The sequence below is a fragment of the Crassostrea angulata genome, chromosome 2, assembly GCF_025612915.1.
Source record: "Crassostrea angulata isolate pt1a10 chromosome 2, ASM2561291v2, whole genome shotgun sequence".
NCBI classification, from domain to species: domain Eukaryota; kingdom Metazoa; phylum Mollusca; class Bivalvia; order Ostreida; family Ostreidae; genus Magallana; species Magallana angulata.
The window spans coordinates 27,566,152-27,710,330 of record NC_069112.1 but is presented as its reverse complement, the minus strand read 5'-3'; the positions used below and the strand labels follow the sequence as shown (position 1 = coordinate 27,710,330).

General features: G+C 32.0%; 7 protein-coding genes and 3 pseudogenes across 7 annotated transcripts; 7 read left to right on the top strand and 3 right to left on the bottom strand.

Moving 5' to 3' along the window:
- Nucleotides 1–3,661: 3,661 nt before the first annotated feature.
- On the top strand, nt 3,662–7,054 carry LOC128171665 (uncharacterized). Its single transcript, XM_052837444.1, has 5 exons — nt 3,662–3,957; nt 5,264–5,337; nt 5,663–5,812; nt 6,383–6,454; nt 6,714–7,054. Exons 1-5 carry the CDS (start codon nt 3,782–3,784, stop codon nt 6,848–6,850), a joined length of 609 nt encoding a protein of 202 aa, XP_052693404.1. The 5' UTR covers nt 3,662–3,781; the 3' UTR covers nt 6,851–7,054.
- Nucleotides 7,055–7,106: 52 nt separating this feature from the next.
- Nucleotides 7,107–10,655, bottom strand: LOC128171674 (putative nuclease HARBI1; annotated as a pseudogene).
- A 1,269-nt stretch (nt 10,656–11,924) lies between these two features.
- On the top strand, nt 11,925–33,078 carry LOC128171644 (uncharacterized). Its single transcript, XM_052837420.1, has 9 exons — nt 11,925–12,023; nt 17,293–17,344; nt 20,482–20,681; nt 22,422–22,735; nt 26,103–26,243; nt 28,901–29,125; nt 29,536–29,651; nt 31,015–31,156; nt 31,325–33,078. The coding sequence occupies exons 2-9, from the start codon at nt 17,334–17,336 to the stop codon at nt 31,904–31,906; spliced, it is 1,731 nt and encodes a 576-aa protein (XP_052693380.1). The 5' UTR covers nt 11,925–12,023; nt 17,293–17,333; the 3' UTR covers nt 31,907–33,078.
- A 17,074-nt stretch (nt 33,079–50,152) lies between these two features.
- LOC128171667 (uncharacterized) lies at nt 50,153–56,883 on the top strand. The gene is made up of 4 exons (XM_052837446.1): nt 50,153–50,261; nt 52,517–52,696; nt 53,257–53,405; nt 55,343–56,883. Exons 1-4 carry the CDS (start codon nt 50,192–50,194, stop codon nt 55,484–55,486), a joined length of 543 nt encoding a protein of 180 aa, XP_052693406.1. The 5' UTR covers nt 50,153–50,191; the 3' UTR covers nt 55,487–56,883.
- A 5,099-nt stretch (nt 56,884–61,982) lies between these two features.
- Nucleotides 61,983–65,573, bottom strand: LOC128171654 (uncharacterized; annotated as a pseudogene).
- An 11,531-nt stretch (nt 65,574–77,104) lies between these two features.
- Nucleotides 77,105–78,851, top strand: LOC128174119 (uncharacterized). The gene is made up of 3 exons (XM_052839752.1): nt 77,105–77,413; nt 78,206–78,296; nt 78,658–78,851. The coding sequence occupies exons 1-3, from the start codon at nt 77,123–77,125 to the stop codon at nt 78,849–78,851; spliced, it is 576 nt and encodes a 191-aa protein (XP_052695712.1). The 5' UTR covers nt 77,105–77,122.
- Nucleotides 78,852–91,956: 13,105 nt separating this feature from the next.
- Nucleotides 91,957–98,171, top strand: LOC128174118 (uncharacterized). Its single transcript, XM_052839751.1, has 3 exons — nt 91,957–92,232; nt 97,534–97,624; nt 97,978–98,171. Exons 1-3 carry the CDS (start codon nt 91,957–91,959, stop codon nt 98,169–98,171), a joined length of 561 nt encoding a protein of 186 aa, XP_052695711.1.
- A 10,376-nt stretch (nt 98,172–108,547) lies between these two features.
- LOC128174117 (uncharacterized) lies at nt 108,548–109,240 on the bottom strand. Its single transcript, XM_052839750.1, has one exon. It carries the CDS (start codon nt 109,238–109,240, stop codon nt 108,548–108,550), a length of 693 nt encoding a protein of 230 aa, XP_052695710.1.
- An 8,692-nt stretch (nt 109,241–117,932) lies between these two features.
- On the top strand, nt 117,933–121,096 carry LOC128174116 (uncharacterized). The gene is made up of 3 exons (XM_052839748.1): nt 117,933–118,262; nt 120,458–120,548; nt 120,903–121,096. Exons 1-3 carry the CDS (start codon nt 117,933–117,935, stop codon nt 121,094–121,096), a joined length of 615 nt encoding a protein of 204 aa, XP_052695708.1.
- A 9,527-nt stretch (nt 121,097–130,623) lies between these two features.
- On the top strand, nt 130,624–141,705 carry LOC128174115 (uncharacterized; annotated as a pseudogene).
- Nucleotides 141,706–144,179: the final 2,474 nt, after the last annotated feature.

Genomic DNA, 144,179 nt, shown 5'->3' with positions numbered 1-144,179 from the left:
GTATGATGTCAGCTCTCCTCTTTATAATATTTGATTGGGTAATGAAATCAGCCCTTAGCAGCGACAGGAATAAGATGGACTCTTTTCACCAGCCTTGGAGACCTAGACTATGCAGATGATTAGGCCCTACTATCACATCTAGAAAAACACATGCAAAGCAAAACAATTACAGAATAATGCAGAAATAGTGGAGTGGAAATAAAAACCTAACAAACTGAAGTTAAGTCAGCAAGAATACAACTACCTGGAAGTACCTTAACCAACACATAGGTATTTACATATCTTGGAAGCATAGTAACATCAGATGGAGGTGCAGACAGAGTATAAAGGCCAGACTAAGTAAAGCTAGGGGTGCTTTCATGAACTTGAAAAACATCTGGAAAGCACATGATATAAGTAGGACGACAAAGTTAAGATTTTACGTCCTGTCTGTCCTACTCTGTTGAGCAGAATGCTGGAGAATGACAGAAGGTGAAATAAACAGGCTCTCTAGTTTTCACAACGGATGCCTCAGAAAGATCATGTGGATTTTCTGGCCTAATAAAATATCAAATGTGGAACTTCGTAAAAAGGCAAACAGCGAGGACATGATATCTATGTTAATAATACGAAGATGGCATTGGATAGAGCATGCGCTAAGAAAACTACCGACAACATCACAAGAATAGCACTACGATGGACACAAGATGGGAAAAGGAAACCCGGTCGACCCAAGAACACCTGTAGAAGGACCGTGGAAAAAGAAATAATGAAGCACAAATTTACATGGGGAGAACTGGAGAGGGTGACTCAAGACAGAGCCAAGTGGAGGAGTCTTGTCCGTGCATTATGTGCTTCTGGGCATAGCAAGGACTAGGTAGGTAGGCAGGTAAATACATTGGTCTATTATCCCATAAAAGTTCGTTGTTCAAGTCGTTACCGTTATTAGACAGGAAACGGACAAACGGAAATGAAAGGACAAGTTTTTATTTCTTGAACATTGGACAACAGAACTTTATTGCTTATCAATTTAACTAAAATTGTCAAATAAACACAGTTAAACTTATAATCATTTTGATTATAAACTCTTGCTGTAAGGACCAGAAGTGACGGTCAATAAAATGAAAGAGGTTAAAAACATTTTCTTTTTAATATCGATCATTTAACTTTTGTGTCTTCACCACTTAGGTTTATGAGAAAGGATTTAAAATTTGTTTTAAAAAAGCTACCTGAGATATTTGAGTCACCGGAAGTAAAACTTTTTTTTTTGTTTCTTTAACATCGGATTGATGACTTTTGTATGGATTTAAACTAATATTTTATTTTTTGGAAGTGCTTTTTGTAATGACCGGATTTAACGACGAACAAAGCCAAATAGTTTTCACACATCAACAACTTGATGTATATCATCCTTCAAAGTCTGTTTGCTGAAGTCTTTACCGTTTTTTGTGATCTCGATGAAACAAGCTTTTGTCGCGGGACAGGAAACATGCGACCGAAAATGAGTTTGGAAAAATAAATAAATGCCTCGATATATTATTCTCTATCATCCCTGACAATTTCAGGAAAATCTATTGAGTCATATCTGAGATATTTTACCGATTTTTCCGGTGGAAAAGACAGACCTTAAATATACGGCACCATCTAGCATTCGAAATATTGACCGGCTATAAAAAAAGAAGTCTACCGTATGATGCGTCTTCCAGGTTTGTTATTGATACTCTAAATACGGTTACATTTTAACCTGAATACGCTTAAGTTCGCCCTAAGTCTAGCCGGAAGACGTCCCACAGATTTATACAAGCGTGAGTTTTCTTTGTGGCAAGTCATGAGAGAGTCATATTACGTGCACACTTTATGCGACCTCCTACATTTTTTATCAACTTCATGGATACTCACAGCTACACTAAGGACACATACTTAAAAGAAGAATTATTACATCCTACATTAACTAGATTACTCTGGATTGTGTGTATGGAAATTATACAGAAATAACTTTCTGTATTACACGAATACTATTCTGTGTTTATTTGGGAGTTATCGGACATGGTAAATGCTAAAGTTTATCCAATGTAAAAAAATCGCAGGGAATTCCCGCAGACAAAGTTTGACAGTTACCTTGCTATGGAGGATAATGATTGAATATTCATGATGAGCCAATCAAGCAGTGCCAGAGAAGTACCCAATTAAATAAATCGTCACTAAGGTAAGCTTTTTATCAGTGAACTAATTTTTAATGATTTATACTATTTTATGGAAATCACACCGACTTATGTCACATGCTAAAATCGCAAAACGGAGTCAGGATATGTCAAATTTTGAATTAAAATGAGCTTGAACAATATATGTTCAACTTTCTGCAAGCAAACATTTAAATCTAGTGTATTGTTCCCAGTTTACTAGTTAACAGCAAAGACAAAATGAGAGATTAGAGCAAACATACCCTTTTTACTGGTTAACATGTTTCGTTTTTGCTATGGCATAATAAAATTTAGGCTAAATACTATAAATTCATCCCTTTATTATATAGGATTGTCTAGAATGAAGGATTCATGCACACACAGGTAAACCACCTAAACATGCATCCAATCCAAAACTTATTAAGCGTATATCATTTTTAAAATAAAACATTAAATAGATTATCACTGCCATGTAGGCACCTAAACTTTTCAGCCTGAGGTGACAAAGTCTTGTTGTTGTATCCCTTAAACAAGATTAAGACAAAAACTGATATTTGGAAAATAAAGCAGCAAATATGCTTAATACCAAGTATATGTATTATTGTCTCTGTCTTAGTAATACACTGATAACAATTATAATAGACCGATTCGTATTGAAGAATCAAAATTTGATGGCGATGCATACTCATAGCCACGGATTTTCTTCGTACTTTAAAAATAAATGGACTTAGATAAGTAAAAAAACCTAAAATCATTTGTTCGTGCTATGTTGTTCTTTTGCCATTGCATTAATTAGACAGCATAGATATGAAAAAAATGGCATTTAAATGCTTATTTGTGACAAATTGTGAGTAATAGCAATAATTTGAGTTTTCAGGAATAGGATATATTAAGAAAAAAAATGTTATTTTAAGAGAAAAAGTAAAACATTTATAAGAAATGCAGATGTTTTTAATGTGTTTCCATGGAAACGATTTCTTTAACTTTTTTTACTCACTCTAATGATTGTGTATTAATGAATTCAAAAAAGTATGAATTTCTTTGATTTTTCTATAGCATCAACACTTCTGTAGTGCTTAACAAAACCTTTTGGGGGTTTATATTCAGATATAGGCATATGTTTACGATTTCTGACAAATATAATGATATCACTTAAATTTTCTAAAATCAAAAACTACAGCATATTAAATTAGATTCAAATTTTCAGTCTAGTTCTTGGCCTTGTTACTACATCAACGGGAGTCAATTTTCATTAAAAAAAAAAGGAAATGTATAATGCATGGACACTGATATGGATTTAAAAATAAATAAAAGTCTTTGTTTTACCATCAATTTTCATCTTTGAAATAAAAGAAAGTTTGTTTTATGTCCTTGATAATGTACATCAGGCTCCGATTTCACAAAACAAACTTAAGTTTTTACCTAAGTTTAATCTCAAATCCTGAGAATTTACTCAGATGAGATTTTTCTCAAATTGTGTTTCACAAAACAAACTTAGTCAAATTTTTTACTTAGCTGAGTTTTCTCCTCATTGCTATTAGCGGCCTCGAAGTAAAAAACAATACTTCCGGTGACAGCTCTATATTTGTAAACAAATCGTCTGCTCGGTTATTCAATGCAATATGGAGGCTGTGAAAGTGCGAAAACCAAATTGGACTGAAAAAGAACGTTTGCTGCTGGTGGAGTCAGTCCGCAATAGAGAGGATCGCCTCTTTGGAAAGATGAAAGGTACTGGCTGCACGAAACACAGTAAACTGAAGGAAATTGCCTGGGAGGAGGTTGCCCAGTCTGTAAACGCGTATGCATATATACCACATGCTTTTCGTTGGCTTTAGCACAAATTATCCTTCTAGTATTCGGTACATGTAAATCAATTTATATATCGACCCTGAAATAGCGGTATATAATAACCAAAACGTAAATCCTAAGCATGGTGATTACATTGGGAACATAGGGTTTTTCCCGATCTATAAATAGTGCGTCTACTCTAACCGATGTTCCTAAAAACTGCTGATGAATAATCTTTGGTTAGCATAGATGTAAATAATGCTGACAGTTGTACTGGTTTGTATCTTGTAATTTGATAATAAACTTCCACAGTAAACAGAGTTAAAGGCTTATTCAGTTAGATTATAATAAAATCATTTAGACTTCTACATTAGGGTATTATTTGGGTCACAGGGTTTTACTAATATCCGTAAATGCACAGATGTCAGTAATGTATTACAAGAAATTTTTTCCATCAGATAATGCAAATACTTCATCTAGGAAATGAAATACAATAAAAAAAAAATAGTTGTAATAAATTGGTTTCCTTTTTTCTAAATTTGATTTTAATGTATTTTTTTAAAATTCTTTTTCTTTTATTAAACCATGTTTGTGTGTTAATTTCCTTACAACTATTATATTAAATTCAAATCAAAATTGTAAATGAATATATTTTGATAAAAAGAAAGAAAATAGATGTCTTCAACCAAATAGAAAACTTCATATATAGTTTAATTACAACTGCTAAAAGATAATGTTAATCAGCTAAAAAATGAAGTCCATCATAATTTCTATAGCTGTCAATTAAATTAAATTAAACTTTTTCTTATAATTTTTTGAGCATGAAAGAGAAAATAAATTTTCATTTCATCCTTGGTTGGTTTTTCACAAAGAACATAAATTCAGAAAACAAAATTTGAGCTGAAAAACTCTAATATAAAGCATTGCATTTAACAAAATGTTAATTTAGTATACTGTATATTGCTTCACAGTGATTCTTCTGTGCAAGCATACTGTATATTTTAGTAAAATAAAATAAGGATAGGGTGTATAATTAATAAATAATATAAATGAATAAAAATTAAACTACTTAAGTATATATTCTAAGGGATGCCTGCATGTGGATATAATATATTCAATCATATTAATTCTAGCTAAGATTGAAAATAATCATTTTCAGCATTAATTGGAATTATATCAAGTTTTAGAAATATGAATTTACATATTAAGTTATTCAAATATATCATATAATAGATTCTTATGATTGTAGTTAGGTCATTTCTTTATTTTCATTTAATGGCAACGCTATTATTGTATCAATTTCTAAAACATTTCAGACAATCATGTACCATCTCTAGAACAGTTGAAGAAATCATTGACAAGAAGCAGTATGCTAATATCAAACAAAGAGGTATGTTTATTTTAGCAATCAAAGTACCTGGGTTAGTTATAATTTTCACTTTTGTCATTTTTTTATTTGATAATTATTTTTAAGCCTTTCATGCAAAGTTGTTTAATGATCTAGGAAACTGAAATGATTAGAAGTTCACAATATTTAAGCAATATATTGTCAGTTTTGCACATGTAAGTACGAAGGGGCAGACAGCAGATTTTATATATTGCATAATTATGTAACATTGATTCTTAAATGTACGTTACATGAGCAAGCATGTTGCTGTTATGATAATTAATTTGAAAATGTTTATACACAAATTGTCTTGTGTATATTTGATCAGCAAAGGAAAAGGCAGATGCTTTACGGAGACCTGCCACTGGCGGAGGACCAAAACCACCCTCGCCATCCCCAGTTGAGGCAGAGTTTTTGAGTGGAATGGGGGACAGGCCCACACTGAGTGGACTAGCCTCAGGCTATGACACAGAAGAAGGTATTAATTTTTATAAAATGTGTTTAAAGCTTTATCTCTCATATATTAAAGAGTGCATTAGCACTATAATACCAAGGTTGCATGAAGTTCCATGTATGACAGGCACCATTCACAGAAATAAGCTGAAACATATATAGTTTCACCATCGATAAACTGATGGACTGTGAGAAATAGTTTACTATTGTAAACAATTCTTATTAAACTATAGTTTTCATCTGTAAATAGTACCATATATTATTTATCATAATAGTATCACTGAACTTGGCTTTTGACCTAGCTCCATCATTTACTTCAATTTTAAGAGTTTGGTTTTTGACTTTAATTTTGTATGATGTCAAAATTCTAAAAAAAAAAATTAAAATTAAAATGTTTAACTTAATTTGCATATGGAGCCAAACAGAGTATCCTTCAAAAACAATTCAAATATGTTAAAGCTGTCTATATATTGTTGCACATATGTGATAAAGACAATTTGGTTGAATGAACTCAGCTTTAAAAAAAATGTTGAGCAGTTCACTATAATAATGATAAATACAATCAAGTGCATCAGTGACTTTTATTTTATTGCAGTGCAAATAGAACTCGTACCAGAGTTTAATAGCGACAGCAACATTGTCCCTTCCAGTAATGACACTGATACAGGTAAAATTAATAATACATGAATGAATTAAGTTCTAATGGTAATACATAATTAATTAACACACACAAATAATTATGAAGTGATTGTTACTACTGTACACTGAAAGATATTAAACTGAATTTTAGAATAGCAGCTAGCAGTACATGTATAAGATTTCAAAATAGTACATCTATATATCTGAGTGACAATTATTTAGAGCTATATTGACATGACTGGGATATTCTAATTTAGAAATATGTAATTCAATTTGAATATTTACAGCTTGTACCAATGCAGTAAATTACCAGCTAATTGACCTGCCGGTAGTGACGACTTCCACTGGTCAGAGGACATCAAAAAGAAGAAAAACAATGGAGGATGAAGAAATTTTGACTCTTCATGCAGAAAGGGAAAAGTAAATTCAGGAGGCTGCATTTTATAAAACAAAAACAAAGTACATTAACTTAAAACTCAAACAGTTAGAAAAAAGTGCTCGTAATTTTGAACAGTAGGCTAATTTAAATTGGTATTAAGTTGAATATTGGCTCAAGTGAGCTTTTCTGATCAAAGTTTTTCTGGCATCTGTCGTGGTTGACAGGATTTAAACCTGTGACCACCCAAATTCATATATAAATAATATATAAAATATATAAATCACATATATTCATAAAGTGAACTTATAACTTGCAATTTATTTGTTTAAAAAAGAGTTAATTTTTTTTTTAAACAAGGGGGTCTTTATTTATTGATTGGGGTTTTTAAACTGTATACATAAATTAATAATGACTACATTAGCAAGCAACCACCTTGATGAAGGCTGTCATTTCAGTTTTCTCAACATTATTAGCAATTTCTTCTATTGATCAGATGTACTTCAGCAAACATTTAGTACATTTTTTTTTTTTTAAATTCTTGATTCATTCAATAATTTGTTAAAAGACAGATATAAATACATTTATATTTGTCAGTGTCTTTGTCTATATAAATAACACTATACTAATAAATTTTTAAAATATAGTCCGATAAATTCAAATGTCGTAATTTATTCAGTCCCAAGAAGAGTTTACTTAATTACCTTATTTCATACCTGCATGGATCACCTAAGAAAGCATATTGCTTACATTAATTAACAGAATTGGAGTATTATAAGGAATTAATTTCATCTTTTTCTCGGGTGAGCAATATGGGCCTTTATTTAACAATATGGGCCTTTTTAAAGAATAGATATGTATATACAGCAGCTAGATTTCTTTTGGGTTATTTCTACATGTACTACATAAATTTACTGATTGTTATATAATGATAAACAAGATAAAGTTTATGATTTACATCAATAACTGACCATTTTTGAAAAGTCTAATTGTGTTAATTACCATTGACATGTAACATAATGTTCGTATTATTAGTCATAGACTATATATACCATTTGACTGACTTTACATGTTTATGAAAAGAACACCTCACAAATGTAGTTTCTGACATTTTTTCCATCTCTTTGGTCTGTAATATCAAAACTCATGTCGCCATGATTAATACATTCCTCATCTACGTCTAAAATATCATTTCTGTCAATTCCAATATTGTGCAAGACTGCACATGCTAAAACGATTGTGCAAGCTTTTTCTGGTGATGTGCGAAGGCCAGAGTGTGAGCAAGAAAATCTCCTTTTCAATATCCCAAAGGTCTGTTCGATGGTTTCTCTGGTTTTTGCATGGGCGTTGTTAAATTTTACTTGAGCAGGGGTTGATGGCACAGGAAAAGGGGTCATTAAATATGGTTTACAGGGATAACCTGAGTCTCCAAGAAGAATCCCCTTGTAGTGCCCTATTTAAATAAAATCTTGTTATTCGTGAACTTGTAAACTCAACATTATGTAATTAGTTAAAAATTGATAAGTGCAATTCTTTTAAAATGCATACCATTTTCAAAAGCAACAGATATGCGGCTGTCACGAAATATCCTGCTGTCATGGACACTTCCTGGCCATTTTGCCACACAGTTAATGATCTTATACCTTGCATTACATATCATCTAAAATTAAGGGGGAAATCTTTTACACATTATATATTTCATATAAATATGTAAGAGACATTTCAGTATAATAACAATTGTGCTTTGCTGCAGTAAGTGATCAAGATGTGACTTTTGAATTGTGTAAAATTATTTGTTGCATTGTATACAGCAATTACTTTTGTGTTACATGTACAAGGTTGTGAACACATATTTTCTGAAATCATTTAATGATTATTACTCTTTCTATAATTTATCAAAATTTCATATGTGATGGTACAGAGGGACAATGAACCTTAAGATATATTTGTGATTTGTCCTAATTAATTATCTATGTATATATATATATGCAATAAAAATGCAACAAAAATGTAATATTTAATACATGTGATTCATAATAATGTGTACATCAAATTTAAACACTTTAGACAATTATTTTGACTCTATAAGAAAAACTTTAATTATATATCCTTTTGCTGGAATTGAGTACTCTATATATATATATATATATATATATATATATATATATATATATATATATATATATATATATATATATATATATATATATATATATATATATATAATGTACGGTACTTGTTTGATGTGAAAAGTTTCAAACTTTCAGCTGTTCATTTAACCATGACGGAAAATTAAAATTACAATATTTAACCTTTAATCTGTGTTGTTGATTAATATTTTTCTTCAACAAAAGGGCCGATAAAATACCTGCACATTCAAGGAATGATACCCCTTTCTGTTCAGGTAATCCGGCTCATTATGTGATGGCGCTTGGATCTTTATAAAAGTCCCATCATCACAGCCAAGTATGTTGGGAAAACCTAACAATAAGGACATGTAATATATTAATTACACCTCTCTTTAATTTTATTTTTATTTTATTAATTTTGGTATGTTGTAATATTTATAGAAAACTTTTTATTAATAGAGAAAAGATCGTGGCATGGAATACATTTATAATAATGTGATGTTTGCAAAAAAATATATTAATTTGTAAAGTCCGGTGAATGAATCCATCCAAATATGAATAATATAATTACTATAGAAAAATCAGCATATGATGTTAATCTAAAAAATTCAGCAAGTTGCTAAAGAGCAATTTACTCTGGGTAAATTTTAGGTGTAGGATTGGAATATTGGTGGTGGTATTACTATTACATGTACAATTATTAATTTGTGCCAAAAAATATTTGCATTTTGACCTCCTGGCAATCTAATTAAAAGTAGATCTTTGATCCGTTCCTAATAGATCCTTTGACAGGTCAAATCCAGTGACCTTTTCAGTCCACCAATCAGCGTACAATTTGTGTAGCGATCTCTTAGGAGCGGATCAAAGATCTAATTTGATTTAATTGACCTACTGGCACAATTGCTTTGAAAATTAACTTAATATAATTATAAGGATATGGTTAATTAAAAGAAAAAAAAATTGTAGGTCATTTATATCTTCCTCTGATACATGTGATGCAATTTGTGAATGCTTGAAAATTTGGTGTATAATGTGATTAAATGAACGAAATAGTTTTTGTATGAGTTATCTAAAGTGACATTTGTTCTTCCGATTATTCCCCTTTGATTTAACAACACCTGCAACATTGTAAAACTGGGATATCACTTTGTCTGATTCTATCCCAGATGGCATCTTGATAAACTACCGAGACAGTTGGCACAGTGCGGAACACACATCACGAATAACTCTGCAAACGGAGGGGGGAGATACCGAAGAGAAAGTGTCCGAAATCAAAGAATAAAAGCTGCGAGTCGCCAAATACCGAAGGGTTATCAAGACTTGGAATATAGGATTCAGTGGAGAATTTCTTACAGTGTCTCTCTGAATAAAAGGATTTAGCAAAGCGACAATGTACAAAATAGTTTAGGGGCGAAATCGGAAACGTTGAAATACTTCACACTCGGGCAAATTTTCCAGAGGATTTTGTCTGTCAGCAAGACGATAATGGCAAATTCGTTGCCGATGTCTACGACGGCGACGCTGCCGTCTGTTGTTAATCGCCATATTTGAGAATTTATTTTGACTTAAGTCTGCTATGAAGGTAACTTAAGTTTTTACTCAAATTGAGTAAAAAAAACGACTAAGATTTTTTTGTGAAACGCAGATATTTAAGTTTTCTCAAATTTGAGAAAAAACTCAAATATTTGAGAAAAAACTCAGACTTAAGTCTGAGATTTGACTTAAGTTTGTTTTATGAAATCGGAGCCAGTGGACACAACCTTCTAAAATGGCTTCAAAGAAGGTCATTTTACATATTTCCATCTTTTGCCTTGGTTACAATGGCAACGGTTACAAACAGCAACCAAATGTTTGTGTCTTTTTGCGTTTTAACACCAAGGTGTATCCATGTAAGAAAAGTGTTGACATGATATCGCTGTACTTCTGCCGAATAATAACCAAATTATTAAGTAAGACTGTTTAAAAATTTGAAGTGTACATGACGCATATTACATGTAAACTTTGAACATTCTTAATGACATTTAGAATTATATACATACAATGTACAAATAATTTAACCAATACATCAATAGTAGTGTTTACGGTTTTAAATACATGATTTGAAATATGCTAGCCTTATAAACTATACATATGCACATGCGGTTGTTAGAAAGACAGACAATGACCAATGACTTTGATGACGATATCCGAAAATGTAATCTGAAAATAGGAAAGTGTGTTCTACATTGAATGTGAACTTTAAAATTCAATCAATCAAAACGAATACAAAACACCTTTTGTATATTTTTACATGTTTTTGAGTACATGTAAAAGATTCATCGACATGATCACCTGGTCTTTCTTGCTCTGTTTGTAAAAAACGACAATGCTGATCCATACCTTGTTGATAATTCTTGACTGGTAGATTACGGAAAAAATATGCAGGTCTTTTTAAAATTAAATTTGCATATTTATGATTATTGTTTGGGTAAATTTCATGTATAGTTTTGCATGAATATCAACGAAGTGGTATGATACTCTACACTTCGTTTACTTAGGTTAAAAACTAATATAAACAAAACGAAAGCAATTATCTTTAAAATACTGGAAACTCCAGAAAGTGACATAACATCGGAACCTAGATAAAAGGTTTTCTGACCGTGGTTTAATATTTTAAATCTGATAGGTGGTTATTAACATATCTTTAACTAAATTGTAGTTTTTTGTAGACTTGAAATGCAAATCAGAACCAAAAACACAACAAAAATATGTTTATTTATACCCTCTTTATAAAAGGAACCTGGTTGAAAATTCACTCGAATTTGTAATCTGATATCTTATGTAAATTACTATTACGTAACATTAAATGCACTTTAGACTTCCTTTCTATCACTGTTCTGCTCAAATTTAAATCCGTACAAGTAAAACATTTTTTTTATGTATGACATTTAATGTTCTTCATAGACCACTGCACTTGGCTTTGTTTGATTTTGGTTGATCACGTGAATATTTGTGTTTATATACGGTGAAACTGCCTTTTTCATCAGAACATAACAAGAGTCCTTTTTAAACGATGCAATATTCCTCTGGATTGTTTTTCATTGACCTATAATGTAAGTGCAAGTGTTTTAGTTTGAAAAGACATATTTTTGTCCAAGTTTTATAACAAAATATTGGTACAAATTACATTTACTATATACTCATTACTTATTTCAAAACAACCTGGCTATTTTATTCATTTTGAATGATGTCAGCACACAAGCACGGTTGGAAAAATAAGAATGTGATCGTTGGCAAGCCCTCGAGACCTTAACCAAATCTGCGTTTTAGGTTTTACACTGTAGTATTTTTATGCAGTCAAATTTTACTTATAAGACCTAATTATATAAGTATTTATAGAAAATTGTGGAATGTACATAGTCGCAAATTTTACAAAATATTTAATGATATATTATCTGAGATTTTCATCATTGATATTGTTTTCATCTATTATGAAAAAGCCAATAAACACTTAAATCCAAAAAAGGAGAGCATTGTATTTTTCTAAATTCTAATATATGAACAATCATGTTAGTTTATTGATAGAGTACCCGCAACGTTGTTTTTTTTTGCGATCGGCTTCGGCCGATCACTGTTGTGTCCATATGAGGCATCCAGCAAATGCTTCCACGTGCGCACACATTCCGCTTGCATAAGTAGTTCTTATAAAAACTTGAAGTTTGGTTTAGTTTTTATATAACATTTTACTCATTTATATTTCAATTCATTTATATTAAGAGATGCAAACATACATATAATAAAGTTCGACCTGTTAATTCAAGATTGCACATTTTGTCTTGCGCGTAAGAATTTCGATCGAAAGATTTATTCAGTAATGCAGTTGACCTCGATGAACTGACCTCAATCATAAGAAAATGCTCCATGAACTGACCTCGATCTATTGATGTTGCTTAATAGTAGCTAGGAAGACGGCTTGATTTATAAACAAGGTTACGTTATAATGCGACCTCAATAGCAAGTTATGATGGCATTCAATGTTTTTCAGTCGCATTAAATTATTTTAATACAACTCTTTCTTTGTATACGTGTTAATGCCCTTTGAAGGACCCTGATCGATATTCTGAAGAAGAAGATACATAAACATTTAATAAATACGTTTAAAATATAAAACTAGACAAGGAGTTTACGAACGGCTTTCCCCAAATTTATTTCAAAATTAAATTTGTTGACGGTTTATAATGATGAAATTACGGTGTACAGATTCAAAATATTCTATATTTTGTAAAAATACAGTACTTTTTTAATTATTTTACATCAAACTGATCATGTTGATTGCTTCTAGCTATCAATATATTATTATTGACGATCACTCCTTTAAAAGGAATACTTGTTTTGCAATCCCATATTATCGTTTTGTGTATCAATCCTGTCGTATCGTGCGTGAACATACTGTTATAAAATTATCCAATATAACTTATAAATCATATCTGTAAGCAGTGGAAATGAAAAATAAATAATGTAAACTATTGAAGTCCTTAGGAACAAGGTAGCAATTTTACCTGTATAGAATATATTAAATTTTACGCAGCGTGTATATATGCGTAAACATTAACTTGTATATATAATAATTCGTTTATCATCCACCATTATTTAAACTGAACCCTCTATTTCCCGTGTGAATTGATCTCGGGCTGAATTATTCCAGACGATCGGCTTAGGTTGGGGTTCAGCCCCCATTCCTCTGCACCGATTCTTGATGTATATACATTAATACAACATTTATTCTTATAGACACAAGAGACAATTAGTTTATTGATACAAATTGATGTATAATGTTTACAACCAATAACAAGGGCACCGCAAAGTGGAACATCCCCTCGCAACATGACTTGTTGTAGAAGAAAGTGCATTATTTAGGAACATACATGCAAATTTTTATTTTTCAGATCAAAATTTATCAGATCAAATTAAATATGACACAAGTATTTCTAAAAACCACTTTGAATTCATAATATTTTATCCTAATCCGCAAGCTTTGTGGTGTATAAATTGGGGGAAGGGGGGGGGGTCTACATGTACGTGGTTTCACAGTTATCCTATTCCTAGCAGAAACTCAACACATGTACACATATACTTAACAGTTAAATAATTTTGATTCATTAAGTGACATTCATTTTTTATAGAAGCGTACATAAACGGTCTGTACATGTATATATTATGAAACGTAGCTGAAGATCTAGCGATCTATAGTCTGCTCTATATATATATATATATATATATATATATATATATATATATATATATATATATATATATATATATATATATAACGAAATGTATGCATATTTATTTGCGCATTTAAACCAAAAACTGTCGGAGCCAAAACTTAATGTATTTGGTTAACTCGCCCTGCACTTTCCGTCATGACGTTATTTATCTAAACCGCCTTCCTGAGCACCCCGTTCTAGAGAGTTATTACCATCAAAACTAAAATTGCATCAAATTGTTTCATTTTTTATTCACCTTTTTGTATTAACCAAAAATACACCAAAACGCCAATAAGTCAACCAACGTTCTTAGTTACCCCGTTCTTGAACCTTCTATCACATTCTTTCACCAGAGATCGTGCTTCGTAAGCGTTCTTACATCAAACCTAAAATCGCGAATTTAAGAAACGGATTGACTTATTTTTACTATTCAACGTTTGTAAAATCGTAACGTTTATGTGCACTTTAAGTAATTTCTCAGTAAATATATTCACTTTTTACATAATCATTCAGTACTATTTTATCGCAAATATATATTTCAATGCAAACTCCCAGTCACTGGGATCCGCCAAAGCGTGATAACAACCTTTTCTCATTTTTGCTATATCGGGTTAGTTTATCTAAAATGAAAATAGGTTTTTGATCAATTTCACAATAATTACGTATCAGGTATAATTCAATTATAGCTTACTGACATCATCTCACATGTTTCGAAGTATCAAATGTATAAGCAGTTACACTGGTGCAGAAATTTCGTAGTTTATTTGCAAAAAGTCTTTAATTTATAAGTATAGATGTTTACCTGTGGGACGATAAAGGCAAGCAGAACGGGGACCACATATCTTGCATTATTCCCAAGTACACCCCATTACCCTTGACTCTCTTTCAACCATAATTTAATATTGGAAATAATTGAAAACAAAACGTTTCTTGTCAGTACTATTTGTTTGTTCATTGTTTGATATATAGATTTTGAAATGTTTTGCCTTTGTTATATTATTGTTTTTAATTTGGTAATAATCATTATTGACGTGTGTCATCCTTTTTAAAGTGAATAATTATTCATAACCATATAACAATTTGATCGTATGCAACTTTAACTTAAACTAGACTTTGACCCGTGCGTGCACGGGATGACATTGCATATTGGACGTTTACGAAATAGGTACATCGACACACCTTATTATTGACATTTACGTGACAAAGCTATAAGCCTACAATAATGCTATTAATTTCACTACACTGTACCTAGATTGAATAATCTTTGTCTCGGGAATGGCGCTCACCACTATATAAATAGTACATGTTTGGGAGGGTAACAGTTGAAATTGACACCCCGAGAAAACCATTGTCAATCGACGCGAAGCGGAGGTTGACAATGGTTTCGGGGGGTGTCAATTTCAACTGTTATCCTCCCGAACAGGCACTATCTATTTTCTTATACTGAATGTCTTAATTTTATAGATGTTTTTGCTGCTTTTATAAAGAAATGACGTGAATTCTACGGCGAACCGTACGCGCATAATTTACGCGCATGTAACAATTCGTTGTGTTACCCGTTGCTAAGTGTGTAATAAAACGGATTATTATACGTTCATGTTAAATACTGAAATTTGATTGGTTTAGACGCAGTTGATAATCTATTACCCTCAACGTTAGCAACACACTTGGCAACGGGTAACACAACGAATTGTTACATGCGCGTAAATTATGCGCGTACGGATCGCCATAGAATTCACGTCATTTCTATATAAAAAAGTAAAGTTTTCTTTGAAATTTAGACATTCAGTATGATAAAATAAATAGTGCCTGTTTGTGAGGGTAAGAGTTGAAATTAACATCCGTCAAAAACCATTGTCAACCTTCGCTTCGCGTCGGTTGACAATGATTTTCTCAGGGTGTCAATTTCAACTCTTACCCTCACAAACAGGCACTATTTATATATTACATGTATCAACTGCTAAACCAATCAGATTTCAGTATTTAACATGATAGTATAATAAAGTAAGAATGCCTCCCTTATACCCGTAATGTAGCAGAAAATTGCAGAATCGCCCCGAAACGATTTTGGAGCAAGTTAATGAAGTTGCCGTGAAAATAACAGTCAAATTCATCACAACAAACATTTTTGAGACTGCAAATACCTTTCAACTAAAGAATTAAATCCATAGAATGGAAGAATTCAACACCTTTTCACCACCTTACGCGTAATTTCTTTGTAAAACTGGGTCCGTAGGAAATTATTCATTTTTAAGATAAAAAATATTCTATCTTCACTCTTCTAATAAATATAATGTAACTTTTTTGTATGTTATCAATTTTTTTTTGTCATCACGAAGACAAAACTAAGTAGTTGAAATGTTTATTTGTTATTTTATAGTTTCTCTCATAAGAAATCATTAAAATGTATGAACAGAATATATAGCAAAAGTCCAATGAAAATTTATACCCATATTTGTATGATCATTTCTGAGTTTATTCATGCAGATGTGATATTGTGGAAACATAAACTAAAAATCCCGTTTGGGTGAATGTATTGCGCAAGCGCAAGATTGTAAAATCCAAAAAATCCAGGTGATTTCTGGGAATTTTTGAGGAATTTTCGTTGATTATTAATTAGCGAAGCTTAACTGAGAAAAAAATAAAAACAAATTGGTAATCTTTAAGTACCAATGATGTTTAAAATTTATAAAACAAAAGACAGTATTCTTCCGATTTCTCGGTATTAAAGACCAAATATTCGAGTCTATTATTTAAATATAATAGTATAGATGTTTTAACTTTCTTTTATTAGGGTCTTCCGTTTCCAACGTTCGTTTTTCTTATTAAAAAATGATTTTGTCATCCCTTTTTCTGAAAAAAAGGATTAAAGATAGAACGTTGAAATTTTCAGGAATAATATATTTTTTTATTTCCTAGGGGCGATCAGGTACAAACATGATCGTCCGTCACTTCTAGTCCGCTCAAACCATTTTTAGAAAATTGTGTTTTAAATTTTTTTCAAATTAAAAAAAATTACAATTTCTTTTCTTAGATCTTTTCATAGATCGATAAAGATACCTTATAGTAAGTTTGTGTTAGAACACCATTCACAGTCCGCTTATTTTTGTTTCAGAATAGCCACTTATGAATTATTGAGCAGAGAACCATTGCAAAATGGCGGAAAGGTATAATCATGTTTGTTTATTAATTGCACACACATATAGTTTGTTTTATGAACATAATTCATTCTAAGACTTTTATTTCTTTCTGAGTCTATGCTTGGTCCTTTTCTTCCGATATCTTTAAATATTTCTCTACTTCAAACGAAGTTTAAATCGAAATCTAATGTATTCATATCAATTGAAAACTACCATACCTAGAAGTGAAATTGAAAAAAAAAGTTTAGAAGATTTTTAGACTGGTTATCATTCAGCTGAAATGAACTATAGTTTATCCCAAGTTATTGCTTCCATCCCGTTATGATGATTTTTAGAAAATATACACATACATGTACCTGTGAAAGAAATACAGTTGAAATCGGATAAAGGGAATATATCCAATATATCTTAACTGAACAATTATCATTTTTCACTCATAACAGTTCACAGGAACGAAAACGAATTTCTTACTGAGATTTATAATGGGAAATATTTACACCTTTTGTCCATTCGGAAGTACTCGGGATACCTCGCGCAATTTTTCAACCTTATTATCCGGGCTTATTAATGGCTGATGCAATCCCCGTAGACTTTCTATTTTTGGATGTGTATTAAAAACTGAAGCGGTAGAGGGAGCGTTTCAAAACAGATAATCTGGACGTTTTTCATATTAGTGGATGAACGTAGTTTGAGCTAAAAGGTATTCATGATTATCGAAAAGTCAAGCAAAAAGTAGTGGGAGCAAAAACTCGGGGCAGAGTATATTAAGTATTAAGAAAATATTTTATATGTTAAACTAAAGTGTTTTGCTTCTATATTTAAATTAGGATTAAAGTTTGACATTCAGTCAACTGAAATATATCTGAATTGTATTATATAAAAGTGAATTGATTAGTATCGTTCTTTCATTTAAAAAGCTTTCGGTGTATAACAGGTAGCGTTCAATTGACAGAAGTACATTATGCAGGTGTTCTTATTTTGTTGTTACGGAATGAATGTGCTATCTATTAGTCATCGCCTAATCATTCACCGACGTGGTTTTAATGGGCAAGGCATTTCAATGCAGGGAGACATGTCTATAAGAATAATTTTGTAAAAAGGTTTTCAATTGCCTCTACGCTTTCTTCAAACCCATGCAAAAAGATCATATTCAAATCAATGCACCTAATTTAACATATAAACGGTGTGTCCGTCGGACAAAGCGCAGATTTAAAAAAAAAATAAATGCATTCCTGATTTTGGAAATGATACCGGTTATAGTCTGGCACAGATTGATGTTTCCATCACTTGTTGTTGATTTTCATAAAAACCCCTGTGATAAACTGTTGAAATTAAAATTTGGCAAACCATTCTACATGTAAGTTTTCTTATTTCACACGTTTCCTCATTTTCACAGAGATCTAAAATTATCGGAACTCATTGCACAACTTTTCAACATTATCATTCAGGTACTTCTTATGTCATTTGCTATGCAAAATCCGCGTAAACTGTTTATAACTGGTTTTGTATTGAACCCTGACGCGATAGATGGGGGTGTTTCCAAACAAAAAGAAACTGGACTCCTTTTTGTCTTGTTGTGAATGAATTTAGTTTAAGTACAACAGTACTTATTTATTATAAAAATAGAAGGCAAAAGTGTTCAAAGCAAAGATTTGGGATTGTTAAACTACCCCAAAAATATCTACTATTCTGCATTGGCATAAATTCAATCTAAAAAGATTAAAGAAAATCATTGAACACCAAACTATACGAAGATAATCCACATCAGCCAAAAACTTTACTCTGAACTAGTACTGCATTTCACCGTTGTCATTATATATATATATATATATATATATATATATATATATATATATATATATATATATATATATATATATATATATATATATAAGAGAAAAAACAGTTTGTTGTTTTTTTTAACTTAAAACTTGAATGAATAAATATTAATCCTTTATTGCGGAAAAAACCCATATAGAAAATCCGCAGACAATAAAACTCAATATTTACATTCTACTGTGTTTTTCCATTAAATTCCGTGATGTTTAAATGCCTCTAAATGCAACATCTGTTCACTGCGTATGAATTTACAAGTAATTTACATAAGAAGTTCTCAAACAGTGATTTCTATGTTATCGGTTAAAAATGTATTTCATAAATGTTGTCAAAATACCATGTTTTATAATTATTCAACAAAAGAGTTGACTTTATTGTTAAAAGCAACATTTCAATAGTTATTTTTCATGGATTATATTTTCATGCTCTTCGATCTCATCTCAACAGTCTCTGTGATAATCAGTTTAAACCGGTTTTACAAAACAGCTGTTCTTGCTGTTACTAATTTACTCCCTCCGTGATCTGAACTTTATATCGATTTATTTAAGTAATCAATTGATTTCTTCAGTAAGGGAATGTAAATATAAGCATTAAATGATTTATTTTTGACGTCGTCGTGTCAATAACTGCCGTCAGGTGAGCAGACAAATTATCATAACGCGCTAATAAATTTGACATAGGCCAAGTAACAAGAGCAGATTACATGTATATCCTAGTTAAACAAGGTATTGGTCTCGAATATGTACCAACTGCCGCCGTAAATTAATTATCTAGTTCAGATTTGTTAAACAATATTGAAGCTTCTAGGGGCTAAACGATTTTTTGTATCTATTAATACTTCATATTCAGCTGTCAATATCCACGCGTCTCTCGCTGCGGTCTGTATAAAACGGAAGCAAATTGTCCATCCTACATATCATCAGTAATGGAATTTTACAAAATAGACCTTTTTAAGGAACAACTTAATTTTAACACTTCGCTTTAATTGAATCACAGCTAAGTAATTTAATTCCGAATGTATTTTGCCATTTTTTTTAGCTATCACAAACAAACAATGTTTTCAGCTATCCATTTTATTATACATGTATCGTGTATTAAATGTAACGGGTAGAATGTTTGTTTAATCAGTAAATTATAATCACCTCTGTTTGTCATACAACATAATATAATTTCTGAATATGTATTGTTAAACAAAGTGATTTTTTTTTATAAATAATTCATTGTTTTTTTCAAACATAATATTAATAAAAACATGATTTAATAATTCTGTTTACATTACAGTCAACATGTTATTTCACTGTTATTTCATGAAATGTGCTTTTTTGCAGGGAATCTATACCACAAATAAGGACAATGGGAAGACAAAGCGTCATTGACATTTACAGAGCCCTTGATATGTTTCTAAAAAGTGATGGTTACAGAAAAGATCTTGAAATCGAACTTGAAAAATCAAACCCAGGGTTTATTAAAGATATTGATAAGAGGATAATTGATATGGAGAAATCTGATCATGGGATTGTAATAGCAGGTTTGCAAATATTATTTCAGACTTAAATAATACTTCATACCTGTATATTTTCTTTTTTAAAACGTATATAATAGCCAAACAAAAATGTTTAATTTGTGGTCTTTGGAGATATGAGTTTTTTTAAAAATAATTTTGCAGTTACAAAAATATAATTTTATATTCCGAGAAAAAAATGGCCCAAGAAAAACCTGTTGTGTGTATCTGTATATTGTGTGTTAATTTGTTTCATGCTGGAAAAACGTTATAGTTTAATTGCACAAAGAAAATCATGTCTAGACACAAGAAGCGGGGTCAGTTATAGGTCAGCGGAGCTGAAAACTCAGGTGAGTTTATCTGATAACTGTTTGTCCGGCGTCCGTCTGTCTGCCTCTCCGTCCCTCTGTAAACTTTTAGCATTGTTTACTTTATCTCTAAAACATTAGGACCAATTTAAACAAAACTTGGCACAAATCATTATTGTGTAAAAGGATTATTCTTTGTGAAAAAGGCCACATCCTCTTCCAAGTGGATATATTATTGAAAATATGTTGGCATCTTCTTCTCAAAAACCAATTGGCTAAAAAAAACTGTAACTTTGTAATGTTCAAACCATGATTGGCCACCTGGTGGGTCCAATATATGTTACCTGTGATTTTTTTTAAATATTCAACAACTCAAAAATTTTGATAAATGGAAATATTGTATGCAATCACCATGATATATTGTTGATTTTTAATTGTTTTTACAAATATTTGAATCGGTAGGCTCTATGCCTCCGGGTGTTTTAGATTAGCCACTAAAACCCAAAAGAAGTTTTTTAAAGCTTATCAAACTTTTAGAAATGTTATTTACACATTATTCTACATTTAATAAATGTCTGTCATAATTGATATGAAACAAACACTATTGGAATATGATTTCCGACGGCAACGTTAAACAATCTTTTCGATTAAAGAATTCATATTACTTTGATAATTAAGTCCAGTACATTTTGCTAATGATTATTAAACAAGATGTCAACATGACTTAATGTTAACTCAAGTATTAAATTGATACATATAGAATCCCATTTATGCATTTTATTGAGCCTAGCATTAATTCCAGTGGCAATCAAAACTAAAATATGATAATGTCACTATTACGAATCTAAGCACATGTTGAACAGATATATTATAGACATTGTATTGTGTTTAACATAACCACAAACTATACATGTTCAATGCATCCATGTTTGAAACAACGCTTGTTTAACATAATACCTATACATGTATACACGCTTGAATAATTTTACCTTATTATTAAACTTAATTACTTAAAGCTACAGTTTCTTTTGCAATGGTATATATACAGATAAATAAAAATAGTTTAGTAAACTTTTGTCAGATATTTTATAAAAATCGATTCCGGATTTAAATTTCGTTTGGGGTTTAGTTTTATCGTTTACATACAGTCGTCATTTTATTTTACGTCACGGAAGCAGCAAATCAAATTTGCAGGCAAAGACGTTGTCCTTAAAGGTGGATTGAATGTTACTTAAATATTACCATTATGTTGTATCCATAGGCTTAGCAGCCATCTATACATTTTGAAGCATCTTACAGTTACATGCAGCATAAATGAAGCTAAACTATTGCATTTAGTCTTCATTCATCATACATAAGCTTCCTTTAATTTAAGGCAAACTTTAATATAGTCATTCGTCTTGAGTGCATTTTATTTAAAAAACAATAATTTTAAAATGTATATGTTTATCATTTCCAGGTGAAACAAGTGCTGGAAAATCAACATTGCTCAATATGATTCTGCAAAAGAATATTTTTATTGGTCATACAATGGAGTCTACTTCAACAATATGTAAGATACGTAATTTGGATAGAGTAAGAATAATTACCAAGCGCAAAGATGAACAGATCGAGGAACCTGAAATTGATCTAACAGACAGATGTGATTTAACAAGCGAACGCGGTGTTGAGCTGCTCAGAACGCATTTAGAAAAACTAACGGACAAGACTTCGTCGGAGAATAGCGTCGAATTTGAATGTGTTGATGTAGGATTCCCGATCCCTTTTCTTAAGGTGCTCACTGGGTTATTTGATATCAGTTTAACTGGTAGATTTAAATGGATATATATACCGGTATGTTCCAGGGCTAATAATACAATACACTTGTTCCTCTAAGCGCACATTGAATAATAGTATATTAATCCATATAATAATATTAAAAGGTTAGAAACAGAGATAAAAATATCGAAGGTATTTTAGACAAGTCAGAATGTAAACAGGTCTTAAAATAATTAAAGTTTGTAATCAATAACAATATATTAAGACACGTAAATAGCATTTCATTTTTTCCGGCGATTTCAATAAACAGACATTAAGCCAATGTTTGATTTTTGTCTTAAGTATCAAATTGATTCATGATCTTAGGCCCTAAAAAGGAACATGCAATAAACAATTAAAAAATAAATATAGCGCATTTGATATAAGATTACGCCTAAAATATAGCAATTTTGCAAACATCAGACATTTTCAATCTACACAATATTTAATTAAATATATTCAAAGGAACACAAATAACACATTTGTCATGCTAAAAGAGTCTTAATTATCTTACACGATGTATAGTTATGATGTCCATGAAGTTTAGTACCTATATTGTAAAATCCATGATCCCTGGGACAGTGGATTTGGCCCTAGGGCGGGGTCAATAGAGTGAAAATGTATAAAATCTTTAAAAAATATTTTTTACTCCCACGCCTGTGGGAAAAAGAACGGAATGCATGGTTATGATGTCCAAAATTCCTCTACCTAAATTGTGAAAATTCACGGCCCCTGGGTCGGGGTTCAGGCCGTGGGATGGGGGAGGGGGGACAATATGACATATGGTGTTAATGCATATAATCTTTAAAAATGTATTCTATACTCTCGCGTATCTATAATAGACACTGATTTCATTGTTATGATAGCCAGGAAGTCTAATACAAAACTGTAAAGTTCATGTCCCCTGAGTTTTGACTCTAGAGCAGGGCCACAATGAACGTTTAAAATAGTGTTAAATGTAATGTATATGTTTTAAAATCATCTTCTCTACTCTTACACACCTGTAAGGAAAAACTGAATTCTTAATTTTGTAGACGAGGAAGCCCTTTACCAAAGTTATAAATTTCCTGTTCCCCGACGAAGGGGTTCTGAATTTAGGGCGGGGCAAACTTGTGATATAGTGTTGATGCATTTAATGTTTTTAAAAAAGTCGTTTTCTTTACTTTTGCTGATCCTGAATAAAAAAAGACTGCATATATAGAAGAAAAAAACGTCGTCTATCAAAGTTTGAGATTTCATGTCTAGGGCGAGGCCAAAACAACCACATTGTATATATATATATATAGGTTAGGGGTTCTTAATGCAGGGTGTGGCCAAAACAGTCATTTAGTGTTCATGTATATAATGTTTAAAAAATGTCTACTGCCACAGAATAAAAACTTACTTCATATTTAGAAAATAAAACATAAGGATGTCTTTAAATATATATAAATAGTGCCTGTTTGTGAGTGTAACTGTTGAAATTGACACCCCGAGAAAACCATTGTTAACCGACGCGAAAGATATATATTATTATACTTTCATGTTAAATACTGAAATCTGATTGGTTTAGACGCAGTCAATAATAAACAAAACATAAACAGTTCCACTCACAAACAGGTACTATTTATATAATGTCAACTACATGTAAGGCAAGGGTTACGGCTGAGAGGGGGGATACATAATTGCCGTTATTTTTTTATTCTTCTCAGGAATTTCAATGAAAGAGATCAGTAAATTCACAAATATAGAAAAAAGAGAGAATAAAGCTGTCTTTCAAAGTGACAATTTGTGAAAGCATTTGGAAAGAATTCAGGGGGTTTGGGTGGTTACATTATTTTCATCTTCATAGTGGAGTTATCTTTCTTTGCTTGATTTTAGGCAGGAAGGTGGTCGTCATTACAATATTTTATTTTTTTACTCCAGAATGAAACTTAACTAATTAAATGCATGTATTAAACTCCTCGACAAGTTTGTGTATGGGCTATGGGACTCAGGTGACCGTTAAGGCCTATTGACCTCTTTTTAAAGTTTATATTGGTTAAATTATATTTATATTATATTTAGTTTAGTCTGAGTATGAGCACATCCAATATAAACAGATATTTTCATTAGCACTATACATGTACTCTATTTACACATTTTGCTTGAATTTACCACGGTTCTGAATATCTACTGATATTAAACATAGATTATTCCGAATTTAGGACATTTTATTGCGACAGCTAGGTAAGTTCGTTTTAGTAACAGACACCTTCCGTCCAATCACATTAAAAGATTAAAAGATGAACATAATGTAGTCGTACGAATCAATACCAATTGATTATACGGAGAATTAGAAAAAGTGACTTATGAATTGATACAGCTAAACGAACCTAATTAGTATTCCTCTGAATAAAAACCATTGCATCCAGGTAATGACATCAGATATAAAGAAAAAATAATCGGTATTTGTTTGTCATTTATATTTTTTGTTAAAGCTTGATTGTCTACCAACTTTTAAGGAGATAAGGAAAATCGGATTCACACAGCCCGAAACACTCGCATCGATATTGGTTTTGGTTGTGATAAAATTATCAAAGATATGCTTGTTTAAATCATAGAAAAAACGTGATTTTAACAGATATACACGATATTATCAGAAATAAAGGAATGTACTTATTTTGACGATAACGAATTTACGAGAGTAGATGATGGAAATACAAATTGACAACCAAGACAGAATAGTTTTTGGCGGGTTTTTTTCCCAATGCTGAATACATTTTTTGATTCTTAAAATAAAGGGAGAATCAAGATAAAATAATTGATGTTATTTAGTAAATGGTGCTATGTTTTTCTTAATGACATAACTTTATTTAATGGCTAAATAATTGATATTATTCAGCAAATGGTGCTATGTTTTTCTTAATGACATAACTTTATTTAATGGCTAAATAATTGATATTATTCAGCAAATGGTGCTATGTTTTTCTTAATGACATAACTCAGCAAATGGTGCTATGTTTTTCTTAATGACATAACTTTGTTTAATGGCTAAATAATTGATATTATTCAGCAAATGGTGCTATGTTTTTCTTAATGACATAACTTTATTTAATGGCTATATATATCATATCTTTATCTTGAAGCTCTTTCAACTTAAACTGTAAATTGTAATCGGTTATATGTGTACCAATCATAACAGCATGGGGAAAACATTTTAGAGAAAATATTTATGCACATCACTTGGACCATTTTTATAAAATATGATTTTTAAAGGGAATTTTTGAACAAAAAAATTTTGATAAAGTTTTCTGAAATTAGTACTATTTTTTATTGCTTAGCATGAAAACATAATAACGATATATTTCGGTATGAACCATAGGGAAACGCTATTCTAGTGGACACACCTGGCATCGGAGGAACAGGGGATGTAACCCCAAAGCTCATGGAATACCTGCCTAACGCCGTGTCATTTATATTTGTTATTAATATTGACAGTGCTGGTGGGATGCAAAGTGATAGGGTATGTATACACATCTTCTCTGGTGTTATTAACCAAACAAAAGGCCATGGTATAACGCATATTAAGTTTAAGTCACTTAAATATGCAAAATAAATGCTGAAAATATATATATTTATCATTCTGGAAAAAAAAAATATTCAAATGATATGTATTTTTGTGTATGATGTAACATTTTAAAGTTATGAGTACATGTATTTACAAATACTGTTTTATATATGATATAGTATACAATTATTTAATGCTTGAGCAGTCAATAGACCCGAATATTGTTCCTGATCTGCAGAGAACAGCTCAATATGATCTATTACCCGAAGCCAACGGCCAACGGCAATATATCATACTCAGCTGTTCCCTGCACCAAGGGAAAAAATCAGGTCTATTGACTGTTCAAGCATAACATAATTGTTTTATTACCTAATTCCGTTTTTAGAATTTTGTGTTCAAAATCATAAATTAAGAAGGTCTTCATACCATTATCCATTCAGGTCATTTTTAATTGATACCAAGATGACCTTAAAGATAAATTTTAAGAACAATTGTAAAATTAACATAATAAAGTTATGTTTTAATCTTGAAGCAATTAACCTTTTTCTAAAATACGTTGCCTGTCCAATAAATCGCAGTAAATTAATCGGCGGTCCAATAGATCACAGTCTATTGACCGTCGGTCCAATAGATCACAGTCTGTTGACCGGCGGTCTAATACATCGCAGTCTATTGTCCGGCAATTCAATAGATCACTTTCAAACCTGAATACACGTACAAAATAGACGAAAATATTTAATCTGAAATAAAACAATAAAATCCATTTGATTAGGTAATATTATTACCTAATCAAAGAGATTTTGGTGTTTTATTAAAATTTAGATATTTGCGTCTATTTTGAACTGCCAGTCAATAGACTGCGATCTATTAGGCCGCTGGTCAATAGACTGTGAGCTATTAGGCCGCATGTCAATAGACTGCGATCTATTGGACCGGGAACGTATATTAGAACGCGTGTATTATACAGTTGTTGACTGGGGTCGAGGGCAACAGTTGATCTGTCGGACCGGCTCGCAAATGTTGCCCAAGGCCGAAGGCCGCGGGCAACAGTTTGCGAGCCGGTCCGAAAGATCAACTGTTCCCCGAGACACAGTCAACAACTGTTTTGTTATTCCCCGTCTAATCAATAACACGTTTTCACGGAATGTGACGTCACCGGTCAACAGTGTTTTTTAACAGTGGAATTTAACATTTCCAATCCAACAGTTCCAGTCCAACAGTCAAAATGCTGGACTTTTTTTTTCTTAAAGAGTTATATAGTAACTGTTTTACAGGGGTATAACAAGTTATAATGTTACATCCTTTCTCAGGGAATGTATATTCCTTTACATAGACGCTGTTTTAGTACTTGGTGAAATCAAATTCAATGTTATCAAAATGGAGTATCAAATAATCAACAGTATTAAAGCCTTATATAAAGTAAAAGACTATTTAAAATTGAATGTGCTGAAGACTCCTCCTTTTAAATTAAGATGTTGTAATGCATGCAACAGGTCTGGTGCATGTGAAAGTTGAAAAAAAATTCTTAGTATATTGCATAATGGCACGAAAACCATCTGCAATATGCAAATTGTAAACTCGGAAAAATAAAAAAAGCAATTAGGTAATAAAATAATTATTTAATGTTTGAACAGTTAATAGACCAGAATTGTTTCCCTTGGTGCAGGGAACAGCTCAGTATGATCTATTGGCCTCGGCCAATAGGACACACTGAGCTGCTCCATGCATCTCGGGAATAATATTCTGGTCTATTGACTGCTCAAGCATAAAATAATTGTATGTTATTACCTAATCAAAGGGATTTTTTTTTTTTTTTACAGATTAAATATTTTCGTCTATTTTGTATATGTATTCAGGTTTGAAAGTGATCTATTGAGCTGCCGGTCAATAGACTGCGAATTATTAGACCGCCGGTCAATATACTGTGATCTATTGGACCGCCAGTTAAAAGGCTGCGATCTATTGGACTGCCGGTCAATAGGCTGCAATCTATTGGACTGCCAGTCAATATACTGCGATTTATTGGACCGCCAACGCATTTTGAAAAAAAGCTTAATTGCTACAAGATTAAAAGATAATTCTATGATCATGTTTATTTTACTATTGCTCTTAACATTAATCTTTTAGGTCATCTTGGTATTGATTAATAATGACCTGAATGCATAATGGTATAACCTTCTATAATTTAGAATTGTAAACACAAATTACTAAAAACGGAGTTAGGTAATAAAACAATTATGTTATGCCTGAACAGTCAATAGACCCGAATATGTTGCCTTGGTGCAGGGAACAGTTCAGTATGATCTATTGCCCTCGGCCGTTGGCCTCGGGCACTAGATCATACTGAGCTGTTCCTTGCACCTCGGGCAAAAAATTCGGGTCTATTGACTGCTCAAGCATTAAATAATTGTTTAATGTTGAATGTTAAAACATGACAATGATGACGATTATATGTGGCTTAGGCGGCTCTATAAAATAGTTGCTACACAATAAAAATGACCAAAAATAAAAAATAGTTACTAGTAAATCTATAAGCCAGATTTGGGTTTATTTGTTTAGGTTTTTTTTTTATTGAATAAGTACTGTTTATTTTTACTGTTTTTTGTTTGTAGCTTCCAGTGATATTGCATTCAATCAATGAGACACAAATAAAGAACGAGATGCCTTGCTTTGATCCAGAAGACGTTATTTTTATAACCAACAAGTGGGATAGTATCAGAAGCCAATTTGATGTTGAAAAAGAACGAGAGGAGCTGTGGGAAAAAATCAAAATTGATTTGAAAAAAAAATGGCCCAATGTTAAAGACTCACACATTTTCAGAATGAATGTATTAGATGTAAGTACATGCATGGATTCATTTTAGTTAATCCAAGTTTAAAGATTACTATATGTAGTAATGTTCTTTTTTCTTCAAAATATTTAAGCTAACCACGTGGCAAAGAAGTCGTAAAAAACCTATCTCATATGCAATGACGTTTAGACGTATAACGAAGTTTGTCAGTACGACCGGGTAGTCCCAGATCTATCTGTTTGTTAAAATACTACATGTATCCACTAATTATTTGTAATGTTAATTTTGTATGTCTCAACGTGTACATTTTATCAATATTATTTCTGTTTTACAAATGTAGATATTTTATTTCCCCCTACAGGCAATTTTAACGCTAAAACTTTACCGCTAAACTACATTAAAAAGTAATGTTATCAGAATTGAAATGTGAAAATGCTAATATTTGTCTTTTAAAGGTTGACTTGGGTGCCGACAACGAAAATACTTCAACAAAAGAGTTCAAAAAATTTAAAGACATCCTCTTTGCTAATGTTGAAAAGGCTAACGACATTAGAATTAAGCGACACTTTGGGTAAAAGATCAATTTTAAAATTTGAACAGTTTATAAGTAGTAGCAAGTGCGATGATGCTTAGGGAACGTTGTCTTTTATTGTCATTGTCTTGTAGCAAATAAATGAATATTTATCTTTAATACTTATGCGATTTGTACGAAGGATTTTGAATGGTCAAACATTTACCATGATATATATTTAATTTTTTAAGATTTCATTTGCTTGTATTTAAGCTGGTTTTTTTATAAAGAAAACGCCCATATATTTTACTTTTGAAACTTGAGGACACATTAGAACAAATGACTAGCAATCAATGTATATGCAATCAATAACACAGTCTAACGACAAAACTATTATGCAGTGAAAACACACATTTAACAAAAGAACCCTCGAGTTAACAAACTACCGTAAAGCTAAAACAAAAAACGTCCTAGAGTCCGGATTGTATAATTGTTTAATCAAAAAACATATTGTAGATCTAAGGAGGGAAGGGTGGTGATTATCGAATGACAGCAGTTAGTGTTTACAAAATAAAGAATGAGCAATGTGCATGGAAAGAAATCGCAGAGACAGCGCGGCGCTTACGAAAGTGCTTCATATTAATATCTAAAAATGACCACATATTACAAACACGATAATCCACTTATATGTAGAAATGTACATACATATCTATAATGTGTTATAGATATATTTTTCTAACAAAGACAAACAAGTATAAATATCGTTACGACCATCAAACCCTAAGTATTTCTTATCAAAGCGGTAGGATGATTAAACTGATTTTAAAGTAAAAGACAAAAAAGTTAATGGGGTTTTTAACCCACATACATTTTGAATACACACAATTTTATACGTCTATTTAATTATTAAAATTACGCTTAGGTACATGTATGATAATTTCTATAAAAAAAAATTGTCTGTTTATTATAGTATAAAACTGTTAATAGAAATTAAGCTCAATATCAGTGAACAATCAATGTAATTTTTAAAACCATCAACAAACAAAAAATATAAGATTGAGAGATACACTATAAGTAAAAATAGTTGGGTTTTTTTTCGTTAAAACTTTTCAAATTTGTTCAATTGTATAACCAAATACATGAATGGGTCAAACAATCAATTATATTTGGTGCAAGATGATCTCTACCTTAAGATATATAGTTTGCATCATTATTTACAATAAAACCCTGGTATGTTGGTAATTCTTAAATACTTACCCTTTTCAAACGTCGATATCCATATTTAACATTAAAATAAACTTCATTTGGATACATATTTGGTAATCGAAGCGTCTCATTCTATCACGAACAGTAAAAGTATTTCTTTAATGATGTTTATTTTCAATTTCAATGTTTAATTTCAATTTTCAATTCAATTTCACAGATTCTTGCAAGAGTTGTTGAAGAATGTTTCAAAAGGTCTGAACGCAAGACTACAATTGGGGAAAAAGAGCGCAAAGGAACAACATGCTATGCAAAAAATCCACCTGCAAAGCTTAAAAAACTTGAAAATGGAATGCAAAACGGTTATTGTTTCTTTATTTTTAACATGTGATTTATGGATGAAGCTTAGTCACATTAACATTGATTTCATATTTTGTTTTTAAATTGACCTTTACAATTTTTTTCCTTGTAAGACTTTTTGTTTCCTGAAGCACTGTCAACGTTATCTAAAATTAAGTATTGAATTTCAGATGAGACAAACAGTACCTAAAAAAATTGATAAAGCAATAGAGGTCATCGTAAATGAGTGCTTTGTTTACATGTCATCCGAATCGGGAAAAGAGCACATTTTAAATCCCAAATGCCGTACTCCTATGATGGATGTTCAATGGACATCGGGATTCTTTGTCGAAGAAATCAAGTCAAGAATTAATATCTATATTGAGGCATTCTTGCAATCCCCTGATGTTTTACAGAAATTTGAAGACATAAGAACCGAAATTATTGATTTTTATAAAAGGGTATCTGTAGATCTTTCATCATTGGAAGCCGATTGGGCTTGTGTGAAGAAACATGAATTCAGCTGTGGCAAAAGCATGGCCGATCCTTTTAAGGAATTTAATGAATTTCCATTACCCCTTCAAATATCCATATTGGCTGTTTCAATCGTTATAACGGCTGCTGTTGCAGCTTGTCTTCTTTTATTAAGTCCTGTACTTGGCCCGGCTCTGATGCTCATGAATACCGACGATGCTAAAAGGGAAGTCATAGACAGGGTATACAACGCAAACACTGCTATCTTCTATCCGGAGCCAGATCCAGCGACATCTTGAAGAAAGAAGTGGCAACGCCCTAAATTTGCTGGTAGAAAAAGTGTCAGAACGCTTGCTTCCTAATCGAATTCATTTCTTAGAAACAATGATTCAACAACTATCGAATTCGCGTGAGGAAGTTCTGGCGAATATAGAGTCCATCAGCTATCTCGCAAGCAAACTTGAAGCCATGAGAATGTCCGCAGAAGATTTACAGTCTACTTTAATGGACGAAATATAAACTAATGCAGATTGTAAGGAGATGGTCTACTTTATTAAAAGAATCATTTTTGTTGGAAATAATATCATAAAACTTGCTTGCGGTTTACGATTAATGTATACTAAAATACAAATGATTACTTATCAACTTATACACTTGAACAAGGTAATAAACGTATGTTTTTTTTCATTTACAGAACTGAAAATGAAACTGCTTCTATTTGAAAATGCATTACTATAATCATGCTTAAAGTATATATTTATACATGTATGTAGTTTCATTTTATTGTTTTACAGGATACATATAAATACATATATCAAACAACTAACGTAAAAATGAAAACAAAAAGATAATTTAGTGAAAAAAAAACCCAGGTGGTGATAACTAAAAAAATAAAGATTTTGTAGTTATTGAACTGCCACTAAAACAAAAAAAACCATTAAAAACAAAAAGTGCGTTTGTTGGAATATGAACATTTCAATTGTTACAATTTATAAATGAGAGAACTTTTGTGTTTTTCATTATGTTCTTGTTGTTTGATAACATATTACGGCACTGAGAACAATTTGTGAGAAATATTTGTCCATGAACACAATTAACCGTAGATTAATTCATTTTTTGTGCCGTCGCTCCTCTAACACAGCAGTCTGTGCGGACAAATTGAATACCGCATGTTAGCGATTTATGATAATCTGTCTGCACAGCCTGGTGTGTTATAGGACCGACGACGTCCAACATAAGCATTTAATGTTTATATTTTTATTCATTGATGTTATTGGTATGTAAAAGTTTGCCGTTTTAAAGCCTTTTTTTTAAGTTCTTAATTAGGGATATGAATAGATGGAGCAGCCATAAAAAACATAGTATTTAATTCTTTCGCTCCCAAATATATAGTGACAGGAACATTCTTATTTTCTTATATTTTATAAGTACATATCAAATTGGTTAATTTAAATGTGAAACTTTCATTTAATACTACAATAAAAGATAAACATATATTCAAAACGCTTGGTTATGTTTTAATTGTGTTCATGTGCCTTGATAAGGCTAAGTCTATTTACTTAAGAAAAAAACAGCAAGTAAAAAAGTTCACCGGGATATGAACTTGGTTGGTCAAGTGATCAAATTCTGAAAAGCCCGAATGATTTCGCTGAGGATTTGATCACGTACCAACCAAAATCTTGTCCAGATGGACTTTTTAACATTTCTTTTTATTACCTATGTTTACATTTTTTTTAAAAAGGGGAAATTGTTCAGAATTGTTAAAATTACCGAGATTTTATGTTTATTATAAGCACGTGCTATGGTCATTGTGACGCCATGAAAAAACAACTAAACTGAATATTTTTGCTACTCCATAGGTTCATATAAGGATTTCCAATGCAAACATAAGGCGAACTATACACTGAATATAAATATTGTATGTTGCGTTCATCTTGTTAGATTTCACATCATATATACCCTAATGCCTAATACCGTTCTGTTTTACGTACTATTATAAATTAATCTCGTTGCCCCTATTGTACGAAATGCTTGTTATCGCAACTCCTCTGATGCCATAAGAGATAGAGACTTGGAACGTTTACCAATGTTTTAGTGCACTTATAAGTTTCTACAATCTACGGACCACAAAAAGGTCCGACGTCCCCTTCTAGCAGTAATTCTCCCTTGAATTTCATTGATTTCACAAACACATTCGAAATATAGCCCCACCCCCTTTTTTTTTGGCCTTTGACATTGACTTTTGACCTAAACCTCATAGAACTGATGTGTGATAAGTATATTCAACATATATATCAGATTCATTTATATGTACAATTACATGTAGCTCTCCCCCTTAATTTTTATTTTTTTTACCTTGATGGTTGACCTTGACATTCGATCTTGACCTTTTGACCTTGACCTCTAAGAACCGATGTGTTATAAGTATATGCAACATGTATATCAGATTCATTTATATGTACAATTAGCCCACCCAACCCCCCTTCCCTTCTTTTCATCTAACAAAGTGTTGCAACCGTTTGTCACATTTTTTGTCTGAAGTTCGACTGCGATTTTACCCCAGACCACTTTTTAGACTAAAAATTCTAGCTCCAATAAAATTCTGTAGAACTTTGCGAAAATTCATTAAATTGGTTCACACATCCTAATCTAATTGCCTGCCAGATTTGAAACGAAACGAACCATACTAAAGAAAGTAATCCACTTCAGCAACATTAAACCATCATCCTGAAACGAAATTTCAACACTTCAATATTTATATCTAATAAATTCATGCTCAAATTTTACTGAACATCTGTATTTACATTTTTATCAGCAATCTGTGATGATATTTGTTAAAGTTCTACGAAGGATAACTCTTCCGTCCCAGACACCAATTTTATATGAATTTAGGTTACATTTTTCTTTCAGTGATTTTTTTTCCACGACTGTCTGAAATACATGACTGGCCTTAATTCATTTTATATTCTCCGTACTTGCATTCCACAAATGCATGGCAGTTAATTCTGAGCACGTGCATTTCAAATTAACAGAAAATGCGTATCAGTTAATCCGACGTGGCATTCCAACATCTAATAGCCGCTCGCGACGTGAGTTTGACCTGGCCTGTTTATTTCTTGGTAAACGCTATTTGGCCACATCGTTTATAAGCAGCACTGATTTTTATAAACAAATTGATAAGCAACTGAACAAATCGCTAAGCACCAATATATTCATAAGGATTCTCAATGTTATATTAACAATATCCGGAATGTAAACACGGCGGATCTAAACCATACGGGTGTGTATTGTTTTGCATCGCATTACATTCATTCAATTGACAGCCTATACAATTTAAAACATGCGTCTGTGACGACTAACCCTGGCCTCGTTAAGGGTGTACAGGAATGCAAAGCTAATGGTCGTGGGTTCGAAACCCATCGAGGCCGTTTTTTATTTCATTTTTAAATTGAGTTGAACATTGATTTACTCATCTATTACTCATTAATTATCAACATTTGGGGTTATTTTCTAACCATTTTGAAAAATGGAAAGGCTTCTAATTGTTCATAGAACAATGTTCTATGAACTCGTTTTTTACTATGGGTGACACTATAGCTCCCAAATCGCCTAATCCAATTTTTTTCCAGACTGGGAGCAACAAACCTCTAGCTAGCGAACACGAGATAATCGCATTCAACTTGACGTCATGCAATTTCTACATGCAGTTCCACGCCTTTCAAAGTAAAACAAATAAAAAGCAAGGTTTACCACAAATCTGCTATGTGAATATTTAATTTTTCAAATAAAAACATTCAAAACCGAATTTAAAAAAATGCTATATGCTATGCTATGGTACGTTATTGTATGATATGACGAATGAGATTATGTGAAATTGTATGCTATGGTATGAGATTCCAATGCTATGCTATGTATGCATATTGCACTTATTTAGGATGCTGACATAAACATTTTGATAGAGAGATCTTTTTTTACCTGTCCTTGTAGTAAAATACTTAAGAGTACACGTAAACGTGCCTTTTTCTAAGAACTTAACGAGTGCACTTTAGCTACAGCGAACGGGCCGTTTTTCAGTGCCGTTTTTATGTAGACTAACATATTGCTTTTTCATAATTTTTAAGCCATGATGGATACTTCTGATTTATGTGCACGCTTAACTTCATCAAAATTATCATACATTTTAAACAACTATGGATTTCAATATGCCTATAGATAATCTAAATCTGGAAAAATCGTACCAAGCATAATTATTTGAAAAGTGTCTATTTAGATGGAGGACACATTTAAACTTTTTAGTTGGTGGATTGATTAGCGCGCTTAGTGAATTATACTTTATGAGTTATGAGTCTGGAAAATATCGAATTAAACTTTGAAGTTGCATATTTCCATAGTTTTTCCTGACCATACAAAGTCGATGGAAAAACGGGTCAGTGACAATGAGCGCATTTGACAAACGTCTACCTGGACAGAATCCACGTGACAATTCAAAATAATGTATTCTATAAATGGGTTCAACATGCCCGGGTCACCCAGGTAATGGTTCTCGCTTGCTACAGGAAAAATCCTTGAAATGTTCACCATTTGTCATATTTTAAGTACCAACCTAATGTTGTGCAAAGTTTCTTATTTTCAAAGAAGTTTTCTAATTGTTGAATGCGGTTTATATCTTTTCCTCAAGTTTGTACACGTTTAGGTTGGCAGTTAACAAAGGTTCCGAAATGAATGCCCACCATCAATTTCCTCTACAAAATCAAGAATATAGGCTGACCACTGTCATGCTGTAAAGCTTCGTGATTTTTATTGACACTAAATTTAGCGTTAAAGCTTGTGATTCCTATGGTGTAAAAATCAATCGATATTAAAAAACTACACTTAATTTGAATCTCCATTTTTTATTTACTTTTACCGGGGCCTGTACGTGCACTCGTTCTTAGCGTATTGGAGTATAACCTCTTACTGTTTATACATGGATTTACAAAACAAAATGTAAAAGAGATGTCGTTTTGTGAAGGTTCTGATGAAATTCGACACAAATGAAAACCGGTAACTACATGTAATGATAAATAACAATATAATAAAACTTATTTAGATCAGAAAAACGATTTTTTATTTCATCTCGTAACCAGTTTCTAGTAACTAGCTTTTCTTACTTCTCGTAGCCAGTTACTTGTAGCTAGTTACTTGTAGCTAACTTTACCTATCTGAAGAATTTTCCGTTTTCCCGATTCCGACAAAGAGTACCTCTATTTTTGTTTTCGAAGTCTGTTTCTGTTTTGTATTTTTGCCTTTGGACTTTTGATTTTGAACACTGTTCGTTATCATTATATGTCATTTTATTTTTGTTTACTGCTTTGCTAAGCACTCGTATCGAAAATAAATAATATTTTGATGTTTTAATACGTTGAATTAAACAAGAACGTTTAATACAGCATACGATAATAACACAGTATATTTTAGAGAAATATAATCGTTTTCACAGAATTTCAATTAGCATGGCTAATGAAATGCTAAATAATTTCGACGAATTGAACAAGACGTGGATTTCCTTTAAAGTATAAATAATTTATTTCCTTCATGAGTCAGGCTGCAGTTTGGCTCGGAGTGGTAGCATCAAAAAATCATCTACATTATCAAAATAAAGATATATTCCTTAAATTTTAATGATATTAATATCAACGGTCACTGTCATTGAATCCACTTTTATGATTTGTCGACACCAGGTGGTTTCTAGAAAAATATCACATTGGCAGCTATGACAAAAAAGCGTAATAGAATACACATACTGAATATTCTATTTTATGTTAATCAATGCTCGGATTGCCACATGCCATTAGCTTTGAAAAAAAAACCCATCTGCGCTCAATTAACATTAGATCGATCAATTATCGTCTAATGCGACGCATAGTAAAATTTTGAATATTTAATGTAAAGACACGGCAAAATTGTTGTGTTTTTTGTACACGCCTCCGGCTCGTGCACTACCTACCTACTATTTAGGCATAGTACATGCACAACACAACACTATTAAATAAATTTTTTCTATGTTTTTAAGCCATTTATATACAGCTCTTGACATTAGCATTCATATGGCAGGACTTCTAAATTTCAATTCAAAGCAATATTATGTTGGATCAATAACGTTGATGTTTTCTTGATTTAAAACCTTTCAAAATAGGAAGTTAGTGTGCTTTAATATATTGATTATGTGAAACCATTTAAAAAAGGATCTACTCAGAATAACAATAGAATTGACCTAAAAAGAAGATGAATTTCCCGGAAAAAATCACTTTTGAAAAGTAAAGTTTTTTTGTTATTTATTAGGTTTTGTTCAAAGTAAAAATAACGGTCAATATTTTTTAGGGACACCCGGCCCTGGAGTCGAATTTTTCAAGAAAGTAACACAAATTTCGGAAACTGATTTTTGTAATAGTGTTACATATTTATTTACACCGAGAAGCATAAGTTCTTGATATTTCTGTAAGTTAAACCGATTGTTAAGTCACACATGATGTTTTTTGGTGTCCTGATAAGATTCCATCTGTTGGCATACTATTTTTTGTTTTTTAAAGGGGCATGGTCACGATTTTGGTCATATTTTTTTCGACTTTATTGTTTACAATGCTTCAGTAAGGTCTTTTAAAAAGATAACCAAAATCTGAGTGTCATTTTTTGAGTTATAAGCGAGTTACAGTGCTTACAATTCTTCGCTATGTAAACAAAGCGTTTGTTTACATTTTGAATGTTGAAGTGAAAATTCCAGTTTTAGACCTCAAATAAATGTGTTAATCGTTAGGAACTGTTTATTTATGCTTAAAATGAATAAGAAGATAGACAAATCAGCTTGAAAAAAGATTTTTTGCTGGTATATTGAATCTATGTAAACAAAAACAAGGCACAAGCCTTGCTTACATGACGAAGAATTGTAAGCCCCGTATCTTGCTTAAAACTCATCAACCGGCACCCAAATTTCGTTTGATCATTAAAAATACACTCCTAAAGCATTGTAAATAATAAAAACAAAAAAATAAAGTTTGACAAAAATCGTGACCATGCCCCTTTAAAGCATTTAAAGAAAAAAACTTTTTTTTGGCAAAATTGTGCATGTTGTAAATCTAACCTCGATCTTCTTTCTTAAATGCACATACCGATGTAAAAAGCATATATATTTAACTACCATAAAAGCAATCAACCCGAAATTAACCTTAGTGTAAGCATGCTTTGTTTGAGAATAAGAATCATTCAATCTGTGTTTCTCAAAACATATGCCAGGTTAAAACAACAGTTGCGTTTGCTTTTCCAGAACCTCTGTAGGAAATTGTACAATTGTGAGAAAAGTACTGCAAAGTAGATGCAGTTTGTTCTTTGAAAAGGATGTGAGAATTGACGATATTTTTCTGCAAAGGCATAAGGAGGGTTTATGAATTTAAAAATAAAGAGTTTAAAGTCCGTCCCCTTCTTATCCCTGCATCAGGTAACTACCTTTATACAAAGGATGCAGCTGCTAATATGGAAAAGAGTTCGGCTGAATGTACGGGGAATGATGATAATCCTTCTACAGAGATTGTGAAACTTTTTTTTCTCAATTACTATACATTCTGAGAGTTATAACCTAAGAGTTTACTGTGGCCGAAAATCAAGAAGTGGAACAGAAATCGATATGTTTTATGAGAAGACAGACACCAATACCAGCCCTGTATGTCAAAAATTTTGTTGTAGTCAAGCGTTCCTGTATGTTAAGTATCAACAAATTTGATATAGATAATGAATATTTTATCGTTTTAACTTAATAGTTTCGATTTGATATACTATTTCAAATTCCAATGAACACCAGACAGAGTGGTTAAAAACTGTGATAATTTTCCATTCAATTTATACCCTGTCATCTGGTGCAACTCTAATGTAATATTCAACATACGTTGTGTCAAGTCATAATAAAATGCATCCTCTTTACAATAGACTGCACCACAGTTTAAGGATTTGTTTTGCACTTTTGCTCATCAATCGCTGTTTTGCTGACCTTCGACATGGCTACTCGATGCTAAAGTACGGTCAAAAGCTGGACAGACGAATGATTACATCGTATGATAAATACAGTATTCTGGATTGTATTGAAGATTGTCTGAGAACAACACGATGTCGGTCCGTCAGCTATCACCAGGGAGCCCACTTCTGTCAGACCAACTTTGAAAACAGGACAACTGTACCTGATCTGTATATAGAGAAGTCTGGCTGGATATACAGCGATATAGAAGATTTGGACAAAGTAAGCAGTTAAGGTGGATTTAGGTCCATCTCTAGCATTGATTGATTATCATATAAATAAGATCAGGTTCCTTTTATAAGATTTAAAAACTCTTTTACGACACCTTTATTAATTAAACAAAAATCATATCATTGTATAAAACATCAAAACATATTAGTTTAAAGTTTATCAAATTCGCTAGCTTTTTTTATTATCGGGTCGTTAATATTTATTAATTGATAAAATCTATTGTTTTTTTTTTCTTTTTTGTAGCTTTAATTCCATTTATTTCAGTAATTTTTTTTTCTGTTAGTTATACTAGTTATATTTGATTTAATAGATTCGCATGTCGATTGATATTATAATAGACATTGAACTTTATATTCTGTTTGTGACTTACAAAAATATGGGCTATTGGACGATTTGGGATAGTATATGACATTCAAAAAGTTATGAGTTTTCTGTTCTTAAAATTTACCTGCAGTGCCGGTCAATTTTTGATATTATGGAGACCTATGTGGAAAAACATCATCTTGAAAATTTTATTGCGATCGCATGAGTAGTTTTCGAGATATTTATGAAAAACCCGATGTCACACATGATCGACTTTTGAATCAAGCCAATTTGGCGCGAGATTATATGTGACGCCACGGGGTCAACACTGCTATATGAGAAACAAGAAAATCGAATGAAAACTGTTTTTTTTGCACTGTATTATTGATATATGACCATTTTTTGTTTTCTGTTGTTTTATTTCCTTATCAACTTTAAATCACTAAATATACCGTTGTTTGAGTAAAAACAGGCTCGTACTTTATAGAACAAAAATGCCGAATTCGGAAATTTTTTTGCTTCGTGAATCTGGTCATATGTGTAACACGTGTTCCAAATAAATGCAGAGCCTATGTAGCAAAACGACAATCAATCAATCAATCAATCAAAGCACTATTGTTAAACGAAACATATTTTTAAATATTGTGATTCTTTCGGATGATTTGTTCATGACATTGATAATAATATTGATAATAGATATTTTGTAAAAAGTTAACGCGGGGTCTATTCCTCGTACGAGACATAAAACTAGAGTCGTGCTCGTTGCAAAGCAATGAGTAGGTCTTCCGTCGTCACAAGCAAGTAGTAGGTCTTCCGTCGTCACAACTTGGTGTCGCGAAAGGTTTGTCCATCAGTCTGATTAAAACTACCTCCTTCTCCTCACATTTATCAGAGCCTGACAGACCATGTATTTGTGACCGCGTAGATTTTACGGTGATAGAGAATTCTTCTGGATCTGCATTGGTCGTGTGCAGTACGAACCTGGTGAGGGAATGTTGGCGTCGAGGGTATAAGGTATAAGGTTGTGGCGCGTTGTAGACCTCAAGGTAAAAACCAAGGGTAGGTTTGCCGTATTCCCGAAGGTCCACCAGTATACAGTTCCAGAGAAATAAACAGGCAATTGATGCAGGATCATTATGAATTTATTGGACGCGAATCAACGATGGCAACATTATGACAATTTAACAGACAGACATGTTACAAACGAGTCGGATATGGCCAGTAGTGGCCTCTGGACTCAAGACTCGAGGTGAGTCGGACGTGGCCGAGGCTGGACGCCTGTCGATTGACAATTGTACATAACTATATACATGTATAAGCATTTAAACACTGAGTATATATTGACAGGCGATGACCTAAGTAAGCTGGGTGAAAGGTTCACAGGTATAAAATAATTAAACAAACTCAATGAGTATTTGATGTCCAAGGCATGAAAAACTGATAACTGCACAATGTTGTTTTAAGAGATTAACAGTCCTTGAGATATGACACTGTCTCTTTGAAATCCCATATTCCCCACAGCAGCTCCAGAGAAAACACGTCCTTGTTTTTTGAATGAAATATCACAATCTTGTCATAAAGTTTACTGTGGAATCATTAGATTTCGTGGTGGCTCAATTTTCGTGGAATTCGTGGGTAACTCTCAACCACGAATTAACATCCTCCACGAATTAATAAATTAGGGTAATAAAGTTATATTTCCTTTGTATGTTTAAGAGAATACACGAAATTACGTCCCCATTAACCTGTAAAATTTAAGCAATCCACGAAAATTGGCCCCCATGAAATTTAATGATTCCACAGTAGTTCTTTGGTTTCTTCAGACAGTAGTAATTGGGCGTTGAAAGGGTGTTCAAACGTTAGTTGGAACGTCACGGTAATCGAGACATGGCACTCTGTCTCTTTGTAATCACATATAGAGTCAGAAAAGTGTCAATCACAAAATGATTAAGTAACTTTGTAAGACATAAGCTGTGAGAAAATATTACGAAACAAATGTTGAATTTTAAAAGTTAAAGTCCAAAATAAAGTTATAATTAACCAGTGAATTTTGCACGGCCATATATTGATGAAAGGTCATCTTTACACGACCATTTCTTCTTGCCAATTAGAGCTTTAGAAAATTTTACACTTCAAATGGAGACAAACAAATTAATTCATGCCTGTTTTCTATGTAACCTCAAGACTTAGTATTGAAAAGTTGCATTACTCATTAAACAGATAAAGGAATATCTTTGGTTAGTATAAGTATATTTATATTGTATGCAAATGTGGAGGTCAAGTGAAGATATTCTGTTATTGATACAGGTCTATCAGACCCTGACGAGTGTAAGGAAAAGGGAAATGATTTTAACAAGCATTCTGAGAGTATTGCATAGCAATACACGTCCCCTACCGGTTTGTGGAAATTGTAAAAACAAAGACTATAATCCAGAATATCGAACCCGAACATTAAAAAATTGGAATATAAAACATTAATTTTTTCGAAAATATGTCAACCAGACGCTACAAAAGTGTAAACTTGATCTGTAGTTAGACATTTTAAAGCTGTTCAGCAAATTTCATATTATTCCTCAAACACATAAAGAAAAAAAGACAGACGGACGGACAGACATACAGACGGACAGACGGACTGACGGACGCAGAGGAAAGCTATAGTCCCCTCCGGTGAAAACCGATAGGGGACTAATAAGACTGGATTGTCAATATGATAAAAAGTAAGTTAGAAAAATTAAAATTGAGACTCAATTTCAAAGTATTATTTTCATACCAGGCAAGTTCTTCGTTTAACTTACTTCACGTTTAGATAACTTTAAAAAGCACATCATATATGTACATGTATATAATCAGTTTAATTATAATAAAAGTGTGTGTGGTGGGGGTGTGGTAGGGGAATGCCCCAACAATGAATTTTCTAAACGTTAACTTAAGGGGAATTTTGGTTGCAGGGGGGGTGGGGTGTTCCAACTGGACCATCTAAAAGGTACTGTTAGCAAGCTCACAAATGATACCTCCGCTAAGAAAAAAAAATTAATTCAAATATGTATGTATTAGAGAAAAATTGATGCTTCTTTTTCTTATAGTGAGGCAGACAAGGCAGGGTATTATTTACAGGTCACAAGCAATCTTTATATCAAACTTTAGCTTTTCTCATTTCCATTAATACAAGATATGCCACATTTAGGAATTAAGCATTTTTAAAATGACTTTGAACTTGTACAAATGACCCTGGGACAATATTCATGACACATCATCGGTGATAAGGAATCTTTTCATAAAAAAGAAACTCCCATGACTTAATGACAAATCATTACACACTCTCAGGTCATAAGGTAAGCAATCTTTGTGTGAAGTAAGGAATTCCAAAGTGGACCGGAAGGAAATTTTGCACTTTTCCTGCTAGTGACTTTTACTTTGTCCAAATGACCTTGGGTCAAGGTCATGACGCACTGTCAGGTCATCAGTAATATTTGTATAAAGTAAAATCTTCCAATGTTTTTACATCAGAAAGATATAGACCGGACACGAATTTTGCACAAAGAAACGCACAAGGTGATTCCTATTTAACCCCCCCCCCCCCGATTTATTTTCATGGGATATAAAAGTCCTTTTCGCCTGTTTTGTGCACAAAAAGACTTATATTTTAAAATTATTTTCATCATATCACATATAAATAAACATGTAAATGTATGATTTGTATGCACCTTTAAATTCTTCTCATGGTCGTCGGGAAGGATAGGAAACCCTTGGGTTCCAATGATGTCTTTTCACTGGCATTTGTCAATTTGCATCACTAAATGAATCCAAGAGGTAAGGTATCAAAACTTTTGAGAAGTTAGATACTGAATTTCTATATATCTTAATTCAAGGTTAAGAAAAACAACACTTTTTTATATAGTGAAACAGAATCTAAAATAGCGTTATGTTCTCGTACACATAAAAAAGAAGATGTAGCAAAAGTCATAAAGACTTTATTTCTTCTCTTCTAGACTTTTTAAGAGTTAAAAAGCTACAACTGTACAATCTCCCATTCTAACAAACCATGATTTTTTTTTTTTTATAAATGTGCATATGACCAAAAATAAAATCCCCAAGAACACATATATATATATCGCAATCAAGTATAACTTTGAGAGGTGCATACATTTCTGGGAGCCAAAAATGTCGCTACATTATAGTCTGCAAGTCAATTGAACTATGGTCTTTCAACATTGGCAGTATTCGGATGATTTCTATGACAACCAACTTCATTGCATAATGTAATTGTATTTCATTACTTCTAATCCTGAAAACACATTTTATTTGAGATCTTTGACTTAAAACTTTTAACTTAATAATGTCAGAAACATAAATAACTTATTAAATTATGTTATAAATATTTTGTTTTGTTCATAACGATAGAAGTTCGCAGCATTGTTAAGGCGTCCCGATGCTAAAATACGGCTGGAAAACGATATTATTTGAATCATGGCAAAAATAATTTTACCGGGAGTATTTCTTTAAATCTATGTTACATTTATTGACATCGATGTTAAACATTATATTTGATGCATTTTTGTGACGTCACATGTACTTCGTAATCACGTGACAGGCGAATCCTAATATTGCAAATGATCTAGTTAAAACGCATCGGCGCAGGTGATTAATGACATTAAATCATACATATTTTTAAGAAAAATCCTTTGTTAAGTCATAAACTTTGAAGTTCTTGCTTGGGAAAGAAATAGATATTTCGTTTATAGAAGATATTGTTGAAACATTCCACAAAATCATCAAAATAATGCACATTTTTACTAATCAAAAGCGATTTACAAAGAATTGGGGTAAATCCGTAGGTTTCCGCAGCACGATTCACATTGGTACTTATATTCTCTACCAATTTTACGTAAAATATTCTAAAATTGTGTTGATCTTTCACCTGCGCCAAGCTGGTTTTACATGCATTAAAATTTCTTCATTCAGTTGTTTACACGTAGCAGGGAGAGTTTCCAAACCACTAGTTTATAAATAGTCTTTTACTTAAAACAAAGCTTTAAAACTGCCGATTATTTGATACTGGCTTTTAATATGAACGAATTCTGTACGTCTAGAATTAACTGCAGCATCTATATAAAGGAAACATGCGGTATTATACTGGTTTGATATAATTCACTTTTAACGTTAAGATACATTCCCTGAGAACTATCGACAGGAATGCAGATCGTGACGTCAAAGTTAATTATGACGTCATATCGTATGAAGTACAGGCAAGTGACTTTCTACATATCTCATCGGGAAGCCTTAACATGCCCGCGTTAAGCGTGTTTCACAGGTTAATTTTTAGCCACGTTCTAAGATTACGATTTCGCACCTATAATGTGACGATGATTGACATCGAATATTTTTTTATATTCATTGTTAAACAACTGACCACCGCAGTGACAGCACCCTTCCAAGTGTTACTGAATTATATAACAATTGCTGATCTGCAGCCTGGGAACAATATTCTGAGGTATGTGCGCTTAAGCGACACGAGATTTTCGGATTGAATTAGCATAAACTGACCGAATAAACACACGGGTGGGAAAGCAACACACTATAATATTATTATGTAAATTATCAATTCGGAACTATCAATGTTGTACGTATAATTATGATTTTGTCTACTTTCGTTTTATACTGGTAATACCAGTTTAGGCACCAGTTTAATTAAATGTCGAACTAACACAAACGTATTGTTCAACTTGTTGCCATATCTCAGCAATCTCAGTTATTGTCTGTCATCCGTCCGTCATAACATTACAAACACATTGAGGAGAAACTTTTACACATATATTAAGTTGTCACCAAAACTTGATATTCGCCACATTTTGAAAGAAAAATAAAGCCCTTGCACTGAGATCATGTAACTGATGAAATATAAACAAAACTTGTTTAAAAACTCATGTGAACATTCTTAAAATAATCACTGAATCCCTCAGTTCCGGGCAATTCTTTTATCGTGTCAGCCTCTACCGCATGTGTTAATTTGTTATTTGATTTCTTATCCTGCCTTAAACGCTCGGAGAGTGTTTCATTTTCTAAATGCTGCTAAATAATGCTTCCAGTTTTGATCTCTCTCTCTCTTTTTCTCTCTCTCTCTCTCTCTCTCTCTCTCTCTCTCTCTCTCTCTCTCTCATTTTTGTGCAACTCTATGAAAACGTCAAATACATTTACTTTCTACGATATCTGTAACTGTGTAAAACCGCTAAGCAGTATTTAGCGGATATATTCATGGGTAAATAAAAAACTCTTAAGTTGAAACACAATCAATAAACATGCACGTGTGGTAAAGTATATGTAGAAGAACACAAAGCTACCGCGGATCACTTGTCCACTCGCGCGGGATCTCCTCGGCTATGTGCGAAGGGTGATCATCATTTTAGGGTTTAATCTTTGTGGTTTTTCGTTGTTTATCTAAAACATAAGTATAGTTTTTAGAACATTTTAAACTTACAAATCTACCATTGATATATATCTGACGATGTTACTGGTTTGGAATAATATAGCTTTTATCAATTTTCAGAACGACTTCTTAATTTTCATTCTAATGTTTAATTAAGAAAATTGAAGATGAACAAACTTTTCAGCCGTGACCATGGCGACCGATTTTCTCGGCTGCGGGCGAGGGATGAGTTACGTAATTACGCACACAACTAATTAAGGTCGATTTAAAATGCTTGCAGTAAAATGACTCAAATCTATTTCATGGAAGTTATTAATCCAGTTTATGTCACTAGAAAAGAAAAAGAACGTTTATATTTTCTCGTTTTCGTTTTTCTTATAGATCTAAACAGAGGTGACTCCAAGAAAAAACTGTAAGAAAAATATGCACACGAATACATTTAAGAAACATTTTCTAATGAATTAAAACATCCCTTTTATGCTGGTACACTTTCAGCTGTTAATTCATGTCCGTTATACGCAGCGGGACTGTTTGCTTTTTTGCCAAATGAAAAAAAAGGTTCATGTTAACAAGACACGCTTTTTACACTCAAATTATGCAATACCAGTTCAAATTAATTTTATATCGACATTGATAATACCATAATAAACAAATTTTCTATCGACAGCTATAGCAAAGTATTAACTATTATTGGGTTATAAAACGAAGACTTTTAAGGGCTTTAGGCTTAATTTAAGGAGCCAGCCCCTTTTCAATGGTGTTAAGTGAAAGCCTTTGATATATTGAACATATTTTGTTGTTATTGTGTTCAAAGAAAATTTTAAACTAAAGTGCTACGAGACAAAAAAAAACCAACAACCAAAAATCAGCATTTTTTGAAGGACGTAACTCAACTTAATTTTTGAAACTTTAAAGGGGGAAATTGTATCAACATAAATCGGAGGACAACGTTCAAAGTATTTACTTTCAAGATTTGTGACTTTTAACACATGCTATGGGCGATTTCAGAGCTTTTGCGTACACAAGAATGCCTATATTTTTTTTAAAAAAGGGAATAACTCTATACCAGAAGTGTCAATTTAAGAAGTATTTTATTCAAGTATATAGATACATTGAAATGGATTGAACAGCAGGTATAATGCCTATTTATGTCTCTCCTGGAAGTATTGATTTCAATAATTTTCATTTGATGTGGGGAAATTGTAATTTGCAATATATCCTGAAAATTTAAACGTAATAGGACAACAAACAAGCGAAATATTTGAGTATAAAAAAAGTCTAAAAGAAATAAAAGAATTATCAACAGAATCAGTACAATCGTTGAAAACGGAAGACCTTAATTACAAGTATGTCGCCCGATTATTCGTTGATTTTAATTTCTGGTCAATAATAATCAAAATAGCATACATATTTTGACAAACAAAAACGGGATTATAAACGGATCAAGGCGAAAGTCAACGTCCAAGATGGTTGCATGAAGAAGAATGTCTCGTTTTCTTTAAAAATACGATAATTGAATGTTATTTTACACTTATTTACATCCTTTGTCAAAATGTTTAAGTTTATGAAGATTTCAAATAATGATTCGGTGACAGTATAACAATTTAAGCTATTTGGAGTTAAAGAGTATGATTGCTAACCATACCACACGAAAGAAATTAGTTAAGACCAACGTAGTTACTTCCAAAATAATTTCTTGATAACATTTTAAGAAAAGGGTTTTAAATTATGAATTATAAATTTTGCCAGGTGGTTAGATAAGTAACAGTTAACTTAATACGCATTCATACGCTTATGAATGCTCGGTTTTACAGTCTAATTTATTTTTATGTTTTATCTGATAACAATTGAGAAGCCAATTATACACAAATCAATTTTACCCCCTTTGTTCACCAGACTCGTGTAACACGTGTATACATACCCCAGAAACACACGTGTTTGGAGCAGTACCTTCGTTAGTTTACCTGTGTTATTGTCTCGGATCATTTGTGTGTGAAGGGATATTATGTAAACGAATAATGAACATAAATCTGCCTATGCAAGCGTTTAAAGATATCGTAATCGTCGATAAAAAGGCAGCGAGATAAAATAAAAAGAAATCTAACTGTAAATTAATAATTACTGATACAAATTTCTAAATCTACTAGATACGTCAAAACATAGGACTTCTATATATATTTTGTATAGCTTTATAAGGAAATTTCCCTCTTGTTGATCTTGTAAATTCACTTCCGCTAAAGCCTCGTTATCGCCTAATTCTACTTTTTCTTGATCAGATTTCTCAAAGGCGGTAGAAATAGCCACTTTGAAGCGGCGCAACTCTGTTCTCTTTGCATCGATTTCGATGCTGTTTTTTGCATTAAATTCTGTTAAATAAATTCTTTGAAATAAGGTTCACATCGACTTGGCTGCAGGTACCCTTTAAACCTTAAAAACTGGTTTGGGAATAAACGTTTTCGATATAACTCATACACTGTATCCCACAGCAAACAGGAAAGAAGAGTCTTTTTACATTTTTATACATTTTTATGTGGTCCAGTTAGGAGTAAAAAGATAGCGCAAGATATCTGTGAGATAAATTTCTATACAAAGTAAATACAAAGCCGGTTCTCAAAATTAAATTGTATTAAATGACTTGTGTATATGCTACAAAAAGGAAACACATCCTTATATTCAAAAATAGACATAGAAAGACAGAAAGAAAGATCGGCGGACTGAAAAAGAGGGAACATTGTTATACAGATGTTTAATCACTTAATATTTTAATATTGTAATATTTCTTTTACAATTATGTACACAATACTTTTACTATTATTCATTGGCAAATTTTCAAGAATGCTGACCAGTGGTCTCTTATATATAATTTACATTAATTAGATTTTTTTTTTCGTAAATCACCTCAAAAATAAAATCCAAAAGTATTAATACGGGGCGCTCTCTCCCGTACAGGACTAACACTGGGCCAACCGTGAGCTTATTCTCTTGTTGTTGGACCCATCCTCATAAAACTTCCAACAAGCCAACACGCGCGTTTTAGTTTTCTGACTTTTATATAGACTTTACATGAAATATACTTTTACATGAGTTTGGTATGCATCAGCACCGAAGGTCTGATTCCAACTGACTATAATTTACAATTCAGAATAATACATAATGAACAATGGAATAACACAATGAAGGATTAACATAATAAGTACAGATGTAAGTAAATCAATTCCCATACAGCTATTGAGTAACTCGGGACATTTTGGCAGCATGTACATAAAAGGATTAATAAGATGAAAGAAGCTTAAGTGTCAATAAACATAAACAGAAGTCAATTAAAAGATTAGCTGTCCATCACTGATTGTGCCTCAGGTGGGATTAATGCTGCGCGGAATTTATAACGTTTATAAAACAGTTGTCGAAATAGATGAAAAGTTTTTTTTAGCAATTAACACAAAGTCCGAAAAAGTTAATTTACACAATAATTAAAAATAGTCCGAAAGATTGAATGTCACACCGTGACAGTATTAGTGTTCAAGAAAAACGTGCGGAACCATTTTAGCATTTTTGTTTTTTCAGACCATTGCAGGAGCATGTTCGATGTCAAATTGTTCCATGAATGAAAAGTGCATTCCAAAACCTTTTGGACAGTTCGAGTGTGTTCTTTCAGGTTCTCTTAATTATTATCAATTATTTCATTGATTATCGTCTTGTTTAAGTAACACTTTCACTCAAACAAGTAACATCTAGACATCTAAAAATCATAAAACAATAATATTTTTTTTAATGTTTTCAAGACATTGATATAAAGCAATGAACATTGTTGTTCACACATGACACCATATCAGAAGCTGACTTCATTCTCTAAGCGATTTTGTAATTAAGCATTTACGTACGTTGACGATTTCTGAATTGATTTAACATTTTGAATACCATAGATGGGTTTCTGAACTTGATTTACATGTCTAATAAAAAGCTCAATGGTATTTTTATATATACATATATTTTTGGTCATTACGGAAACGTATTGGTGCCACATTGACATTTTTTGCACATTTTACTGTCTAAAGTTATCACTTGAAGCTGTACACGTTATTTGTATTTTTTTTATTTCAATGGGTAAATTAAGTATTCATTGTGTAAATCATCAACAGTGAATTGGAAATTTCATTTAAGTTTTTATTGAGATTTTTTTTTTGTACTTTACAGAATCATGTATAAATTAAAAACACATTTAAATATGTAAAGTTCATGCCATGCATTTGATAAATTTATGCGAAATATTTTTTGCGAATCCGAGCCATAAAGCTATATATTAATTTTTACATTTTAATATTTTGCCATTTTTCAACGACGCTAAAAATGATAAGCACTTAAATTTAAATGCCTCATATATTGATATGCACAATGTTAGTTAACCCTCGAATATTGTATATTACCACCGCCTTTTAAAGTACTGCAACTAGAAAATCAATTTGATCTCTCGGTATGATCGTAGTCGGTTTTTATTTTAACCAATAAGCCTTACGAAGGTAGAAACAATACTTTTGTGGATAAAAAGAGGTCCATTCTGTGATAGTTGCAATAACTTTTATAACACTTTTAACTTTCGATCGCATAAAAATTTTTACTTTGTTTTAATTGATTAATAAATATAGGAATAAATGTATCAAAAAATAAATCAAATGTTTAAAAAAAAAGTTGTGAAGCAAAAAGAAGCCATCAAAATAGAACACATGTTAAATAAATCAAGAATGTATGCATTGTTATCAGTATAAATAAAACGTATGTCAACTATAAGAGGAGATTAAATTTTTATATCAAACTTAATTATGAAACAACACATTTAAAAGGTAGGTGCCATGAGATTTGACAAAGATAATATTTAACAAGATAACAAGATAACAAGATAAGATTTAACAAAGATCTTACATGTTATAAGATTTTACAAAGTTAATGCAAGTGTTAATACATGTACATGCTAAAACTTTACAAATAATACTTTAACAATCATGGAAGAATCCCGGTGCGTCGGTAATGCAGGCATTTTTGTAATCCATTGAAGGCCTATTCTGGATTTATTTGTCAGATAGTCTAAGCCTGAGTCAAGTCCATTACCTTTTAATGGCTTAATGACATTCATATTAGGTTAATCTTAATATCACCACAGGCTTGGGAATGAACATCACTTTATCTGCGTACTATGTTTCAAATTGTTAGACTTTATCTTTTCACGATCTTTCGGACACTGATGTCCATTGCTTTAAGTTCGGACGTGCAGTTCGGTGGGGCGTATACATATATGCATGTACGAGTCTAAGTTCCTTTAATCGTTACCTAAATTCGTCTGAAAGCTACGCCCTAAAAAATCTAAAATGATGTGAGCTTTTTGTCTCAATGGCAGATCAGGCTCATCCCTTACTTTATTAACGCACGTATGATGCTGTCCAGGTAGCGGAAGTTTGTGTCTTTGTTTTCCCAATACTTTTTTTTAGTACTGGATGCTTATTTTTTTGGATGTCGTCGGTCCCATTTTACACCATGCGCTACAGACATGTTAGCGTAGTATGCTAATTTGTCTGTACCGCATTATGTGTTTTAGGATCGATGACATTCCAAAATAACTATTATATTTATATTATATGTAATATATAATATTTAAAAAAAAGAAAAATGTTATAAGGCTAATACGCTTCCGTAGTTTCATTTTGTATCTTCAACGTCTACGACACTTCCAATCAAGCATGAACTTAAGATATTTTTGAAAACATTTTTTTTTAAATTGCGATTTCAAGTGTTGAAAACACAAGATGCTTCAAATCAATGATAGTTAAACATAAAATTAAATCACCTTTTTAGAATATTGTTAGAATATACATGCACATACATGTGAACGAAAATGAATGTTCAAAATTTGATAAACAGATTGTGGCATACCTTCGAATGAAGCTTTTTCGATGGAAAAGTTAAAAGAATGGGATGGCATAGGTATAACAAGAGGAATGCATATCACGTGCTCTTCTGGATATGACCAACAAGGTTCTGAATTTCTTTTATGTCAAACTGATGGATCTTGGAAGACAAGTTTGAATTGCACTTTCAAAGGTAAGATAGATAAGTTTAATAAGAGATATCATAAATTAAAGTCCAACAACATGAAAAATGTTTACATTTTTGTTGATTAGTTATTGTGAATGTCATTTCATGTTTAATATAATAATGTAAACAAATATATTTTTTTCACCAAAATATGTTTTTGAACTGTGTTCCATAATGTTTTTTTCTAAACACGTGGTGCGAAATTTTGAGTTATTTGCATCTTATATGAAATTTTCGATAATTGTTTTTATCTTGTGTGTATCTTGGCCTTCAAAATTTAAGGTTTACTTTTACAAAGTAATCAGTTTTTGAAAACATTTTGTCTTTACGGATGCTATTTAGAAAAAGAAAATAACGCTTTGAATACATTACCTTATCGATTAATAATGTAATTGAAAAAGTTGGAAGTTGATATTTTTGAAACCAATAACAATAAATACTACATGAAGAGTTGTTGGTATATACGTAAAAAATCGATAAAAAGTAATTGTGCTACCCAATATTTCAAATTTTTATAGAAACAAATAAGGATGCCTATATAACTTAGGTATCTGTTTATTTTAAAGCAGGAATACCAGGATGTTTTGACAATAAGTACAGAAACTTTTCCAACAAGATTCTAGAAGAAGGACCTTTCAGCATGGACAAAAATGGAAAACTGCAATGTAAAAGTCGTTGCTTCCTAGAGGGCAGTTATAAATGTTTCGGCTTGCAGGTTTGTGTAGACCCTAAAAACATAACATGGGGATAGTATTAGTAACACTAGACTTTGACCCGTGCATGCACGGGTTGAATTGCATAATTATGATATCGGGCATTTAAATAATACATTGTAGATACATCGAAGCACCGTATATAGTTGATATTTGCATAACCAAACTTCAAGCCTACAACATTGTTATTAATTTCACTACACTCTGATGAGTTGGAATAATCTAACTGTGTCTCTGGAAAGGCCTTCACCGAAGTGAAAATGCCTCCCATATACCCGTAGTGAATAAAAATAGCAGAACATTGCAAAATCGCTCCAAAACAATTTTGGAGAAAATTAAGAATTTAAATTTGCATTGAAAATAACAGTGAAATTGTTCATAACAAACCAATATGAAGCTGTAAATACCTTTCTTCGAAAAGTTTAATTCTATAATTGCAGAATTTAATATATATTTCAACAACGTTTTTTACACACCATGTTGACATTCGAAACTCTCGATATTATTTTATAGTAATTGCACTGTGTTAGGGTTAGCTCCCGTATTTTGTTTGATAACCAGAAAAAAATTCCAATAAAAATTAGCACACAATTGTTTTATCGTTTCCAAGTTTATCCATGCAAATGTGATATTGTGGAAACATAAAATTAAGAGCCTCCCGTGATTTAGCGTAAATGTTATGCGCATGCACAAGACTGTAAAATCCAAAGAATTCAGATGATTTCTTGAATTTTTTGAGGAATTTTCGTTGATTGTTAATTAAGGAAGCTTGATGGAGAAAAAATAAAAACAATTTGGTAATCTTCAAGTACCAATGATGTTTTTCAAATATATAAAACAAAAGACAGTACGCTTTCGATTTATCAGTATTAAAGTCAAAATTCGAGTCTATTATTTTAATATAGTAGTATAGATAGTTTGTAGTTGACTTATTATGGTTTATACATGGTCAGTAAATTCCATTTGGGGCGAGAGCGAGTATGGAATTTACTGACCATGTATTACCCATATTAAGTCAACTACAAACCATGTAACGAATATATCTTACCAACTACCTTTGTTTTAATTATAAAAATTAAAAAAAAACAATGAAAATTAAGCTCTTATATTTGCATATCCATTGTTCTTTCCCACTGTAAGTCCAAAGGGAGGAACTGCAATTATTTTTCTATAATCGCAATTGCTCTGTCTGTATATTATGACGTCATAAAGGCGTGACGTCATACACTTTTCCATGACGTTATAGATTTTAAAAACCACTGTACAATACATCATGTGTGTATTGTACAATACATCATGTGTTTTTCTGCAACTCCATAAAATTGATGTACATGTAATTAATGAAAACATGTCTTATAATAACATTTTAAAGGAATTACTGTTATAACATATCATTGATTCTGTTAACAAATCTATGTGAATTAAAAATATACATTACAGTCAGAATGTTTATTTTTGATGCAAAAGCTAAATGTCAAGGTCTAGGCTAATACAGGGTATTTGCGAATGGTAAAATGCAAATATAAGTAATAAACAACGAATATTTAATGAACATGGCGTTGTGAATAGCAATTGCTCTGTTGGCATATTTTCCATGATGCGCTTGCGCGCAACATGGAATATGCCAACAGAGCAATTAAATAACTACATTACAACTTTCAAGTTGAATACGAAACCTGACGTCATGATACTCTTAGATGACGTCAAAATGCTCAAAGGAGTAATATTTTTTACTGACTATGTATGGGATATACATGGTATCCACGTGACTGCTGTTAAGCAATGATTTCAATTTAGCAGGAGGTGATATATACTTCATTCTCCGAAAAAGAATATTGAGCATGGAATGATAGAAAAGTGTAGTGTACTAACATTTTTTTTTCATTGTGATTTTATAACAATTCTTAATAAATGTATTTTCCAATGACTTTTTTTCCAGTATGGGAAATATTGCTTTTGTGGCAATGAAATTAAAAGTTCACCCAATCGCGTGTCAGATGGAGAGTGCAAAAAATCCTGTCGTGGAAACTCAGGTGAATGGTGTGGTGGAAGTTGGAAGATGTACATTTTTAAGAATAAATAGACAATGCACTTATGTAAAATGCAATGCTAAATTATAAGGTGATCGGCATGTTTAATGTTTAATATCACTGTAAAACAATGATTTTGTATAACATGAGTATATTGATATGTATCGCAGTAGCTGTTCCGGTCTTACAAAAGATAAAAAACCACGAAAGTTTGTTTACAAATTAAACGTTTCATCTAAAATTGACGCGATATTTTGACCCTCTTATGATCCCCTCCCACCAACTTCTTAAATTAGGGTGTAATGATTCGCTGAAAATAGTAATTTGCCTTCAAAAACATTTCAACAAATCGTTTACATTTTTTTTCTTATTTGGGTTAATTAAAATATTCCTTAAAAGCAGAAGTAATCAATGGACGAAACCAAAAGGTTAATCATTGGACGAAACCAAAAGGTTTCCTTTTTGTTAGCATGTTTATGATACAATATCTTTGTTTTACGTTTAAAAGTGAAAATAAGTTTAACTGCATTTTATATTTTTTTTATATATGAATGTATGTAAATATATGAAGATAACGATTCTCTAATGTGAATAGGTAAAAGTTTATTACTTTTGATGATAATTGGTTTGTTAGAAACATTATATCATAATATAGAAGCAAAAACTCAAACCAAACAGCTTGAAGGTTCCACTATTTACCTTGGTTTTTTATTTGCTTTTGAGTAAAATGTTTATGATGAAAGATATATTAATGTGTTTTTCCGAAACAACCAATTAGATTGTTCCTCATGATGCCATGTTTCTAAAGATTAACCTGTATATTCAATTATTTTTTATTCTTTTATATTGTGTTAATGTATTGTGTTTATGGGACCCCTTATTTTTAAACTTGTAATTATTGAATGTTAGAATTGTGTTTAATTCACGTACATGTACATTAAACAAGACAAGCGGACATTAAATATAAATTATATATAGAATTATTGTAATACCTATTTAACTTATTAATGTACCTAAATACCATGACAAGTGGTTGTCACATATCTTTTTTTCAAATTTGGAGACTAGGATTTACTTATTAAAATAGATTAATTGGTAATTTGTTTGAACTCTTAAGACAAGGAAAAGCACCACCAGTCAGCTTGTAATTGTACTTTCGATAATATAATATTTAGAAAAATCAGTATCTGATAGAGGTCCGAAATTTTTTATTCATAAAGTAAAGGATTTTGCCCTCCAGTAGAACTAGAACCATCAGACATCTAAGCACCAGTTACATGTGCCCGAACTCTAATTTCCTCGCTAAATAAACTGTTAAGACTTCAATCATGCAAATTATTTTTGACCATCCATGTTAAAATTCATTTCTATGATTGCTTAGATGTTTATATGTATGGGTTTTTTTTACTCCTACGCTATGTTGTTTTTAAGAAAAATACGAGGTTTTTTTTTTAAAATAAAACCTAATTTTTTGCTTGCGCTTTATAATGTCAATTTTCATATAAAAATGTATGCAATAACGGTGTAAGTTGCTTTGCGTAATGTAAGTAAAATCTATACAGTGTTGACTTGTTGATTACAATGCACCAATCATGTAAGCAATAATCATGCCAATTTCAAAACTGATATTTGCAATTTTGTGAGATCAATTTATAATGTCCTTTACACTCTAAAAAAAGTTTTACTATACATTTTTAAAATAAGAAATTGAATTTAGAAAAACTATAAATATTAAGTAATACAATTAGTCAAAATAGCAAGTAAAAGGCAATCTCGTTTAGTAATTGGAATCGTAATTAGTAAATACCACTAATACAATTACTAATGATTTATTTTACTCATCATTTCTGCAATTACTTAAATGTATATACAGATTGGTAATTTATTTACTCAATTTAATACTTATTTTAAGTAATCAAAATCATTTTGTTATAAGTAATTAAATTACTTGTAGTAGACTATTTACTTTTTTGCAATTACTAAAATGTATATAATTATGTTTTTTTATTTACTGAATATAATTCTTATTTCAAGTAATCAAATTCATTTATTTTCATTAATTTATCTAATATGGTTTGTTATAGGTAATTTAATTACTTGTTGTAGACAAATTTATTACTCACTATTTACTTTTTTTGCAATTACTAAAATGTATATAAATACTTATTTATTTACTCAATATAATTCTCATTTCAAGTAATCAAATTCATTTATTTTAAAATATTCTATAATTAAGTAATAGCAATACTTATTTTATCTAAATAATTTACTTATTTCATACCAATATGGTTTACCCATTTGCTTTTTACTTGTAGACATATTATTCTCCAAATATTATATCACATTGTTTTTAAAAATTGAACGTCTAAAATTCTGTTTCCTTGCACTCGCTGATAACTGTGAACTAAGAAAATTTTAGAGAAAAAAACACCAGACAACTGTGTAAATCAATAAATCTGTAATACCATAACACATACAAATAAACTGGCTAACTAAATGTTATGTTTACAAGGTTTCTAATTTGACTAGCTTGGATTTACATCAAATGTGTACTTGAGAGAAAACAGTAATTACTTCAAGCAATCATAAGCATTGCAATTAATTTTCCAGATAAGAAAGTTCTTTAAAAAAGCTCCAGTATATACTATATAGAAAATCTGTTGGTAATAATTGCAATTTAAAGCTTTACTGAAAAAAAATAATGGATAGAAAAATCGTATTTCACATTTTTATATACACTTGAAAGGAAATTCTCTCGTTTCCTTCACAACAACCAAAATATTAGTTGTAAAACATACCTCAACATTGCATTTTTAAACATTTTGCAGGATATGCATGGCAAAATATGTAATGACTCACAACTATATGTACATTGTAAACAATCAAACATGCAGGGAAATATAAGTAACCATAAATAAAAATAAAAATAAGGAAAAATAGATCTACCTAAGAAGAAATAAAATTAATTCCAGATAATTTTATATTTAACAACTTAAATCAGAAATTAAGGCCCATTAAATAATACAATGACGTTAATTTGTACAAAATTTTAATGCAACGTCAAGCATGTTGAATTGGGTGCAGGCAAGTTAGGTTAACAATATATATGAATTTATAATAATTTATTATAATCAAACATGTTACAACTAGAATTAAATATCAAAAAATAACTTCATATTCAAAGTAAAAAAATAGACTACCTGAATAAAATCATAAAGTAAAAATAAGAAATGAAAAAATAATATATAAGTAAATAAATGTACATACTCAAAATAAACTAAATGTATAAAAATAGACTATCTGAATAAAATCATAAAAAAGTAAAAATAAGAAATGAAAAATTAAAGTATAAGTGTACATACTCAAAATATACAAAATGTATAAAAATAAACTATGTAAGTATAATCATAAAAAAGTAAATATAAGAAATGAAAAAATAAAATAGAAGTGAACATACTCAAAATGGACAAAACAAAATGTATATATGCAAAAAGACTACCAGTATGTGAATCAAATGAGCCTTTAAAAACTTGGTAACTCCCCTCCCCCCCCCCCCCCCCCCGGCAAAAAAAGAAAAAGAAAACATGCAAACAAAGAGGAAAAAGTTTAAAAGTTACAAAAATATTCAAGTGAAACATTGCTGACAAAGAAAATTCTTCAGATTAAAATACATTCTTGACCAAAATTTAAACATAGGTAATCACAGATTACAAAGCTCACCGAGACCAGACATCACCCTTATGAGAGACCACCTTTATCATATTAAATGAAAATCATACTTTATGATCTGGATATTCATGGATTCTGTTTTGACACAATATCGTATATCATCTGTTAAAAAATTGTATGATAATCATATCTGTCAGGTGCATCAATATACATAAGAATATCTCCATGCAAGTTTGGTGAAGTTCAGACCAGTAATAACTAAGATATCATCAGAGGGCACTAGCAATTAAAACCTTAACCTGCTCCAGCATCCGCAACCTATGGCTCAGATTCAACATTCATGCCTGTCAGGTGCATCTGTATCATAAGACACACCATCCATTCAAGTTTGGTGAAGTAAGGACCTGTAATAACTAAGATATATTTTTTAGCATCCTCAATAATGGAGATCAAGCCCTGCATCTGAAGCTATCTCTGTGATTCATTCATATTACAGTTTAATCAACTATGCAAGTTTGAAATAGTGCTATTATCTATTAAACATGTGACCTGTTCCAAAAGTTAACCATATCCAGCATCTGAAACCTATTGCTGAGACTCAGCATTCAAGCCTGTTTGGTGCATTAGTATCATAAGACGCACCATCCATGGAAGTCTGGTGAAGTAAGGACAAGTAGTAACTAAGATATAATCATCAGAGGGCACCTGCAACAAAAACTTTAACCAGCTCTAAAAACCTTAACCTCCTCCAGCATCTGTAACCTATAGCTCAGATTCAGCACTAAAGCCTGTCTGGTGCATCAGTATCATAAGACACACCATCCATGCAAGTTTGGTGAAGTACGGACCAGCAGTAATTTAGATATTGCTATCAAAGGGCACCTGCAACAAAAACTTTAACCAGGTCCGGACGTCGACGGTATAGAATAAGCTCCCCCTGACTTCGTCTCGGTGAGCTAAAAAAAAAACTGTCCAGTGACTCCTCATTTTTTTTTTAGGCATAGGCTGCTAATTCTTTTTTGGCTTTATTGAGGACATTAGTGTCCCCACTGTGGATTTTGTCCTCAAGAACCAAATCTTGTAGGAGAAGAAGTGGTCCAGTAACCTGGGCTGGGTAGGGTAAAATCCCTATGTAATAATACCCCAACATTGCCAAAATGGCTTCTTCTGCTCCTGTGCACTTAGATAGAACATTGTCTCTTTCCATCAATAATGTTGCCGTTTTGTCTCCGATCGTATTGTGAAGAATCCATACACCAGATGTTGTTTTGTGTGCCTGTGCAACGTCAATCCATGTTTCTGAACTCTAAAATGTGATTAGGTATAATTTTGAATTTACATATATATTTAAGAAATTATTTCAATATCTACCCAAGGTATACAATGTACAATGCGGTTTATATCTATAAAAGTAAACTGTCCCAACCCATGTTATATGAGTTGCATAGTATCACTTATGTAGATATTGAGTTCATTCCTTATAATTTAATTTTCCGCCATTGGAAGTCTAATTTACCTTTAAAAAATTGATATTAACCATGAAAATTTTCATGTAAAATCAAGCAGATTAATGTTTTTGATGTTATGAATCTGCAACCCAGGTTAAACAATATATTAAACCAGATTTCTCTATCAAATGTATAATAAACTTGATGCTGCTTTGAATGCCCTTTTTTAAAGATTTTATTTGGGATAAATCACATTTCCAAATTCAGTACATTACCTTGACAACATGGACTAGAAAGTGCCCAGGCTTCAATTTTCCTGTCATTTTGGTGTTACCACAAATAATGGGAAGGTGGAACAAAGCCACTAGGTATCTTTGATCTAATAAAAAATAAACATACAATTTTACAAATCTAAAGCAATAATAAGTTATCGTGTTAATTTACTGCAACAAAATCACTAGATACGTTTATAACTTACATTTATTTTGGAGACCGTGCCCGATAACACATACATTTACATATCAATTTTTTTCCCATCGGGCACGGTCTCTAATTAAAATGCAAGCGATAAACTAAAATAATATTTAGTGAATTTTTACACCTTATTGTATTCATCCGCCATTGCTTGATTAAGCAAATTTATACTCATTTAATGAGTTGTCAAAAACCAGGGAGGCAAAGTTGGGTTTTTTATACACAATTTAGTTAAATAAATGGAATAAAATCTTGTAATTCTTTAAATACTTTAAGGAACTTATTTCTTATGCGCCTTAAAAATGCGGTGCAGAATATGAATTTGGACGATTGTCAATCCAGACGATTGCTAGAAGGCTGCCGAACATTAGCTCGACGCCTTAAAAAATCATCAAAACTTATAAACAGATAAAACAAGTATTAAAAATGTATACAATGTCCTAAGTTACCACATAATTGCATTATCTAAACATGTGTTGAACATTAAATTGCATTGAACATAAAATTGTTTTGCCAAAGATTTATTTTTGTTCTTGATAAACAATCACTATATTATATTTTAGAACTATTGCATCAGACTTATCATAAAATTATTACCTATAGTTTTAAGAGTAGACCTTGGGATTTTAAGGATCCCCTTTTCAAATAACATATCTAGTGATGTTGTAAGGAACTCCCCCAAGTTCTCTTTCATTTCCGTCATCTCCGCAGGCACCTGCATGTACATGTTGTAAATGACCTGAATTAAAAAATTGTAAAAAGTATGTCAGAACACTCACATTTAATTCATTGTTTGAGTACAAACTATAGTAAAACCTCATTATTTTAAATTAAGTATATGATCTTACATTAGCAGGACAGCTGAAAACTTTATACAGTTTTAAAATTGTTCGTCAAGCGATCCTTCACAGGCATTTCTTCTATCTCCTTCAGTCGTGCCTCATATGACAGTCTGATTAGTTGGTGAATATCGTCTGATGTTTTAGCGGTTGCTAATCTTTTTAATGCAGTCATCAGTGACGTTTTACTTTTGTCTTGAAGTTCTTGAGCATCACTTGTTTCTTTAAAGAAAAAAGATCGAAGGAGTAGGGGATTAAGTTAAAATGTTGATATGCAGTCTCATTTTTTAGAAAAGCCCACACTATCAATTAATTGCTTTTAACAAATTCAGCATTTGTTGCTACCTTTTTCTTTTTGTACCTCTTCTTCTTTCTGTGGACTATGGACTTCTTTGCTCTTTTTTTTATTGGGAGTCTGATTTTCTTTCTCTACTTCCTCATGAGGCTTATCGACTTCCATGTTCCCTCCTTTGCTCTGGTTCCCTCCTTTGCTCTGGTTCCCTCCTTTGCTCTTGTTTCCTCCTTTGCTCTGGTCGCCTCCTTTGCTCTGGTCCCCTCCTTTGCTCTGGTTCCCTCCTTTGCTCTGGTCGCCTCCTTTGCTCTGGTTTCCTCCTTTGCTCTGGTTCCCTCCTTTGCTCTGGTCCCCTCCTTTGATCTGGCTTTCTCCTTTGCTCTGGTTCCCTCTTTTGCTCTGGTCCCCTCCTTTGCTCTGGCTTTCTCCTTTGCTCTGGTCCCCTCCTTTGCTCTGGCTTTCTCCTTTGCTCTGGTCCCCTCCTTTGCTCTGGTTCCCTCCTTTGCTCTGGCTTTCTCCTTTGCTCTGGCCCTCAACTTCCTCTTCTTCAGTCATTTGCTTCTGTCCAATTTTGTCTAGACCATCATCTTCACCCTATTTAAAAACATAACCTTTTATTTCTCTACAATTTGTTTTTTATTCTTGCCAATATCTTCTTATCCTACACTGTAGCTATTTTCCAAATAAACACACGCTATTATCTCTCATTCTTATTTTTTGCTGAAAGACAAAAAAGATTATGGTTGGATGGACCTTGGTGTAGTTAAAGTCTATGGCCATACACCTAAAGATGGAAGAAATATGGTTTTGTATATTCAGCATAATAAACAATGATATATTGGCCTTATTCCAATAGGTATATGGTTTATATGGGCAAACTTAGCATAGGTGTATTTAGCTTCATTCTTTCTTACCTGTTTTTTGAGAGATTTGTATATCCCTGTTTTTTTCCTTTGGTTGATACAGGTGGTGTGATGTTGTACATTCTTCGGCGCAGAAATCCCACCAATGAATTCTATATAATTTAATTAAAAACTCAGTAAAAGGTAAATCAAATAACAATATTTTTTTTTACTATATATATTTGAATGGTTATTAAAAATTAAAAAGTTATTTTTCAAATTAAGTTTGCTTACATAATTATCTCTAAGACCCTCCAATGGCTTATCCCTCAGGCTTGGATAATGACTTGCCATCAACCTAGCTAAAGATTGAAGTTCTGCCTCTGATGGCCTTCCTCCATTCTGTCCTATCAATGAATCCATTGACATACGGACTACCCGTCGTCTCTCCGTTTCAATGCTCTGTTGAGAGTGCTGAGAGGGATTGTTGAGGATTTCAGATCTTGGTATAAAATAATCATTCATTTGTAAAGACTGCCTCATTGGTTCATGCCTCTTAGCTGGTCTCTGTAGTTTTGGCAAATTACCAGTAGGAGGTGATGGTGATCGTTTCCTTTTAAATTGAGGGGAGTCCGATTCATCAACATCCTTGTCTTTTTCATGCTTTATTAAAAAGGTAATGTTTCATTGATGCAAAAAATGTGTTAAAATGATATGTGTTTACATCTAAGTTAAAAACATATATTAATTTCAGTTAAATGCTTGTGTCTTGAATAACTATATTCATGAAAATGATGATAATGTCACTAAAAATAATTTTGAAGTCCAAATTTTCATATTAATGGAGTAATTTTTACCAGCTCTTCTAAACACCGCCGTATTTCCTTTCTAACTTTGTAAGAACTTGAAAGGTCCTTTAGATCAGATTCATTTAGGTCAAGGAAGGTCCTTCCATCTATGTCGTTTTCTACAGAAACAAATACAAAACCTTGAAGACACAGTACTATAACATTTTGTTAAAATTAGGTCACACTTAACAATGAAACATCAGAAAATGGATAGAGATGCTCATAACACTTTTGCCTTTTTTCATGTTTATAGTATTTACATTTCTTATCATTTTTTATCTGTAAAATTAAAACAGGGTTATCATGGAAAGGTTATTGTGAATGTATTCTTAATTTAAAAAAGATATTTATGAAATTTGATTTGCAGTCTAAAACATGTATCTTATTATCAGGGTTGTCTCTAAGACCCGGGAGGCGGGGATTTTCCCCGCCTAAAGTGACGTGATTACCCGGCTATTATTGCACTTCAAACACAATCTAGCTATAAGGAAGACCTCCAGATCTCCTTCTGCTTTTTTATTTCTCCCTTCTACTTCAATTTTTAGAGACAACCCTGTATTATGCATCTAGTTCGTTAATTAGCTTTCTCTTTCAATGCTCAGATAATTCAATTTTGGCAAGTTGAATCACTTTGTTTACTACTTTTAATGTAATAATTTTGTTTGATCGTTTTAGCATGTTTGGATTGAATGTTGTTATAGATCTGTGTCCGCCTTTTATTTTTATACTACGGATGCTACTATGGACGTATTTAAAGTTGACCTACCGATAACAGTGACGAATTTATCCATTTGTCTATCGCTCCATGTTAATTAAAGCTTGCATCGCTACTCTGATAAACATCCCATTAAAGCATTTAAACGACAAGAGCAACTCTCATTACGACCTTAGAGGGGGTATAAATAATTGACTATTATATCGGGACCTCTCTTTTTTTTATGAGTTACATTTATGAGTTTACTTTCGTTTCACGATATACTGAAAACTCTTGTCACTTTTTAATCGATTTGGAAATACAAATATTTTAATAGCTAGAAATAAGTACTTGTCCGAGGACTACTACTACTTAACAAATCAGTTGTCTGACCAATTAAAATACTCGCCCCAGGCGTCGGGCAATGCTATGTGTCTAGCCCTGGAGTGTATATGACCAGAAGTTTTATTAATAAGTCTTCTTTTTCTTAGCAAGCTGCACCTGAAATATGGATCTTGATTTTACTTAAGTTTTTTAAATGTACATTGAAAACACTTTTTCAACCACAATCAGCTTGATTGAAATGGGGGTTTTCAGTGAATTTATTTATTGCAAAACACTGAAATACACCTTTAATTACCAATTTAATCAATTTTTTCATCAGAAACAATTAATTAGGAACTTCACTATCCAGCAACCAAGCCCCTTGTGGTAACACTATCCTGGCTGTGCCAGTGAATGAATCCAGTTGAGTCCTCCGACTCAATAGAAATCGTCAATCATAAGTAGAACAACTAAATATTGTACTATGTCCCATTCATATTAGTGTATATATATATATATATATAAGCCTAATTATATCTACTTTGGTTGCATAATACATTTATAATCTATACAAAGTATTAAATTTGATGTTTCCATTGGAATGATATACCTGCTATCAAATCTTGAACATCTTCTGACACATCCCTTTCTTTAAGCCATCTTGTTACACCATCAGCGCCCAAGTCTTCGAAACTTCTCATCTCAGCCATTTTGATAACCCGGCGCAAATCGGATTTGGCGCGAAACGGAAGTGTGTTGCGGAGGAGAAAAGCCAAAGTAATTCGTATTTAGATTAGTCGCGCCGTTAACGCGAACGTAAATAAAAGTTTCTAACCATCTCAGAAATTCGAAAATATAAGACAATATATCTTCATTCGTAGAATTTAATCCTATTTTTCTCTTTTTACAATTTGAAGAATGCACAACTACATTTATGTCTCTGGTACAAGTTAATGGATTTTTTGTCTACAACATCTTCCTATGTACAATGGCTTGGAAATGTCCTATCTGTGTTATTTTTATCGCAGTAACTTTGCGAATTTTAATGAGGCACATATTCTCAGAACATTCATATAAACCAGATTTCCGGATAGAATGCAGTGTCTCTGGATGCAAACAAGTATATCGGAAATACAATTCGTATTATCGTCACACAATGAAATACCACTTGGATATGTTGGATACACAAGCAGAGTTTGTTGTAAACAATACACCAGTTCAAGAAACGAATGATGCACAGACAGCCCGTGTTCATAATAATGTTTCGGTTCATGAAACGAACGATCTCGAAATGGTAAGACTATTCAGCTGTTTTTTTTTTCTTTAAATTTGTAAATATTACATGTACAGTGGGTCAGTAGATGTTCTCTTTCTTTTGCACTGAATTCTCAAATATTAAAAAAAAAACCTTTGTTTAATAAACAAGTTATGGTATTGTAGGCTATGGATGTTCCCATGAACATGGATGGTTATAATGATCATGAAAATGATGAAGAGGATAATATGCAGGACAATTACACAGATGATTATTTTGACAAACGCAAAGCTGTGTCGTTCATCATGAATCTAAAAGAAATGTACAGGATACGTGAGGTATATATGTTGATATTCGTAATTTATATATTGTCGTTCATTCATATTATTTATTCAAAGTGCATGTATTATACATTCATGTTTATCTATCTATCTATCTATCTATCTATCTATCTATCTATCTATCTATCTATCTATCTATCTATCTATCTATCTCTCGATACTACTCGCCCTCAATTCTGAGTACTCTGAGTAGGGTTCACTGCTTGTTAAAAGATAAAGAGAAGTGAGTAAAGTAAAATTTCAACAGAGTGAAAAGGGGATAGTAATATTATTACGTTTTTAGTGAAGATAAAAGATAAGATACATGTGATTTATACTGTAGATTCCTTTTTTATTGAAGTACTTAATTCCACTATTCAACTGTTTTGCATCTAATCACGGGAATATAAAATTACGAGTGCTGAAATTTTATTATATTTTCATTTAGTTTATATCAAAAGCAAGATTTTTAAATCAGTGAGATGTGCTTCTCACGATTATACACATATGTATTAAGACCTCTATATGACTATGTTAACAAAAATATACATATTTTCTATGGTTTTGTCCATGAAAACACTACACGTGATGGTTACTCTGGCATTTGAATAATAAGCCATCAAAAATTAATAATTTGTTTATGATATTAGGTAATAAAAGCCCTTTGGGCTTATTGGGATTTTTTTTTCACAAGACTGCATTTTTATAAAGAAAAAACAAAAAACAAATAAACCTCAAATAATGATTCTGTATTCTTTTTAATTTTTTGCAGACAGCTGCCGAAGATGTTGCCAGTGGGGTCAATAACATTGTAGAGAGTTATATGCACATACTGAGGACCAGATTACGTCACTTTATGCAGGACTTAGACACTGATATATCTGAGCGCACCTTCGGTGAAATATTTGATATTGAACTACCTTTTAGTGGAGTGGTCTCAGCACATGAGAGAAAGAAGTTTATAAAAGAAAACTTTCTATACAATGTAAGTATGCATTTATATTTTAAAAAACTTGTTTATTTTGACATCAAAATAAAAATTTTGTTTCAAACTCTATAGGTACATTTGTTTATAATTAGGGCCCCACATGAAAATGCATGAGTTCTATAGGAATATCATTGTCCATCTGTTTGTGAGGAATAATTAAAATTATGTGCAGAACAATGTATTGAAGATGAAAAACACTGTCTTTTATACTGCACTTTGTATAAAAATCTACAACAGAAATTCAAATATTTCTATATGGCCGGTGAATTTTGAAGAATTTGATAATAGTCAATATTTATTTGTTTCATTGATCAATAATTACCCATTACAAACTGCTACATTTATAAACTCTGCATACCAGCTCAGGAAAAATAATATTCAAAAGTAAATGTGTTAAAATTTTGTACATCAGAAATGTAATTTATCAATGTTCATAGGTAAATATAATATAAATCTGAAATTATGCATGTATAAAGTTACAATTGTATAAAGTGACTTATAGGGGGCCGGGTGCAAATTACGATTATTTGACATATACTTTATATAATAGAAATGTCTTGCATAATGTCGCTATAATAAACAATTACTTACTTACTTATTTTAAACCAACTTCTTGCAGGAGCCACAGACAGTACATGTTGGCCAAAGGCTTCAAGTGGTTCGACAGAGAGGACAAGCTAATTTAGATGTTGTTAGAGACACTTTTATGTATATTCCACTTATTGAAAGCATTGAACAACTGCTGCAAAACCAAGATATACTTGAACTTGTAATTAACCAACCTGCAGAAAGAATGGATGGGTTTTATTCTGATATTCAAACTGGTTCTGTCTATCGTCAAAATTTTCAACAAAACCAAATAGCTTTGCCAATTGTGTTGTATTTTGATGATGTTGAAATTTGCAATCCCCTAAACAAGCGTGCAGGAACTCACAAAATCGGTTTATTTTATTACAGTCTTGCAAACCTACCAGTTTTATATCGATCACGATTACCAGCAATTCGTTTGTTGGCGGTTATAAAAAGGAGTATAATGAATAAGCATAATCTTAATGTTGTATTAGAAAGAATATAAACAGATTTAGAAACTCTTTCTAGGGGAATAACTTTGACCATCAACAGTTGCGAATACAATATAGCTGGATGGTGTCATTGTTTTGTAGGAGACACTTTGGCTGCTAATGAATTTGGGGGGTACAAAATAGGTGTTGGTTTTGCATATCAAAAATGCAGAACTTGTGAATGTACATTTGATGACATGCAGGCAAATTTTGAAGAGCATCTTTTCATTGAGAGAAACTTAGATCGTTATGATGAACAGTGCTATGAACTTTCAGTGGCACAAACTCAGTCAGTCAGAGATGCCATATCTCGTGCCTATGGAATTAATGGCAGAAGTGTAGCCCGTGATTTCCCAAATTTTGACTTAACTCAGCAAATTCCACATGACATCATACATGTTATTTTTGAGGGAGTTGCAGTGTATGAGATCAAATTGGTTTTAAAAGTTTTGTTAGATGATAGGTTTTTCTCTGTTACAGAGCTTAATAATTTAATAGAAAATTTTTCTTATGGTTATGCAAATAGAAGTAGTCAACCAACTCCTATTCCACCCAAAGTCATCAATAGAAATGATACAACTCTCAAGCAGTCTGCTTCAAGTATGATAGTACTTATGCGGTTGCTTCTTTTTTTTCTCATCGATAAACTAAACTGTGCTTTCAATAATCCATACATTCATTTCTTGATAGAGTTGTGTGAACTTACATTGATATTATTATCTCCCTTGATATCTTATGAATCAGTGCAAATGTTGAAGGTAATGATTTCAAGTCATCTAAAACAATTTAAAGAATTGTTTCCTGAAAAAAACATTATTCCAAAACAGCATTATTTAATACATCTTCCATCAACCATAGAAAAGTTTGGAGCTCTTTGTAATGTTTGGGCTATGAGATTTGAATCAAAACATAATTTCATCAAAGAAAGGATGATTGGATGTCACAATTTTAAGAATATTGAAAAATCTATTGCTGAACGTTGTGCAATGTATGAGTGTACATTAAATTTATGTGACAAACATCCATTGTTTAACAATGATTGCATGTTTGGGGAAAAAAAACCTGTTTTGCAAATTGAAAACTCGAGAGAAAAATTATCAAGTTTTTTTGGTATTGATGCAAATCAAGTTAAGTCTGTTCATGAGGTAGGATGGATTTTGTACAAAGGTCAAAAGTTTGTCTGTAACCAATGTGAGATTGCATTTGGTGTTGCAAATAGTATGCCTGAATTTGGGACTTTGAAATCCATTTGGATCACAGAAGAATGGTTTGATGATTCAGAAATTCAACGTATTTACTTTAACTTACAAATGTTTGAAACTTTAAGTTTTAATGAAGAAATTCTTTCATACCATGTAGCTTACCCGAGTATGCCCCAAGGACATGAGCTCATACACATTGATAATATGTTGATCCATTGTCCTTTGCATGTTTATAGGGGGCAGCAGCAAAAATGTCACATTCCTATACCATTTGATTTTGTAGATCTGATCATGTACAAAATGACTATGAATTAATAAAAGCACTTTATTGGTTACTGAATGGTTTTGAGATTTGACTCATTGATCAATATGGCAATGTATAGACTGCATTGATCTCCTTAAAAATGGATTTCAATGAAAGTAAGTTTATAGCTAAAGACATTATATTCTTATGCAATGTAATTATTATAAAATTGAAAAAAAAATCCAATATTTTAATTTGGCTCTTTTTAAACAAATATGTACATGATAGATATGTACACATATTGCACCGTGTAATGCAATATTTATCTAGTTCTTCTCGATCATGACTCTGCTGGTAATGGCGAATCAAGATTCTTAAAGGTGGAGACAATAAAACAACCTTGCATGGACAAGTATATAATTCTGATAAATAAGGACAATCATACCTTTTTGAAAGCAAAGGAGATATATGCCATTTCTGAAAAGCTAGTCACTTTCAAATTTCCTATTGTATCGCCCAACCTGTCTGAGTGCAAACTCTCTCTCTCTCTCTCTCTATCTCTCTCTCTCTCTCTCTCTCTCTCTCATAATATACTTATATAGTAAGTCTGTTTTTGCTTTAAGTATATGAGAGTCTTTATCATAACAAATATCAGTAAAGGAATTACTTAGTAAATCATGTTAAGTATATGATAGTTCCTTATCATAACAAGTATCAGTAAAGGAATTACTTAGTAAATCATGTTTAGTTTTTAGTAAATGAGTGTCCCTTTTTTCATAACAATAATCAGTAAAAAGGAATTACTTAGTAAAACATTTCTACACATTAAGTAAATGTAAGTAAAATATTTTTATTTAGTAATTGACATGAAATTCAGTAATTGTTTTAAATTTGTAAGTAAATGTTAAGTAATTACCTATTACTTATTAATATGATTTTAAGTAAAAAATGATTACTAAGTAAAACTTTTTTTAGAGTGTACAAAACTAAAGTATTTTAAAATTCAGTCATTTATAGAATATAATTTAATATGGTTATCTTATTCTATATCAAACTTTTTAACAAACAGTGAACTTCTTTAAAATAAGAAGCATTGATTTGTAATCAGACACACTTTCAGCTCAAGATGTTTGACTCAAAGCACCATCTATAATTGAAATATTCATAATTGAACATCAGCGATCACTTATGGCATGGTATTATTTACAATTTCATTTCATTTTCAATTCGATTCGATTGTTAATAGAACACTATCAGGAATATAAGTGTACCTATAAAACAGTCAGATGGTGTTTAAGAATTTGTTGATTATATGACATCTTTGAACATTTTCTATAATATATCACAATGGTAGCTATGACAAAAAGACCGATTTTAAAAACAATATGATGAATATGTTATTTACTTTTTATAGCATTCTTCTGGATAAAGAAAATAATTAACTACAATTTTATGACATAAAATGTACGTATATAGAGCAATCAAAACATATGCAATCGATTTATCATCGTCAAGTGCGTCCCAGGGTCGCATTTTAAAATATTACTTTTCAATCAATGAGAAAATTGATTCTTCCTTTTATTTCTTTGTTATTTTGTATAAATATTGTTTCTCACATTAAAATCTTTAATTTAAATCTTATGCTTTTTACTTACACATTTGACCAGCCACTTGGTCACTTTTTGGTTGATTTTAGTAGCTTCAAACTGATTGAAAGGGAGCGTGGCTCCTTGCATAGGCACCTTCTTCTGACATTGCTTCAAGTGAGATCAGTGCGATTAAGCACCACCCTAAGCCATTTATTTGTTTACTTTGTATTGTCAAATATCGTATACATTTTGCCCTCTATCAATGCACTCAGACGTACAATAGACGTGGCGCTGTTTATTTTCAATTGGCACTCATTATTCTATTAGTGTTAATTACTTATGTGTAACATACCCTCTATCAATACGCTCAGACGTATTATAGGCGTGGTAATATTACCAAATCAATTGTTACTTATTAGCTTCCTTACCTCTTTTATTACGCTCAGACGTTTAATAAATGGGGTATTTTATGATTAATTATCAACAAATTAATGTTTTCATCTGAGGCAATTAACTAACTCCTAAACCGTCACTCCCGCTTCTTCCAATGGCAGGACGCTTTAAACGTCAGGACAAACAAGAGAAAGTAAGAGCATCGTATGCATGTGCTCATGAACAACGCATTCACAAAGCAAGCGTAATAATTGGAAAAAAGTATGTTATCAGTATATCCTTATATTCTCTCAAAGATAATGAATACATACTACTAGCCAAAAGGCTTAAATCCATCCCGTCACCCAAAAAGAGCAATGTCAAAAGGCTTCTCCTTAAGAAATTTGATGAGTTTGCGAGAAAACTCAGATGCAAATTCGTTTTTGATACCGGCTTGTGGAGCACTTGAAAATTACATTAATAAAACTAAACTAGAATTATCATCTCTGCCAATAAAACAATATCAGGATAATCTAACTAGACAGGAAGAGCAGTATTGACTTCATTAAAAAAAACAACAGTCATATCGTTATTAAAAAGGCTGACAAAAGCAACACTGTAGTCATCATGAATAGAGAAAAATATATTTCTGAAACACTAGTCGACATAAGTCAAAGCACTATATTGAAGCTGACAAACCCGGTTTGTCAATTTACATAATATCATACAAAAGAAAATATGGGATATACATATCAGAGGAACATTGGACAAAAAACATAATGTTATCCAAATGATAACAATTCGTCCCTTTTATCTGCTCCCTAAAATTTACAAGATCAAAGACAATATCCTAACTGCCCTCATGAATGACACCGGCAGCCTCAGACGGTTACCACCTTGGCGACCAAGTATTTCACAATGCGATACACCAACACATAGAAATTGTGCTTAGGGTGATTGCTTTCTAATCCCAATAGTTAAAAAATAAACGAACAATATAAAGGATAAAACTGATTTTATTTTTAAAAATCGAAACTTTACGCTTACCTACGCAGATTTTACTGATCACTAATGATGTTATAAGTATGCATACTAACATGGAGTTCAGTGAATTATTAAACGCTGTTGAAGAAGCCTACAAAAATAACAAAAGAGACGTATCAGATCTAGATTTATCGTATCCCGATGTCTCAAATCCCCACTTTCTTGTAACGTGCATACTCGAAATATTATTTTGAATTTCATGAAAAAAAATACAAATAAAACATTGGATGTCCAATGGGCCCAACAGTTTACCCAGAGGTATCTGATATTAGAATGTTCTATACAACCCAACCAATCCTGGGCCAGTTTCAATATGCTAATAAGATCTTCTGGAAATTCTGGAGTTCTTTGAACTTGGCAATCGATGCCACCCGCATATAAAATTCACTTTTGAAGTCGCTGTAGATTCAAAGAACGTTTTTGACACAACAGTCTATAAAGGAGGACAATTCCAAGAAATCAACAAACTAGATATCAAATCATACATAAAACCAACAAACAATTTTCAGTATTTATACACAGAGAGGACTCACGACCAAGCGGTATCCAAGGTTTTATAATTAAGGGTGAATGTATAAGACATGTGAGAAATACATATGACACTACAGCTCTCACTGTAATTCTACAAGACCTTATGAAACACTTGTCAAAGAGAGGTTACTCTGATACAGATATAGACCCTATTATCAAAGAAATGAGATCCTAATAATAAAAATAACCACAAATCAAAACTCCAAAATAAACTAGGTATGTTCACAAAATATAACCCGATAAATAAAGGATTAACAAAACGCATTTTAAAATATTGAAACGAAATGAAAACTAACACGAGATGCAAAGAAATCTTTACATCGGAACCGATTAGCGAGGACAAAAGCATTGGCAATATGACTATTAGGTCACATTTACCTCAAGAATACACTGCTAAGGTGGACCCAGAGGCGGGTCTTCTATTTTGAAAATACTCTTTTAGAAACCGCTTAAACACGTTTTACTATATTACTATATATACAGTTATGTATCAAAAGAAATATTGGTGACATTTGATTTAGAGTGTCGGGTCAAAGTAAATTTCATGGACGGGTTTAGTTGATTAATGTCCTTTTTTTTAAACAATAACTTATCCTTCTGTTTGATTATGTGTTTGCTTTCCCTTGTTCATCAATCACTGTTTATTTGACTGTTCAATTCTATAATATCATAAAAAATAAGCAAAGTATAAACATTTATAGAGCGCCCTTTATTTCAATATTTAATGTGCTGTACAATCATGTTTATTTATTCATCGTCAGATCATAGACAAACAACTTCATTCATCGTCCGAACATCGACAAACAACTTCATTCATCGTCAGGACATCGAAAAACAGGTTTTCTGTTTGTCGTCGCTCGGTCGATCGACATTTCGCATTTGAATTTCCCTTAAATTTCAGCCAACTGACAATCAAAAGTCGATCAAGGGTGGACTTGTCTTTTTGGCGATTGTGTCAAATCGGTTGATGGACAGCCAGCTGTATACGGATAACGTTTAGTAATTACAATTTATTAGTTGATAAGCGGCGGTCAGGCACATAAGATTTTTCCCGCAAGAAATTGAAGCAATGCCCACGAAGTTACATTGAATATTCATCAGTTGAGAACTATTTAATGTCATTGGCCGACCATCGGCTTAAATGTGACTTGCTAGTTGAAAGTAAGAAAAGATCACGGAAGACGAAAATAAAAGACAATATATTCAAGAAAATATTACTAGTGTCTTGATCAAGCTTTTCACTATATAGGTGATTATTTTCGGTTTTTATCTCAATAGAAAAACCATTGTAACAATGCTGTGCATCTAAATGTTATGTAATGTAGTTTTCTATTTATTTATTTATTGCAATTTCTGGTTATTCGTTGTTTTTTTTTTTTTTTTTTTTTTTTTTTTTTGTTTTGGTTTTGGTTTTTTAGTAAAACCGTCTTTCACCGGTGAAAAAAAGCGTGTTTTACCGAGTAGCTGCCCTTGTTGGATTTGTAACTACAGAAAATAAGTAAATTAAAAATAAAAGTGATTAATGCATGTAAAAGGCTTTAATTTTAGCAAAGACAATTTTATTTATGCATTTAAATACGATTTTTGTAGATCATTCCATGTATTTTACGCGGGTACTTAATTCCGCGATTCTGTCGTTTTGTATTAAATCGCGAGAAAGTTAAATCGCGAACACCGTTTTTTAATCATATTTCCTAATAATTTACATCTGTCTGAACAATTTTAATTATGAAATCCGCAAGGAGTGCTTCTAGCAATTGTACGCTGATGTTACCTCCTAGAGCTTTATTAGGAATTTACAGTAATGAAAAAAATATAACATTTTGGTGCCTGTAGAATTTAACCTGTATCAAATTAAGTAAAATGCACCATATCAACAAAAAACATAAGGCGTTGGAATTACCGAAAAACTGCGGCGAAATACGGTTTATAACAATTTGTTCTATAGAGACCAGCGCCTTTTCATGGTACAACACGAATGCCATTGATATTTTAGCAATTTTTGTTCTATTTGAAATTACAATTATTTTTTAAATTAAAGAGCGAAATCAACGAAATTTGTAAAAAAAAAAAAAAAAAAAAAGAAAAAAAAAGAAAGAAAAGTTACAAACTGCTGGAACCACAGTCTGATCGTCGTAGGCTTCATTTCTGTATATTTCTAATTAAACGCGAGCTGGTGATTTAATACCCGCATAAAAGCGCAAAAAAACCATCACTGGTTTTAGGAGGCTCACTTTTAAATTTCTGAACTGTTGTACACTAAACGACGAACTGAAGTTTGGTGATCGTCGTTTTATACTCTAGCATTTGTCACGTAATGGCGGTATCCCAAACATAAATACTCACATGATGTAGGATATCTTCAGTGTTAACGACGTTACACATTTGGTTACACATTGCAAAATAAAAACAGAATCAAACCTATAAAAATATTAGAGTAAAGGAATAAAATGGCACATGGACAAAAGTCTCGATCTAGAATCGACAATCATTCTTTCAGTAAATAAAAAACATAATCCATACTTATTCATTTAATGACTAACTGTGTACATTTTATTGTTTACAAAACATGTATCGGTATCACTAATAAGTATACTTTTATTGCATTTCCGTTGATATACCAATTATAGTAAAGTGTTCCCTTATAATCTGAAAGAGCGAGACGTTACGCATGATGACAAAGCAAGTGTTTATTTTAAAAAAAAATAGGAGCAGCAATTGTAGCAATCACACTTAATCCTGGCGTCATCATGCTAAATTGATTAACACATGATATTTTTGTCTTCACTGAATGCGTTTCGTGGTTTTCGTCCTCAAATTAATGTTTCTAGTAGAAGTTTTCTAAAGATAACAATGTAGTAAAGAATCAATATGAATCAGAAATTGAAAAAAAGAGGGAGCCGCGTACAAAAAAATAAAAATAAAAGGACATGAACTCAAGCACAACATGGATAATATGGACAGTCCGAAGTGGAATAAAATAATTTTGGATATGAAAACAATAAAGCGGAAAACATGAGTAAATGTACAAACGATTAAAAAATTAAGCAGCACGAGAGTACCAACAAAATACGTAGATGTTTGGCGGGGATACATTTCCTTCCTTACACTACACCCAGGGATTTCTTTTCAAGTATACATACCACATACTTCAAACACACTTTCATCTGGAGAAAGTTTCATTATCTAGAAATTGCATTATGAATAATTGGAAACTACATTTTGTAGGCGATAAAAATCAATAGCTGAACAATAGAGTTATATAATAGCATAACTTCACAAATCAATTTCATTTTCAAAGCGTATCTTTGTTACTCAGGCAAGCAGAGAGGAATTTGTGATTGATATCTTTAACCACTTTGAATAAGGGCTTTAAATTTTGATGATTTTATGACACGACTAAAAATTTTTAATTTGTTCTAATTACCAAAACAATAGTAAACAAAAATCGATTATGAGTATTCATTTTTTTCAATTACAAAACCGTTTCTGTGAATTTTTACTTTTGACGTTTGATTTTACAAGAACTAGTCACATAAAGCGCTTAGTTTGCAAAAGATCAATAACTCGCCTTCTTCGAGAATTAATTCAATATAATTGGTGCAAGTTTGGCGAAAACTGTATCCTCTATGATGAACTTGTGCCATTCATCAATGATTTTTCTTGCTCTCTTGTTTATGAATCACTGTTTTGCTGACCTTCGACATGGCTACGCCATGCTACAGTACGGACACAAATTAGACAGAAGGATGATAACGTCGTATGATGGATATAGTATTCTGGATTGTGTGGAGGATTGTCTCAGAACAACACGATGTCGGTCCATCAACTACCACCAGGGAGCCCACTTCTGTCAAACCAACTTTGAAAGCAGAGTATCTACACCTGATCTATATCTAGAAAAGCCTGGATGGATTTACAGTGATATAGAAGACTGGGACAGGGTTAGATATGTTTGTGAATTTTGATTCGATTTTATAACTGGTTGATAAAACTGAATAACGAATTGAATTCGAAGTTCTATTATTTATTTTAAACATTATTTTGTTCTTAAAAATCGCGACAGCAATCAATAACTTAAAGAAGCTAATTTAATAATTCATTTTTGTAATGTTATAAACATTCAAAATTTATCGCTTTGTGTTTCGTAAATGTGCTATCATTATCCACTGACACGAAGACTTGAATAGCATGTAATGTCTGATTTCAGTCATTAATGTTGTGTTATCTTTCTTGTGTTGCTTTGCAAGTGTTTACTTCTATTAAACATTATGTATTTTTTTCTTGAAATGCATTAACGGTCTTTGGTTTTATCAATTTGAAATTAGAATATGAAATACTTTGGTGCAAAAATTGTCTTATAAATATACTTTCATTGAAATACAATTTACCGATGACTTAATAACTTTCAAATTCACTTTGCATGCTTTGCTTAACATATGCAAAAGTGTAACCTCTATTGTGATTTTTTTTTTGAATTTTGTTGTTTATTATGTGATGAATACCTAGATATAACAATAACGAATTTCTACGTTAGATCAGAGAATGAAAAAGAAAACAGGAATTCAAGCGAAATAATATTATTTATGACAAACGCTGGAATTGAAATTATATATGTTATATATGTTATCACATCTTTATGTTCATTATCAAGAGTTAAAATGTTGATTTCATACTTTTTATGGAACATTTTCATTTGAATTTTTTATTCAAATTTTTTTTAAATTTTCTTATAGGTCATTGCAGGAGCGTGTTCGATGTCAAATTGTTCCATGAATGAAAAGTGCATTCCAAAACCTTTTGATCAGATCACCTGTGTCATTTCAGGTTCTTCATTTTGATATCTTTGTTTTGTATCACAAATAACATTTAAAAAAACAAGTACGTTTTCTTTTTTTTCGATTTTAAGATTTTATTATGTAGAAAAACTAATAGACTACGACAACGGTCTTTTAAATTACATGTACTTATAAAATATAACTTGGAACTTTACCTCTGTCTTTATAAACTAACTCACCAAATCATTATTTTATTCTTTAGCGCTTTATTCTGATGACATCTCAATGTTCGGTTATTTCGGACAAACCTCAATATTTGGAAGATTTTTTTAATACCAAATGTATTTTGCACACCAAAAAAAGGAAATATAACAATAACCGAGAACTGATGTTTAATTTTTAATTAACAGATTGTGGTATACCTTTAAATGAAAGTTTCTCAATGGAAAAGGTTAGGGAATGGGATGCCATTGGTGTAGAAAGAGGAATCCATATCACCTGTTCTGCCGGATACAAGCAACAAGGTTCTGAGCGTTTTGTTTGTCGCCCTGATGGATCTTGGATGACAGATTTGAGTTGCACCATGAGAAGTAAGATAACGTGACAAACTGACTTTGCTACACATTAAACCTGCGAACACCTAAATTCATTAGTAAAACTTGTATTTAGTAAAAAAAAGAATCGTAATGGTATAAATTTACATTAAAACTAATAAATGTCCTGTAACTACCCTGTATTCACCTTCAAAGGACATATCAATATCAACTAATGGCATATGTTTTAATGGAATACATTCATAAATGCTCTATTCAGATTGTATTCAATCATAGACATTTCTAACTTGGGCAAATAAAGCAGATTAAAGATTTTGTAAAAATACAGAGACCCCAAATCGTTAAAAAAAAATAGATATCCAAAAACAATAGAAAGAAAAAAAACACACCTAAAGAAAAGGTGGCTGGCTATTTCATCGAAGACATGTGGTCGAAAATGCACCACTTTTTTTTTAAAAAAACGATATAAAAAGAAATCCTGAATAGATATATAGATTAATTGATTTTTTTTTCAATTTTAGAAATACTAGGATGTTTTCAAAATAGTGATAGTCGCAATGTTCTAGAATTCGGACGATATGAAATTTCCCCGAATGGACAACAGGAATGCGAAGTGTTTTGTTTACACCAACAACAGAGCAATTTTAAATATTACGGCTTGCGGGTTTGTAAAGTCTTAGGAAACTAAGGTCTGATGCAGTATGTACTAGTAATTGGACGAAATTGTGACGTGTTTACCAAACACTTAGTTGCGTTACATTGCAATTGATATCAAAGTTATAAATGATATAAAGATTATAAATGAAATTGAGAATTTAGTAGTTTTTTTAGTATTTTGTTATCAAAGACCTTTTGAATATCAGAAGTTTTTTGTGTGCATTTGTAAACATAATTCAGTCATCGTAAATATAAAATAGTCGCAGCGGAAAAGAAATAAGCAACAACGAAAAAAAAATTACTCAAATCACTTTAGAAGCAGGTAAAAACCATTTACAAAGTGTCAAATACCTTGCATATACCAAGATCTACAGTTGGGAGTTTAAAAAAGCGTACTGAACAATAAGGCTTGATAGAACACATTTCCTGAAGAGGATAAAGCAAGGGACTACCAAATATCAAAAAGGCCAAAAAACTGTTAACAGAAGAGACAATTAATACGACATTAAATCGAATTTAAATAAGAATGAAGTCAAATCAATATGAAATCAAACTTTGCTGTTTTATGCATTTATGCAAAGATGTGGAAAATAGAAAACGTTTGTTTTGGTAAGCAAAAATTACAAGAAAAGGAATCTATGGCTGAAGACCTGATTTGTTAGAGGCACAAAAGACTAAGACCTGTTACTTAGTGATAGTAATGGGGTGTCTCACATGGCATGGTGTAGGCACAATTTAAAGAGTTGATGATAACATGAATGCTTGCAAAATCAAAAGATACTAGATGACAATTTGCATCCTGTTTTAGCCCATCAGTTTTCATAATGGAAGTTTTTCAATACAATGATTAGGCACGTCGTGTGCGTTCCACCCAATATTATTTACAGAATAGAACACGAATATAGCCAACACGCTCATAATAAATTGACGCTTATATTGATTAACATATTGTGAACCTAACATAACAATAGACTAAGAACAATTGGCTGGCAGGCACAGGACCCAACATCAACACCATCGAAATTATCTGTCTTCTAATTAAAAGAAAGCATTGGGGAAGATATAGTAGAATATAGATCAAAGAAGATTATATTTGTAAAATTCAGCTCATCTAGACTCAAATTCGCCCTCAGTACGTATAAACCTATAACAGGCAATTACTCGACTCTTGCAAAATGGCATTTGACTAAAAAGTCATCTTACAAAGATATTAGTAAGTTTTTATTATTAAGATATTTTTGAATATGAAAACTGAAGCTTAAAGTTTCACTTTATTCTGTCGCAAATGTGAATACGCCGCCATTTTGTCCAACTACTTCATGCATCAGTCTGTATGTACATTTTATGTTTGATATGAATATTACAACTTCTTCAGAAAAAAAAATCAATGAGTAAAAATTAATGAGTATAGATAGTAGACCAAAACAAACATTATCGTTCATTATTTGATATGACATTTTACACCAAAAAAATAATAATATTTATATATCTTAATAATTTTAAAACTTTTTGACAACAATACTGTCGAACATTTTAAAATGATTGATTTAGTTTGAGACATAACCTAGTCATATCCAAAAGTGCAACTTAACGATGATGTGTTTTTCAGTATGGTAAATATTGCTTTTGCGGCAATGAAATTCTACATTCACCTACTCGTGTGCCTGATGGAGACTGCAATACGCCTTGTGTTGGGAACGCTAATGAGTTATGTGGTGGTATGTATAGGTTGTATATCTTTACATATATATAAACAAATTACTTCCATTCTGATAGATTGAATGCCGATGATTTGATTTAATACAAAAGCCTAACACCTACTATGTGGTTTCATTGCCTTAGTAACAGAGGGTAAATATGTCAAAATAGCATTTTAAATTTATGTATTTATTATAAGTAAAGCCATTCATTCAGAATTTCCAGGCCAATAATTATAAAACAAATTGTCACTTTTCATGAAAAAAAATAAAGTTATGAAGAAATGCATTTTTTCATGGTGTTCCCATAGTCACCTAAAAGAAATTTCAATTTTTTTTAAAAAAAGACATATTAGAATTAAAATACAAATTGTACATTTTCTTTGCACCATTAATGCTAAATAATAAAGGATTTAAAGTTAAAAAACAAATGAGAACCATTGTTATTTATAGGAGTTGAACTATAAGGAAAATGCAAATAAAAGTGACATAATTGACTATTTTTTTTTCATATATAAACTATTTCATATAATTTCTCGAGAATCAACGAAGTTTGTCATTTGAATTTTAAACACAACTTGACTAACTATCTGATTTTTGTTAAAAGATACTGTGTTGCTCTAGACTGCAATTAGTCAGTATTTTGGTTTGTGATTTTCATTGCTACATCAGTGTTCATATATAGCGACGATACCTCTGTGTTGCATAACAAGATATATTGAGATACACTATTCAAAAAATCAAGGCAGATATTTATAAGTAATAACAAAAAATTGCAGTTGTAAAGGTTTTTTTCATTTCTAAGAAAGGTTACAATAGCAAATGGTTTCAATTTTCATATTAAAAATGTATATTGCATTAAAATTGATAGGGACGGACAGATTTAATAGTTACCTAAAAGATTCATTTATAAAATTTAATCTGTTTCCATAGTAACATTTCAAAAGCAATATTTCTTTTATCATGTTCTTCTATAAAATGAAATTCGACCCTTAAAAATGTTTGTTTATCGTATTTCATACTTTATATTAGTGGGCATTACCATATTGTATGCATTTAAAGTATTTATATTTTGCAATTTGGCCATTTTTTGTATCGGTTATTATGGTAGCAGTTCTCCCAAACAACAAAAGGACTATATATGGTTTGAGCATAAAATGGCCCCCTAAAATGAACATTGTCATTTTACTGTAATTCTTTGTTTTATTTGTACAAATATACATTTGAAGTTTTTACATAATTTTCATTTTTATGTTAGTGCTCACAATTTAAAAATATAACATCAAAAAGGTTACCTTTTCCCGCAATTTTCTCATTTTTAACATAAAACGGCTTGTTTTGAAGCAGTTTTTCTTTAAGGAAACATCGAGCGACTGCTTGAACAAACAAAATATTTTCACCAAAGATGTATCTCTCCAATACTTATAAGTGACAAAAAGTTCGTTCTTGTTCAAAGAGTCGCTCTATATTTCCCATTCGAAAAAAGATTTGAAAATTGTCAATTTTTGATTGATTTTGATTGAATTATAAAAATAGCGTCACTTCTGACGTCATATACTGCCAGTGAGTGCATATAAATCAAATAAATAGGTGAAAAATAGTTTTCATGTCAACTCTTTTATAAAATAACACAACAAATTAATGTACCTGAAACATTTTAAAAGTAGCGAATTTTAGGGGCCAAATTTGACTGATATCATATAGTGTGTTTGTGCTCATAACAATCAGTGTATTAATGCATTAAAACATAATGAAAATTGGTGATGCTTGACATAGCTGCATAACAAACAGATATAAAACTCTAAGTGACTGTGGGGTCTTGTTTGCGGCTGATGTAATGTACACTGGCGAATAAGATCATCAAAGTGACCTCGTATACATCTTTCATCGTAGGAAATACTTAGGGCGCAAACACTTTATAAAATTGCATCATTTTTGTGCATTTTTTCTCCTCTTTCCATCGACACAATTGCTATCTCCTCATTGACCCTTCGCCAGAATTTCAAGCTCTTGTTAAAGACTCACTGATATACATATAATTCAGACTGATCACCTTAAAAAATCACCCTAATGGATATGATTAGGCTATGCAAGGGATGATTTGTTGGCTAGGACTAATTGCGAGGTTGTAATGCTTTTATTAATTTTTGTTGCTATGTATTAATATACATGCGAGCAACGATATAGTAACTTTACTAAATTCACACGCACTGAATAAAAAAAACTTAGATAGCTCGCAGGTTTGCTGACGTAACAATGGTACACTGTATCAAATCAAGATTGTGTTTTTCAGTACAAGAAACATTTTTTTTGGAAATTACGTTTCAATGTTTTTTGACAACATTTCAGGTTTTAGTTTATGTTACTTTTTTCACAGCAGATTAAAAAACAAAGTGTATACAACTTATATATAACTTATAGTGTACATTCAATAGGTAGGGTAACGTACGTCAAACTTATGCGTTGTTGACGGTATTAGAAACTTGTTTCTTATGTAATGTTTCGAATTTTTAGTACAAAAATATGCACATCTCTTATCTATTTCGTAAAGCTTTATGAACGAAATGTTGTATTTTATCATCTTTTGTACTTTTCTTTAAATAAAATATTTTTTTTATAGTATTAAGACTTTAGAACATTCCTCTGTATGTTAATCAAAGCCTTGGGGTAAAATAATGTTTTTCTTGCACGTTTAATACAATAAAGATTACCTAACTAGGAATAACATTTTTTGTAGTTTCAGCAATTTTTAATTTATACAATGTAGAGTTGAATTGAATGTAAATTGACGTGCAATCTAAATTATCTAAGTCTTTGTGTACTGAAAGAAAAAGTGTCCATAACTTTATGTATTTTTGAAATTGTTATCAAGTCCTTAAAATAGGGTTGTGATATACGACATGGTTATGAAATCTCTCGTGTTGAAGTGAATCATTGACGGCTTTTTTAATTAGTTTACATAAAATCAATGAATACTTATTCTTTTGTGTAAATCCTCTTTGAGACATTAGGGTTTGTTGATTTCTTAGTTTGTTATTGTCATTTTTTCATTGTATACATGGAATTATTTTATTCCTATTAAAAAAAATTATTTTGATAACCAGGAAGTGTTTGTTTTATTTGTAGATATTTGTTAGATGGATTAGCAATCTGAAAAGGAAAATATTCATTTCATGATAAAAAATAAATGATGCACTAAAACACCTTTTTAAAGGGGCATGGTCACGATTTTTGTCAAAAATTATTTTTTTTCGATTTTAATGTTAACAATGCTTTAGTAAGGCATTTTTATAGGCAATCAATATTTGAGTGTCATTTGATGAGTTATAAGCGAGTTACAGAGCTTACAATTCTTCGCTTTGTAAAGAAAGGGTTGTTTACATTTCGAATGTTGAATTGAAAATCCCAGTTTTAGATCTTAAATAAATGTGTTTATCGTTAGGAACTGTTTATTTATGCTTTAAATGAATGATAAGATATTCAAACCAGCTTTAAACATAATTTTTACTGGTATATTGAACCTATGTTAACAAAAACAGGGCACGAGCCTTGTTTACATGACGAAGAATTGTAAGCCCTGTATCTTGCTTAAAACTCAACGACTGGCACCCAAATTCCATTTGATCATTAGAAATGCATTCCTAAAGCATTGCAAATAATAAAAACAGAAAAATATGACCAAAATCGAGACCATGCCCATTAAATAAATATGCTGAAAACATCACCTTGATTCAAATACTATTGTGTCATTAAAATCAATTTGTAAATTAGTACCAGTCAGTGCTATAACATTTGAACTTACAAACATGATTAGTTTGAGATGTATATTGTCCTTTCAATTTTGCTTTTATTGGAAGGAGATATAATGTATTTTCATGTTCCCACGTTTTCTGAAAGAATCTTTCGCTTGAATGCTAGACCTCATTATTATATTGTTTACTATTCATTTTATTTTCCAAGTATAACTCCTCAGGTTATGGAAGTGACCAGATAGAATAGTGTAACCATTGCAATTGTTTTACATCGCTTCTAATGCTGGTAAGAAGTAGAGGAGAGCCAAGGGTCCCAAATTTGAAAACGCTACAACTGATTTTTGCTATAAATACAGTTAGGATATTTTCAACATTGCGTCATATTAACAAAAATAATATCTTTGTGGAAGTTTTATTTTAAACATATCTTTTACAAAGCATACGAAATAAAACTGTTGAATCATATGACACATCATATTAGTTCTGTTAAGTTCCTTCCTCGTTTCGAAACTATTGGTGTGTTAGAGGTAATTTTATACTTCTATTTCCCAACCTGCACCACACGTTTCAGGCATTTTTTTAAGTAGGATGTCCGCAAAAACATTGAGATCCATACTAAATAAATACAAAAAAACATTTTTTAATGGGGGGGGGGGGGAGATTATAGAAAATATGATAAAAGGAAACGAGTAGGCCTAAATAACTTTTAGGCTTTGATGGTTTCTTGATTCCTAGACTGTTTTGCTTATTCGCCTATAAAAAACAAAGTAGAAAGTATACAAATATACATTTCCATGTCGAAATTTTTAAGATTGCCAAGTGCAGAGCACACATTCCAGCATTGAAGTCTTCCAAAGGAAAAGAAAACATTTTCTCTGATTTAAAAACTCGATCTTACCTGTCCTTGAAACACCCTACATACATGAACCTAACTGAAAAAAGGGAACAAAATAAAAGTAAATCTTACGAACATATAGACTTTGAGCTGAGAGCTAATCAGCTGGGGAGATAAAAATAATATCAATGTATGCAACATAACAAGCGGATATCAAAGTTCACGCTTGTTGCTGTTAGAGTGGCTCTTCCTATACATTTACTTCCCCCTAAAATAATAAAAAGGATTGTTAAGGTACTGATCACATTTGTAGACAAGGCAAAAAGTTAAGAATAAAATGTAAAAATGAGCATTAAAATCCTTTAATAATTCAATGCTTAAATAGCATGAGTATATTAATAAGTATTTCAGTAGCTGTTTAGGTTTTTTAGAAGATTTTTTTTTGAAAAAAATAAAACACAAAAAGTATTAATAGAACGAACGTTTCTTCAAGTAGTAACGCAAACAAAAACAATAAAAAAAAACAAATCAATTTGTTTACTGTAATATTTTGATATATTTATGTGTGTAAATATAAAGAGAACGATTCTGCTGGTGTAAATAGGTGAAAGTTTATAAATTTTGACAATTTTTGATTTGTAAGGAACATCACACCATACTGCAAAAGGTACAAACAAACAAACAGCTTGAAGGTTCCAATATTTTTATTGGCTGCTTGTTGCTTTTGAGTTAAATGTTTGCTGAAAAATATCGAATTGAAATGATACATGTCAGGCACGTAGCATCGGTTTTGAAAGGGGGGCCAGACTCATCCAAAATCTTGACAAGCAAAAAAATTATATATATAACTTCAATTTCACTCCTCATTTCCTTATTCTCATATCAATTTTTTACATACTCCCAAAAAAGTGGTGGGGGGGGGGACACCTCCATGATAACTCAATTTTTTATATGTAAATTTTTAAAAGGTTGTTGCTGCGAGAAAATGTGGGGGGGGGGGGGGGGGGCAGGCCCCCTAGCCCCCCTAATGCTACGTGCCTGCATGTAAAATAATGAAATAACAGTGTTACTATTCTCTTGCGTTCTCTTTATTTCTAACCATATTTCTTGACCTTTCTATCTTTCAAAGCACTAGTGTCATTTACATGTATTATCGAACATTGATTGACTACATGCCTAAACTTTAAAACAATCAAATATTAAATAATAAAAACTTTTTGGCGTTTACGATTCTTATGCTTAATGCAACAATGCGGAATTAAGTAGAAGTGTTGGAGCATTAGATAGCGTAGACTGATTTGGAAGCCAAAGCCTTGGGTTCGAGTCTCGTCTATTGCTATCGTGATAACAGTGTAACCTTTGGCAAATAACGTAACTCTTATTGTGCACTCTCTCCACCAGGGGTTGAAATCGGCACCTTGAACAAAAGATGAACTGTGTAGTTAATTTAATTATAATATACTGTAAAATGAGAAAATTTGGCGCATACGTATTTTAGCGCAAACGCAAGTGCCAGTACATTAGCGCAATTATATTTTAGCGCATGCATCTTTTCTTTAAAAAAGAAAACAAAAAAAAAACGTTGTTGTTTGATAAACGATCACGCCCATAATTTAGTTCTGTGTTCACTCAAGCACGTGAACACAACGACTTTGATTTCTATCTCGCATGCACGGTAAACTGTCGTTGAGAACAATACACTTACATTTGTGAAAATCATCAGTAGATAGGTATGAAAACTTCATTTATTGGCGATGATGTGTAATTTTTGTTGGTAAACAAATTTGAGTTATCGGACTTTGAATTTAACGTGTCGACTTAGATATCACCAGAAGAGTCCCGAAACTAAAAGTGATATCGAATGCTACATTTACCATGAGTTTCGATCACCATGAGATAATCTTTTTCACAGTATTTTTACATTAATAAAACACAAAAATAGGTATCATCTTGTTATCTTTATATCCACTAATCAGAGATCAAAGAAATTATGATCAATCATGTATTGTCAGCGTTAACGATCGCCACGCTTAATCACATTTTCACCTCGAGGCGCTAAATGGAAGTGGCATGGGGAGAAGCCAAATTTTCAAGGTGCTAATGAAAGATGTTAAAAAACAATTAAAACTGAATTAATCAATCCATGCTTAGGCACTTATACGCGATAACCCATACCGTTTACCTGTGTAATTGTTTAAACAAACAGAACCGACAGCATCTAATATTTAAATGAACACTTCTATATAGCCTTAAAATGGCCTGACGTTATTGTTTTGCAACTTGAAGAAATTTAATACATATTATAAATCGTTGGCGCACTCTTAATTTTAGCGCTCAGGGGCAGTTGCGCCAAAGGCGCTTAAATTTGTAGCGCGACATATTTTCTCGTTTTACAGTAAATGAAACGCAGAGGTAGCTTCGGATGCAGAGCCTAATCCCCATTATCAAGAATGCTTAAAATATACTGTGAAATCATTTGATTTCGTTGTGACTCAATTTTCGTTGAATTCGTGAGTACCTCCCATCCACAACTTGAAATCATCCACGAATCAAATCATCCACGAATTAATAGATAAGTGTTATAAAGTCATAATTTCTTTGTAGGTATAAACTAATACACGAAATTCCGTCCCCATAAACTTGTATGATTTAAGCTATCCACAAAAAGTCACCCTCTTTAATGATTCCACAGTATCTTAGTTGCATGTATTACTGGTTTTAACGTCACCAAAACATAACACCAGAACATGTGATGAACTTGCCTTGCTAATTTAAAAGCAATAGCGCCGTTATTTCGCAGCTGTGCTTGTACATGTATGTTCCTCAGAGTGTTGACAATTCTATGGATTGTACAAGTCTTGTCAGGGGGTAATATGTAGTAGTCACGCGAGGCAATTATTTTGCGAGCAGGACAATAAACCCCTACCTTTTTTAAGTCCTTAAAGTACCTGTGTCGTAAAAAGACTATTCAGTTTACATCTACTGACAAAACAGCATCGGGATATAGTAATCAAAGTCCTTTGTCTGCTTATGAATATACTCATTGCTTGAACTTATCAAGCCTACCTTTAAACGCAAAATTGCTGTATGGAAGCGGAGACTGACTTCAGCTCGATTGAATTGACCTTGCATTAATTAATGAACAAATACATTCATTTCTCTCGGTTACAGTAATACGACTTTAATTCGCAACATCTTTATTTAGCGAGGTACAGTAGATGAAATTTTTCGCGATGACTATTTTTCGCCTTGAAGCCTTAACCACGCCCATATTGTAATTTAAATTGGCGTGGCAAGAACCTGTTATCGTCCAGAAAATTTCTGACAATAAGACTCCCGCAAATATCGCCAAAATTTCTTTTTCACAAAAAAGATATGACATATGTTTCATTACTTTCATCGGTAAGGTATTTTTTATGACCTAATTGATCATCACTGAAACCTTTGTATGTTTTTTTAATAACATTAAAAAAGTAGATAATGTCATTCCTATTTTGCTATTAATAATAAAGAAATTAACAATATAACCACAGAGAGAGAGAGAGAGGCAGACAGACAGACAGACAGACAAACACAGAGAGAGAGAGATTGTTACCAGTGTTTCAATTATTTTTGTCTATAATATAAAAAAAAAAACATATATAACTTTACTTTCTGAATAAGTTTTCTCGTTATGTCACAGATTTACCGGTTTTCACAAAATGTCAATATGAAAAAGTTGTGAATAGTAAAACCATTATGAAAACTTCATAAAACTGTTACAGTAAACAACATGTATTAATGACATCGTAACATTGTTGTTAGATATTCATGATGCCATTATTTCAGCATATGACAATAGAAATCAAGCAACTGCATTTTGAGACTTGTTCACCTTTTAACTGCGACCCATAATTTTCTTTTGGGATTGTAACAGATGCAACATCAATACATACATTTAGGCAACTGTACGAGAGAAAAAAATCAGACATGAACCAAATATCGAGTACATAGATTTGTGATAAATTGATGTAAACGCCATCCTAGTACATAATAACCGGTTACTTTAACTTGAAGATACATAAAGCGGAAGTTAATTATTACCTTCAAACAATATAAACTTATAAATTATTTTTTCTAAACCCATCAATCTTTCATTGAACAGTTCAGATAAGTATTAGTCATCTTCGCTAGCCAAGGGTTTTCGGTCTACTTTGCTCCCAATAGCGCCTTGGCGGATTTCATTACGAAAACTCTGTGATGTGGTGGCGCTATCTAGCGAGCAACTTCTTTTAAGACCATAATTAATCTCCAAATTGTCTAAGGATTTTCTGTTTTTGGTTTTCCCGATTACGACAAAGAGCACATGGCGGGTATGACCGGACAGCAGAGGATGCTCACTCCTCCGTGACAACTGATCCTACCTCTATCTTTTTAGAGGTCCGCGTTTCCTCTGTACCTACCTCTATTTTTTTAGAGGTCTGTGTTTACTATGTTCCTGTTATGTATTTTCCTTGAATTTGTATCAAAAGCTTGCTATTTGCAACGCTTAATATAAAATGAATGATAATCCGATGTTTAAATACGCTTAATTATACAATTACTTTTAATGCAGCAAACAAAAATACCATGCTCATATCTGTCCTGAAGTCTTACGTTCATTTTAGAAAAATATATTCATTTTCACAGAGCTTTTATTAACCGGGCTTATAAAATGCTAAACATTTTTGACGAATTGAACAGAACGTGGATTTCCTTTAAAGTATCAATAATGTATTTCCTTTATGGGTCACGCTTCAGATTCGATCGAAATGACAGCATCTAAAATCATCTACATTATCAAAAACGGCAAAACATTCCTTACATTGTTATGAGATTTATATGACCCGATTTCACATTTCATAGTAAACAAATTAAAGAACCAAATGGAACAGTTTTTGATCATTAAAACAAACACGTAGTGTAATGAAATTTTATGATTTGTCGACACTCAGTAATTTCTAGAAAATATCACAGAGTAGCTATGACAAAAAAAACCAATTCAATAGAAATAATGGATATGTTGTTTCCGTGTAATTTGTAACTTCCGTCTGCGTTCAACCAAGATTAGATCGATCGATTATTGTCTAGTACGACTTGCATTAACCTTTTAAAATATTTAATGTTAGGACTTGACAAAATTGTATCCACTTAAAAATAATTTGAAATTCTGTTTTATGATGCTTTGGCATTTTGTTCATTAACAGTTTAATAAATACTTCGGAATTGCTACTCAATGTTACAGTATAGAGACAAACTGGACAGAAGGATGATAATCTAACTTATAAACTACAGCATTCTAGATTATGAGGAGGATTGTATGAGAATAACTCTCTCCCCAAGGAAGCTCACTTTCGTTGGACAAAAAATGACAAGTGTTGGCGTTAAATTAAAAAGAAATAAAAAAAATGACAATAACAAGCCGTCAACCATCTCAAAAAACCATAAAACGAAATAAAAATTCAAAGCAGAGCAACACTGATTCCAAAAAGATACAGGTAGGATCAGGCTCTAAGGAGAAGTTAGCATCTTCTGCTTACCGGTCACACCCGCGGTGTGCTCGTTGTCGTAATCCGGAAAAAAAGGAAAAGTCTGTAAACAAACCAAAAAATCTTCCTAAGTTCTAAGAAGCATTAAATTTTTTTTTTAATTTATTAACGTCATGTGTAAGGCACAATTAAGCTCGAAATGATTAGATCTAGTCATCGAGCAAAACATCATAAAAAATAATATTTTCTACGTTTTCAAGCCATTGATCAAGATCTATGAACCTTGGCATTCATTTTTTTTTTATTTATTTCAAAGCAATTTTATGATGAAGCATTAACGTTCAAGTTTTTTATCGCTAACCTTTTAAAACATGACGTTAGAGTGATTGAATATATTGATTTTATTAAATTATTGAAAATTTCATGTCAAGTATCACAGTGGTAACTTTTACAAAATGCCAATTTGACATAGATAATGAATATGTTATTCTTTTGTACTTTATAGCTTCAATTTGATAAACTATTTCGAATACCAATTAACACCAGCCATGCTGCATAAACACGGCGATAGTTTTATATTCAATATATAGGCTATCGTTTGGTGCAACTTTTCAAAAAATATTCGACATACGTTGTGTCAAGCCATGAAAAAAATGCTTCCTCTTTACGATAATCTGCGCCTATGTTTAAGGATCTGTTTTGCGCTCATGCTCATCAATAGCTGTTTTGCTGACCTTCGACATAGCTACTCAATGCTACAGTATGGACACAAGTTGGGCAGAAGGATGATAACGTCCTATGATAAATTATACAGTATTCTGGATTGTGTGGAGGATTGTCTGAGAACAACACGATGTCGGTCCGTCAACTACCACCAGGGAGCCCACTTCTGTCAGACCAACTTTGAAAACAGGACAACTGTACCTGATCTGTTTAAAGAAACGCCTGGGTGGATATACAGTGATATAGAGGACTGGGAAAAGGTAAATATTATACATGGATTCAGGTCTATTTATATCATTGATTGATATAACATATGAATAACATCAGATTTCTTTTATAAAAATTGATATACTGTTTGGCCTTGTTACTTCATCGAAAAATACAACAGCATTTTTTTTATAATAACTTTATTAATAAAACAAAAATCATATCATTGTATAAAATATCAAAACAGATTCGTTTAAAGTTTATCCAATACGCTAGCTTTTATAAAGCTCACCTGAGCTGAAAGCTCAAGTGAGCTTTTCTGAACATTCTTTTGCCTGGGGTCCGTAAGTGTGTCTGTCTGTCCGTCCTGTAAACTTTTTACATTTTCCACTTTTTCCCCAGAAACACTTAGCCGATTTCAACCAAACACTGACAAAGCATCCTAATGTGAAGGGGATTCAAGTTTGTTTAAATGAAGGGCCACGCCCTTTTTCAAAGGGCGATAATTGAGTATAATTAAAATTGTGTTGGTACGTTTGAAAAAAAAATATTCTCCAAAACAATGGCCAGGAAAGCTGAAACTTGTGTGGATGCATGCATCCTAAGTAGTGTAAATTCAAGTCTGTTAAATACTAGTATTGATCCTTAGGGATAGGGTGGGGCCACCACGGGGGAGGGGGTTCAAATTTGTCGATAAGGTAAACATAGAGAAAAATCTTTTAAAAAATTCTTCTCAAAAATCAATTGACCAGAAAAGCTGAAACAGGTGTGGAAACATCCATAGTTTTTTGTTTTTTTTTTAAATTTAAATATGTTATTGTCCCAGACAACTTAAACATTTATTTGAGGTTGGGAGGCCCTGAAGTCATCAAATTAACAGTAGTATTGTGAAAAAAGCTGTACATAGGACATTTTTTGCATATACACACTCATTCATCCAGTGTTTATGGATGTGTACACAGAGTAACTATATATACTAAGATTGTTCAAGTTTGAAAAAAGAAAGCGGAAGTTGGAAAAAATAGAGTATCCCAAGTGTAAATTAAAACAGAGGACACTTATTGAAAGGAAGAGAAAATATCCCATCGTTTATAAACATTGTCGTATTTTAGTAGTTTATATTCCTTCCCTGTTATAACTATACTTTTGAAACAGTATATTCAAAATTATTATTAGTAAGGGTCAGTGTTCCCCTTGAGTTTGAATTACCAGGGCTCATTAAAAAATCCAGGCCCCATTGTGCATTTACAACACTTTTATCATTTTCAGTACAGTGAGTATCTTGTAAACAGTACAGGGATGCTTTTTGTTCTCGCAAATATTTGAACACATCTTTTCGTGTGTTAACATCATGGAGCCCTCTACAATTTAGGGATAAAATCTTAAATTCACTCATTATCACTCAAAGTATTTAGTACAAGCCCATAAACAAAAACACATTCATACATTCTAGCGTGCTGAAAATCAATTGTAAATAAAAAAATTTCTTCCAGCATTGTGCAGAACACTATAAGGATGAGATACTTTGACATTGAGGGGGAAGACAAGCATTCAAAATTATGCATAATTAATCTTAAGCAACATGTTCTAGTCACAAAAATGGACGGTATTAACGTAGGCTAACACATGTTAGAGGTTTTTCAATACAAATTATATGACACTGAGATACACTATCACATATCTTAATTAATTAATCTTAGGCAACATGTTCTAGTCACAAAAATAACTAGATATTAACGTAGGCTAATACATGTTAGCGGTTTTTCAATACCAATTATATGACACTGAGATACACTATCACATGTCGTAATTAATTAATCTTAGGCAACATGTTCTAGTCACAAAAATAACCAGATATTATCATAGGCTCAAACATGTTAGAGTTTTTTCAATACCAATTATATGACACTGAGATACACTATCACATGTCGTAATTAATTAATCTTAGGCAACATATTCTAGTCACAGAAATAATCAGATATTAACGTAGGCTAAAACATGTTAGAGTTTTTTCAATACCAATTATATGACAAAAATAACCAGATATTAACGTAGATTAAAACATGTTAGAGGTTTTTCAATACTAATTATATGACACTGAGATACACTATCACATGTCGTAATTAATTAATCTTTGGCAACATGTTCTAGTCACAAAAATGGACGATATTAACTTAGGCTAACACATGTTAGAGGTTTTTCAATACCAATTATATGACACAGTCACTGAGACACAATATCACATGTCGTACATGGACCATCTGTTGTCTGTTGTACGTCGGACTTGAAGTTCCACCGATGTAGGTTTTTCGATGAATCGGGTTTTTAGTCCTTACTTGCGTAGCTGATAGGCCTTTTGAGCCAACTGTGTACGCATTTTCTTCATTGGGCCAGGTAAATCTGTACGGACCGACTTTCCTTTTGGCAGCTTAACTTCATGGATACGGGCTAGAATAATGTTGCGGTCCTTTAAACAGGCAAATTTAACAATAATAGCTTCTGGTGCCGTCTCTTTGTATCTGTTGTCCGGATTCCTTGGAATGCGGTGGGCATTTTGAACAATGAGAGAATCGACCACTGCTTTCTCCATCTGAGATCATTCCGTAAGAACTGGTTGAGTACCTCCAGGGGGTTTTCTTTTTCCTGTTTTGGAATTCCATAAACCAGAAGGTTGTACTTCCTCGATCTGGCTTCTTGGTTCATGATATAATCTTTCAGTTCAGTAATTTTTGACTCCAAAAGAGCGATTTTCCATGTATCTTTTTCTATTTCTGACACCCTGTCATCTAGTTCGCCGACACGTGTCTCAACTTCGATCATTGTTTCGTTGAACATTGCCTCCAGCGAAGTGAGCCGTCCACCGAGGTTATCCTCTACTTTAGTTATTAAAGTTGACAGCAAGTCTTTCAGCTCCTTGTTTCCAAAACGAATATTAATTTTATCATAAGTTTTAGAAAAGTAAGTGTAAAAGAAATGAAGATAGAGCACAAACTACACAAATCATCTACATACGAGTTAATGTTTATGTAATCCGATTCTTTCACGTGCGATTTAACTGTGCAATCAACAGGTAAATTTGTTACCTTGTTCCAAAGAATTTCGATTTTTTACACATCCCATATCTCTATAATATACGGGTCATAATTGATTAAATTCAATTTATATTTTTAAAGTGTTTATATAAATTTTGATTCTCATGAATGTTTATATAATACAACAGTGATAAATGCTTATCGTATTTTCATTTCATAGAAAACTAAGGAAATAATTGGTTAGTTATGAACAAGGAATGGGTAAGCGCTCTCGCTTAAGGTATCGTAATATCAGACGAGTCGCTCGTTTCTTGATTCGGCCGAATTTCCTCTGCTCCCGATGTCTGGTCTCTGCCTTTCACAAATTCGTCAAGGGGTCCGTCAGCCTTTTTCCCCCTGTTCTTCGGGGGCATGTTTGCAGTTGAAGTCTTAATGTGACTAAAAAAGTCGGATTTAGATCGAAAAGAGCCCAGTAAATCAAAAAAAAATCACCCCAACTTTGGCGCGTCTCTACATCTCTCGCAAGAGAACCGGAAGTCATCCATTGTTAGTGTTGACTCAAATTTGTTCAGATCATGATCGTTGGGGGTACAATGGGGCCACCATGGGGGTTGGATTTTTACATTGGAATATTCATATAGTAAATCTTTAAAATTGTCTTACTCAGAAACTAATAAGCCAGAAAAACTGAAACTTGTGTGGAAGCATCTTCGGTAGTTTTAAATTCAAAGTTATTAAAATCCTCATCCCCAGGGGTAGGGTGGGGCTACATATGGGGTTGAATTTTTACATAAGAATATATATAGTAAATCTATAAAATGCTTCTTTGCAGTGAACCTAATCAGTCGGAAAAGCTGAAACTTGTGTGGAATCATGCACAAGTAGAGTAGATTTAAGTTTGTTCAAATCAAGGTCTCCTGGCTCTTGGTTGGCAGCGGGGAGAGAGGGAGACACATTTTAACACAAAAATATATATTTTTTAAAAATCTTATAAAACCCATTTGCCTAGAAAAGCTGTATCTTTAGTGGGAGCAACCTTAGGTAGTGTAGATTTAAATTAGTTAAAATTGAAATATTATAAATTAAGGAGGAGGGTGAGGTTACATTTGGGGTCCAATTTTACAAAGTAAAATATTTAATTTACAAAAACTAAAATATAATAAGACATGGTTTTATTTAACATATGCACGCATTTTGACAGAGTGCTGATTTTTTAAAATTGTTGAATTTGGGCCCTGGACAATTCAAGAGTTTCACAAGGGGTTCAGAGTTTGATTTAGGTTGATTTTACATATATAATCAATTGGTTAGGGTATTGTTCAGAACTGCCACGCTCAAAATGTGATATGGCAATAAAATCATCCTGTTAGAAAAGGAACTTATTACAAACATAAAAATATCCAAGGGGAAAATGGATTTTATTTATACAGGATCTACATCTATTATAGATGTACATCTATTATAGATGTACAACATTGTCCAGATAATTTGTACCATTACTCCATTAAGCTTATTTTACCATGTGTCTATTGTTACTCAGGTGAGCGATGTGGCCCATGGGCCTCCTGTTTTATGATCGGGTCTTTAACATCCATTTTCTGATAAAAACAATTGTTATTATTTTTTGTAGTTTTAATTTCATTTATTTCACTAATGTTTTTGTAAGTTTTATATATCTGATTTTATAAATTAACACGTCAATTGAATATCTGGATAGACAGCGATTTGTGATTGTCTATGACTTTATCAAACAACTTATGAATTTTCTATTCTGAAGCCTTGGAAATTGATTAAGGGATAAAAACAACTTGTTAGATGTAGCTCATGCACTGTATCCCAGCACAAGCCCACAAAAAGAGAAAAAAGTTTAATAATTTTTATAACGCTTAAATACAGTTTTATGTTGTGTACTTAGGAATAAAATAGATTATGCCAGCTGATTTTGATATAATTCTTAAATAAAAAGTTCTGAAAAAAAATTGCATTAAATTGTGTACCTGCAAAAAAAGGAAGAAAATGCTCATGTTCGAGGGAACCAAAAAGGGACTATTATTATTCAAATGTTTATCACTTACTGTTATATTTCTTTTGTTAAACTGTAATTTCATTCTTATTCATGCCCAAAATGTCCTGAATTTTGTGTAAATGAAAGTTTTAAAAAATACGCATATTCATGGCCGGTAGTCTTTAAAATGTAATTGACATAAATACGACATTGAACTGCAATACAAAAGTAATTTTTGGCATACTCAATAATGAAATCCATAAACCTAGGAGTTTTATGAATACTGGCAAAACCACTGTACCATTTATATTTTACAGACCATTGCAGGAGCATGTTCGATGTCAAACTGTTCGATGAATGAAAAGTGCATTCCAAAACCTTTTGGACAGTTTAGCTGTGTTCTTTCAGGTTCTTCATTTTCATATATTGTTTTGTGTCACAAATAACGGTGAAAGAGACAACTCTTACATGTTTTTGTGGGTTTTTTTTTTCAATCATAAGATTTAATAATGTAGATAAATTAGAAGAATTATAAGGATCGTTTTATTAGATGTACGTATAAAAGAGAAACTTGGTACAGGGCACTAAACGGACATCACCTTTATTTCTATAAAATCTTTATTTTTAATAACATCTCAAAATTCGGCTATTTTAGACATCTCTCAATATTTGGTAAGATCTTTTTAATATCATATATATCTTGCATACAAAAAAGAAATATAATAATAACCGAAAATTGATGTTTAATTTTTAATTAACAGATTGTGGTATACCTTCAAATGAACGTTTCTCGATGGAAAAGGTTAAGGAATGGGATGCCATAGGTTTAGAAAAAGGAATTCATATCACCTGTTCTGCCGGATACAAGCCACAAGGTTCTGAGCGTTTTGTCTGTCACCCTGATGGATCTTGGAAGACAAATTTGAAATGCACAACGAAACGTAAGATAACGTGACAAGCTGACTTTTCAACACATTAAACCTATGCTAACACTAAGAAGTATAAATTGCATTTAGGGGAAAAAAATCAAATCGTATTGTTAAAAATCGATGTTTAACAGTTGCTTTATAAATTATTATTTTTCTGTAACTATTCTTTAAATTCCCTAAAAGGATACATTAATAACCACAATTCCATGGCAGATGTTTTAACGGTATCCCTTCTTTTCTTGTCTCGACGGGTTGTAAGGCATACCTTTTACAATCATGCCTTTCACTTTCTTTCAGTTTCTGAAACATAATTTTTAAGGAGAAAAAAATTCCAAATCATATTGAAAGCTTACTGGGAAATTAAAATTTATAAAATAAGAAATATATTATCATAGGTAATTGTGTGTATATAATTTTTTTTAGAAATAGAAACTTACAAGCATTCAAATTTAGGTCAAGAGTCAACAATCTTTTAATTGATTAACCCCTCCTCCCAACTCCACCAAAAAAAAAAAACTAAACAAAAATTCAATCTAAAATCAATACAAAAAACATACACATAATGAAGAGTTATTTCATCGAAAATATGTGATCGTAAAGGCAACATTCTCTTTTTCAAGACTATATAGAAATATACAAGTATAGGTACATGTATATGATTCAATTGAAACTTTTTTTTCCATTTAGAAAAACTGGGATGTTTCATATACGATTACAATCAGAATGTTCTAGAATTTGGACAATATAGAGTTAACCCAAATGGAGAACATGAGTGTGAAGTCTTTTGTTTACTCCAACACCAAAACAACTTTAAATATTACGGCCTGCGGGTTTGTATACTCTTAGAAAATAAAGTCTGATGCAGTATGTACTAGTATTTGGACGAAATGGCGGCGTGTTTACAACGCGCTTAGTAGCGTTTGATAGCAAGATAATTAGGTTATACATGGAATTGAGATTTCAGAAGTTATTTACTAGCCTATCATCAATGTTGTTTCAAATATCATGAGATGTTATTTTGTCTGCATATGTAAAGATACCTCTGTTGTCTTAAAAAAAATGCTCCCAGAGGAAAAGAAGTAGGCAATTATGGATAAGAAATCACTCAGAATTGTTTTGGAAGCGGGTAAAATCAATGTCATGCGTCAAATACCTTGCATATACCAAGATTTAAAATTGGGAGCTTGAAAAACCGTACTGAACAACGGGGCTTAATATAAAACACTCCATGAAAATGTCGAACACTCACGGATAAAGCAAGGGTTTACAGACTATCAGAGAGGTAAGTAAATGTTAAAAGAAGAAACAATTAACACGACATTGTATCAAAATTCAATTAGAATAGAGACAAACCAAGTTTGCAGTTTCATTGACTTCAAAATGGGTAGAAAATATCAGTTTCAAGAAAGAAAATACAGTCAATAATGATGTATATAGTCAAAAACGTTTGTTTTGGTGTCGAAAAGCAAAAGCTCGCTGTAGAAAATTACAGGAAAAAAGGACTTTCATGCAAGAGCCTATGGATGAAGACCCGATTTGTTTTAGGCACAAAAGACTTAGCCTGTTACAAAGGGATGCTTTGAGAGTGTCTCACATGGCATGGTGTCGGCCCTATATATGACGTTGACGGTTACATAAATGCTGGCAATATCAAAAGATATTAGATGACAATTTGCACCCTGTTTTAGCAAACCATTCTTCAAAATGGAAGTTTTTCAATACGACAATGATCTGGTACATCGTGTGCGTTCCACCCAGGATTATTTGCAGTATAGAACACGATTATAGCCAAACCGCTCATCATATATTCAGGCTTATAGTGATGTGGTTTTCCTTTCTCTAGGGTATTAACATATTATGAACCTAACATAGCAATAGCCCAAGACAAATTAGCTGGCAGGCACAGAGCCCCGACATCAGCATCATCAAAAATATTTAGCATCTGATTAAACGAAATCATTAGATAAGAGTTTGTAGAATAGAGACCAAGGAAGGTTATATTTGTCAAAATCCAGCTCTTCTGGACTAAAATGACACTCCTGTATGTATTTAACATATAGCAGGCAAATTTCGACGATAACAAAATGTCGTTTGACTGAAAAGCCATCTTACAAAGAAATCAGAAAATGGCCCCCTAAAATGAACATTATCATTTTACTATCAATCTTTGTTTTCTTAGTACAGATATGTATGTGATGTGTTTACATAATATTCATTTTGGTTCAATTGCCCACAATTTAGAAATATGACATTGTAAAGACAACCTTTTTCCGCCATTTTTGCATTTTTAGTGTATAACAGCTTGTTTTCAAGCAGTTTTTCCTTCCGAAAACACAGAGCGCATTCTTGAACAAATAAAATATTTTAATCAGAGATGTTTCTAATAAGTGTCAAAAAGATTGTCCTTGTTCAAGCATGCGCTCTATATTTCCCATTCGTAAATAGATAAGAAAAATGTCATTTTTTGGCTGATTTTGATCGAATTATAGAAATGGCGTCACTTCTGACGTCATATACTGCCAGTGAGTGCAAATAAATCAAATAAATAGATGAAAAATATATTTTACATAAACTCTTCTGAAAAATTAGTTATAACATTTTATTGTACCCGAAACACTTAAAAAATGGCGAATTATGGGGCCAAATTTAACTCTTATCATATAAAGTTCTTTAGTTTGAAAGATATTTTGAATATGAAAACTGGAGCTAGAAGTTTTACCATATTCTGTCGCAAATGTAAAAGAGCCGCCATTTTGTCCGAATACTTAAAGCATTATTCTGTATGTATATTGCATGTTTGATATATAAATATTACAACTTCTTCAGAAAAAGAATATTGGGTTTAACATAATAAGTTTAGATAGTGGACAAACGAAAGGATTATCATTCATAATTTGTTATTTCATTTTATAAAAAAATTTATACGCAAATGTAAAAGAGTCGCTATTTTGTCCGAATACTTAAAGCATTATTCTACATGTATATTGCATGTTTGATATAAAAATATTACAACTTCTTCAGAAAAAGAATATTAGGTGAAACATAATAAGTTTAGATAGTGGACAAACGAAAGAATTATCATTCATAATTTGTTATGTCATTTTATACAAAAAGAACTTTGCTTGTATACATGTATATTAATAATATAAAAGATATGTTTTGCAACAATACTGTACAAACATTTTTTTTTGAATGGTCGCTTTTGTTGGACACATAATATATTCATATCAAAAAGCGCAAGTTTACGATGATGTGTTTTTCAGAATGGTGAATTTTGCTTTTGCGGCAATAAGATTCTGAATCCACCTACTGCTGCGCCGGATGGAGAGTGCAATATGCGTTGTATCGGTAACAGTAATAAGTTTTGTGGTGGTAATTCAAGGTTGTACATCTTTGAATACATATAAAAAATTAGTTTCATTGATTGAATGAAATGTTGGTGTATGATTTTCAATGCTACATCAAATTTTATAGCGGCGATACCTCCGTGTTGCATAACAAGCTATTGAGGTATATCAAGGAATGAAGGCAGATATTTATAAGTAGTAACAAAACATTTCAGTTTTATGCTTCTAATTATTTCTTTTTTTAAAGCGTGTTACCTTAGCAACAGGTTTCAATTTTCGTATTAAAAATGTTTATTGCATTGAAATTTATAGGGACGTAAACATTTAATAGTTATCCATACATTTATCTGTACATTTAAATAATTTTAGCTGTTTAAATAGTAACATTAAAAAAGTAATAGATCTTTTATAATTTAAAAAAAAAATGAAATTTGACACTTTTAAAAGCTTGTTTAAGGTTTTTTTGCTTTATTTAAGTAGGCATAACCATATCATATGACTTCAAAGTATTTATATTTTGCAATTTGTCCATTTTTAGTATCAGTTACTATGGTAACATTTCTCCCAAGCAACCTAATTTTATTGTCTTTTTGCTCATTACACATAGGTGTATCCATGAATTAAAACATAAAGAAAATTGGTGATGCGTGGCATAGCTGCGTAACGAACAAATATAAAACCCTTAGTCACTGTGGAGTCATGTTTGCGGCTGATGTAATGTACTCTGACGATTAGGATCATCAATGTTTTAAGCAAATGTGACCTCGTATTCATCTTTTATCTTAAGATATAATTAGGGCGCAAACACTTTATAGAATTGCATCATTTTGTGTATTTTATCTCCTCCTTCCATTGACACAATTGCTGTCTCCACACTGACCCTTTGCCAGGATTTCAAGTTCTTGTTAAAGACACACTAATTTACATATTATTCAGACTGATCACCCTAGAAAAATGACCCTAATGGGGATGAAGGTTCTATATGTAAATATGCATGCAAGCAACGATAGGTAACTAAACTAAATTCACGCGCACAGAAAATTTTTTTAGATAGCTCGCAGGTTTACTAACGAACAATGGTAAACTGTAACAAATCGAGCTTGTGTTTTTCAGTACAAGTAACATTACTGTGTAAATTACTTTTCAATGTTTTATGACAACATTTCGATTTTAAGATTACGTTACGCTTTTCTACACAGCAGATTCAAAAACAACGTGTATCTAACCTAAACAAAAACATGGTTTTATTATGTATCTTAACATACTCCAATTAATAAAACCCTAATGGTTATTTTGATTACTTAGATTTATGTGTTTACTATTTGTTTAATCGGTATGGTACTATACGTAAAACTTATGTGTTGTTGACGGTGTTAGAAACTAACTTTTTTATGTAATGTTTCAAATTTTTAATACAAAAATATGCAGATTTTTTTTTATTTCGTAAAGCTTTATATACATATTGTTGTATTTCATCGTCTTTTATACTTTTTACAATAAAATAAAATGTTGATAGTGTTAAGACTTTAGAACATTCTTTTGTATGTAAACCAAAGCCTTGATGTAATCTAATGTTTTTTCTTGCACGTTTTATACAATGAACATTACCTAATCAGGAATAACATTTTTGTAGTTTCAGCAATATTTGATATATACAAATTTCCGTGAATGTTTTTGTCATGTTAATGTTAATTGACGTGCAATCTAAATCATAATGTATTAAAAGAACAAGTGTCTAAAACGCAGCACTGTGAAGGCTTGCTATGAGAATATCAACGGATTTAAACGTTCATAAAACGATGCATCCATTATTACAAAATATTTATGTAAAGTTATTTTATTATGATACAAATGTGGTATTAAATGAAACAATACAGTGAATGCTACTTTGTATGACACTGAGTGTGGTCCCCTGAATTGATGGTCACGTGATATGTGTTGATAATTCTTCCCATTGGAGGTCATAAACAAATTTCAATATTACAAGGGCATACCCTTTTTAAAATTAAAATTCTAAATGATTATTAAATTCTACTATTCTTGTAGATTCTGAAAAAATCTGCTGCTTTGTATAGAGTTCTTATTTTGTTAGAATAAATTTCAAAGAAATGAGCTCTGGTTGGAATCTATATGATCTTTGCTTAATATTTTACATATTTAATAATTTATTCTGTAGATTTCATTGAAGCAGAATCACTTTTTAATAAATTAAACATTTCTTTAATTTAAATCCAAAAGATCAGAATGATCTGTTAAATGTATGCCCTTGTAAAAAGAAGATCTAGATAGGCTTCCCTATGTCGAACACATCAAACTTGTATATTACACATTCTAAAAAAGAAATAATACACGCCCTAAAAAATAATTATATGCCGAATCAAAACAAGCATAGTAGATAGCATTTCATGGTATAATAGTTGTTTTTTGATTATGATCCGTTCATTTATGAAATGCATTTTCTTATGTTAAAAAAAATGATTGATCCGCCTCTCTCTACACATAATATGCGTCAAAATTTACAATATGACGTCACATCAACAAATGCACCGCGATCAGTCAGTTGTTTATATTTATCGTTGTTGGACTTATTTGACTACAAAGTTGCAAGCATAGGTACTTTTTAATCTAGTTTAATGTTTTCGTACCCATAACAAGTGGAAATTACTTTGTTAATTAGCATTTTTGACGACTTGTTGTTTTGTGTGATGTCATAGTAAACATTTCCCGTATTTTCTGGTCGGCGCAACCACAAAGTAAACCTTAACAGTGCTGCGAACTTTACTTTTTTTTAAAATTGTGATCCAGTCCTTAGAATAGGAATATAAAATGGACCATGATAACTAAATCTCTTGTGTTGAATTGTATCATTGACTTTTTTAAAAAATATTTCAAATAAAATCAAGTTATACTTATTCTTATTTGAAAATCCTCTTTGAGATACTAGGGTGTGTTCATTTCTTAGTACACTAGCTGCAGGTCTGTAGGTGAAGGAGTTTGAAAAAATATCAAAGGCAAGTAAAGTGATGATGTCTGTAGTAAAATGTCCAAAGAATTTTTTGGAATCAAATATTTGTATAGGATATGTTCGGAAATTAGGTTAATCAGTCCAAAACCAGCGCAATTTTTTGTGCGCCGTAAATTGCAGTTTTTTACTATGGGAGGCACTGTAGCTCCCATGTCGTCCATCCTTTTTTTTTCAGACCGGGAGATACAGACCTGCAGCTATTAGTACACATGTAATAATTTTATTCATAATAAAAAAAAATTGATACCAACGAAGTATTTCTTTTATTTGTAGATGTTTGTTAGATAAATCAGCAACCTGATTTTGAAAATATTAATTTCAGTATAAAACTAATGATGCACTTAAACACATTTCCAAATAAATGTGCTGAAAACATTATCCCGTTGATTCATATACTATATATTACTATATAGTGTATCATAGAGATCAATTTGTAATTTGCAATTTGCACTTGAATACATTACATTTGAGATGTATATTATTGTCATTTTAACTTAGCTTTTTTTTTCTTTTTTTTTTTTGTATTTTCATATTCCAACGTTTTTTGAAAGAATCTTTATTCCTCAATATGTTGTTTACAATTTATTTTATTTTCCAAGTTCAAATCTTAGAAAATCATGAAAATGCTGAATACTAAAAATGCAGTAAGTATATATTCCACACTGCGTCATTTCCACAAAAATATATTTGGACGCTTTATTGTAAGCATACTTTTTTACAAAGCATACGCAATGAAACGTCTAAACCGTATGACAATACATCTTAGTTTTGTTAAGACCCCTTCTCTTTTCGAAACTATACATTTTGTTAAAGATGTATTTCATCATAAAAATGTTTAGCACACTATTAGTTTCTTATTTTTATAAATCTCTGGCGTATATAACCTGTTTTTAGAGTTTGTGCAGTACATTTTAGAAAACAAAAATGAAGTAAAATAACGACACACCGCACTTTTGAACAACACTCCCCCGAAAAAGAATTTGATGATATGGTCAATTTTTACCTGATATTTATTCTTAATCGTCATATAAGTACCAAATTTTATTTGGATAGAACACGAACGCTTTCCCCATTATTTTCAATTCAAAAATAGAAATGATACAAACAATTTTTAAATGGTCCATACTAACAAGAGGCCAACAGGCCTTAACGTTCACCTGAGTACCATAGCCTATACACAAAATTGTCGAGGAGACTCATATATGCATTTAATAAAGTTTCATTCTGGAGTAAAAAAGATTATAATATTGTAAAGACGACCACCGTCCTCCCTGAAATCTTTCAAAAAGGACATTGAAACCCATAATTTCAGCGAAAAACTTATAAAGATCATAATAGAATGCATGAACAGATATTGAAAAGGTACAAGAAACTAGACGCTCGTTGCGAGCAACAAGAGGTCTTCCGTTTGAATAAACCTAACGCTATTTAGATACCTCTGGCAAGATTGGATATATGAAATTTACGTCAGTTAAACAGCTTACGTCAATTTCACATTTTACAGTCAAAACATTTGAAATGGGCGGGAACAAATTGACGCGGACGTCTGAGAAAACATTGGATTGGAACTGTTTTTATAAAAAGCGTTTTTTCAATCCACATCAGCATTTCTAACTTGCTATGTAATCAATTAGAAAAACATTTTATTTCATCAATAATTTGGGAATCCCCATTCGAGAGAGATTATACATGTTATACGCAGGGCAAAGCTTTGTCTGATGACCCGCCATAGGTCTGAAAACAAGTGGGGGCAATGTTGAAACGGAGATTACTCCCAGAGGAGAATAACTTATTCCGATTTAATAAAAATAATATTATACCCAGATGGAAATTTTCGCTAGGTTAATTCATACGGATATGCGCGTTCATTGTTTATCTAGCTATACACTTACAAAAAATATATCACTTATATTGACATGTTGAAGATTTCTGAGGTACGTAAATATCGTAGGAAAGTTTACAATCAAAACTCAGTGTCGGGACTGGCGGTTGTGATGCTGTAAGGAGATTATCGTGCTTTACCTTTCTGGCTCAGGGCCTCAAATTTAAGCACAAGACAGTCCATAAGAGAGAGAGAGAGAGAGAGAGAGAGAGAGAGAGAGAGAGAGAGAGAGAGAGAGAGAGAGAGGTTTCATATTGTTTTATAGTGTTCAGGAATTCAATATATAACCAACATAATATGTCAATAAACCTATGTATACATACATGCGTGTATCTATATATGTGAATATATACTAATCGCTCATCCTTTTAAAGCCATGTAGAATACTTAAAACATGGATGCATTGCTAAATTTTGTGTGCATATCCACTGAGATGGCGGCATTTCTTTTTATGCCGACAAAGAGACCCAGTAAACTCTACTGCGGTCCTACTGCATGTGCACTTCTGCGGCATATCTTTGATGCTGGCGATGCGACAAGCGTCTAAATTTAGCGAACTGCTGACAGAAATGAGCTCTATATTTGTATAAAAAAAGCCGCTTTATTATTTTTATTTAAAATAAAAATAAAACGGAAAACATTAAAATCCATCATATTAAAGATAAAATCGTTAAACAAAACAAAACTAAGGAAGAAAAATAATCGACACTCTGGAACTGAACCCGGATCGCTTGGGCACAAGTCTTACACTCTAATAACTGAGCTACGCAGTCTCTCACTTCAGGACATTGGAGCCCATAATTTCGAGAATGCGTTGATCAATTTTAAAACAAATGTCATATTCAGAAGTTTTGAGGGGGTCTCTATCGAATAAAAACATTTAAAAAATAGTTATACCATATCTATTAACTTTTAAGATAGGTTATATGTGTATATGTTTTCATAGATAAACTAAATCAAGGTGGCTAGTAGACATGTTTTATTAAAACAACCTCCCATTCCCCATCTCCAGGGGCAGACAGAAACTCTCCCTGTGGGCATTTAAACAAAAAATATAATAGAATACGTATACATTAAATAAATTTCTCTTCACATCTGTTCCAACATAAGAATTTTCCTACTATATTATCTAGAAGTACACCATCTGGTATTTATAGCAATATAATTTCACATTCACGTTTATCAGTGATTTTGTTTAGCCAATTAATATTTTACTATTAATGAGTCCGTTTATTTATATAAAGACTTCAAAAACTGTTTTTGTTTCAATTAAAAATATATTTGCTCTTTTTCTTTTTATCATACAACTTCTAAATTACATTATATTTAATGATTAATGATTAATGTATTATATTATATTATATTATTATATTTAATGATTAATAACTTTATTATGAAGAAACAAGGGAAGATAACTCAATTAGATTTCACAATATCTTAATTTTGATACACAGCTTAATTCTTTCTTTTCTCTCAATACACATGTATGTGAATTACCAGGGTTTCTCATTTATTTCATTGAAATTCCTGAGCAGAATTAAAAAAACAAGACAAATATACCCCCCCCATCCCACCATAACACTTGCCTTACATGTAGGTAGCATTAAATATTATAAAAGATGACAGCCTAATGTTTTTTATTTAAATATACAGTCAGTTTTTATTCCTGTCAATAGACGTTCTGAAACATTTTCTATACATTAACACTAAATGACCATTTCAGCCACGCCCTGCATTAAGAATCCCTACCCTATACACTATATGAGCGTCTGCCCCGCCCTAGATTCAGAACCCCTACCTCGGGGGACATTAAATTAAAAATCTTGGTACAAGACATCCTGGTTGTAAAAAATATGAATTCAGTTTTCCATACAGGTGTGTTGGAGGAGATAAGATAATTTTTAAACATTATATGCATTAACACTATACATCCATTTTGGCCCCGCCCTAGAGTCAACACCCATTGTCGAGGGGACATAAAATTTATAATTTTAATGGAGGATTTCCTGGATAACATAAATATGAAATCAGCCTTTTTTTTACAGATGTATGAAAGTAGAGAAGAAGTTTTTAAACATTATATACATTAACATTTTTTACTTTATGGCGATATTGACCCCACCTTAGATCCTGAACCCCTGATCATATTTACATTTGATTATGTATTATCTTCACTTTACCCATTTCCCAGTCACACACAAAGAGGTTGTCTCTTGTGACCACATATAAACCACATTGCCACTGAAAATGAATATTGTCAATGTAGCGAAGGAACTGTCCGTCCTGATCCAGGATGTGTATACAGAGTTTGTAACAGTCGGAAAACAGGATTCGACTCTGGCTGTCTGTAGTGACACCACGTGGTCTAAATGATTCCTTTGTAGAGAAAGGACCAGTGTAAGTAAATCGTAATTTTCCGGCCTGACTTACCACCACTACTGCAGGGGCAATATAGTCTGACACACAAATATCTAGGTTCATGTTCTCACTGATGTATAAAGTGCCTTCAGGTGTATATATAGGTTGTCCTTTGTCATCGAACTGGATACTTTGATTCTCTGTGGAGCCGGGGTTACGCACAACTTTTGTTTGCTTATTATCATCACTGTCCATGACAACAAGAAGGTCAATAGTGGAGGTAATACAGACACCACGTGGTCTCCACCCCTGTAGTCTGATCACTCTCTGTATATATGTATCCTTCACTATGTTCACAGCGCTATCAAAGTAATCAGCGTAAACTAGATACCCACTCATTGTCAATGCTGTGTACTGTGGAACGTTCCCTGACCTGTTTTTGATTGAATTCACTAGTTCCCCGTTGAGGTTGTATAGTGCCATTTTATCACTATTAAAATAAAAAGTTCAAATCATTCCTTCATCTTTCTGGCAAGTCAAACAGCTTTAAACTCCGAAATGTGTTTTGATGGTGGAAATGACCCTTAGCTCATCAAGCAGTGGTTTAAGAGTCGTATTGGGTAATGGTGACAGGGAACCAACTTGTTGGTAAAGTATTTCTTTATTAATTCTATTAGGGGTGAGGTTTGTGTATAAAGTGAAAGTTTTGAGGGCAATCTACTGAATTCAGCATTCCTGGATTTTTAGGCAAGGACAAGGTTACTATCATTAGAGTCCAGTAGTTTCTTCATTTCAGCAATGTTATGTGTGATTTCAGAAATGGTGCGAGTGATTTCATCATGTTTTTCATTTAAGACAGTCAGGTATTTGGAGTCCATTTCATTTAGATCAAAAAATCATTTTTTGTATAATGGCGTCTATTTCTCTGTGCAAGTCTTTTTCATGTTTGTTGATGGCTGCTGCCTGTCAATTAATTTGAGTTTTTATCCAGATCAGCTTTCTGTATTGTAATGTTCTTTGCAATTTCTTCATATTTAGGATAAATGGATTTTTCTTATTTTCTCAAATCTTTTTAAAAATCTCCTTGTTTCCTTTCAATGTAGATTGAAATGTCTACCAAGTTATGACTATGATGGTTTTTTAAAGAAATACAATGAGCAAAAACATTACAATTCATCACCACATCTTAGCGCTGTTTCGGGGATCCATAGTCAAGTTCTTTAACTGTAAAGAAAAAAAATATGAAATATACATGTTTTGTATTAATCTTTATTCCATTCCGATATACCAAATAATTCTATTTATGTAACGAGGCATATTGGTCTATTTTGGCACATGGAGCTATGGTAAAAATAATCTGAAATTCTTCTGCTTTTTCACTAACCACTCTCTTTTTATGAATAAATGTTTTTTTGCAAACATGAAGTAATAAAAGGCAGAGTAACAGTCAGAGAAGTCACAGATTAAGTTTAGAATTAAAAGGGCTACAGCACTGAAGGCCTCTTGTTTAAAACTTTACAACAGTTACAATAGCAATTAAACTATGATTTCGATGACTTAGGTAGTCCCTAACTATTTGACGATAGTCTTTAAGAAATGGATTTAATAGCATTTACATTAATGCTCCAATAAATTTGGTTGGGAGAGTTGACGCTAACCGAGTGGGGTTAAAAACGTCAACAGTTCTAACCTAAATTATAAACAAATGCATAAATTTGGTATATAGCTTTTGAATTTAACTTTTTATTATTATTTTATTTTCTAATTTTAAATGTAAACGGAACAGCTATTTGCTTTTAAACTTGTACATATTTTAAAATGTACAAAATTCAAACAACGTCAGGTGGAATGGTATATTTTTAAAATTGGTTAAAGTACTTTTTTCAACCATTTGAAAGCGCGTTACAACCAAAAAAGGACAAATAGCACAATCACAAAAAAAAATGACCAACAAGTTTTACTGTTAGTGTGATAAAATTTCTGCAAATGTTTTCCTGCTACTCCAATCTGTTTCACAGCTTTTGCTGAATTATAGAGCTTATTCAGTGCGACGTAATAGCCGACTCACACCACCCGCTGTAGCTTTAAACCACATATATTTCTAACTTGCTCTTATCTATAGTATGAAGACAATGAAGACAATAACATTTGCTAATTGGTATGAAACGTCTGTGAACCCTGTACACAAACATAAATTATTCTAAGCTTTGGTGGCACGGAACATTTTTTTTACTCATTGTAGCCAGGGGATATGTGACTTCGGAACTCGGTAACTAGAATTTCCCCAATTTTCATTCAACGCAAATACCTTTGATTTATTCTTTATAAGGCCAATCCCCAATTTTGGAAGACATTACAAGAAAAAACTTGTAAAATTGTCTACATACTGATTTTTATGAGATTTTTATCCTGTCATATTTTGCAAATTTTTCATGATTTTTTAGCTTTTTTTAAATCTATCCAGCTAATTCCCTGCATAGGGTTGGCATTCCGTACCGTGTGCATTTTGAACCATAGTGTCACAATTGTTTAAGTCCACACCCTGTCTTAGTATCATGTTCTTCTCTGGTTGCAAGTGGTAAGTATCATGTTCTTCTCTGGTTGCAAGTGGTGATAATGCAACGAAGCCGGGAATATCGCTTGAATTGACGCAGCTAAATTCCCTATCAGTTCTGACAGATTGACACTTGATTGCTTTGAATAAATTGACGACTCAGGTCCTTTATCTTTGAATTTTTTGCTTTGGTAGTGACACTGTCATATCTATTCTATTTACTGTAAATCATAGATTGATATTCCATCACACTGTAAGGGGCTAACTTTGATTTTTCATTATTTACGACAAAACTCAGGCTTTCAAATACATTAATCAGCCACTTTCAATTGCTCCTTGTATTTATTGATTCAAAATTAGTATGTCTTTCGGATAAAACGACCAGACGAACACCCATTTTTCTCAAGCAACTGATTGGAACCTTCTTCATTTTTATGAAAACAAGGGGGCTACCGATATTCCTATTGTAAGGCATGTAAATTCGTATATCTTTTTTTTCCATCTGAATTGCAGACATTTTTGAAAATTTATGAATTGGTATTGTGAAATATGCATTTTTAATCCAATTTCACAAGTCAATTTCTCTCCTGAATTATTTCCTTTACTAAATGAATGCCTTCCATCTTGAAATGTAGGTATTTCCGAAACCCGTTTAATTCCTTTAGATTCACAACAGGGTGTTGCCCCTGTCCTTTTTTTGCTGTACAACAAGTTAGATAGCTAAAGAATCTCTTTTGATCTTTTACTACTTTTATATTGCTCTTTTCTCTAACAATGATTTTTTTCTTGGTAGACTAAACCCGTTTCGATCTGATTGAAAGATGGTTAAAACGGGGGTAGTGGTTTTGAAATGGTATTTGAACAAAGTCCAAAGTTAAGACTTTGACTGCATGCAACACCCTTTGGTCTCTTGTAAGAACTTTCCAGTTCTGATAGAAATATTTTATTCTCCTAGTAATTAACACTGATAATTGTTCTGGGTAAACAAGCTGTTCTTAATTGAATTAGTTCTTTATCTTGTTCTTGTCTTGTTCTGATCTCGTGACCAAGACTTTCTCAGATATCGGCCTCTGCTGGTCTGGCACCTAAACCGGAAGTTGTTGCTTGGGGCCCGAAACGAAAAAGCTGCTGTTGTTGCTGCTTGTTTTCTGAGCTGAAATGAGACTTTTGATCAAAATAAACATTTTGTCAGGTACCCGTTATCTCAGTTCTTTGTAATCTTTACCATCATTTGTCAAAATTTTACGAAATTTTGAGTTGACTTTAATAAGGCTTTCTTAGCCATGTTGTCGTCAACTAAATCTATACAGTCTGGTAAGATTCTACTCAAAACACTTTTTCTGCTGTCATTAAAACAAAAAGAGCTTTTCTCCGAATTAAAACTAAGGCACGTTGAACAATATTGATGACATCAACGGGATCAGCGCCTGTGTCCCGTTTCTTCAATTATTCAACTTCATTCTATAAAATCGCCAACAGGCCTGCTGCGTCTAAAATTTGTGACTGAGTATTGATAATAGTTCTCCCTTTCTTGTCTCATAGAGGTTGATTAAACTTTTTTCTAAACAGTTTCTTTAAAAATCTGTCAGATTGCACAGGTTGCAATTGTTTACTATTTGAACTTCCTTGATTTGCATACTTAGCAATGTATTTTTGGATTTTCTTAGGAACCTTGGAACCTGTTTTCTATAATACTGGAAGGATTAAAATTAGTGTCCGAATCAAGACCCGAACTGGAGTCGCTAGAATCATTCGATTCGGATGATAATAAATTATCTGAACTCTCGTCAATGGATTCCTTGTACCTACGATTGCGTTTTGTTCTCTAGCGTTCACGTTCTGGACTCTCAGACGAGCTTCTTACCCCAATGTCTGTATTGTTTCTAGTGCCATGAATAGGCGATATTATTGTGCCCCTAACTGGCGACGTGTTTTAGTGCCCTTTCTTCGCGTGTAAGTACCGTCGTTTCCTGAAAACTCATTTCCCGTCTCCATTTGTTCAGATTCGGAAACATCAACTCGTAATTGGCCTCAAGGAGTCTACCTTTCCTCTGTGTATGGCGACGATGGCTTTGATTGAACCATCAAACGCGCACGAAAAACACATCGACTACACACCTTGAGGGCTAAGATGAAAGCTATCGATTTGGCCAATCAGGCGTGTTACCTGAGAGTTGGCGAGTCTAAATATTCCTTAGGGGTATACAGGCAACGAACAGCTGATTTTCTTATTTTTAGAAATAGTATTGGAAGCTATTATAATGTAACGTCTTATTCCTTTTCTGAAATATAGTACCTTATTACGTAACATAACGTAAACAGTTGTATTGAATGGATATATAGTGTTATGATTAACAGTTATATAAAAGTCTTTCTTTTTTCTTAGCGTATTGCAAAATATTTCACAGATAAACGTTATTATTATATTCAGAAATTATGTATGGCTCTTAATATATTTCCAAACGTTCGTTTCGGGAGCCGACACTGGAACTCTTTTAAGGGCCAGTGTAACAAAACAATATGATGACTTCAAAATGCCCCCCCCCCCCCCCTTTTTAATATATTGAGAATCTATATTTTGAACTGGTTCCTTAAACTCACTTATTACATAACAAAAAGTAAACAATTGTTTAAAAGTAAATAAGGTTAGGACAAACCTAACAATGTGTCAATATATAACGTAACTATGAAGAAATATTTCAGAGTCAAAAGTTTTTATTTGATTCTTTAGCCGTCTCGGTCCTTAATTTGAAGGCTTAACACCATTTTCGTAAAATGTCAAAATTTAAATTCTTGAAAAACCAACGAGAAGCATAAGGAACCATGACTTCTTTTAATCCTTATTTTCTGATTAAGGTGAGCGTTTATGCTTTTTGGGAAAAAATTCAATGAAGACCGCCATGCACAATTCTATCGCTTGTTTTTCAACCCCGAAAATTTCAACATCATATCTTAAATGATTGCGCCCATGAAAAAAGTCATTTGGATTTTTTGTTTAAAACAAAGAAAAAATGTCGTAAAAATGTGCCGTTATGTAAATAGAGGAGATCTATTTTGTGTGATTTTATATTTGCTTTATTCAACGAGTCGAAATGGTGTATATATTCGCGAGGCTTTACTTCATATTTCTTATCTTAGACAAAATCCATTTTAAATTAATTCTTGGTACGAGATATAGTGATGTGGAAAACATCTCCGAGAATAGATCACTGAAGCCTTTAATATGGTGTCCGGATAGGGCCATTTGCGTTAGCGCGACATCGCGTTCAGATAAACGAGACATCGCGCTAACACACAACACGCCGTCGCGCTAACACATAACACGCCGTCGCGCTAACGCAACTTTGCACAACATGCTGTCGCACAAACACACAACACGCCGTCGCGCTAACGCAACTTTGCACAACACGCCGTCGCGCTAATACACAACACGCCGTCGCGCTAACACAACTTTGCACAACACGCCGCCGCGCTAACACAACTTTGCACAACACGCCGTCGCGCTAACGCAAGTTTGCAAGTTTCACATTCTAGTAGGAAGTCGTGCTGAAATATGTAGGCATGCACGCAAGCATGGATGGAATAAAAATAAAATGTACTTTGAAATATATATATTATTTATTATCAATGCATATGAATAAAAATATAGTTACTAGTGTGTCACTGTATAAGGATATGAATTATCATAAAATCTACCAATTGATACATTTACCTTAGATATTCAATAAAATTCATTAAATCAACAATAATATATTCATGACACATGGGCGTCGGAACCGGGGGGGGGGGGGGGGGGCTGGGGCTTGGCTTAGCCTCCACCCCCTATTTTTTTGATAAGTTATACCTAACCATTAGGAACATAGCAGAACAGAGGGTTCAGCCCCCCCCCCCCCACTTTTTTTTCGCAGGAAACATAATTGTTCCGTAATGTACGTTTGAAAGATTTAGTAGTTGGAGCAAAAGACATACCCCCCCCCCCCCCCCACACGGATTAGGATGATTTTCATGATTTAGGGAAAAAAAGATGTATGCCCGGAAAGATTTTTGTTTTGGAAGTATAGGAAGTATAGGAAGTATTGGTAGATTTATTGATAATTTATATGCACTCTGGCATATCCTTATACAGTGACATACTAGTAACTATATTTTTATTCACATGTATTGAAAATAATTGAAAATAATATATGTATTTCAAAGTACATTTTATTTATTTTTCATCCATGCTTGCATGCAGGCCTACAAATTTCAGCATGCGCAGTGTAATATTTCCGGACACGACTTCCTACTAGACTGTGAAACTTGCAAAGTTGCGTTAGCGCGACGGCGTGTTGTGCAAAGTTGTGTTAGCGCGACGGCGTGTTTTGTGCTAGCGCGATAGTGTGTTGTGTGTTAGCGCGACATAGCATGTTGTGCAAAGTTGTGTTAGCGCGACGGCGTGTTGTGTGTTAGCGCGACGGCGTGTTGTGCAAAGTTGCGTTAGCGCGACGGCGTGTTGTGTGATAGCGCGATGTCTCGTTTATCTGAACGCGATGTCGCGCTAACGCAAATGGCCCTATCCGGACACCATACTTTAAGGCGAGGGGCTGTGTCAAAAATAGTTCGGAACTGAAATAGTTGATAATGCATCAACCGTATGGTAACGCCAAGGTTTATCACACGGTAAGTATACACCGCACGTATGAGATAAAGAAGAATATCGTCTGATCACAATCAGAACATAACGAATGAAAGACAACTACTGATCACCATCAAAAGACTTTAAACATGATTAAACAATTTTACATTTCATGGATTAATTTGAAGTACTGAATCTGCTATTGAATGTTTTGTGTATAAAAAGTACATGCATAATTACTGCTTGATGAAAAATCCTTATTCGTCATTAAGTTTTTGCTAGGCCTATCGATTATATTGATCCACCCATCTGCGTGTTTTCTCGCGGCCGACATAAACTGTATGTAACTTTTTTCATCTAAATAATTTCTAAGTCTCCGACAATTCGGATTTAAAATCAAGCTTAACAATCTGTGTGAAACCCAATGTTTATTTTTTACGTCATAAATACACGATGCATTGATTTTATTACTGTTTATATCGGCTTTCTATGATCACGTCGGAAAACAAGAAAGATGTGTAGAAAATACCATGAAACTCATCAGGGGGAAACTGCTATAAAAAAAACACTGTGCCGGATAAGTATGTCAGTGCCATTGTGACATTGTTGCACCCTCTTTACCCACAGTTTCATATAAATCTACATATATATACTAGATGATAGAAAATTGTCTTGAAAGTATAATTACTTAATTGGTTTTAAGTACATTGTATGTCTCACCTGACAGTTGAGATATTTACCTTTAAAAAATACTGTTAAACGAATTTTTATTATAGAACTTACATTTCAAATTTCCTAGGACAATAGTTGTAGTTTGCAAGCCTAATAAATAGTAATGTCATATTGTTGATTTTCAAATTCAATAAATAAATAGAATTAAATTTTATAAATTCATTATGCATAAAGTACTAAATTCTTAGTATGAATAATAACATGTTGCGTGAGCTTCTCCTTTTGTTATGTTCTTAAATATAAGACCATTAAAGAAATTATATATAGCATTTCATTTGTTTTTCTTAAACAACGTTGTCTATCATTATTGACTATTTTCAGTGCATTCAGTTTTCATGTCGTTTATATATATATACTCGCTGAACTGTGAAAGTACAAAACTTTATATAGAAATGACCCAGACAAGAATGCACGAACAGATCTTTACGGAAGAACAACTAGACAACGTGATTTGTTTTTGTTTTTTTAAAGAAAATTCATTCATATTTTTTTTTAACAAATTCGGACAATTTGTCTTTTTGCATGTGAATGCATAAAATGCCATATATACCTTATACATCTATAGAAAAAAAAACATGAGTCGGGCAAGTTCTCTATATGAGCCAAATTAAAGCATTGTCTATATTGAATACTAATTCAACAAACACGTGAATTCAAGTTTATGCAACCTTGGTATGTACAATACATTGACTTAAACTCCAATCCCGATTGGCCTTCAATGAATATATCTCTAAAACTTAAAACGTACTGTTGAGATGCATAAGTTGGCATCAACGTTCGTAATGTTGATGAAAAACCGATGTGTATTAAAAAAAGTGTATTGCGTGAAAAAGTGATTTGTGTATATAACGTTGATATTTAATATAAAGTCATTCATTTTTTGTGTTAAGTAAAAGGTTTTCAAAAATGTAGATTTATTTTCCATAATGCTTATACATGTACTAGCCTAGTTTTAATATCCTTGTTTTTCCGCATCATATTAGGCCTTTCATATTTTGTATTCATAAAACATATCAATAGTTTACCGATACCTTTTTTTTTATTTGTTAATGTGTTTACGTTTTCCTCGCATCATAGTTGGTAATTAGTATAAGGTAATTAGTACGAGGATAATGTTTATCTTTAATTGATCAAACCTAACTAAAACACAATAAACGATTGCATGCAAATGAACCAATGAATATTATAACAGACCTTTTATGTTGTAGCTATTCCTTCTGAAACGCAACATTTCATTCTTTCAGATTTAGAGACTTGATTCTTTTTCTTTGGAAATGGCAGAAATTGTAAATATCTTTTATCAACCTTTTGAATTGTGTCTGATATTGACTTTTGCTCTCTTCTTCTGTATGGCCGACGTTAAATATGGGTTCTCCACGTTGCAATATGGTCACAAACTGGACAGGCGGATGATTACATCGTATATAAACTACAGTATTCTGGACTGTGTGGAGGATTGTCTGAGAACAACACGATGTCGGTCCGTCAACTACTGCCAAGGAGCCCACTTCTGTCAGACCAACTTTGAAAACAGGTCAACTGTACCTGATCTGTTTATAGAGAAGCCTGGCTGGATATACAGCGACATGGGGGACTGGGACAAGGTACGATTTGTTTATCAATTTCAATTCGATTACATAATTTGTTCATAAAATTTGAAAAATAAAGAATGAAATTCCTATCAATATTTATTCATTTTTGTCCTAAATTCACAGCACTTACATTAACTTTAAGATGCTTTTTCGAGAATACACCATTGTAATGCAATACATATTCCAAATCTAAAGTTTTGCTTTGCGTAAAATTGATAATAATACACCGACGCGCGGACGAGAACATTATTAAAGTCTTTTTTTTTTTTGCTTTAAAAATGCAAATTTTTGCTGAACATTTTGTTTTCTAAAATACATTACCGTTCTTTTTTTCATTAATTTGGAATTTAGATATCAAATACTTTGTTTCGGTCAGTGACGTATTCATACGCTTTCATTTGATACAATTTACAAAGACTTTTATAAAGTACAAATGCATTGGTTTACATGCTTTCCTAAACATACGAACAACTGTAACCTAAAATGAGGGGTTTTTTTAATTTTGTATTTTAATTTTTTACAATTTATTCTCTTGGTCATACCTACATTTACATGTAACGCTAGCTACATGTACAAGTTGTATCATACAACTAAAAGGTAAAAATCCAACAATTTACAGAAACAATATATATATATATATATATATATATATATATATATATATATATATATATATATATATATATATATATATATATATATATATATATATATATATATAGTAAATCTATAAAATGCTTCTTCGCAGAGAACCTAATCAGTCTTGAAAGCTGAAACTTGTGTGGAATCATGCACAAGTAGAGTAGATTTTAGTTTGTTCAAATCAAGGTCTCCTGGCTTATGGTTGGCAACGGGAAGAAAGGGGGCGGACAAATTTTTACATAGGAATATATACTTTTTAAAAAACCATGTGCCTAGAAAAGCTGTAGCTTTAGTGAAAGCAACCTTAGGTAAATTAGTTAAAATTGAAGTCTTAAGGAGTAGGGTGAGGTTACATTTGGGATCCAATTTTGCAAAGTAAAACATGTAATTTACAAAAACTGAAATGTAATAAAGTATGGTTTTACTTAATAAATGCAAGTATTATGACAGAGTGCTGATTTTTTTTTTAAATTGTTTGACTTTGGGCCCTGGATGATTCAAGAGTTTCACAAGGGGTTCAGAGTTTGATTTAGGTTGATTTTACATATATAATCAATTGGTTAGGGTATTGTTCAGAACTGCCACGCTCAACATGTGATATGGCAATAAAATCATCCTGTTAGAAAAGGAACATAAAAATATCCAAGGGGAAAATGGATTTTATTTATACAGGATCTACATCTATTATAGATGTACATCTATTATAGATGTACAACATTGTCCAGATAATTTGTACCATTACTCCATTAAGCTAATTTTACCATGTGTCTATTGTTACTCAGGTGAGCGATGTGGCCCATGGGCCTCCTGTTTTATTATCGGGTCGTTAACATCCATTTTCTGATAAAAACAATTGTTATTATTTTTTGTAGTTTTAATTTCTTTTATTTCACTAAAGTTTTTGTAAGTTTTATATATCTGATTTTATAAATTAACACGTCAATTGAATATCTGGATAGACAGCGATTTGTGATTGTCTATGACTTTATTAAACAACTTATGAATTTTCTATTCTGAAGCCTTGGAAATTGATTAAGGGATAAAAACAACTTGTTAGATGTAGCTCATGCACTGTATCCCAGCACAAGCCCACAAAAAGAGAAAAAAAAGTTTAATAATTTTTATAACGCTTAAATACAGTTTTATGTTGTGTAGTTAGGAATAAAATAGATTATGCCAGCTGATTTTGATATAATTCTTAAATAATAAGTTCTGAAAAAAAATTGCATTAAATTGTGTACCTGCAACAAAAGGGAGAAAATGCTCATGTTCGAGGGAACCAAAAAGGGACTATTATTATTCAAATGTTTATCACTTACTGTAATATTTCTTTTGTTAAACTGTAATTTCATTCTTATTCATGCCCAAAATGTCCTGACTTTTGTGTAAATGAAAGTTTAAAAAATACGCATATTCATGGCCGGTAGACTTAAAAATGTAATTGACATAAATAAGACATTTCACTGCAATATAAAAGTAATTTTTGGCATACTCAATAATGAAATTCATAAACCTAGGAGTTTTATGAATACAGGCAAAATCACTGTAGCATTTATATTTTACAGACCATTGCAGGAGCATGTTCGATGTCAAACTGTTCCATGAATGAAAAGTGCCTTCCAAAACCTTTTGGACAGTTCAGCTGTGTTCTTTCAGGTTCTTCATTTTCATATATTGTTTTGTGTCAGAAATAACGGTGAAAGAGACAACTCTTACATGTTTTTGTGGGTTTTTTTTTTCAATCATAAGATTTAATAATGTAGATAAAATAGAAGAATTATAAGGATCGTTTTATTAGATGTACGTATAAAAGAGAAACTTGGTACAGGGCACTAAACGGACATCACCTTTATTTCCAAAAAAATCTTTATTTTTGATAACATCTCAAAAATCGGCTATTTTAGACATCTCTCAATGTTTGATAAGATCTTTTTAATATCATATATATCTTGCATACAAAAAAGAAATATAATAATAACCGAAAATTGATGTTTAATTTTTAATTAACAGATTGTGGTATACCTTCAAATGAACGTTTCTCGATGGAAAAGGTTAAGGAATGGGATGCCATAGGTTTAGAAAAAGGAATTCATATCACCTGTTCTGCCGGATACAAGCCACAAGGTTCTGAGCGTTTTGTCTGTCACCCTGATGGATCTTGGAAGACAAATTTGAAATGCACTACAAAACGTAAGATAATGTGACCAGCTGACTTTGCAACACATAAAACCTATGCAAACACTAATAAATATAACTTGTATTTCGAGGAAAAAATCAAATCTTATCGTTAAAAAATCGATGTTTTACAGCTGCTTTATAAATGATAATTGTCTTGCAATTTTTTTTAATCCCACTTAAAGGACATATTAATATCAACCATTCCCTGGCAGATTTTTCAACGGTATCCCTTATTTTCTCGAAAAGTCGTCAGGTGTACCATTTTACAATCATGCATTTGACTTTCTTTCAGTGCCTAAAACAAAATTTTTAAATAGAACAAATAATTCCAAATCATATAGAAAGCTTACTGGGAAATCAAAAGTTATAAAAGAAGAAATATATTATCATAAACAATTGTGTGTGTATATAACTTTCTTTAGAAATAAAAACTTACAAGCATTCAAATTTAGGTCAAGATTCATCGATCTTTGAATTGATAATGTTGTTTGAATTAAATATACACGATACGGACGGTAATCAAGCAGAGGCATCTTTAACTTGGGATTATATAGTAGATAGGGTATTTTTAAGAAAATATGGAGACAACATTTCGGTAAAACATTACCCCCCCCCCCCAACTAAATCAAAGGAAACTGAACAAATATTCAAATTAAAAAAAAAAAACAAACATACACATAATGAAGAGGTAGCTGGTTATTACATCTTAGACAGGGGATCGTAAAGGCAACATTTTTTGGGACTATATAGAAATATACATATAAAGGTACATGTATATAACTGTATTGGAACTTTTTTTTCCATTTAGAAATACTGGGATGTTTTGAAAACGATTACAGACACGATGTTCTAGAATTTGGACGATATAAAGTTTACCCAAATGGAGAACATGAGTGTGAAGACTTTTGTTTACGCTATCACCAGAATAACTTTAAATATTATGGCCTGCAGGTTTGTATAGTCTTAGGAAATAAAGTCAGTATGTATGATGCAGTATGTACTAGAATTCAGACGAAATGGCGGCGTGTTTACATCGCGCTTAGTAGCGTTAAATTGCAATTAAGATAAAATAGGTTATACATGGATTTGAGATTTCAGTAGTTATTTAGTATTATGTCATCAATGTCGTTTTAAATATCACGAGTTTTATTTCGTCTGCATTTGTTAACAAATCTCGGTCATCGTAAGAAAAAATTGGTCGCAGCCGAAAAGAAATAAGCAATCATGTAAAAGAAATCACTCAGAAATCTTTGGAGGCGGGTAAAACCATTGTCATGTATCAAATACCTTGCATATACTAAGATCTACAGTTGGTAGTTTAAAACAACGGGGCGTAATAAAAAACACTTCCTGAAGATGACGAACCCTCCAGGATAAAGCAACGGTTTACAATACATATAATCTATCAGAGAGGTAAGTAAATGTTAACAGAAGAGACAATTTACACGACATTGAATCAAAATTAAATGAAAATGGAGACAAACCAACTTTGCAGTTTCATTAACTTCAAGATGAAAAGAAAATATCAGTTTCAAGAAAGAAAATACAGTCAATAGTGATGTAAACAGTCGAAAATGTTTGTCCGAAAAAGCAGAGGCTCGCTGTAGAAAATTACAGTAAAAAAGGATCTTCATGCGAGAGCCTATGGATGAAGGCCTGAGTTGTTTTAGGCACAAAAGACTAAGCCCTGTTACAAAGTGATGATTTGAGGGTGTCTCACATGGCATGGTGTCGGCCCTATATATGACGTTGACGGTAACATTAATGCTGACAATATCAACAGATATTAAATGACAATTTGCACACTGTTTTACCGAACCATTTTTTCAAAATGGAAGTTTTTCAATACGACAATGATCTTGTACGTCGTGTGCGTTCCACCCAGGATTATTTACAGTGTAGAACACGATTATCGACAACACTCTCATCATAAATTGAGGCTTATAGTGAAGTGGTTTTCCTTTCACTAGGGTATTAACATATTTTAAACCTAACATAGCAACAGCCTAAGACAAATTAGCTGGCTGGCACTGAGCCCCGACATCAGCATCATCGAAAATATTTGGTTTTCTGATTAGAGGAGATCATCAGATAAGAGTTAGTAGAATAGAGACCAAGGAAGATTATATTTGTCAAATCCAGCTCTTCTGGACTAAAGTGTATGTATCAAGCCTGTAGCAGGCAAATTCTCGACGATTACAAAATGTCGTTTGACCGAAAAGTCATCTTACAAAGAAATTAGTAAATTTTAGTTTGAAAGATATTTTGAATATAAAAACTGGAGCTTGAAATTTTACCATATTCTGTCGCAAATGTAAAAGAGCCACCATTTTGTCCGAATACTTAAAGCATCATTCTGTATGCATATTGCATGTTTGATATAAATAGTACAACTTCTTCAGAAAAAGAATATTGGGTAAAACTAAAAAAGTTTAGAAAGTGGACAAACGAAAAGATTATCATTCATAATTTGTTATGTCATTTTATACAACAAAGATTTGCTTGTAACATGTATTTAAATAATATAAAAAATATGTTTTACAAAAATACTGTACAAACACTTTTTTTAAATGGTTGCTTTTGTTGGACAAATAATATATTCATATCCAAAAGTGCAAGTATATGATGATGTGTTTTTCAGAATGGCGAATTTTGCTTATGCGGAAATGAAATTCTGCATCTACCTACTCCTGCGCCGGATGGAGACTGCAATATGCCCTGTCGTGGGAACATTAATGAGTTGTGTGGTGGTGAATCAAGGTTGTACATCTTTACATATATATAAAGAAATTACTTACATAGATTGAATGAAATGTTGGTGTATGATTTTCAATGCCACATCAAATGTTATAGCGGCGATACCTCCGTGTTGCATTACAAGATATTGAGTTATAACAAGGAATCAAGGCAGATATTAATAAGTAGTTACAAATCATTTCAGTTGTATACTTTCATTTATTTCTATTTTCAAAAAAATGTTAGGATAGCAACAGGTTTCAATTTTCGTGTTACAAATGTTTATTGCATTGTAATCGATAGGGACGTAAAAATTTAATAGTTACCTATTCATTTATATGATTTTAGCTGCTTCAATAATATCATTTAAAAAAGTAATAGCTCTTTTATAATTTTCTTCTATGAAATGTAATTCGACACTATAAAAAGATTGTTTCATGTCTTTTTTACTTTATATAAGTGGGCATAACCATATCATATGCCGTCAAAGTATTTATATTTTTCATTTTGTCCATTTTAAGTATCGGTTACTAAGGTAACATTTCTCCCCAAGCAACCTTATTTTATTGTTTTTTTGCTCATTACACATAGGTGTATCCATGAATTTACACATAGCGAAAATTGATGATGCGTGGCATAGCTGCGTAACAAACAAATACAAAACCCTATGTCACTGTGCAGTCTTGTTTGCGGCTGATGTAATGGTAATAAAATGTACTCTGACGATTGGGATCATCAAAGTTTTAAGCAAATGTGACCTCGTATACATCTTTCATCGTAGGAAATAATTAGGGCACAAACAATTATACCAGGATTTCAAGCTCTTGTTAAAGACACACTGATATACATATAATTCAGACTGATCATTTTACAAACCACCCAAATGAAGATGATGGGGCAATGGAATGGATGATTTATGGGCTAGGACTAATTGCAATGTTGCAACGCCTTCATTATTTTGCTGCTAAATGTATATATACATGCACGCAACGATAAGTAACTTTACTAAATTCACGCTCACCGAAAAAAAATAACCTTAGATAGCTCGCAAGTTTGCTGACGTAACAATGGTAAACTGTATCAAATCGAGATTGTGTTTTACAGTACAAATAATATTTCTTTGTAAATGACATTTCAATGTTTTATGACAACATTTTGATTTTAAGTTTACGTTACGTTTTTCTACACAGCAGGTTAAAAAAACAAAATGCATATAACTTAAAAACATGGTTTTACATGTATCTAAACGTACTGCAATTAATAAAATCCTAATGGTTATTTTGATTAATTAGATTTATGTTCTCACTATTTGTTTAATAGGTAGGGTATCGTTCCTCAAACTTATGTGTTGTTGACGGTATTGGAATCTAGTTTTTTCATGTAATGTTTCGAATTTTTAGTACAAAAATATGCACATCTCTTATCTATTTCGTAAAGCTTTATGAACGAAATGTTGTATTATATCATCTTTTGTACTTTTCTTTAAATAAAATATTTTTTTTTATAGTATTAAGACTTTAGAACATTCTTCTGTATGTTAATCAAAGCCTTGGGGTAAAATATTGTTTTTTTTGCACGTTTAATACAATAAAAATTACCTAACTAGGAATAACATTTTTTGTAGTTTCAGCATTTTTAATTTATACCCGTTTCTGTGAATGTTTATGTAGACTTGAATTGAATGTAAATTGACGTGCAATCTAAATTATCTAAGTTTTTGTGTACTAAAAGAAAAAAGTGTCCATAACTGTATGTATTTTTGAAATTGTTATCAAGTCCTTAAAATAGGGTTGTGATATACGACATGGTTATTAAATCTCTCGTGTTGAAGTGAATCATTGACGGCTTTTAAAATTATTTTACATAAAATCAAGCAATACTTATTCTTTTGTGAAAATCCTCTTTGAAATATTAGGGTTTGTTGATTTCTTAGTTTGTTATTGTCATTTTTTCATTGTATACCTGGAATTATTTTATTCCTAATAAAAAAATGTATTTTGATTCCCACGAAGTGTTTGTTTTATTTGTAGATATTTGCTAGATAAATTAGCAATCTAAAAAGGAAAATATTCATTTTATAATAAAAAAAATAAATGATGCACTAAAACACCTTTTTAAAGGGGCATTGTCACAATTTTGGTCAAAAATCATTTTTTTCGATTTTAATGTTTACAATGCTTTAGTAAGGCATTTTTATAGGCAACCAATATTTGAGTGGCATTTGATGAGTTATAAGCGAGTTACAGAGCTTACAATTATTCGCTTTGTAAACAAAGGGTTGTTTACATTTCGAATGTTGAATTGAAAATCCCAGTTTTAGATCTAAAATAAATGTGTTTATCGTTAGGAACTGTTTATTTATGCTTTAAATGAATAATAAGATATTCAAACCAGCTTTAAACAGATTTTTACTGGTATATTGAACCTATGTTAACAAAAACAGGGCACGAGCCTTGTTTACATGACGAAGAATTGTAAGCCCTGTATCTTGCTTAAAACTCAACGACTGGAACCCAAATTTCATATGATCATTAGAAATGCATTCCTAAAGCATTGCAAATAATAAAAACAGAAAAATAAAATTTGACCAAAATCGAGACCATGCCCATGTAATTAAATATGCTGAAAACATTATCACCTTGATTCAAATACTTTTGTGTCATTAAAATCAATATGTAAATTAGTACCAGTCAGTGTTATAACATTTGAATCTTTCGCTTGAATGCTATACCTCATTATTATATTGTTTACTATTCATTTTATTTTCCAAGTATAACTTTGTTATGGAAGTGACCATATAGAATAGTGTTACCATTGCAGTTATTTTACATTGCTCCTAATGTTGGCAACAAGCAGAGGAGCGTCATATTAACAAAAAGTAATATCTTTGTGGAAGTTTTATTTTAAACATATCTTTTACAAAGCATACGAAATAAAACTGTTGAATCATATGACACATCATATTAGTTCTGTTAAGTTCCTTCCTCGTTTCGAAACTATTGGTTTGTTAAAGGTAATTTTATACTTCTGTTTCCCAAACTGCACCACACGTTTCTTCAATGTTTACATCGCAGGGGTCATTACACTCGCTATCAGGCATTTTTTTAAATAGGATGTCCGCAAAAACATTGACATCCATACTAAATAAACACAAAAATACATTTGTCTTAAAAAGAGAGAGAGGGGGGGGGATTATAGACAATATGATTAAAGGAAACGAGTATATAACTTTGAGGCATTAATGGTTTCATGATTTCTAGACTGTTTTGCTTATTCGCCTATAAAACCAAAGTAGAAAGTATACAAATACACATTTCCATGCCAAAATATTTAAAATTGCCAAGCTTGGCAATTTTAAATATTTTGGAGAGCACACATTCCAGCATTGAAGTCTTCCATAGGAAAAGAAAACATTTTCTCTGATTTAAAAACTCGATCTTAGCTGTCCTTGAAACACCCTACATACATGAACCTAACTGAAAAAAAGGGGAAAAATATAAAAATAAATCTTACGAACATATAGACTTTGAGCTGAGAGTTAATCAGCTGGGGAGATAAAACCAATATCAATGCATGTATGCAACGTAACAAGCAGATATCAAAGTTCACGCTTGTTGCTGTAAGAGTGGCTCTTCCTATACATTTACTTACCCTAAGGATAAAAAAAGGACTGTGAAGATACTGATCACTTTTGTAGACAAGACAAAAAATTTACCAAAAAAAATGTAAAAATGAGCATCAAATCATTAAATAATTCAATGCTTTAATAGCATGAGTATAATAATAGGTATTGCAGTAGCTGTGTCGGTCTTTTAGAAGATATTAATTAAAAAAAAAATAAAACAAAACAAAACACAAAGGTTATTAATAGAACAAACGTTTCTTCAAGTAGTAACGAAAACAAAAACAATAAAAAGAATGACAAATAAATGTGTTTACTGTAATATTTTAATATATTCATGTTTGTAAATATAAAGAGAACGATTCTGCTGGTGTAAATAGGTGAAAGTTTATAACTTTTGACGATTATTGGTTTGTAAGGAACATCATACCATACTGCAATAGGCAAACAAACAACATGAAGGCTCCAATATTTACATTGGCTGTTTGTTGCTTTTGAGTTAAATGTGTGCTGAAAAATCTCGCATTGAAATGATACATGTAAAATGATGAAATAACCATGTAACTATTCTCTTGCGTTCTCTATATTTCTAACCATATTGCTTGACCCTTCTATCTTTTAAACCACTAGTGTCATTTACATGTATTATCGAACAGTGATTGTCTGCATGCCTAAACTTTAAAACAATCAAATATTAAATAATAAAAACTTTTTGGCGTTTACGATTTTTATGGTTTAATACAACAATGCGGAATTAAGTAGAGGTGTTGGAGCATTTGATAGCATCGACTGATCTGGACACATGTTCGAGTCTGGTCTATCGATATCATGATAACAATGTAACCTTTGGCAAATAACGTAACTCTAATTGTGCACTCTCTCCACCACGGGTTGAAATAGGCACCTTGAACATGAGATGAACTGCGTAGTTAATTTAATTATAATATAAATAAAACGCAGGGGTAGCTTCAGATGCATAGCCTGATCCTCATTTACAAGAATGCTTAAACTATACTCTGAAATCATTTTATTTCGTTGTGACTCAATTTTCGTGGAATTCGTGGGTACCTCCCATCCACAATTTAAAATCATCCACAAATCGAATCATCCACGAATTAATAGATAAGTGTTATAAAGTCATAATTTCTTTGTAGGTATAAACTAATACACGAAATTCCAGCCCCATGAACTTGTATAATTCAAGCTATCCACGAAGAATCGCCCCTACGAATTTTAATGATTCCACAGTATAATAGTTACATGTATTACTGGTCCTAACGTCACCAAAACATAACACCAAAACATATGAACTGGCCTTGTTAATTTAAAAGTATTAGCGCCGTTATTTTGCAGCTCTGCTTGTACATGTATGTTCCTCAGAGAGTTGACGATTATATGGATTGTACAAGTCTTGTCAGGGGGTTATATGTAGAAGTCGCGCGAGGCAATTAATTTTTCGAGCAAGACTATAAACCCTTACCTCTTTTAAGTCCTTAAAGTCCCTTTGTGGAAAAAAGACTATTCAGTTTACATCTACTGACAAAACAGCCTCAGGATATAGTAATCAAAGTCTAATTGCCTGAACTTATCAGGCCTACCTTTAAACGCAAAATCGCTGTTTGGAAGCGGAGACTGACTTCAGTTCGGTTGAATTGACCTTGCATTAATTAATGAACAAATACGTTTATTTCTATCGGTTACAGTAATACGACTTTTATTCGCAAAAACTTTATTTAACGAGGTACAGTAGATGAAATATTTCGCAATGACTATTTGTCGCCTTGAAGCCTTAACCACGCCCATATTGTATTTTAAACTGGCGCGGCATGAACCTGTTATTGTCGAGAAATATTTGTGACAATAAGACTCCAGGGAATCTCGCCAAAATTTCTTTTTCACAAAAAAAGATATGACATTTGTTACATTACTTTCGTCGGAAACATATTTTTATGACCTCATTGATCATCACAGAAAGCATTGTATTTTTTGAATAACATTAAAAAAGTAGATAATGTCATTCCTATTTTTTTATTAATAATAAAGAAATAAACAATATAACCACAGAAAGAGAGAGAGAGAGAGAGAGAGAGAGAGAGAGAGAGAGAGAGAGAGAGACAGACAGACAGACAGACAGACAGACAGACAGACAGACAGACAGACAGAGACAGAGACAGACAGAGAAGACAGAGAGACAGAGAGACAGAGAGAGAGAGAGAGAGAGAGAGGGAGGGGGGAGATTGTTACCAGTGTTTCATTTAATTTTGTCTATAATAAAAAAAATATATATAACTTTACTTTTTGAGTAAGTTTTCTCGTTATGTCACAGATTTACCGGTTTTCACAAAATTTCAATATGAAAAAGTTGTGAATATTATAACCATTATGAAAACGTCATAAAACTGTTACAGTAAACAATATGTATTAACATCGTAACATTGTTGTTAGATATTCATGATGTCATTATTTCAGCATATGACAATCGAAATCAAGCAACTGCATTTTGAAACTTGTTCACCTTTTAACTACGACCCATAATTTTCTTTTGCGGTTGTAACAGATGCAACATCAATACATTTAGACAATTGTACGAAAAAAAAAATCGGACATGAACCAAATATCGAGTACATAGATTTGTGATAAATTGATGTAAACGCCATCTGCATCCTTGTACATAAAAACCGGTTACTTTAACTTGAAGATGCATTAAGCGGAAGTTATTTATTACCTTCAAACATGGTAAACTTACCTCTTTTTCCCAAACCTATCAATCTTTCAATGAATAGTTCAGATAAGAAGTAGTATGGATAGTATTTGTACGTCTTGCATGAGAGACACTTTAGCTGGAGGAGATTGCTCATAAATAATTGTGTAATTGAAATTTTTAAAACGATATTTTAAGCAAGCACGCGTCACATCTTTCTGATTTTGAAACAGGAAATTGGTTTTTAAGAATATTATATTGTTAAGACATTCTAGAAAGGTTTACTTTCAAAATTTCACAAGCGTTTTAATAACATATTAATATAATATTAAACAGGCCCCATCGTCACCAAGAAACCGTTGGTAGATCATAAACGTAGCACGTAAATGCGTTTAGCTAAGAGTTGCAAGTTGCCAGTTACGATTGAAGTTACTCTTAAGTCTACGAGCAGCCAGGGGCACTCTTAAATTGATCTACGTGCACATAAACAAATAAAAATGACAACCTTGTTTATATTAGCAGACGACATAATGCAGAGAAAATTACGAAGAAAACGAGTTTTCAGAAACAGGACTAACCTCCAAGACTTTCTGACCGACACCAATGTGATAGAGCGTTATCGACTGCCCAGAGAATTTTGTTTCCGTCACAAAGATCTCGTCAGAGAGGACGTTGAGCCAGACACCAACAGAAGCCATGCACTGTCAGATTGCACCCACAGGTGAATAAATTTAAACAATGTATATTTAGAGTTATCTGCCGTTATATATTACATTTTATAAACGGTTTATGTAAACACGAAGTGAAAATACAACATGCAGTCTGAGAAATGTTTTCGTGTCAACTGCTTAAATACAAAGACTTTACACACCGAAACTTCTGACAGAGAGAGAGAGAGAGAGAGAGAGAGAGAGAGGGTTAATAAACTACCAAATTGGAATGGCTTTTACAACTCATTATTACCAAACTGTAGCAGTGTGATTTTTTGTATGTAATGTTTGTTATTATTTTTGATCAACATAAATGCAATTTGATTATCTACTGAGTATGGGCCTTCTGAATGTCAGTCAAGCATTCATGCATGTTTTTAGCTGCACTACTTTTAATTCTGAAAGAGAACATTATTGATACATATTTAGGTACGTAAAGCAATGAGAAATTTTATTGAATGTTCAAAGGTTCTTGTGACCATGAGGTATCTTGCCAAAGCATCATTCTTCTCCGATTGTGGTGATTTACACCGCATAACTAGGGTCAGTGTATCCAGAGCGGTTGATGCCGTCACAAAGTCAATTTGTCAAGAGAATTGACAATATCCAATTCCTATAAAGGTATTTTCAAAAATCCTTTTAATTACTTTGTAGTAGGGATGTCAATTTTACTCGGCTGGCTTAGTCGATTAATCGGTAAAAAAAAATTATGAATAAATTTATTAACTAACTAAAAAAAGATAAGTACAAAAAATTATCAATAATTAATTGCTTTTTTCGTTCCAGAGGAGGAAGCAAATCATGTTTAACATGATTTGTACCAAACAGCAGGATTTCCCAATATCCTTGGTGCCATTGATAGGACTCTCCTTCTCATAATTGCACCCAAGGTGAATGAGGCAAAATATGTGTGTCATATGGGATACCACCCCATAAATATCCAAGTCGTTGCAGACGCATCTCTAAGGTTTGTATACGAAATGAATAACTTATGTTTTAGCTAAAATCTTGGCAGTGTCGTCTGTCAAAAGTGAAAAGGTTTACGTATGCTTAAAATATACCTCCGTTGTTTGACGAATTCCACTGAGTTGAACGTAACTTGCAAATCGTAAGTGCTACATTTACGATAGGTTTAGTGAAACGCTCGTATAGGTGATTGTCCGAAATCGTCAGTGTACTTGTACGTTTACGATAAACAAATTGTATAAAAGGCGAATTTCCAAAATAAACACTGTCTACAAAATGTGAAGCTGTGTCTGTTTAATTGTAAGGAAACGAAATACTACTTTATAAATGTACCAAATTAAAAGCTTAGACTTAACAGAAAGTACACATTATTTAATTTACTAAATATATAATTAAGCGTCTTCTCACGATCTCGTCTGCTTTAGATCAACGATCGATATAAAGGTGACGGCGAGGCTGGCTGTTCCAATTCTAGGAATAATAACTATAGTGAATATATAGGCCTAAACACTTTCATGGTAACACTGCTTTTCAAATTTGCTTAAGATGAGTTAAACCATTAGCTCAAAGTAAATACACCTATCGATCAAAACATCGTGTAAACAATAATATTCTATAGGTTTTCAAGCCACTGATATTAAAAAAAATAAAATGATTTCCTTGGTGATTCATGCAGGATATGAAGGTGGCGACATTGCAGAAAAATACGTAACCTGCATTAGCGGGTTATGTAATTTTTTTCTGCAAAGATCGCTTACTTCCTACCCGCATGTAACATCACATTACGTTTCAAAAGTATTTCAATGATAAAACATCAACGCTTTTTTTAAAAGTTGGTCTGACAGAAGTGGGCTCCCAGGTGGTAAAACATCAACGCTGACCTTTCTGGATTGATAACATTTTGAAAATAGGAAATGAATGTACTTGAATTTATTGATTTTATGAAACCATTTGAAGAATTACATCAAATATCACAATGGTAACTTTGACAAAAAGATAATTTGATTTAAACAATGAATTATTGTATTCTTTTATACCTTAAAGCTTCGCAATAATTTACTATTTCAAATGCCATTAAGAGCAACATAGATTGGATAAATGCCGCGATGATTTCAAATTTGTATTCAACATAAGTTGCATCCTCTTTATAATTTAAGGATATGTTTTTTTTTTTACATTTTGCTTATCAAACGGTGTTTTGCTGATATTCGACATGATGCTACTGTACGAACACAAACTGGACAGACGGATCAAATGACGAATATAAATATAGTATTCTGGATTGTGTGGAGGAATGCCTGAGAACAACAAGATGTCGGTCCGTCAACTACCACCTGGGAGCCCACTTCTGTCAGACCAACTTTTAAAAAAAGGATGGCTTTGTTTCATCAGGTGCACTTTACAATGTTTTTTTGTTTTTTTTAAGTATGTAAATTTTGTTTTCTCGACAATAAATTAAAAATTCAACATCTCATCGTGTGTCAGATGGAGAGAGCGAAATTTAGAAGGCAGTGGGTGTCATAAATTTTATCTGATTGGGTGAACTGAACCAGAAAACTACCATGTGGATAATAAACACAATTAGTTTCAGATATGCATGTTCGATGTTGACATAAAAAATATCGGTAATGTATAAGATTTATATTCCATTCGTTTTTAACCCCTCTACACTTTGAAAAGTTTTTCCCAGTTTTGAATACGCCTAGACAAAATTCTGTTTTAAGAGTGATAATTTACGTTATTTGCATTTGCCCAGTCTCAAAAATCCTCTTTATAAGAATTCAAAAAGTGAATGAATATCCCTTTTTTAGTTTAATTTCATTGAACAAAAACTATGTATTTTATCGTAAAATAGGTTGTCATATAGATATTACCAAGCGAACAATAATTAAAAAACGCAAAGTACAAGTGCATTTAAGCTATTGAAAATGGACCCGTTTTAGTGCCGTTTTTATGTAGAAAATATGTAACAATTACTTCTTCCCGTAATATTTCAGCACTGATAGAAACTCCTGATTTATAAGCACGCTATTATTTACTAAAATGAGAATACAGTTTAAAGCAAAATGAACTGTATTTTTTTTAAGCTTTTAATATTGCCGCAAAAACCTGTTAGTATGATAAATCTGCATGTGACTTAAACTTTTATGATAAATAAGATATGAAAAAATCATCAATTTTTGTCAGGAGAAAGATTTCTCTACTAAGGAATATGATAGCAGATCAAGTTTTGTACCGGACGATAATATTTCAATTTTGCTCAAATAAAAAATTATTTACGGCTATTCCTACAGCAATACGGGTCACAGAAGTTTTATAACCATGATATTTTTTTTTCATATTAGTATAAAATAGCATTATTGTAAAAACAAATTCCAACATGGAAATTGCAGCTCATATTGCTTTAAACAATTGAGGATTTTTTAATGCCTATAGATAATCTAAATCCGGAAGCTACTTGAATTTTGTCTATTTAACTCAGAGGGAGGAGACATTTAAATCAGCATTTTTCTGTTGGTGGATCGATCGGTGCGTTTTTTGAATATTTTTTATGGATTATTTTACGTCTGAAAAAAAAAATATAAAGTTTTGAAATTGCATATGACCATAGGGATGAAACAAACATTCCTGAATATACAAAATTGATGGAAATCGATTTAAAACATACCAGTGTTCAGCAGTGATCACATTTGACAAGACTACCTGGAAATAACCCACGTAACTGTTTGGAATCATTTATTTCTTATGTACGTTCAAACATGGGTCATGCAGGTAACAGCTGCCACTTACTATAGGAAAAACCTTCAAATTTCCATATGTTATTTGATTTTAGGTACCAGCCTAATGTTTTACAAACATTTTATTTTAACAGAAGATTTCTAAATATATAATGCGTCTTTTATCTTTTCTGCATGTTTGTACTTGGTTAGGCTGACAGTAAACAAAGGCTTTGAAATGAATGCCCGTCCTTGATTTACTATATAGAATCATAAATGTCGGCTCACTCCTACTATGTTGTAAAGCTTTGTGCTATTTATGTACACTTTTTTAGCGCTAAAACTTGTTGATTCTTAAGGTTAAAATATCAACAGATAATGTGGGATAAAAAATTATGCTTAGTTTGAATCTTCATTTTGTTCACCTTTTACCAGGGCCCGTACGTGGACTTGTTTTTACCTACTAATAGAATTATGTTGGTAGTCTATTTAGGGTATAACATTTTTAAGTGGTTGCAACATTCAATTTTACAATGCATCAGTCTCGAAAGAAGGCATCTTCGTAAGGTCTATAGTCGATGCAGCAAATACAATCTTCCAATGGGTCGCATGCTGACTGACAATTTTTATACGTGTACTTACTGTAAGACCATAATTAATCTCCAAATTGTCTAAGGATTTTCCGGTTTCGTTTTCCCAATTACGACAAAGAGCACGGCGGGTGTGACCGGTCAACAGAGAATGCTCACTCCTCAGTGGCACCTGTTCCTACTTTTCCCTTTGTTGAGGTCCTTGTTTCCTCTGTTCCTGTTATGTATTTTTTCCTTTGGATTTGTATCAAAAACTTTCAATTTGCAAAGCTTATATAAAATAAATGATAATCCGATTTTTTAAATACGTTGAATTACTTTTAATACAGCAAACAAAAATTCTATCCTGAAGTCTTACGTTCATTTATAAAAAAAGTACTTCATTTTCACAGAATTTCAAGTAAGGTGGTTTATAAAATGCTAAAAATTTTCGACGAATGGAACAGAACGTGGATTTCCACGTATCAATTATGTATTTCCTTTACGAGTCACGCTTCAGATTTGCTCGATGTGGTAGCATCAAAAATCATCTACATTATCAAAACAGAGATACAGTCCTTAAATTGATATGAGATTTATATGAACCGATTTTACATTTCATAGTTAACAAATTATAGAACCGAATGGAACACTCTACAGTTTTTGCCAATTAAAACAAACACTTAGTGTACTGAGATTTTAAGATTTGTCGACACCCAGTAAATTCTAGAAAATATCACACAGTAGCTATGACAGAAATGGGCAATTCAATACAAATAATGGATATGTTGTTTCCGTGTAATTTACGATGTAAATTAATGCTCATCTTTCTGAATTTATTCAACATGCCATTAACTTCCCAAAATGCCATCTGCGTTCACCCACGATTAGATCGATCGATTATTGTCAGGTACGACACACAGTAACTTTTTAAATTATTTAATGTTAAGACTTTAAAAAATTGTATCCACTTAAAGATAATTTGAAATTCTGTTTTATGATGCTTTTGGGCATTTTTGTTCATTAACAACATTTTAATAAATAATTTCAGAATGGCTACTCAATGTTACAGTACAGACACAAACTGGACAGAAGGGTGATAATTTAACTTATAAACTACAGCATTCTGGATTTTGAGGAGGATTGTGTAAGGATAACTCTACCCTCAGGAAGCCCATTTTTGTCGGACAAAAAATGACAAATTATGGCAATAAATTAAACAGAAATGAGAAAATGACAATAAAAAACCATCAACCATCTCAAAAATCCAAAATACAAATTCAAAGCAGAGCAAAACGGATTTCCAAAAGATACAGGTAGGATCAGGTTCTAAGGAGAAGTGAGCATACTCTGCTGACCGGTCACAAGCGCCGTGTGCTCTATGTCGTAATCGGGAAAAAACTGGAAAAGTCTGTAAACAAATCAAGAAATTTTCTAAGTTCTAAGTAGCATTTTATTTTTTTTTATTTATTAACGTCATGTGTAAGGCACACTTTCGCTCGAAGTGATTACACCAAGTCATCAAGCAAAACATCATGAAAAGATTGTCTAGGTTTTCAAGCCATTGATCAAGATCTATGAACATTGGCATTCAATTTCATTTTTTATTATTTAAAAGCAATTTTACGATAAAGCATTAACGTTGAAGTTTTCTAGATTGATAACCTTTTAAAACATGACGTTAGAGTGCTTGAATATATTGATTTTATTAAATTATTGAAATTTTTATGTCAAGTACCACAGTGGTAACTATTACAAATATCCAATTTGATATAGATAATGAATATTTTATTCTTCTATACTTTATAGCTTAAATTTGATAAACTATTTCGAATGCCAATAAACACCAGACATGCTGTATAAACACGGCGATAGTTTTACATGCTATCTATAGGCTATCGTTTGGTGCAACTTTTTAAGAAATATTCAACATACGTTGTGTCAAGTTATCAAAAATGCATCCTCTTTACGATAATCTGTGCCTAAGTCTAAGGATTTGTTTTGCACTTTTGCTCATTAATCGCAGTTGTGCTGACCTTCGACATGGCTACTCGATGCTAAAGTACGGGCAAAAACTGGAGAGAAGGATGATAACGTCGTATCATAAATACAGTATTCTGGACTGTGTGGAGGATTGTCTGAGAACAACACGATGTCGGTCCATTAACTACTGCCAGGGAGCACACTTCTGTCAAACCAACTTTGAAAACAGGACAACTGTACCTGATCTGTATATAGAGAAGTCTGGGTGGATATACAGTGATAGAGAGGACTGGGACACGGTAAGAATTATAGAAGGATTCAGGTCTATTTATATCATAGATTGATATAACATATGAATAACATCAGGTTTCTTTTATAAAAAATGATATACTGTTTCGCCTTGTTACTTCTTCGAAAATTACACAACATTTTTTTTATAATACCTTTATTAGTTAAACAAAAATCATATTATTGTAAAAAATATCAGAACAGATTCGTTTAAAGTGTATCCCATACGCTAGCTCTTTTAAAGCTCACCTGAGCTTTTTTGATTTTTGCCTAGAGTCCGTCTGTCTCTCTGTTTGTCCGTCCTGTAAACTTTTTGCATTTTCAACTTTTTCTCCAGAAACACCTAGCCAATTTCAAAACAATATTTGACAAAGCATCCTAAGGTGAAGGGAATTCAAGTTTGTTATCAGAGTACTGAGAGTACTAAAAATCGGGGTCTTGAAAGTTTGAATTTGTATTTGTCCTTGATCTTCTCGAATAGCTTCCAGATAAGTTGTTTCAATCTACCTTAAATTAGCTTTTGCAATTGTCTGATACTTTGTCTAAATTTTCCTCAATCCCAGCCTTCATAATTGTAGAAATTGACACAACGGTATTTCATGTAAAATAAGACCCAAGGAAAATTTTTAAAAATTACTGCAAACCGGGAAAATCAAAACAACTATATCAAGGTAAATAATTTAAATCATTAGATTTATTCAATTTTGTGATCCAAGAGAAAATCCACAAGTCGGACGGTATCCGTTATACAAGGTTTATGAAAACCCCGAAAACTCTAAAACTGCTGAATTAATAAGCAAAGTTAATATTTGTATACCAATAACTAACACAGGCACTCGACGTTAGAAATATTTCTTTTTACAGTAAGATTCCAAGTACTCCAACAATAAAAAGGTTTGTCACGGTCGCCATTTTGATTTTTTAGACCGACTTATCTGACACGATTTTCTTGCAGCGATTCATGCAAAATTAATAGGTAAAAATAAATCCGCTTGCCACTTACTACTTTTTGGTGTAAACTCGTGCATCACCTACACGAATTACGAAACAACCGTTCCGTTCATTAAAAACCATACTCAGAGACATAAATAACAAAGATTGGCAACTCCGCCATTAGCGTGTAAATGTTACGGGACCAACCTTACTTTGAGAACTACAAGTGCAACAGCAATCTTGTATAAGCCATTAAATTTTAACCTGATAGTGAACACCTGTAAATATGTTTAAGCATGTTTTATTTATGAAAGCAAAACGTTTAACTCTTTATTTAGTTTTTAAATTACTTTTTTTAAACTTATTTTTTTTCACAAAGTAATGGCAATGGTAATGCATTACTTTACGCATGTAATGGTAATGTGATGCATTACTTTAAGAAAATTAAGTAATGGTAATGGTAATTTAATGCCCTAATTGATGAAGAAATGGTAATATAATGCATTCCTTTACAATGTAATTCACTCCAAGCCTGATTCCAACTAAGCCTGACAACATGAAAATTAACATTTAACTTGGTTCTTCAATCAATAAGATTGTATATTTTATTTGATGTATTGTCACCAAAAATGAATAATCTACTGTGGTTTCATTAATATTCAGAGGTATCAATTTTCGTGGATTAAGTGAAAATCACAGTTTCAAAATCCGTGGCCAGTGACCCTATCAATACAAAATGTTAATAGAAATTGCACTTCAATGGACACTTAATTTCGTGGATCAACTTAATAACGAAATCCACGAAAATTGGTATTCAACAAATATTGATGAAAAATATTGTAATTATAAGAGTCACGTTTGAAATTTTATCTTCAAGTTTTTCAAGTTTGTTTTTTAATTTTCTTTGGTTTCTATGATTATATTTTAATATTTCTAATCTTGATGATATGAAATTAACAAAATACAAAAAAAAAAGTTTGAGTAAAGTGCTTAATTATATTTTTGATGGTGATACCAAACATTTTATAAGATTCTTTGTATGATGATCAATAAATCATTAGTTAAGAATATAAAATTATCCTCTGTTTTTTTGTTTAAGAAAGTTGACATTCACCGAAATATCGGGCATTTTTACTTTTTATATATTTCAACCAACAGTACATAAAACAATTGAGAACTCATAATTTTCAGGCTTTTGATTCTGTAAATTAATACTCATTATGCTTATCAATTTCGATTTGTTTGTTCTCTCAAATCATTAAAATACATATGTACACGAGGTACAAAACTGTGTTATTTGCGTTAAATTGTAATGTCAAAAAAGTTTAATTTAATATAATATTATATTATAACATAGTAATACATGTACATGTTTTAGTCTATTGTTTAAAAAACTGCTGATCTATCTTATTTATGTATATATACATCCAAGTTATAAACAGTTTGTACATTTTCATAAATGTTTTAATCGAACAGGCATTGGTTTATACATATATAATGTTTAGTGCAATGATCTTCCAGAAAATTGCTCATCTATTTTTGAAAAAACTAAATCTTCAAACTATTCTCAGGTAATTGATAACAAATACACCTACATTTGAAAACAGACTATAGCCTCCTGATCTCTAAGGTGTGAAAATCAAATTGTTGGTCAAGTGGGAATTGAACATTTCAGAATGTTGGCTAGGTGGGAATAAACCGCTCATACACTGTATTCCAGCACAAACCAAAAAAAAGCAAACAAATTAATTTTTATAACGCTTAAATTAAGTTTTATGTTGAGCAGATAAGAGTTAAATAGATTACGCCGGTTGATTTTGTATGATTTTTAAATAAAATGTTCTGAAAATAAAATTGTATTAAATTGTGTACATGCTACAAAAAGGAAGCAAATGCTCATGTTCGAGATAACCAAAAAGGCAGTATTATTATTCAAATGTTTAATCACTTATTGTTATTTTTTTTTTACAGTAAATCTCTACTTTCATTCTTAATCATGCCCACAATTTTGTAAATTTTGTGTAAAAGAAAGATTTAAAAAAAAAAACACAAATTCATGGCCGTTGGTCTTTAAAATATAATTTCGTTAATAAGAAATTGCACAGAAATGTTAAAGTAATTTAACATATTCAATACTGAAATTCAAAAGCCTTAGAGTTTCACGAATACGGGCAAAACCACTGTAGCATTTATATTTTTCCAGACCATTGCAGGAGCATGTTCGATGTCAAACTGTTCCATGAATGAAAAGTGCATTCCAAAACCTTTTGGACAGTTCAGCTGTGTGATTTCAGGTTCTTCATTTTCATATATTTGTTGTGTCACAAATAACGGTGAAAGAGACAATCACGTTAAATCTCACATTCTTTTTTTCAATCAAAATATTTAATAATGTAGATAATTTGATAGATACTTATAGGATCTTTTTATTAGATGTACGTATAAAAAGAAACTTGGTGCAGGGCACTAAACGGACATCACCTTTATTTCTATAAACTCTTTATTATGATAACATCTCAATTGTCGGCTATTTTAGACATCCCTCAATATTTGGTAAGATAGTTTTATATCATATATTTCACGCATCCAGAAAAGAAAATATATTAAGGTAGCTCCATACTCGTAAAATTCTCTGAGGAAAGTTGAAAAACCGAACTGATTTCGACTTAATAGACTTAAATGTCATCAATTGTTGGAAAAAATATACATGTCATCACACTTTTTGAGATGCCAGATAAACATAAACTAAAGCATACTTTAGCATTAGAAAAATGTATTTTTTTCTGTTTAAAGTAAAATCTTGTAGGCAGAAATTTGTTTTTCTTGTTTAATTTTAATGTCAACTTTATCAGAAAACTAAAATTACAAAAATATTTTAAAATTAATCGTTGGAATAAGAAAAACTATAGCATTTAGACATACAACTGAGAGAAAGGTCAGAAAAAGAGTTATTTCCCCTTTGCATAGATAAAATATATAAAAATTTGGAAATTTAGAATAAAATGAAGTGCGAAAATATCTTTAACCTACCAATAATTCTAATTACATCCATGTGATTATATTCACATAAAATAAATAAAACTATCTTGCACAATTTTTAAAGAATTCAAAGTTTTACAAAAAAGTGTGACATCACAGAACACTGGATCTACTTTAATAACCGAAAATTGATGTTTCATTTTTTATTAACAGATTGTGGTATACCTTCAAATGAAAGTTTCTCGATGGCAAAAGTTAGGGAATGGGATGCAATTGGTTTAGAAAGAGGAATTCATATTACCTGTTCTGCCGGATACAAGCCACAAGGTTCTGAGCGTTTTGTCTGTCGCCCTGATGGATCTTGGAAGACAAATTTAAAATGCACAACAAAACGTAAGATGACGTTACAAGCTGATTTTGCAACACATTAAACCTATGCTAACACTAAGAAGTATAAATTGTATTTAGGGGAAAAAATCAAATCGGATCGTTAAAAAATCGATGTTTAACAGTTGATTTATAAATGATTTTTTTTCTGGAACTATTCTTTAAATTCCCTGAAAGGATATATTAATATCCACCATTCCATGGCAGATGTTTTAACGGTATCCCTTTTCTTTTCTCGAAGGGTTGTAAGGCATACCTTTTACAATCATGCCTTTCACTTTCTTTCAGTTTCTGAAACATAATTTTTAAGTAGAAAAAAAAATTCCAAATCATATTGAAAGCTTACTGGGAAATTAAAATTTGTAAAAGAAGAAATATATTATCATAGGTAAGTGTGTGTATATAATTTTTTTTAGAAATAGAAACTTACAAACATTCAAATTTAGGTCAAGAGTCAACAATCTTTTAATTGATTAACCCCTCCTCCCAACTCTCTAAAAAAACACTAAAAATCAATTTAAAAACATACAAAAAACATACACATAATGAAGAGTTATCTCATCGAAGATATGTGATCGTAAAGGCAACATTCTCTTTTTCAAGACTATATAGAAATATACATGTCTAGGTACATGTATAAGATTTAATTGAAACTTTTTTCCATTTAGAAAAACTGGGATGTTTTATATACAGACAGGATGTTCTAGAATTTGGACAATATAGAGTTTACCCAAATGGAGAACATGAGTGTGAAGTCTTTTGTTTACTCCAACACCAAAAAAACTTTAAATATTACGGCCTGCGGGTTTGTATACTCTTAGGAAATAAAGTCTGTTGCAGTATGTACTAGTATTTGGACAAAATGGCAGCGTGTTTACAACGCGCTTATTAGCGTTTGATAGCAAGATAAAAAAGGGTATACATGGAATTGAGATTTCAGAAGTTATTTAGTAGCCTATCATTAACGAGTTTTTATTTCGTCTGCATTTGTAAACATACCTCTGTCTTCATAAAAAAAAAATTGCTCTAAGAGGAAAAGAAGTAAGCAATTATGAAAAAAAAATCACTCAGAATTTTTTTGGAAGCGGGTAAAATCATTGCCATGCGTCAGATACCTTGCACATACCAAGATTTACAATTGGGAGCTTGAAAAACCGTACTGAACAACGGGGCTTAATATAAAACACTCCATGAAGATGACGAACACTCACGGATAAGGCAAGGGTTTATCAGAGAGTTAAGTAAATGTTAACAGAAGAAACAATTTACACGACATTGTATCAAAATTCAATGAGAATGGAGACAAACCAAGTTTGCAGTTTCATTGACTTCAAAATGGGTAGAAAATATCAGTTTCAAGATAGAAAATACAGTCAATAATGATGTATATAGTCAAAAACGTTTGTTTTGGTGTCGAAAAGCAAATGCTCGCTGTAGAAAATTACAGAAAAAAAGGACCTTCATGCGAGAGCCTATGGATGAAGACCCGATTTGTTTTAGGCATAAAAGTTTAAGCCTTGTTACAAATAGATGATTTGGGAGGTGTCTCACATGGCATGGTGTCGACCCTATATATTACGTTGACGGTAACATTAAACCTGGCAATATCAACAGATATTATATGACAATTTGCACCCTGTTTTAGCAAACCATTTTTCAAAATGGAAGTTTTTTAATACGACAATGATCTGGTACATGGTGTGCGTTCCACCCAGGATTATTTACCGTATAGAACACGATTATAGCCAACCCGCTCATCATAAATTAAGGCTTATAGTGATGTGGTTTTCCTTTCCCTAGGGTATTAACATATTATGAACCTAACATAGCAATAGCCTTAGACAAATTAGCTGGCAGGCACAGAGCCCCGACATCAGCATCATCGAAAATATTTAGCTTCTGATTAAACGAAATCATTAGATAAGAGTTTGTAGAATAGAGACCAAGGAAGATTATATTTGTCAAATCCAGTTCTTCTGGACTAAAATTACACCCCTGTATGTATTAAACATGTAGCAGGCAGATTTAGACGATTACAAAATGTCGTTTGACTGAAAAGTAATCTTACAAAGAAATTAGTGAATTTTAGTTTGAAAGATATTTTAAATATGAAAACTGGAGCTAGAAGTTTTACCGTATTATGTCGCAAATGTAAAAGAGCCGCCATTTTGTCTGAATACTTAAAGCATCATTCTGTATGTATATTGCATGTTTGATATAAATATTACAACTTCTTCAGAAAAAGAATATTAGGTGAAACATAATAAGTTTATGTCATTTTATACAAAAAAGAACTAGTATACATGTATATTACTAATATAAAAAATATGTTTTACAACAATACTGTACAAACATTTTTTTTAAATGGTCGCTTTTGTTGGACATATAATAAATTCATATCCAAAAGTGCAAGTTTACGATGATGTGTTTTTTCAGAATGGTGAATTTTGCTTTTGTGGCAATGAAATTCTGAATCCACCTGCTTCTGCGCCGGATGGAGACTGCAATAAGCGTTGTA

Bases quoted from the DNA above. Each gene is read 5' to 3' on its own strand.
- LOC128171665 (XM_052837444.1), top strand. From the start codon at position 3,782: ATGGAGGCTGTGAAAGTGCGAAAACCAAATTGGACTGAAAAAGAACGT. The intron at 3,958-5,263 runs GTATGCATATAT...AAAACATTTCAG, and splicing joins GTTGCCCAGTCTGTAAACGC to ACAATCATGTACCATCTCTA. The intron at 5,813-6,382 runs GTATTAATTTTT...ATTTTATTGCAG, and splicing joins AGGCTATGACACAGAAGAAG to TGCAAATAGAACTCGTACCA.
- LOC128171644 (XM_052837420.1), top strand. The intron at 20,682-22,421 runs GTTTGCAAATAT...TATCATTTCCAG, and splicing joins TCATGGGATTGTAATAGCAG to GTGAAACAAGTGCTGGAAAA. The intron at 22,736-26,102 runs GTGCTCACTGGG...TATGAACCATAG, and splicing joins TCCCGATCCCTTTTCTTAAG to GGAAACGCTATTCTAGTGGA.
- LOC128171667 (XM_052837446.1), top strand. From the start codon at position 50,192: ATGTCAAATTGTTCCATGAATGAAAAGTGCATTCCAAAACCTTTTGGA. The intron at 50,262-52,516 runs GTTCTCTTAATT...TTTGATAAACAG, and splicing joins GTTCGAGTGTGTTCTTTCAG to ATTGTGGCATACCTTCGAAT. The intron at 52,697-53,256 runs GTAAGATAGATA...TTTATTTTAAAG, and splicing joins TTTGAATTGCACTTTCAAAG to CAGGAATACCAGGATGTTTT.
- LOC128174119 (XM_052839752.1), top strand. From the start codon at position 77,123: ATGATTTTTCTTGCTCTCTTGTTTATGAATCACTGTTTTGCTGACCTT. The intron at 77,414-78,205 runs GTTAGATATGTT...ATTTTCTTATAG, and splicing joins ATATAGAAGACTGGGACAGG to GTCATTGCAGGAGCGTGTTC. The intron at 78,297-78,657 runs GTTCTTCATTTT...TTTAATTAACAG, and splicing joins GATCACCTGTGTCATTTCAG to ATTGTGGTATACCTTTAAAT.
- LOC128174118 (XM_052839751.1), top strand. From the start codon at position 91,957: ATGCTCATCAATAGCTGTTTTGCTGACCTTCGACATAGCTACTCAATG. The intron at 92,233-97,533 runs GTAAATATTATA...TATATTTTACAG, and splicing joins ATATAGAGGACTGGGAAAAG to ACCATTGCAGGAGCATGTTC. The intron at 97,625-97,977 runs GTTCTTCATTTT...TTTAATTAACAG, and splicing joins GTTTAGCTGTGTTCTTTCAG to ATTGTGGTATACCTTCAAAT.
- LOC128174117 (XM_052839750.1), bottom strand. From the start codon at position 109,240: ATGGCACTATACAACCTCAACGGGGAACTAGTGAATTCAATCAAAAAC.
- LOC128174116 (XM_052839748.1), top strand. From the start codon at position 117,933: ATGGCAGAAATTGTAAATATCTTTTATCAACCTTTTGAATTGTGTCTG. The intron at 118,263-120,457 runs GTACGATTTGTT...TATATTTTACAG, and splicing joins ACATGGGGGACTGGGACAAG to ACCATTGCAGGAGCATGTTC. The intron at 120,549-120,902 runs GTTCTTCATTTT...TTTAATTAACAG, and splicing joins GTTCAGCTGTGTTCTTTCAG to ATTGTGGTATACCTTCAAAT.